We start from the raw sequence: 137061 nt of genomic DNA on the forward strand, positions 1-137061 counted from the left end.
CTTTGGGTAGTGAATTCCTTCTGTAACAATGTCCTTCTGCAGATAATGAGAAAGAAGTTACAATTTTCTACTCCCTCATGTTTATTGCAACATTTTGGTATCATGCAAGGAAGAAAAAAGTGTTCATTGTCTTTCTTACTCAATGAATAGCCCCAAATGTTATCACCTTTTTATACACTTTTTATTCAATTTGCTAATAATTTTTATTTTTAATGTATGAAGTTTTTAGTCCTTGAAAAATCTCTCAAGATTTCGATAACCATTCTTTTGTTGAAAGGATCAGACAACCTTTCCAGGAAGAAGCATATCTTTGCAGCAGTTACAATACAAAAAGCTAATTCAGTATACACAGAGGGGATGTATGGTTGGTAAAGTTCAGTAGTATCATATATTGAAATGGGAATTCAACTTTTGTTTCATTCTAGAACATTTTCCCAGAACTGTTGAACTTTAGGCGTTGCCCAGAGTTGATCTATGAGGGACAAAGGTGTTTTCTAAATATGATAGACGATGGATAGAGATAGATAGATAGATGATAGATAGATAGATAGATAGATAGATAGATAGATAGATAGATAGATAGATAGATAGATAGATAGATAGATAGACAGACAGACAGACAGACAGAAGATAGAAATTGCCATCAAATATATAAAAATAATCTGACCTGCTCATATTGCCAGCAATTTTTTGAAAATGAATTCTCTATTTTAGCAATCAGAACTGGAGCAATATATCAAAGATAAAATATCACACACCAATTTTATTTAAGTATAATGTTCAGAGTGAATTTAATATTTTTCTTCCATTGAAATTATCCATTGTATCTCTTATTACATTCAAATTCTGCACCTACTTAGCTAGCAGTGTTTGATTTGTTCAGATTCTAAGTCACACTTCACCAACAATCTGTAAGTAAGGCCCATGAGATACATGTTATCAAATGTTCAAAAAAGTCAGTAATTTCATTTGTCCTGTTCTGCACCTTCTAGTTCTCTACAGGATTAATTTTGAGATGCAATGATTGGAATAAATGAGAATATGCCAAATGTAATCACATATGTCAGTTTTATTTTAAAGATGGCTAGAAAATAGGCCTACACAGAATATACTGTACATATCATCCTTGGTCAAATTCAAGCATGGAATATATTACTTGGATAATTCCTGTGATAGCCACAAAAAATTGACTCCACTGTTTTCCTGATTAATTTTGCATTTTTAAACAATCCTGTATATTTTAGATAAAGCAACTTATTTTATATACCAACATTAATAGCCCACTTAAAGCAAGAGGATCACTATGAGAGGTAAATAATTTGATTCACAAATGGGCATTTCTCTTATGTTTCAAGAATTTGCTCAGATTTACTCACAGTTGGACACTGGTTTTGTTGCAAGTCCCAAGAGATATCTGAGGAGAAGTTTTGCTCATTTATCTAGGAAGATTTTGAATCCGTTGGGCCTGATGAGATGATTAGGGCCCTTAGGTCTGTGAGTGCAGCCACTTGATCATTTACTCCATCCCCTGCTGGTTTGTTAAGAAGGCCAACAGGATGTGTTGTGAATGAGTGTTAGCAATACTAAAGTCTTCTTTGGGTGATGGGGTTGATTGTTTATATCTTAAGAAGAACTTGGTTCAGCCCCTCCTCAAGAAACCATCACTGGACCTTACTATGGTGGACAATGTTTGTCCAGTATCTAACTTTCCTTTTCTAAGATAGTCATAAAACAACTTCAGAGGACCTGAGATGGAGCAGATTATCTGGATTCCTTTCAGTCAGGATAAAGTTCTGGGTATTCTTCTAAATTGACTCTGGGGATTGGGGAAGGGAGGCACAGTATTATACTGGCTGCATCCTTTGTCTGGGGTCAATTCCAGTTGGTGGTGATTGAAGAGAAGAGATCCCACCCTCCAATGTATGGGATGCCACAAAGGTCTGTGCTCCACTCCTATTCAACATCTTTATGAGACCTCTGGGTAAGCTCTTCCATTGCCATGGGATGAGGTGTCATGTGGTATCATGATGATACCCAATTATATATCTCTCACCCTGGCAAATTAAGGAATGCTATGGACATCTTATCCCAGTGCCTGAAGGCTACAAGGATCTGGATAGGGAACAACAGGGTTCAACCGAACATTGGCAAGATTGAGTGATTTTGGGTTTGGGAGCTTGCCAGCTCTAAAACAATCACATCTTTGATGGTTGATGGTTTTGCACTGCCCTAGACAGGCCCTGTGTACAATCGGGGGGGGGGGAATGTCTTCCTAGACTTACATGTTCTGCTCAAAGACAGTGGCAATCATAGCTAGAAGGGCCTTTGCTCAAATTCATGTTGTGTACCACTTGCCCCCATTCCTAGATCAAGGGGATTTATTCAGGATCACTCATGCCCTAGTCATCTCCCAGTTGGACTACTGTAATGCACTCCTCATGGGGCTGCCCTTGAAACATATCCAGAAGTTTCAGCTGCCAAAGAATGCAGCAGCACGAGTAACTATGTGTATTGGTCCCAGTTGCCAATTCAAGGTTTTGGTTTTTACCTTAAAAAGTCCTACGTGGCATGGGATCAAGTTAGTTGAGGGACTGCCTCAGTGGTGGGATTCAAATATGTGAACAACTGGTTCTCGGTGTGGATGCTGCTTCTCGAAGTCCATTCTGGGCCTGGGCAACAAAAATTTAGCTACCGGTTCTGCCAAAGTGGTGTGAAATGGTTGAATCCCACCACTGGACTGCCTCTCCCAAATTACATCTATGTGTCCCATGAGAAACAGCAGAGAGGGCATGCTGCGGGTCACATCAACTAGAGAACCACACTTGGAAGATCCAAGTAGGCCTTTTCTGCTGTGGAGATTTCTCTCTGGAAAGCTTCATCCCTTTTGACTTGGTAAAATATTGAGAGTGCTCCACTGTTTTTAATACCTAGTCTTCATCCAATATTTATTTTTCTCTTTTAGCTTTATACTTTTTAAAATTTTAGAGCTTTTTAAGTAATATTTATCGTTTCAAAAACATTCACTGTTTTTTTAGTTTAGTTATACAACAGCCAGAGTCACTTGTTTCCGCAATGAGCAGCTATATAAATATGACAAATAAATAAATCAACTGGCCAGTTTTGCCTAATGGTTAAGGTATCAGCTTAGAAAGTGGGAGACTGAGTTAGTCCCTCCTTATCTATGAAAGCGATGCTGTAAAGATTTTTTCTCCATAGGAACCTGGAATGTAAGATCCATGAATCAAGGAAAGCTGGACGTGGTCAAACAAGAGATGACAAGACTGAACATCGACATCTTAGGTATCAGCGAACTAAAATGGACAGGAATGGGTGAATTTAATTCAGATGACCATCAGGTATACTACTGCGGGCAAGAATCCCTCAGAAGAAATGGAGTAGCCTTCATAGTCAATAAAAGAGTAGGAAAATCAATACTGGGATACAATCCTCAAAATGACAGAATGATCTCAGTTCGAATCCAAGGCAAACCATTCAATATCACAGTAGTCCAAGTCTATGCCCCAACCACCAGTGCTGAAGAGGATGAAATTGACCGGTTCTATGAAGCCCTACAGCACCTTATAGAAGTAACACCCAAAAATGATGTCCTTATCATCATGGGGGATTGGAATGCTAAAGTAGGAAGCCAAAAGATAACTGGAATAACAGGCAAGTTTGGCCTTGGAGTACAAAATGAAGCAGGGCACAGGCTGATAGAATTTTGTCAAGAGAATACGATGATCATAGCAAACACTCTTTTCCAACAACCCAAGAGACGGCTCTACACATGGACATCACCAGACGGTCAACACAGAAATCAGATTGACTATATGCTCTGCAGCCAAAGATGGAGAAGCTCTATACAGTCGGTAAAAACAAGACCAGGAGCTGACTGTGGCTCAGACCATGAGCTTCTCCTTGCAAAGTTTAGGCTTAAACTGAAGAAAGTAGGGAAAGGCACTAGGCCACTCAGGTATGAATTAAATCATATCCCTGTTGAATATACAGTAGAGGTGACAAATAGATTTAAGGAATTAGATCTGATAGACAGAGTGCCTGAAGAACTATGGACAGAGGTTCGTGACATTGTACAACAGGTAGCAACCAAAACCATCCCAAAGAAAAAGAAATGCAAGAAAGCAAAATGGCTGTCTGAGGAAGCTTTGCAAATAGCTGAGGAAAGGAGGGAAGCGAAAGGCAAGGGAGAAAAACATAGATATGCCCAATTGAATGCAGAATTCCAGAGAATAGCTAGAAGAGATAAGAATGCCTTCTTAAATGAACAGTGCAAAGAAATAGAAGAAAACAATAGAATAGGGAGGACCAGAGATCTTTTCAAGAAAATTGGAGAGATGAAGGGAACGTTTAATGCAAAAATGGGCATGATAAAGGACCAAAATGGCAGGGACCTAACAGAGGCAGAAGAGATTAAGAAGAGGTGGCAAAATTACACAGAAGAACTATACAAGAATGAGCTTAACGTCCCAGATAATCACAATAAGGTGGTCACTGACCTCGAGCCAGACATCCTAGAATGTGAGGTGAAGTGGGCCTTAGAAAAGCTGAGCAACAACAAAGCTAGTGGAGGTGACAGTATTCCAGCTGAGCTATTCAAAATCTTAAAAGACAGTGCAGTAAAAGTGCTACACTCAATTTGCCAGCAAATTTGGAAAACTCAACAGTGGCCACAGGATTGGAAAAGATCAGTTTACATTCCAATTCCAAAGAAAGGCAGTGCCAAAGAATGTTCAAACTATCGCACCATTGCACTCATTTCTCATGCTAGTAAAGTCATGCTTAAAATCCTACAAGCTAGACTTCAGCAGTATGTGGATCGAGAACTACCAGAAGTACAGGCAGGATTTCGAAGAGGCAGAGGAACTAGAGATCAAATTGCCAACATACGCTGGATCATGGAGAAAGCTAGGGAGTTCCAGAAAAACATCTACTTCTGCTTCATTGACTATGCTAAAGCCTTTGATTGTGTGGATCATAACAAACTGTGGCAAGTTCTTAAAGAGATGGGAGTACCAGACCATCTTATTTGTCTCTTGAGAAACCTATATGCGGGTCAAGAAGCAACAGTGAGAACTGGACACGGAACCACTGATTGGTTCAAAATTGGGAAAGGAGTCCGGCAAGGCTGTATACTGTCGCCCTGCCTATTTAACTTATATGCAGAGCACATCATGAGAAAGGCAGGGCTAGATGAATCAAAAGTTGGAATTAAGATTGCCGGAAGAAACATCAACAACCTAAGATACGCAGATGATACCACTCTAATGGCAGAAAGTGAAGAAGAACTAAAGAGCCTCTTGTTGCGGGTGAAGAAGGAGAGTGCAAAACTTGGGTTGAAACTTAACATTAAGAAAACCAAGATCATGGCATCTGGCCCTCTCAATTCTTGGCAAATAGATGGGGAAGAAATGGAGGTAGTGACAGATTTTGTTTTCCTGGGCTCCAAGATCACTGCAGATGGGGACTGTAGCCAAGAAATTAAAAGACGCTTGCTCCTGGGGAGGAAAGCCATGGCAAATCTAGACAGCACACTAAAAAGCAGAGACATCACCCTGTCAACAAAAGTGCGTATAGTCAAGGCTATGGTCTTCCCAGTTGCAATGTATGGCAGTGAAAGTTGGACCATAAGAAAGGCTGAGCGCCAAAGAATTGAGGCCTTTGAACTATGGTGCTGGAGAAGACTCCTGCGAGTCCCTTGGACTGCAAGGCGATCAAACCGGTCAGTCCTAGAGGAGATCAATCCTGACTGCTCTTTAGAAGGCCAGATCCTGAAGCTAAAACTCAAATACTTTGGCCACCTAATGAGAAGGAAGGACTCACTGGAGAAGAGCCTAATGCTGGGAAAGATCGAGGGCAATAGAAGAAGGGGACGACAGAGAATGAGGTGGCTGGATGGAGTCACTGAAGCAGTAGGCGTGAGCTTAAATGGACTCCAGAAGATGGTAGAAGACAGGAAGGCCTGGAGGAATGTTGTCCATAGGGTCGCGATGGGTCGGACACGACTTCGCAGCTAACAACAACAACAATCTATGAAAGCAAGCTAGGTGATCTTGAGCCAGGCAGTATCTCAGCCCAATGACTTGACAGGGTTGTTATTGTGGAGAAAATAGGACAAGGAAGGTGTTGGTTATGTTTGCCAACTTATTTGTAAAAATAATAAAGATGGGATACAAACAAACAAACAAATAAAATTGAGCTAGTTTTAAGATATATTACATTTTATTACTCCACACAATAATACGATGTTTCATATTGGCTGCAATACAATAGGATTCTTCTAATCTATTTAGACTATGATACCCTCACTGAACTTAGTCAGATTTATGGGCACTGCAATCTAATTCACCAGGAGGGTGCCAAGCTAAGCTATATGGTTTGAAAACTGCCTTTCTCAAATTGAGAAAATTGGGGGGGCTCGTGTTTTGCAACAGCTTTTGCTTCATCAACTTCTCTGCTAGTTTTGCAAGAGGCCTCAACAACCCTTTGTAATCTCCACCCCTTTCACTTCCTTTTGCCTTTCATATTTCCTTTCACACTGTTGTAAAAATATAGCAATATCAGCTCAAAGCAAAGAGAATGAAACTTTCTTCAACCTGATGTCCTTCAGCTCCCAGAATCTGTACATGCAGCATATTTGGAGAACATCAGATTGAGGTAATCCCTGTGGCCACAAGATTTTTTCTGTATTAGGGAGCCTGCTCTAACATATGCATTAAGCTGTATATTATCTTCATTGAAACTTAGTGCATTGGCAAAGTGGCCTCTATTTAATGTTCACGTAGTTTTCCAATTACTGCTGAATTGTAGTTTCCAGTATCCTTCCCCACTGGCCATGGTAGTTGAGATTCATCAACTTCTGGAGGGTTACAGGTTCCCAACACCTGGACCAGTCTATGAAAAATTAGGTCCAAATTACTATGACTCTTTAAGACATCAGGAGGATTCCTTATTGAAGTTGCTACAAGAGATCTAGCTGGAATTAATTTTAGTCAGAGGCTTTCATTTTTTTCTACCTCCAGGGAAAGTACCTCCATGCTGTTTACGTTATGCACTGATTGGTCTCATAAGGAACCTTTGCTTATTTGGCAGATTGTAGTGCACTGCAAACAGCTGTAATTCAGGAGCCCTGACCTTTTGATGCCTGAGTTCTGATTTCAGCCATTCCACACACCTCATGCAATGTTCTTTCTGAGGGCATGATTGTTGAGAAATGATCTCCAAGTCTTGATCTAGGCTCCATGGCAGGATGTGTAACCAGTACATTACTTACGTTCTCCAGCTCCATTCCAAAGAGATGCAGTTTCATTGTTTTCAAATAATAATAATAATAATAATAATAATAATAATAATAAGACAGTGGGATGGAGAGGGCGGGGGCAGCAGTGGCTGGTTCCACCGGCAGCCGCTGGTGAAGGCCCTGGCAGGACGGCAGTGGAGGGTTGCTCTGGCTGTCGCACGGAAGATCTGGGTCGACTCGCCCTGTCCCACGCTAGGGCTTACTTTCTGGTAGGACTTATATTAGGCCCACCCCCCAAAAAAATCAGCTGGAGCTTACTTTTGGAGTAGGGTTTACTTTCAGGGAAACACGGTATACTGCGATATCAAGAAACCATTGTCAGAATGTCTCATTCTAGTCCTCTTAATTAAATGGTAAAATAGGGACTAGATGAGACCACTGCTAGATGGATTCACCGCTGGTGAATGACCACATGAAAGGCTGCTTGTTAATGTTTCCACTTCAGCTTGAGGGAAAGAATTGACTAGACTACTACAGCTTCTGGCCATATGCCATTGACGTGGATGAAGAGTTGAAGGACCACTTATTAGTCTTGCAGATGATATAAAACTGGGAGGAGCAGCTAATATTTTGGATATAGTCTTGAGCACCAAGCTGACATAGATAAGGTAGAATGTAATAGAGTGAAACATAATATTGTACATCTGAATAAGAAAAGTGTAAATCATATATAATATGCATCTTGGGAGTAGTATCTATGAAAAGGATCTAGATCTCCTCATGGGCCATCAGTAAACATGAACTAGATGTGTCATACAGCTGTTAAACAAGCAAGTGCTATCTTAGAGTGCATTAACTGGGAATAGAGACCAGACTGTGGAAATTACAGTAATTGTTCCACTCTTCTCTGCCCTAGATGGACCTCATATTGATTATTGAATCCATTTTGGGGCACCATAGTTCAAAATGGGCAGTGAAAAATTGGAGTAAATTCAGGACAGACTTATCATAATGATGAAAGTTCTGGCAATCAAGATCTATTAAGAATGATTCAATAGCAATAGCATTTAATAATAATAATAATAATAATAATAATAATAATAATAATAATAATAATAATAATAATAATAATAATAATAATAATAATAATAATAATAATAATAATAATAATTTTATTTGTATACCGCCCTTCTCCCGAAGGACTCAGGGCGGTGAACAGGGCAATACATGTTAAAAAACAAGAATACAAAAATTAAAAGAGATTAAACAAGATGCCCAAAAACTATAACAATAAGTTAAAATACATTAAACAGCAATAAAACCCAAACCCATCACCCATCAGGCCAGGCCGGCTTGTTCGAACAAGTAGGTCTTCAGATCGCGTCGGAAGGAGCGAAGGTCGGGCGCCATCCGGAGCTCAACCAGCAAGCGGTTCCACAATTCCAGCGCGCCCACAGAGAAGGACCTCCCCCTGGGGGCCACCAGGCGACATTCTCTGACTGGTGGCACCCTGAGGAGGCCCTCTCTGTGGGAGCGCACAGGGCGGAGGGAAGTTGATGCCGGCAGCAGGTGATCCCTAAGGTACTCCGGACCCATGCCATGTAGGGCTTTAAAAACCATTACTCATCTCCACGTCCAAAGTTTAAAATAAATATCCTACACATATGCAAAGCTTGGCTTATCCCTTTTCTCTTTTTATCCTCACCCCAAAGAAACACAAGTGCTGAAAATTTCATTTTTGTTCATTGATGTAGTTGCTGATGGGAGCCATTTTGAAATCTGCCCATTGACTATTTTAGGCCAGAGGAGAAACATTTCCTTACAGCCTATGTGCTCCATGGCCATTTTGACTTGAGCTCCCCCCTTCCCCCAAAAAACCCATCTGAGTTCTATAACAAGAAAAGAGATACCAATAACGTCTTCTAAATTAGTTTTGCAGGTTGAAACAAGATGAGCAGGTGCTTGGAACATTGGGTTTAGTGGCTTATCAAGTTGCCCATCTAACAAATGGCTGGCGTGGAAATGCTCTGCACTGGCAACCTGTCAGCCGGCGTATGTTTGGACACAGGTCTAATCCTTTTCTGAAAGTGTGTTAGGCCTGTACCAAAAATTAGCCCAGCTGTCAGGTTGCAGGCACAGAGGAGCTCAGGGTGAATTAACTGTCAGTAGTAAGCAAGCTCCATCTTCTACTTGAGCTGCTACAGAACAACAGTGCTGGCTCGTGGGAGGAGAAAGAAACCCAAGGGAATTTCCAATTGCTTTCTTTGATTTGTTTCACATCATTAAAGTGTTAAAGCCAGCATCACTTTCTCTCCTCCTGACTGAGGGAGAAGGGGGATGGGCGATTGGGGCAGTATATGTTAAGGCTCAAGGAGCAGAGGAGATACTTTAATCTAGCCATTTAGTTCTCAGCTTACAGTCCTGAGTTAGAAGAAAGGGTACGCTCACCTCAAAATTTGCAACCCCTGAAGTTCCTAAAGGGCTTGGTAACTTTAAGAAGAGTAGACTTGACTGGAGAATTCTGGCAGTTGAATCCACCCATCTTAAAGTGGCCAGGGTTGAGAAACCTGCTCTAGAGTAATAACATATTTCCTATAAAAGATAGTAATGATAATAATGATATTGATACATGACAGGAACTTCAACTGAAGTTTTTAGACACACACAACACACAAATCCTGCAATCAACCCCAGTGACAATTCCACATGAATCAGGCTTCCTTCTGGAAGGAAAGATGACTAACGAACACTGATACTTTCCAATGATTTATCTATTAGATTTTTATCCCATCTTTATTACTTTATAAGTAACTCAAGGTCGTGAACTTACATAATACTCCTTCTTCTTCCTCTTTTTCCCCACAATAACAACAACCCTGTTGGGCTGAGAGTGACTGGCCCAAAGTCACCCAGTTACCTTTCATGCCTAAAACAGGACTAGAACTTCAGGTTTCTAGTCAGCAGAGGAAGAGCAACTCTTAGTAAACATCATATACCATTATCCTGCCTCACTTCCTAGAACAGGGGTGTCAGGCTCGCAATGTCTCGTGACATGTCACGACATATTGCGACTTTTTTTCCATTGCCGGCAATGGGGTAGGTGCATCAGCATGATGCATCCAGCCCAAGGGCCAGCAGTTTGATACCCCTTTTCCTAGAATAACAGAATACTCTAGATCAGGGGTCTTCAACTTGGCCCTTTTATGACTTGTGGACTTCAACTCCCAGAATTCCTCAGCCAGGCACACTAGCTGAGGAATTCTGGGAGTTGAAGTCCACAAGTCATAAAAGGGCCAAGTTTGAAGACCCCTGCTCTAGGGATTTCTCTGGGAAGTGAATTCTTTATCCGGGGAACTATTATTGAGAACTCCTGCTCTCAAGTAACCATATGCCAGGACTCAATAACCAGCATACATAGGAAGTAAAGTTTCTTTTGGTATCATGGCCAAAGGTTTTTAAGGTTATTGCCAGCACCTTGAACTGAGTCCAGAAGTGAATTATAGGCCTGTGAAGATGATGCAATTTTAATTTAATATAGTCATAATGCTCAATCCCAGTCAGTACCCAAGTTTCTATAAGTTGCATCAACTTGGCTTTCATGTGACATCCACAATGCATTGCAGAGATCTATACAAAAGATTTCCTGGATGAATGAAGCTAAGCTGTTTTCACATAACTAAAGTCATAGTTGACAAATCAGCCTAAATTTAAAAAGCTGTTGCATGCCATCACAAACACCTGTGCTTGTACAGAAATAGTGGCTTTTAGAAATGAACTTGAAAGTAGATTGCCTAACCAAACCTATTTTGCTTTTAGATTAAGAGGGGCTCCAAATGAAGGAAGCATGGGTATCAGCAGGAGATGCAATTCCACAGACCTGCCATTCGAAGAAAGCCGTGAGTTTCTGATTGTAGTATACAGCTTCATTTTTGCCATAGGCCTACCAGCCAACTGCCTAACTGCTTTTGTGACGCTCGTACAAATTTGGAGAAAAAATATCACAGCCATTTACTTGTTTGGCCTGTCCCTGTGCAACATTATGTACCTGAGCACCCTTCCCCTCTGGATCCTCTATGTGAAAAATGGCCACCGTTGGAAAATGGGGACACTGTCATGCCTGGTGACTGGATATATCTTTTTCTGCAACATTTATATCAGCATTCTTCTCCTGTGCTGCATTTCTATCGATCACTACAAGGCTGTGGTACGTGCACTGGAAAGCAGAGGGAAATGCTTCAGGTCCCAAAGGACTGCTACTATGGTCACAGTCGCTTTCTTTGGCATCATTGCTGCCATCTATTGCCCTGTGTTTTTCAGCAAAAATATCCAGGAAGAAAACATAGCAACTTGCTTTGAAACTCCTCTCGATAACAATTTGGCCTACTACAATATCAGCCGGTTCTTCTTGGGATTTCTCATTCCTTTGGGGCTCCTTCTTTTCACAAACTACAGAATTTTTCAAAGTATTAAGACCAGCTTCAGCCTCAATCCAGACCAGAAAGCTAAAGTGAGAAATGTGGCAATTGCTATCATTTCTGTATTTGTACTGTGCTTTGCTCCCTACCATTTTGTGCTCCTTGTGAGAGCTATTTTCTTCTTTCGCTATCCAGATGAGATATGCACATTTGAGAAAAATATATATACTACTTCTGTGATCTTTCTGTGCTTTTCCACTGCCAACAGCATCGCGGATCCATTTATCTATGTGCTGGCTGGTGAAAATGTCAGGCGGGAGATATACCGCGCATGTAAGGTGTGTGGTATTCATTGGCCGGATGATTCCCAGTGACATCAGAAACACACACATTGGGAAATAAAGAAGACAATATTACTGCCCTTCACTATTGAAAGTTTATGTGGGTTCTTTAAAAGACCTGAATGGAAAGTGGATAACATTTGCAAATGCACTGAAACATTCCCTATCTCCAGTAGTCACCATCTGTTTCAGAGAATTCTGATCTTCATACATTGAATTTGGTCAATGGGCCTTCACAATAAAGTTACAATATTGTGATATGCAACTGGGTCTATGCAATCCTCAAGACATAATGATGCATTGATGAAGGATCATATGGCATCACGGAGAAGCTGCTAATATAGTTTTGGATCATTTATTAATTCTTTGCTAATGGGGAAAGGGCTAACATGAAAAAAGGCACAAGCCATAAGTGAATAAGAAATGCTACCTCTCTGGGATAACTTCTAGGCCCTAGGATGTTGGATTTTTTTTTAAAAAAGAAAACTGTTGCCCTAATGGTCAGGATATCTTTGACTAAGATAAATTATTCTTGAATAAATTACCCAAGTCTTTATTGTATCCCCTCACTGTTACTGTTGAATTTATGCAGTCCAGATATCTATTAGGTTATATGGCCACTGATAGCACATATTGTATATGTTCAAAGAAAACATATATTTGTATCAAAAGTTGAGTTTCTGACTTCTGAAATATACAAGGGAATTCCACTCTATGTTGGAAGAGGCCTGAAATCATTCTAGTTCAACTCCTTGCTCAGTGCAGATTCTACTAGATCAGGGGTGTCAAACTGCCAGCCCACGGGCCAGACGCATCACATAGAAGCCGCGTCCATCTCATTGCCGGCAATGGCAAAACCGTCCCGATACGTTGCACGACATCACGTGATGTCACGAGTTCAACATGTCTGTACTAGAACATCATTGATCATCCGGCCTCCATTTGAAGATCTCCTAATTAACAAGAACTCATCATTTAATGTGGCAGTTTGTTCCATGTGCTGACAGCACAATCAGGAAGTTCCTCCTGATTCTAACCTGGATAAATGGTCCCTTATAGTTTTAATCCACTGGCTCTGATCCTACCTTCCAAGGCAATTTATTTATTTTGTATTAATTTTATTGGCCACCCATCTTATTGCAGGGCAACTCTGAGTGGTTTACAATATTAAAAAGAATTTTTTTTACAAAACCTATATACAATTCAAACTAAATAATATATAATGATAAATACTCAATCTTAACTAATAAATAAAATAAAAATAAATAAAAATAAAATATCTAGAAGGAGCCAAGGCTGGCTGGCTGGCTGGAGCTTAGATCAACGCCAAACTCTCTTGTGCTTCCTGCAAAAGGCTTTGGCTAAACCAGCATTGCTTATCCTTGGCAACCCCCAGATGCAATAATGAATAGATCTACTTCTATACTGTTCACATAATTCAAGACTGCTAACCTATTTCCTCTTAGACATCTTTTCTGTAGGTTTAGACATTTTCAGAACATTGCCTTGGCACAGTGATTAAAATGAAATACGGTAGGCAAACTCTGCTCACAGCCTGGAATTAAATCCTGATGAGGCTCAAGTTTGACTCAGCTTTCCATCCTTCTGAGATTGGTAAAATGAGGACCCAGATTATTGGAGACAATATACAACTACTGTAATGTTTACATTGTAAACCACCCAGAGAATGCTGTAAAGCACTATGGGGCAGTATGTAAGCCTCCTCTCCAGTTCAACATCTACATGAAACCGCTGGGTGAGATCATTCGTGGTTTTGGAGTTGGGTATCATCAGTATGCTGATGCTACCCAGCTTTTCATTTCGACCCCAAACCACCCTAGTGATGCCCTCGACGTGATGTCCCGTTGCCTGGAGGCGGTTCGGGTCTGGATGGGGAGGAACAGGCTTTGACTCAACCCTGACAAGACTGAGTGGCTGTGCGTACCGGCATCTCGGGATATCCAGAATATTCCATCTCTTTCTATGGGGGGTGAGTTATTACCCCCCGTAGATAGGGCTCGCAACTTGGGAGTCCTCCTAGATTCACAGCTTTCTTTAGAAGACCATATAGTAACTGTGACTAGGGGGGGGGCTTCGCCTAGGTTCGCCTGGTGCGCCAGTTGCGGCCCTATCTAGACCGGGATGCCTTGCGCACGGTCACTCATGCGCTCGTGACCTCTCGTTTAGACTACTGCAACGCTCTTTACATGGGGCTGTCCTTGAGGATCACTCGGAGGCTCCAACTGGTACAGAATGCAGCCGCGAGAGTTGTGTTGGGAGTTTCCCGATACTCCCATGTTACACCCCTGCTCCGCGAGCTGCATTGGCTCCCAGTTGTCTTCCGGGTGAGATTCAAGGTGCTGGTAATGACCTACAAAGCCCTACATGGCATGGGTCCGGAATACCTTAGGAAGCACCTGCGGCCGGCATCAACTTCCCTCCGCCCAGTGCGCTCCCACAGAGAGGGCCTCCTCAGGGTGCCACTGGTCAAAGAATGTCGACTGGTGGCCCCCAGGGGGAGGGCGTTCTCTGTGGGCGCGCCGGATTTATGGAACCATCTTCCGGTTGAGCTCCGGATGGCGCCTGACCTTCGCTCCTTCCGGTGCGATCTAAAGACCTACTTGTTCGAACAAGCCGGCCTGGCCTCATGGGTGATGGGTTTGGGTTTTATTGCTGTTTAATGTATTTTAACTTATTGTTATAGTTTTTGGGCATCTTGTTTAATCTCTTTTAATTTTTGTATTCTTGTTTTTTAACATGTATTGCCCTGTTCACCGCCCTGAGTCCTTCGGGAGAAGGGTGGTATACAAATAAAATTATTATTATTATTATTATTATTATTGTTATTATTATTATTATTATTATTATTATTATTATTATTATTATTATTATTATTATTATTTATTATTATTATTAAATGCTATTGCTATTGAATCATTCTTAATAGATCTTGATTGCCAGAACTTTCATCATTATGATAAGTCTGTCCTGAATTTACTCCAATTTTTCACTGCCCATTTTGAACTATGGTGCCCCAAAATGGATTCAATAATCAATATGAGGTCCATCTAGGGCAGAGAAGAGTGGAACAATTACTGTAATTTCCACAGTCTGGTCTCTATTCCCAGTTAATGCACTCTAAGATAGCACTTGCTTGTTTAACAGCTGTATGACACATCTAGTTCATGTTTACTGATGGCCCATGAGATCTAGATCCTTTTCATAGATACTACTCCCAAGATGCATATTATATATGATTTACACTTTTCTTATTCAGATGTACAATATTATGTTTCACTCTATTACATTCTACCTTATCTATGTCAGCTTGGTGCTCAAGACTATATCCAAAATATTAGCTGCTCCTCCCAGTTTTATATCATCTGCAAGACTAATAAGTGGTCCTTCAACTCTTCATCCACGTCAATGGCATATGGCCAGAAGCTGTAGTAGTCTAGTCAATTCTTTCCCTCAAGCTGAAGTGGAAACATTAACAAGCAGCCTTCCATGTGGTCATTCACCAGCGGTGAATCCATCTAGCAGTGGTCTCATCTAGTCCCTATTTTACCATTTAATTAAGAGGACTAGAATGAGACATTCTGACAATGGTTTCTTGATATCGCAGTATACCGTGTTTCCCTGAAAGTAAACCCTACTCCAAAAGTAAGCTCCAGCTGATTTTTTTGGGGGGTGGGCCTAATATAAGTCCTACCAGAAAGTAAGCCCTAGCGTGGGACAGGGCGAGTCGACCCAGATCTTCCGTGCGACAGCCAGAGCAACCCTCCACTGCCGTCCTGCCAGGGCCTTCACCAGCGGCTGCCGGTGGAACCAGCCACTGCTGCCCCCGCCCTCTCCATCCCACTGTCTGCTTGCCTACAGCCGCAATGAACCAAACCCTCAATGAGCCCCGGCCTCTGTCCACTCTGCCTGCTGGCCCTACTGCTGCTGGGACATTTCTCGGCTGTGTCGGGTGCCGTGTGGCAGCCAAGTGGCTGCCTATGCTCTTCTGCCTCGCAGGGCTATTTGCCCTCCTGGCTGCACTGCTCTGGGCTGCCCTGCTGGGCTGCTCCTGCCTGGCACAGGGCGAGTTGGCCCAGATCCAGAGTGCGAGAAGTTAGAAAGTCTGATTGAACTTTTTTTTTGTCCCACAAACACATGGTGAAGGCTGAGAAGCGAATGGAGAAACGTAATGCAGATGAAAAGCAGGTTACTAAAAAAATGCTTGGGGGAGGCGAGGGTATCTGGGTGGGTGTGGGCAAGCCGACCTTATTCTGCGTGGCTTCGGCAGGTGTCTGGCAGGTGGAATGAAGCAACTCCACCCCCCTGCCACCTGCTTCACCTCCTTACCTCATGGTGGCGGCAGAAAGCAAGCCAGCCAGGTGGAAGGCAATCCGCCAGGAGTAGCTGGTAGAGGCCAAAAGTGCCCAGCCAGCATGAGAGCAGCAGTGCCCGTCAGGGCCCAAAGAGTGCCAGGTTCAGCCCTTAGCCTGGCCCCTGCAGCACCAAGTAGGCATGCAGGCTGGCACTTAAGCAGCCCAAAGGCGGAGGCATGGCCAGTGCAGTTCCATTGGGGACCGCTGGCAAAGGGCCCTGGCAGGGCAGCACTCCAGATCTGGGCTGACTCGCCCCACTCCAGGCTCAGTGCCCTTTCTGCTACCCCCCCACCACGGCCGCACCGGTACTGTACCTGGTCCACCACCACGCTCTTGCCGCCACATTGCTTCTCCACCCCATCTACAGGTCCCGCCCTACCCCCATGCACTTGTGGCCTACTGGTACCGGTACTGGCAAAAAGTAAGCCCTTCCTGAAAGTAAAACCTAGTGCTTACTTCACAGCCCAAAATAAAGTAAGACGGGGTCTTGTTTTTGGGGAAACACGGTACTATGTCTCCAATGCTTCCTCAAAATTCCAAATGAGTTTAACTCTTTTCCAAGAAATTAATCTGGCATAATCTGGCCCCTGTTATTTGTAGCATGTCTCTTCAAGTGTGCATAAAAATTATTAAGAGTGAGCCTATGTTCACTTCTACTAGTTCTTTTTTTTAAAATCCCATTTATATCCCGCCCTTCTCCGAAGACTCAGGGCGGCTTACAATCTAAGAAGCACAAATCAATGTGCTTAGCAATAGCCTTCATTCTATGTATATGCCTGCTTATTAGGGCTTTCAACCCACCCACCCCCCCAAGCGGAATTATTACAAAGTCATCTTATTGCCCCCAACAATCTGGGTCCTCATTTTACCTACCTCGGAAGGATGGAAGGCTGAGTCAACCTTGAGCCTGGTGGGACTCGAACCTGCACTAATTGCAGGCAGCTGGTGTTACTTAAGGAGGCATTAGCCCACTGCTCCACCAAGGCTCTTTGGATACATTGAGGTGTAATCCAACTGATCCTGGAGACCTGAATTCATTGAAATTAACTACATTCTCTATTACCATCTTCCTTATCTACCTCAAGCCACAGTGCTCAACTTATGAAAAATATCACAAATGTATCCCTAGAGATTCTCAGTCAGCAGGGTCATGGTTGTCCCAAAGGTACTTTTTCAAGAGACAACTGGACTTTCTTGTTTTTCTTTTAAGATGTTTCACTTCTCATCCAAGAAGCTTCTTCAGCTCTGAAGAAGCTTCTTGGATGAGAAGCAAAACGTCTTCAAAGAAAAACAAGGAAGTCCAGTTGCCTCTTGAAAAAGCATATTTGGGACAGTCACGAATGTATACATCAGCCCTCCTTAATACAACATCTTACCCAGACCACAACTTCCCAACATATGCAAAGGAGTGTCAAGTTGGGAATGTTTGATCCTGGATTCTATTTTCATATATTCTGTTCATTCACCATGAAAAAAAAGTAAAGATGTCTTTTTTCCAAGTTTCCTTCATTATATAGTTTCCTGTGCTCCTGCAAAATCTGTTTTAGAGGCATTGAGAGTTGCAGAAAGAATCATGCAAAATGCCAGATCTGCCTTCCTTCAATCTAATAGCATCTCTGGTGACTCAGAACTGAAACCCCAAATCATTTACAGTAATTACACTCTAATCCTACCCTTGTTTCTAAGATTGCAGAATGACATCTACAAATTCAGCTAGAATAGTCACTGGTCCAGTTTCACTCAGAAAGTATCATGGCATTTGAACCCAACTCTTTCTTCTCTAATACTGTACCACATAGCAATTATATAAAACTCGGCTTTGGAATTAATTCATGAATTTCTAGTAGCCAAGGTATAAATGGCAATGATGCTTTTTTTTTCACACAGAAAATTTCCTTTACTATTAATCACTTTGTTGGTAGATTGTTCACTGAATGTTCACTGAAACCACAGTTCCTCAAAATATTATTCCAGCTGCCTAGGTGCTAATTCTGAACTATAATAATATTGGTTCATGTGCTAAAAGGGAAAATAGATCTCTCTTTTTTACAATAATTTCATCTGCAATGCATAGATATCGTCACCAGATGGCACCCAAAGCTATCTTATTTCACTAACTATCATTTTGAGCAAAGAAAATCAGCATGCCCCTTTCTATTTTTTCTCTCTCTTTCTATTTAATCCTATTTCTATCCCACCAGAATATATTGGGAGCAATATAAACAATATAAAACAAAAATATAAACATCCATAGTTAGATTAAAACTAATTTGAAGATCACCATAACAATAGCTACATCAAACCCCCCAAAAAACATTTTATTTTTTATTTATTTTATTTATACATAAAATTTACTGCTGCCCATCTTACAATAGGGTAACTTTGGGCAATTGACAGTTACACCAAGCTAAAACATAAGAAGTTAAAAACAAACATTAAAACCAAGGACACATGGGGGAGGATGGCAGCAGAGTGGTGGAAGAGGTGGTATTAAAAGAAAATTCTTCATTGAGGTCCAGTCCAAGCTAGGAATAAACAAAATGGAGACTGTTTTAGGAAAGAAGGTTCTTGTTTATTGAGTTGCCAGAAACTTCAGTGATAGCAGCATGTTTCTGGGGTGGCTGACCACATGGAGCTGAGAATGGTGGGTTTTTATACCTTCTTGGGCTTTTGTGTTTGGAGTTGTTGCTGTTCCTGTGGAATGAACTTTGACCTGAGGTTCAGTGTGCCCTTCTGGTATTCTGATAATGGTGGATTAATCCTATTATGTCGTAAAGGTCAAGTCCTCCTTCCCTGAGGTTGTGGCTGATGGCTATGTCCTATGCTGGATTTTGGGGTGAGGGGTTGCTGGTTCTCATCCTATCACTCTAATGTTGTTAGCTATCAAATCGTGCTCCGAGGGATTTTGAAAGATCCTGTCTTGAATGGGTTTGTGCAGGTAGCATTTGTTCATGAATGGGGCCTCAGTCTTTCTGAATGGGATTATCAAATCTGCATTTCTACAGAGCTGGCCTCTATTAAGAAAAAATGGGCCTGATTTTCTGCCTTTAAGATCCTATGGGGAAATATAATATTTTGCCTTTTTAATAGTCTCCAAAATATTTCTTTCTCTGGGAGGGGGGGGGTTGCTGTCTTCTTACATTGGGATCTATTATTACTCAATCAACGACCTCCATTGCGCTGTTCCCCCACTGGGACCCCAAGCTGACTGGCAAAGCCATGTCTTTAGGCCCTTATGAAAAGGTAGGAGGGTTGGAGCAACCTCACATCAGGGGGCAAGATGTTCCAGAGGGCAGGAGCAACAGCAGAGAAGGTCCTGCTGTTTTAATTAGCTATTTGATTAATTGGACAAAATAATATGTTGATTTGATGAAGCATGATGACAGTAAGCATGAGAAAGTTACCTCAGTACAAAACACACTCAGCTGGGGAAACCTCCTGAGACAATGTTTAGGAGATGTAAAGGAATATAGATCACTCATACATTTTATTTATTTTTATCCCACCTTTATTTTTCATAAATAACCCAAGGCAGCAAATGTATCTAATACTCCCTTCTTTTTCCTATTTTTTCACAACAACAGCAACCCTGTGAGTTGAGTTGGCCTGAGAGATAGAGCGACTGGCCTGAAGTCACCCAAGCCATCTTTCATGGCTAAGGTGGAACCAGAATTCATGGTCTCATGTTTTCCAGCCTAGCTAACAAAGTGGTGGTCGTGAGTCACAAATAATATGGGGAAAATCCTGTCTTGTATTCTTTGTAGCAGGAGGGTGCAGGTGGAAGAACTCAACTGACTTTGCTTGATTTTGAAGTTAAACAAGGTTGTTGTAATGATTAGACCAGATAGATTATATGAAAAAGAGCAACCTTAGCCAGAGAGATGTTAAAATATATTAATACTTATATCTGCTGTGAAGCCATATCTTTATATCTTTTTTCTTTCTTTTCTATTTTTCTTTACTTTTTGCTTTTCTTTCACTTTTTGCTTTTGCTTTGATTTCTTTTTCTTTTTTCTTCTTTGCTTTATACTAGCTTGTGTTAGCTTTTATCTTATTTAAAAGTTTTAATTATATATAAAAAAATTAAACAGTCAAAATGTATAATAGGACCAGGAAATAGTATGTGGTAACCTAGACTAAAAATCGGGGGGGGGGGGGGAATATCATAGAAGAAGGTAGTGGCAAACCACATCCCTTTTATTACCAGAAAATCTCTGATGGCTGTGCAAAAATGAAAATTATTCAGAAGTACTTTGGATGTAGCATCAGCCCAAATGCAGCACGTCACAATCTATGCCAGCATATTCGTCTGTCAGTGACAGGTTGAAGGAAAACACTATAATCCACTTGCTGAAGGAGCCCATATCTGCCTTCCTAATCTTCTATCCTTTTCATTAAGAATGCAAAAGTGTTTTCATATACGTAGTCTTAACTTTTTCATGTAATTTGCATCCAGTTTCATGGCTTGGTCCTTTCACAGCAACCTCTTTAACTAGCTATTATATTGGATTATTTTTGTTCTGCCTAGCATCTGGACCAAATCATTGTGCTTAGTCTCATTTGCTTTGAACCTGTTTGTTTTCACTGGGGGTGGTGAAGAATAATGCCTCTACTAACCTCAGCAGCCACAATTGGTTCGAAAAATAATTTCCAGTTTTCTAAGCTCATGAGCCTTCCCCCCCCCCCCAAAAAGCTGGGTCTTTGTTCTGGTTTTTCTCCCTCCCTCCTCTACTCAGGGCCTGCTTGTTTTGTTCCTACACTAATTCCCCTTTCTTCGTCTTCTGTTTTGAGTTTCCAAGCTGCCTTCTCTGGTCTTTCCCCCTTCTGCTCCTTTCCTGAAGAATTTAGTTCTGCAGAAAGCTGCAGGCCCAGAGTTACTGCTGCTGCTGGCTTCATTTTCTTCCCCTCCCTGTTTCCCTGGAGCAAAACGGAATTTCTTTCCCTTCCAGGACCTTCACCCCACTTCTTCCTAATCTGGAGAAAGAGGCTGGCTGGCTGGCTTTGCCTAAGGAACACCCAATACTTTTAGCAAAAGCTGTGCCCAAAGGGGAGAGTGGAAGAGAATTGCAACAGCCCAAACCCCAGAAAGCAAGTGAGAAAGAAAAAGGGGGAATGGGGCAGCACCAGAAATATCTGGATAACCGTTTGTCAAACATCTCACCTGTTGATGTTCTGTGCTCCTGTGAAATTCACCAAGGCTTATGCCTTTCAATAAAATGTGATGGTGAGAAAAGGCACTACCAGATTCCTGATTTTTAGCCACCGTAGACTATCATAGCTCTCATCCTAAAAAACTCTATGAAACTACAACCCTGATTTTTGTCTGGAAAGAAATGTTGAGCTTTAAACTAGATTGCACAAGCTTGGATTATATAAGCACAGTTAAATACACTGGAATATCCTGCCCACCAAGCAGTTCAAAAACATGGTGGAAAGGTAACGGCATTCCATGCGCCTCGGTGTATAGTCACTCTGGCCACATAACCACAGAAGTGTCTTCAGACAACACTGGCTCCTTGGCTAAGAAACGGAGATGAGCAACGTCCCCTAGAGTCAGATATGATTGGACAGGGGAAACCTTTACCTTTACTTTTATTCCCTTTGCATGGGAATAAGTCCTTCCATTTATATAAAGAAGAAGTATGTGCAGGTCAAGAGGTCTTACCTTTTGTGGCTGAGCTAGCCCCCAGGGAGCAGAGTCCTCACTCAGCGTCTTTCCACAGTGTTGCATTGAAGGGCTCACTTACCCATCCTTGAGTCAGCTTAAACATTTGTTGGCATGTAGCAGCATCTGCAGAGGGATTAAAAGGGGCAAGAATGGATGCAGAGCTGCAGTTTAAGCCCTGGTTGGGGTTGGAAGGATGGGCAATGGAATCAATTTCTGCAAACGCCATGTCTTCATTGCCAGAGTTACAACACCTGTTCATTGTTCTTTCAGCAATGAGCTAGGATAAGGAAAAATAGAAGATTACACTGCTTCCCACTATCCAAATTGTTTAAGATAAGAATCAGCAGGTCATAGTTTAATTTTTAAGTAACAATGTAAGGAACACTGTTAGTATAATTAATAATATGGGAAGGAGGGAGGGAGAGAGAGAGAAAAAGAGAACAGTCGCTACAAACTCTTTGGCCCAACTAAAGATAGCTTTGGTTGCCCAGAGTGCAGTTTGTCCTGGGCTGGCTTTCCAAGATTTTTCCTATCAGCTGTTGACTGCCTTTCCCCCCCACTAGAATTATGATTGGCTAAGGCATGTAGGATCCCCTCTGAGCCATGCCTTCTCACTAACATGTATTTAAATATTTTCCAACTGCACCTATTTGATGGATGCAGGGTAATCAAAGTGAGGCCACATGGCTGCATCAAATTGTCATTTAAGGCTACAATATAGTCTTCCTGGCTTTTTGCTCTGTTGTCACCTATTGCAGTCTCCCCTGGACAAATCTGTTGTGTCGGTTCAGGAATCAGAGAGACTCAGACTTCAGGCGTGCAACGACTTTATTAGGAGGAAACGTGGTCCAGAACTGAGGAACAAAGGTTACCTGCCTTATTTTATACCTGACCAGGTGAATGCCGGGCCAATAGGTTTAAACTCAGGTTTCCCGCCGGCTGGGCAGCCAATCCCTTTAAATCCGGCTTTCCCGCCGAACACTGTTCCTGCACGGAGCTGTCCAGCTCCGCGCCTCCTTATTCAGCTGTCACACGTGTATGCTATGCCAGCATACACTACAAAATCCATTAATCTTACTTGTTCCTTAGCTTTGAATGTTGAAGATGCCTGCACTATATTGAGGCCTGCACCACATTTTGATAATACCCTTGTTGGTGTCACGCTCTTTGCTTTCAGCTTTGACAGCTTGAGACTTCACAATGTACAAGGAAGAGACAAAAGAAATAAGAGCGGGCAATGTCTTTAGATGCATTTATATACATAATAATATCCATTTTGTTATGTGCTCCTGGCTACTTTCTTTCGTGATCAGAGGCAAGCTCACCTGACCAATAACCAGCCAAGACACAGTGAAGGCTTTTTGTTTCGTTTATTGCAATAAGCGGGAAGAGAAACTATCAAAGCTTGGTTCTCTCCAAAGTTTCAACCAAAAATGTTCCCTTCTTTATACAGCCCTGTCCCAGCCGCAATCCCTCCTCTTTCCCCATTGGCTGAAGTACTATTAGGTTACACTCTTTTCGTCCGCTTCTTACACATTTCCTGCTAACATATTAAATCATATTCACATATACAATAATAAGAAGAAAAATTAGACATTCAAATAGCTATTTTGAGCTCTGTGGATATTTATGTCCCCCTTTTAGAACAACAGATTCTTTCCTGTTTTTCAATTCAGTATGCCATTCTTCTTATCTTATTCAGCTTGTTTTCCTGTTTTCAATTCCTTTTCCCACTCTAAGACCCAGCTACGTGTTTTGCCTACGTGTTTCTCTTACATCTTTTCTTTATGCTATCCTTTCCTGTTTCCCTTCTATTATAGTTGCTTCTACACTCAGTAAATTTCCACTGCAGCAAATTCAATTTTAAATTTCTCTTTCAATATTAAATTTCTGAAGACCTTTCCTTTACTTCTATCATTTTGATCCACAAGGGCAATATTTTAGTAGCTGAAGATGCTGCATTTCATGGCAAAAGGATGAAGGCTACAGATGGCAGAGCCACATCCCGCACCTGCGCAAAGCTGGGCTTTTCAAAAAAGAATACACAGATGTTCTTTTCTCAATTGTATGCATGAACTGTGCCAAGCGTACCTTGGGCTTATGTAACTATTTTTTCATGTATTTCATATTTCAGAAAAGGGAAGGAAACCAAAAGTTCTGCACTGCAATCAGAGGAAGCTCTGGGGGGCTAGAAAACAGTGGATAGAAACCAGAGTTGAGACCATTTAATTGTATGCCACTCAAGAGTCATGTAAGTGAAATGGACAGCTATATAAATTTAATAAACAATAATAATCTTTTATACAATCCAGAAATGCATAAATTTACTGGAACAGTTGGCATGTTTCTGTAATTCTCAAAAATGGCTAGCATAGCAAAAGTGGCCATCTACAGTATTAGAAAGCAAAACTAGTATTATTGGTCTCCAGCATCCCCCTCTTGCTCTATGAACCCTACCATATCTGTATCCTTTTAATGGGTGTTCCCCCTCTGCCCCTGGGAAGTGGCACACGCTTCCAGACAAAACTCTGGGTTGTTCCAACATCATGGCATCTTTGGGCCTTTCCATATTTGGATCTAACAAGGGCTCAAACATCTCTCTTCTATGTGTATCCATGTTGTTCCATATCATGATGGTATTCCCTTATTTTTTTAGGGTTACCAGTGGGTTAGGACGCTGAGCTTGTTGATCAGAAGGTCGGCAGTTTGGCGGGTCGAATCCCAAGTGCCACGTAACAGAGTGAGCGCCTGTTACTCGTCCCAGCTTCTGCCAACCTAGCAGTTCGAAAGCACGTAAAAATGCAAGTAGAAAAATAGGGACCACTACGGTGGGAAGGTAACAGCGTTCCGTGCGCCTTTGGCATCTAGTCATGCCAGCCACATGACCACGGAGACGTCCTCAGACAAGCGCTGGCTCTTCGGCTTTAAAACGGAGATGAGCACCGGCCCCTAGAGTCGGAAACAACTAGTACGCATGTGCGGGGGAACCTTTACCTTTACCTTTAGGTATTTGATGTATTGAAATAGACACAGTAAGCAGGGGTGTTAAACTGCCCGCCCACGGGCTGGTTTCATCGTACCGAAGCCGCACCCACCCCATTGCCGGCAATGAAAAAAGAGTCGTGATACATTGCAACATGTCATGTGACGTGGTGAGTTTGCCACCCATGCAGTAGAGGTAGGATGGGAATCAATACATAGAAACTCTCATGTGAATACAGATAGTGCTCATTTAGCAACTGCCTTGAACAGTTTGCAGTTACAATGGTGATAAAAAAGTAACTTTGCAACTAATGTGTTCATCATTTTACAATCAAATTAATACAAGTTTTTCTGTGCCTCACCTATTTTAAAATTTTTGCCTTCCTCAGAGCAGAGATTACTTAAACAAGCTATCTCTTCCTGAGAAGCTTTTTTCTCAGCACAGAGGAACTCTAAAAAGCGCTAACTGCAAGTTAATATACTCAGCTCCTTTAGCTTAATTAGTTTGCAACTTCTCCTAACACTGACAAGACCCTAATCAGTTTCACACTAAAGGCTTTTGTTTGCCTTCTGGCTTGCAGCTATGACTGTGCTATGCAAAGCGCTGCCACTTGGGCATTCTTTTTGATGAATATTCCATCTTGTGTGCTTGCTTATTCTCTTGAAATCCCTTCTGCTCAAAAAAATGCAAATACAAACACTTCCCTTCTTACTGATTATCCCAGCACCAGCATGAGTTTTCCAACCAAGTGGGGGAGTAGGGAAAGGGGGCTATAAGATTTGTCGTTTCACCTGAAAATGACAAAAATGTGAAAACGTGAGAAAAGTGCCTCTACCATCTCCCAGCTGTTTGGGGTCTTCTGACATTGTAAAGGAAAGCTGAAGTAAAATCATAAGTACAGTCACAGTCATGTAATTTTTCACTTAGCTTCCATTTGGTTAACAACTGAGTTGTCTGTCCCAATTGTGGTCACTAAATTAGGACTACCTTTATTGCCTTTGGTCGGTTGGAGCATGGAGAAAAGCAGTTCACTCAGCAGTAGGGAAAGACCATCTGAGGGGTCCGTCAGATAATGTTAGAGGCCAGTGTGCTGCTTTGCAGCATACCAATTTCCCTTTCATATGTTTATAAATTAAAATAAAGTTTTGATACTATAGATCGATACTATAGATCACGGGTGTCAAACTCGCAACATCATGTGATGTGTCGTGACGTATCACAACTTTTTTTTCATTGCCAGCAATAGGTTAGGTGCAGTTTTGCTATGATGCATCCGCCGGCAGTTTGACACCCCTGCCATAGATGAAGCACACAGTCCTGTGAGATAGCTTGTAAGCCGCCCTGAGTCTTCGGAGAAGGGCGGGATATAAATGGAATTAAAATAAAAAATAAATAAAAATAAATAAATAAACCAGTGGAGGCATCGGTGGCCAAAGGTCAAAGACCACATCAGGGACAAAGGGAATCACAATAGGATTCAGGAGGGGGAATTGGCAGCAAAGAAAGCATGAGATAGAAAGCAATGCAACAGCCTAAGGCAGATGCATGAAGTTCTGAGTCCATACATCTTAAAATTACCAAAGTGGAGAAACATTGCATTTGATTCCCATTTTAGACTCTCGCATGCTGGGCATCCCATTTTACCAATAAAGGAGAGTATTTGTAGTTCAGGGTTGAAATGAGGGGTCCTTTATACTCTCTGAGCTTGGTTGTTTTCTTGCAGACGTTTTATTACCCGAAGTATGGAACATCAACAGTGCTAGTCACTAACAGTGATATTAACTAGTTTGGTAATGAGACGTCTGCAAGAAAACAACCAAGCTCAGAGAGCACCATGGACCCCCATCCACTATTTTTTCCGAATAATTTTCAGAAGAGAAGCACGATTGACCTCTACTCTCTGCATATAGCAGATGATGCGTAATTTTCTCCCACTTAAATGATTTACAACAGAGAGGCAACAAAAGCATGTTTATTGAGGTGTCACAGAACGAAAAGCCGAAACAGTAGGACTACTAGGCCATCAGTCCCGCTGAGCTCAGACGACCTACGGTGATGACCAAGGCCCGCGCCGGCCTTTGGCAGATATTTTTAAAATTTCGCCTATCCAGGGGTCGGCAACCTCGGCTCTTTTATGACTCGTGGACTTCAACTCCTAGAATTCCTGAGCCAGCATAGCTGGCTCAGGAATTCTGGGAGTTGAAGTCCACGAGTCATAAAAGAGCCGAGGTTGCCGACCCCTGGCCTATACAGAACCGACCGCTAACCGCGAGGAGGCGGAGCTGAATACCGTAGTAATTTTGGGCCCCAATGGTAATACGTATATAAAATAACGAGGAGGAGGAGGAGCCAAGGGAGATTAAGCAGCCCAGCACTCCTCCAATAAATAGAACATTTGATCTCAGAAGAAAGGATTTCCCTCGCTTACTACCCAATGAGAAGCTAAAGTTGTACTGGGCGGGCTCATAAGTTGCAAAAGATGCCTTCTCTTTCCCAATGGGAAGTCCGAGACGACATTTAGGGCGGGGCTTTCGTTTCTTTGTGGAGTTTTACAAAAGATGGCCAGAGTAGGGAGCTGGAAGAAAGGGGGAGGGGCTTCCGCAGCCGTTGGTCCCTCCCCTTTTTCTCAAGCGCGGACATCATTGAAGCAGGAGCGGGATCTCCGTGCGGCAGTCGGCTTTCGTCAGCGGGTAAACGGGTACGGGGGAAACGGTGGCGGTGGGAAAAGGAAGGAGGGAGCTGCCAGTTTCGAAATCCGAGAGGCAAAAGGAGGAAATTAACGTGGTAGAGCTAGTCGGGGAAGAAGCACCCGCACAGGATCACTAAGCCGTGACTCCAAAATGGCGGCCGTGGAGGTGGAGAGGGGATGAATCATTCCCTCGTTCCCGGAGTCCTGTAGCAGCTTTAGCAAGTTTTCTTCTTTCTTAACTTGCTTCAATCAGCTACTTTTCTTCAGGAGCTACTCCACATGCCTCTGGCTCCCTCTTTTCGCATCTCTTTCAAATTCCTTTTATCCCCTTGGAAATTCTCTAAATGTGGGACTGCAGGCCCCATCATTCCCAACCAGCGTAGTTATTAGTCACGCTCACTAGGAAATAACAAAGTTCCTACTCGTCTGGGGGTGTTTTAAGGAAGGCCGTCATATAATGTTTTCTTCTCGGCTACTTTTTTAGGGTCACTGCCGAATTATCGATCTTCTGATTCGTTTTCCTCTGCCTCTCCGACGCTCCTTTATACAGCCTGAAAGCACTTTCAGATTCTGCTTCTCCATCCCCTCAACTTTCAGAACTTTCACCATCTGATCTCTTTTCACAGGGAACTTTCACGCAAGCAACTTGGTCACATGGTTTTCTACAATAGAAAAGTTTTATTTTCACCTGCTTTGTGTTGCCTAGTTACATTTTCTCTTCTTATCCGGTCCCATTAAAATTTGGAAGTACTTTATCTTGGTTGTAACTTTTTTATCCCCAACATACATTTCACACAAGGAAATGTGGCACGTGTATTTCCCCTCTCTGATTGATGGTTTTGAAGTTTCAACAGACATTCATGCCAAAAGATCCTTATGCGATATGATTCACATTTTTGTAGATATTACAAGCACAAGGTGGGTGTTAACAAAAAGTGGAGTTCATGGATTTGCTTTATTTTTCAAGAGAACATACGACTAGGTATCCTTTTATCTCCCATCTGTGTTGAAACAGATTCAAGTCTGTGGCTGAACATTATTGGAGCTATTGTGAGAAAAATAGGTTTTGCATCTGTTTGATATTTAATATTTTCAGCTCCTAAAGTGTAAAGTTAGAAAGCGGGCCACAAACAATGCTTTGGATTTAGCCTTCTTTCATAAAATATAGTTAAGCTCAATAGTTTCACAGAACAGGATAGCCTAACCTATTAATCAGAGATAGAAATCTGCCAGAATTCCTTCATACAAACAGGAAGTATATGAACTGAGGGAAAAGGATGCTAGATTTATAATGTTACATCTGAATGAGTATATCCTCACCAATACTTAATAAAGCTGTTCTAAGTAAGATACTGTACTATTTTATGTTAAACAGTAAAACAGGAAGTAGTTTTGCTTGTGTCAGAACATTGTAACTCAATTTTACTATATTATCCATTTTTTCTGTACCAGACATAATTGTTAAGCCTTTTACTGCTCATCATCATCTTAATAATAAAAGGCCCATTTAAATACTTCCCTTCTATTGTATAATAAATTTAGGAGTAAAAAAAATCACAGCCAACTTTGTTCTGGGATCCAGCAATATATCCTGGTAATTCTAAGCAACACTTCAAAATTCCTAAAAAAAATAGATCTTATCAGTTTTGTAACTAGTCTACTCACTGCTAAATTGGTAATTTCTTACCTTTTTATGTTACCTTCCAGGTCACTTTTTTCATTGCATTTATGGGATAAGCTTCATTTTCATGTATCAATGTAATTGTTTTATCACAACCCTCATCTTCATCCCACTTTTTAATCACTAGATTCCATACATCCCTAGTTATTCAACTGCTGATTTTCAAAAGCCAATTTCCATAACCATGTTAAATCTGACTAATATTTGTCAGTTCCTTATAAAACCTTAGTTGACCAGATCCATAAAATTTATCTTGTATTTTCTTCATGGTTTTGTTCAAAAAAGTCATTCTAGATGTTTTGTTTTCCTCAGCTACTTTTAAATATGCTTTTTCACCTTAGTTATTTGCTAAATACTCTTTGGACCCAATTCATAGTAACTATGGTATATTTTCTAAGAGGAACTGGCAATATTAAAAATGACTTCAGATCCTTAAATGTTTTAAGATTTAAATGGTTGATAAACTATAGTTGCGACATAGTTGTCTTTTGGTGCTGCAGGATTAAATTTGGAAAAGAATATTTCTCAGTTCATTTAGGAATATACAGCTAATGAGTAGGGACCTAAAAACATGATTCAACTGTGTGCATATGTGTGTATGCAGTGTTGTGTTGGACTGAGTTTCAAACTAGAACGTCTCTAGCATCTTTCCAGAGAAGTTACTACATGGATTTTCTCTTTGCTATATTTACTTCCACTCCTAATCTGCAATTTGAGAATACTGACCTCTCACGTTCAATACTTGCAAGAATTACAAAATATATAAAAAGTTTTGATGCAAATGCTCCATAAAACACATAATCATAACTAAACAAAATAGTTAACATACTTTCATTTATATTATTTTGTTCATAGGAAAAGTGGAGGTCCCCACAATGTATGCCAGATACTTTATTTAATTACTGCATACATTTCTTACTGATCTCAGGTAGGTGGTGCTAGACCACCTGCTGTATGGAAACTTCCATAAAATGGGAGAAGAGGAAGGACTGCATCAAGCACCATTATTGGTAAGTAATAAATAATGTAAGGGATAAAGGTTTTCACTATTTATTCGATTTATATACCGCCCTACTCCCAAAGGACTCAGGGCGGTTTACAAGGCAAAATTTAAAAACAATACAATATAAAATTAAATTAAATTAAGTCTAGCTGCAAAAATTAAAATCACAATTTAAAAACATTAAACCCCTCAGTCCAGACCAGATAGCTCAAAGAGCCAGGTTTTTAGGTCTGGGCGAAATGAACGAAGGTCGGGGGCAGTCCGGAGTTCCGTTGGCAGTTGATTGCATAGGGCAGGCGCGCCCACAGAGAACGCCCTCCCCCTGGGGATCGCTCGTCGGCAATCCTTGACCGGTGGTACCCTGAGGAGGCCCTCCCTGTGGGAGTGCACAGGACGATGGGAAATTGACGCTGGCAGCAGGTGCTCCCTTAGATAATCTGGGCCCATGCCATTTAGGGCTTTATAGGTCATCACCAGCACCTTGAATCTCACCCGGAGGGCAACTGGAAGCCAATGCAGCTCGCAGAGAAGAGGTGTTACATGGGAGTATCGGGAGACTCCCATCACAACTCGCGCGGCTGCATTCTGCACCAGCTGAAGCCTCCGAGTGGTCCTCGGGGGCAGCCCCATGTAGAGAGCATTGCAGTAGTCTAGCCGGGAGGTCACGAGCGCATGGGTGACTGTGCGTAGGGCATCTCAGTCCAGATAGGGCCGTAACTGGCGCACCAGGCGAACCTGGGCAAAAGCCCCCCTGGCCACGGCTCCTATATGATCTTCCAAACTGAGCCGTGAATCCAGGAGGACGCCCAAGTTGCGGGCCCTATCAACGGGGGGTAACACCTCACCCCCCATAGTTAACGATGGAAAAGATTGGTTAGTCTGAGATGCCGGTATGCACAGCCACTCAGTCTTGGCAGGATTGAGACGAAGCCTGTTTCTCCCCATCCAAACCCGGACCGCCTCCAGGCAACGGGACATCACGTCGAGGGCATCACTGGGTTGGTTCAGGGTGGAAAGAAAAAGCTGGGTATCATCAGCATACTGATGATATCCCACCCCGAAACCACGAATGAGCTCACCCAGCGGCTTTATATAGATGTTGAACAAGAGGGGAGAGAGGACCGACCCCTGAGGAACTCCACAAACGAGAGGCCTTGTGGCGGACCTCTGCCCTCCCGTCAACACCGACTGCGAGCGGCCCAGGAGGTAGGAGAACCACTGTAAAACAGTGCCCCCCACTCCCAATCCCCTGAGACGCCACAGTAGGATACCATGGTCGATGGTATCAAAAGCCGCTGAGAGGTCTAATAGGACTAGGACAGAGGAACAACCCCTGTCCCGAGCCTGGCAGAGATCATTCACCAGTGCAACCAATGCTGTCTCCGTGCTGTACCCGGTCCTGAAGCCCGATTGGTATGGGTCCAGATAATCAGTTTCCTCCAGGAACAGAGGGAACTGAAGTGCCACCACACTCTCAACCACCTTCGCAAGAAAGCGAAGGTTGGAGACCGGACGATAGTTGTTCAAAATAGCCGGGTCCAGGGCAGGCTTCTTGAGGAGGGGCCTCACCACTGCCTCCTTCAAGGCAGCAGGGAAGGTACACTCCCTCAAAGAAGCAGTTATTACTGCCTGGAACCAGCCTATACACTAAAATGAATGTGTATAGAAACTAAAGTAAAGGGGAAGGAAAATGGATTTAAAAATTACTTGCTATTTTATCACTGATGCCATGTTTTCCCGGCTACATTACCGTTATAGACTTGGTTCTCTGAGCATCAGAAAGCAAAAGGTTTACTTTTCATTCTGTTACTCATGCTAGATCCTAGTTTTTATTCTATATATGACTAATAAAAAACAAATGTATATTTTTCTGGCAGTGGAAAAGAACAGAGTAACAGTTCCACATTCAATGAGCAGAGTAGGCCAACAATTAAAGAGAAATGATTGTTGGATCTCCCCCACAGGAGCAGAATTTGTCATTGGGATAGTTATGGTACTTATAAACTTGCATAGCACAATATGTCAATTTCTCATTGATATAATGTATGCTTTTAGTTTATATGGTTAAACTTTATATTTTTTGCACATACAAAAGTTAGTTCCTACATAAGTTTTAAAAATTCTGACTGGTTACTTCTCTATTTAAAAAATCCCAACATGTTAATTCAGAGTTCCTCAACCTTTCTGGCTTTGATGACCGACACGGGGTGGGGAGAGGGAATGTTTCCGTGCAAGCAACCGGCAAGCATGCATGTACACATAGCTCCATTTGCGTGAGTGGCATGCACTCATGTGCATGTTGCTTGCCTGTGCTCATGCAAGTGAGGATATAGGCACTCGCTGTTTCTGCGGCCCGGTTGCAAATAGGTTGGGACCCCTGTGTTAATTTATTACCCTGATTTCCTTGTCCGTGGCATATCTCTTTAGTTATAATGCAAACAGAACTTTGTCTCTGTTTGTGATATTAAGGCCTTAGAAAGTACAGGTAGTTCCCAGTTAACCATTCATTCATTCATTCATTGACTGTTCAAACTTACAGTGATGCTGAGCGAGTAGTTCTTATGACTAGTCCTTGAGGTTCTGGCTGTCACAGCCGTCAGTCACATGATCATCATTTAAAACCTTCCCTGCTGGCTTCTCACTAGCAAAGCCAATCAGAAAGCCAGCAAGGAAGGTCCCAAGTCATTCCGGTAAGTCCCCTGCCTCCCTACACTTGAGCAGGACCCTGCTTTCCCAAGCCTCTATGCACTTGCATTGAGCCACACCTCCTTTTTCCTATTTCTCTTCTGTACACATCCTGCGTTGCCCACCCCTCATCTCCCTTCAAATTGCTCGTTGCCACCCTTCTCCCCATAGCAGGAAGTGCACTCTGTGGTTGCTAATTCAGAGAAGCTGTCAAGATTACATGACCACAGGGTGCTGCAACAGCCATAATTTTGAGGACTGGTCATAAATGCTATTCATTCAGTTCTATTGTAACTTTGAACAGCTGCTGAATGAATAGTCATGAAGTCAGAATTACCTATATTAGAATGCTAAAATATTTTTGCTGTCCTCTTCAAATATTTTTTTCTACATCATAGTCCTCCCCTTAAAGTGATGGGGAGGAAAGAGGAGGGTTATATCTAATAACAACTCTGAGGAAGGTTGGACTTGACTAGCTAAGAAATCACTGAGTATATTTCCATGAATAAAAACTGATTTGAACCTGGTCTTCCCTCAGTTCAGTATTGGAACTATATTGCTCAGAATTCTTTTCTTCTAAGAAAAGAACTTATTTATTTATTCCTCTAATAGAAATTACATATGCTGATTCTTGTCTACAATAACCTAAATCATTTTTGGTTTATTGGGGGCACAGTTTCTAGGTCCACTCTACCTATACCTGATGTTGGCTATGAATGTCTTGGAATTTTGTATCCAATTTTTCTGGTGACACAATGGGAAAATGCTAAATTAAAAGACTTAGTCCAGTGTACCTCAAGAGCAGCTAGATTTTTCCTTTTATAAACACTGTTCTTCTTATCATCGAAATAAGACAGCTTTCTCAGAAAAGACACTCATTGTAGTCCATTTATTTAAAAATTATAGTGCATTTATTGTTTATAGTGCATCATGCAGCATATAATATTCTGGAATGATAATATTCTAGAGTGGTCCTATGCTTACATAATAAGGGAATGATATAGTTATGAACCCATGTAAACACTGCCTACAGATCAGTTCTTGTTTGATAATAGTTCCTGGTATCAAGCTGTAAAAACCAGCAATTCTGTGGTTACTGAGCCCCTATTACTATGCTACCCAGAGTCACTTGTTTTGTGAGATAGGCAGCTATATAAATCTGAAAAATAAAATACAGAAGCACCCCACCTAAAAGGCATTTATCTATTGGAAATCCTTATGGCATCCTAAATAATTCAAACATACTATTATAAAAGGAAGTTATCTACAATATGAATGCAGTGCTCTTACTTGAGAGTTAAAATGCTGCTTTGACATTCCAAGTATTTCTTAAATCCATTACCCCTTAGCTGATGCAGAATTCAGCCATATCTCTAGTTCTTATTCCTAAGTGAGTGAAGAATTTGTGAAGTAAACCATCCACTGTGCAATCTTCTAGGCATGGAAAATCTTTATAAAATCTGGGATGGTAGTCCAATTCTTATTCCAATGACTGTCTACCCTTGTGATAGAGATAGTTCAGTCTGGATCACATTGGCAAGAGATCAGATAGTTTTGGATGTAAACTATATTCTTCAGGCAATCTTTCTGTTCTTGTTATTTTGCTTTGTTAGCCCCTTTTCTTGTCAAGTTACCACAGAATAAGCACCAGATTGTGCAATTTTTTTCAGACAAAGCAAAATGATTTGCTAAAGAATTACTTAAAAGTGTGTCACATGTCACGGAGTTTGCCTCAATGGTCATCTCTTTTGTTCTTTATCATATAGGTAGTCTTCGATTTACAACAGTTCATTTAGTGTTCAAAATTACAACGGCACTGAAAAAGTGATTTATGACCATTGCAGTATCCCGTCACATGATCAAAATTCAGACGCTTGTCAACTGCCTCATATGTGATATTGCAGTGTCTCAGGGTCATGTGATCACCTTTTGTGACCTTCTGACAAGCAAACTCAATGGGGAAACCTGATTCACTTAACCAACCATGTTACTAACTTAACAACTGCAGTGGTTCACTTAACTGTGGCAAGAAAGGTCATAAAATGGGGCAAAACTAACTTAACTTTAGCTTAGCAACAGAAATGTTGCACTCAATTGTGGTCATAAGTCAAGGACTACCCATATTTGGTACTATTCTATGAGGGTATTAAGGTGAAATCCTGAATAAGATCTTGTCTTTTGATGGAAATGAGCTGTCATGAGGAAAATTGATCATACATCTTTAGGCTAAAAAACATTTTTTGCACAAGGAACATGGGGTATCACCAGTATCTTACATTTTGAAGGATTGGAATGGAGTTCTGTGCAGGAATAAGAATCTGAATGAATGAATTTATAAATGACACTTTAAAAATGTGGGGGGTTTTTTTGTTTTCAAGTCCTGGCAACTACCTGGACAAGTCCCTTGGCAAGTTTTCTTGGCAAGATTTTGGAAGTGGTTTGCCATTGCTGTTGCCTTCTTTTTATGACTGACAGAGAGACTGGCCTAAAATCACCCATCTGGCTTCATATCTAAGGCAGAATTAGAACTTGAACCTGGTGCCTTAACCACTACACCAAAAACTATTACTCTAAGTAACAATTATTTGGAAAAGAATAGTGCTGGGGATGGGAAGTAAGAGATGGAAAAGAGCGTTTGTTTATAGAGGAAAGAAACAAGCTGAGCAGAATGACCGACAAAATGACCATGCATCTCCACATTCCATCAATCAGAACTGCACTATTTAATGGTAAGAATTGAAAGAACTCTTATGAATAATATTTGGAAGTAGATACATGGTTTCAGATTTTTTTCTGGCAGCCAGAGTGGGGAATAATGGCCCCTTTATGATTTGTGGACTCAGCATGGCTGGTTCAGGAATTCTGGGAGCTGGTTCAGGAATTCTGGGAGCTGAAGTCAAGTCATAAAAGGCCCCTGAGTTAGGGCAGTACAGCTTCTTAACTATAGACTATTGCTAAGTAAGATAAAATAATTGTGTCTCTTCCTGCCCCCAGTTGACCAATGATTTGGTGAAAGATGATCATTTATGTAATTTAAAGCATAGAAATAACAAGGTAGTTTCTTCTACAATGCCATGTTGTCTGAATTATTAAATTCATTTGTCGCACTTCAAGATGATTGAATACTGTACTCTTGTGGTTAAATAAGTTAAAATCATTATTCCTGGTTTAGAGAGCATATTTAAATATTTAGCTCAAAACGTTATTTTAAAAGTATTCTGAAAAATTATTAGTGGAAAAATTATGCCTTTTTCTTATGAGACATTCTACTTTCAGAGTACAAGTATGTATCAATTGTATAACCAAACCACTTTTATTTAAACTGTTGATTTTCAAATACAGAAAGTTAAAAGATAAAGATGAGAAAGAAAAGGTTTTAAAAAGAAAAAAGACCAAGAAAGAAAGATAAAGGTGCAAGAAAGAAAATAGAAAAAGAATGACTTGACTTTGTTTAGTATGGTTATGAATAAAAATATATCAAACTCTTACTGTAAAATTAACATTTGACATTATTTCTATAATCATATTAGATATACGTATATATCACATGGTTTAGTCAAATCACCATTAACCATGATTCAGGCCTTTTAAGATGTATATATCAACTTGATTTGTTTAATAAAATTCATATCTTCCAGAACTTTAAACAAAAATTACAAATTCAAATTGTCAAAAGCTTTCTTAGTATCTAAAATGATTAGGATTTTTTCCCCCACTAAGTTGTTAAATTGATTTCATTTAATATGCAAAGCCCTTTTAGAAGATAGTTAACTAATGATATTTTTCTGTTTTCTCTAGGACACAATGTTTGTACGTGGACTGAAGAGGAAATGTATTGATGGTGAAGATGATATTGAAGGAAGTTTTACTGGCTTTAAAGCTATTCCTTCGTATAACCTTCAGCGCCAGTCACTGCTAGACATGTCATTGGTAAAACTTCAGCTCTGCCACATGCTTGTTGAACCTAATCTGTATCGTTCAGTGCTTATAGCCAACACAGTACGGCAGATCCAAGAAGAAATGACTCAAGATGGAAGTTGGCAGATGATAAGTCCTCAGAATACAGGATCAGCCTCTCTGGACCGTCTTGTTTCAACAGATATTCTCTGTCGTTCTTCCAAAGAGCAAAATGAAGAAAAGCTTGCTCAAGAATACAGTGGTTTCTCTAAGAATTTTGAGGACACACAATCACAAGAGAACGTAGACATCTTAAGGCCTGCTGTATTACAAGCATCCAGAAGCTTGCAGGGAAACATGTGGGAGATGGATAGCATTCCAGAAAATAGAGTAAACTTCCATAAGTCGTCATTAGATCAAATATTTGAAACCTTAGAAACTAAAACTTCTGACGCTGTCGAAGACCTTTTTTCAGAAGTTGACAGTTCTTATTACAATCTTGATACTGTATTAACAGGAATGATGGGCAGTACAAAAATGGGACACTGTGATGTTCTTGAAACCTTTCCTCAAGGAGCCACAAATTCTAATTCTAACTGTAAGTCTGATCTTAATGAGCTTGATCATTTTGTAGAGATTCTGGTTGAATCTTGAAACTAAGAAGAATCCCTTGAAGAAGCTAGGTTGTAAACAATAAACTTCGAGATATTTTGTTCTCTTAAAGATGTGATCTTCCCTTGCCCGTTCACCCCCAATTCACATCATTTTTGCAAAATTGAGTTAATTTATAAAATTAACCCATTATTTGTAATGTTCAAACTATATATTTTAGTGGCCACAGTTCAGAGATAATCAAAAGCATACATTTAAATTGTAAAGAGCCCAAGCTTTAAAAAATTAGTTTAAACCTACTACAACCCATTCTATATTGCCAATTGCTTTGGAAACTCCCTAATTTTCAGCAGCAAACTGGCATGTCAAAAACGATTTCTGGGTGTAATCATGTACTCAGTATTCTGACCATACATATTTTTATTTTTAACTCTTACCAGGAGGCCCTTCTAACATTAAGGGACAAATTAGTATATCAGGATTCTTTTTTCTTGCCTATCTCATAACTGCAGGGTACAACTGTTAAAGACATTCTAGTCCTTAAAATATCACAGAGGAAGTCAAATCCCATAATGTCTAGTTTAGGAGTGCTTCTTGCAATCTACCAGAACCTTGAGATTGTACCATTGAAATTCAGAAGCAGAGTGATCAATTTGAGTACATTATTTCCCAGAAGTATTTTATCCTTAACCACCCTAAAAGGAAGAGGCAGAACTGAAACCTTTAGTGCATCTCTTCTAACATAACACTTTACTCCAAAGACTAAGTTGCAGCCTTGTGTAACCCAACAAAAAGTATTTATCCCTGGCTTAAATTAAGAAACTTTCAACTACCCTTGTCCTTAGTGCCTGCTATTTTATGAAATTAATTTGGTATAAAGACAAACTGCTTGTTTTTTCCCTCCTTAGTTTCACATAAATACTGCTATGTTCTGTAAGTTTATTTACCACATGAGCTCTTGAAAAATTGTAAAGCAGCAAATTCCCATTTTCTTAGTCTTTTCTGTTCTTTTTTTTAAATTATAGGGTGTTTTTTTAAAAAAGTGTTTATCAGTGTTCAGAATCTTATAACTATTTTCTGAAGATATATTTTTGCTATGAATTCTGTCTCAAAACTGCTTATTTAATATCTTGAAATATTTGCAGTTGTATTTTTCAATTGTTTTGAAAAAGGGACTTTTCTCCCTTACAACTGATTTCCCCTGCATAGTGCAGTACAGTAGAAATATGTGTAATTGTAACTACAAGCTGAACTCTTATCAGCATTCAGCCTTGAAGTAGAGTATTAGAGATCAAGTTATTCTTGAAACCTAAGCATATGAGAAAGAGCTTTCAATAGGCTTCAGGAACTCTTGATGCATTTAAACTTCAGTTCAAGCCATGTTTTTGTTATCTTCAAGTATAAATTATATGGGTTTTATTTATAAATATTTATATAACTATGCCATCAAACAAATTATTGGCTGAAGTTTACCATTTACTTTTATATTTAGGGGAAGACACTTTATTGCACTAATTACTAACCAACTGTTACAGAGACCTTCAAGTTCTCCAAACTGAAATTGTTCTATTTGCCAGTCTGTAAATGTGCATTCCTGTGAGTCCTTATAAACATATTATCTCTGCAAATTAGTATTTAAAGTAAACATGCATTCACATGCATGTAATTATCTACTAAAAATCTTAGTGGATACCATTTACAATAAATTGCCCAATTTTTTCCTTGTTAACTGGAGATACAGGTAAAACAACTGCAAGGTGGGGGGAAAAAGAACTAAAGTACATTGAGAAAGATAAACATTTGCTGCGATATAAGTATTTCCATCACAGGCAATTTTAGCTGTTGTGCATTTGTTCCCTGTAATTAAAATTGAATGGATTACTTGTTTAAAATAATATTTTTGAAAATGATTTCTCTGGTGGTGATGCTGAGATCAAATACAGATTTCAAAATATTGGACACATTCTCTCCCAGCATAAGATCATAGATGCAATATATCTTTGTGTAAAGGAAGTTAACCCTAACTCTTTAAACCAGTAAGGTTCATTATGCACAATTAAAGCAACTGCTGTATGCATAAAGATCCATGTCTTCTGTGTATATCATTAAATGTCTTTGTCTTGGTTTATATTAGAACTTAAGACCATTTTGCATGATTATCCCTTGAGATTTAATGGGGCAGCTTATAAGAAAGTAGCTTCATGACTGTGGCCTTAATAATTTAAGTGCTTTTGAAACAGTTAATTTGAAAATAGCACTGTATGTTTTTTAATCTTGGCAAGTACTGTCTAATTTTGTAATTCAGTTTTGTGCCAGACCACACAATTTGTAAGGAGATCTTTCTTAAACATTTGGAAGTGACTAATATCTTTTTATATTAAAGTTGAATATGAAATGACTGATAATTGTAATTTTTGTGTACTAATTTTAGTCTTAATGAGAACAGATTGATGAAATTCCTTTCTGAGTAGTAGCTTAATGAAATAGAAAATATTTATTGTAAGCTTACTCTTTTAGGGTAAAATGTTATATTTACCCAAAATGAGGATTTTAGAGACCGAGTGCCCAAACTGTAACCCAAAACCCACTTATGTATCGTCGTGTGCCAGGTGGGTGTGACCCATTGCCTGGGTGTGGCCCATTGGGTGGGCGTGGCTGCAGTGGTAACGGCAGACTGGGTGGGACTAAAAAGTTCCATTAGTCAATTCCAACTTTGCGAGATCTTTCTTTTTCCGTAAGAAGTTGAAATTGATTGATCGAACCTTTTTTTTTTTTTGCACATGGCGGAGGCCTAAAGCGAAAAGGTTTTATAAAACCCAGCTGAAGGCCTAGGACTGGGGTGACAGTGCAAGGGCCCACAGAGAGGGCTTTGCGTGCCACGTGGCACGCATGCCATAGGTTCGCCACCACGGCTCTAAATTTTTGATATACTTCGGTCCCAAAGAAGTCATTCAATCACATTCCTCATGGTAATACTAGAAAAGGACATAAATGGCTATCTTATGACTCGTCAGAGCCTTCTATCATCACCTTGCTACCATTCAGATTTTTGCCAGCTTCCAGCAAATGTCCATTCAAATGAATGAGTTTGCTTAATGACTGCAGCATTCACTTAATGACATGGTAGATGGCTTCTACCTCTTAGGATCACCTATCAAAATAATGGAACAAGCAATCAATAAATTCTACATTTCTCTATGAGGGGACCTTGGTGCTCTCTGAGCTTGCTTGTTTTCTTGCAAATATTTAATTGCCCAAACTAGGTAAATCAGTGCTAGTCTAGCACTTATGTTATCTAGTTTGGGTAATAAAATGTCTGCAAGAAAACAAGCTAGCTCAGAGAGCACCACGGACCCCTCGTGTCAACCCTGAGCTACAAATATTCTCCTTTATTAGAACATTTCCTTGGTGATGCTTTTTGTTATTCTACCATTGGAATCAATGGACAGTGCAGGCTTTGCTTTCTTACCCATCTTTCCAACAGTTTGAAGTCTCCCAAGCTGCTGAGGAGAAAAAAGAGAAATTCTCTTGCAGTCTTTGGAATATAACTGAAGCCTGAGAAATGGAGAGAAAAGCTGCATAATGAAAGACAACATTCAATAAACTAATCTACACAGACTATTTTACCACCTTGAAGCAAATTAAGTGCAGTATCATCTATCCATGAAAATTTCTCCAAAATTGTCTTCTTTGTAATACATTTTTACAGGAAAAAAATAGATCAATTGAGAACTAGTAGGAAATGTAAGATAATTGTACCCCAGACTGGGGCTCTGAATATGCTAAGGGCCTTCTTTCTGGGCTTTGCTGTTTACTGTTAACTATTGTTAATTATCTCAGTTGCTGTATAATTTTATTTTAGATGTTTTTGTTTTAAAATGTTTTGTTTTATAATTTTAGAACTATAAGCTGTCTAGTCAGTGGTTGAAATGGGCGGCTATAGAAATTGAATAAGTAATAATTGAAAACGAAATTCGTTCTCCAGAAAAAAAGCTTTTATATACTGAACTCCACCTCTCTAGTTTATTAACCCTTAAACACTCAGCAGTTTCATGCCATACCAACTGATTAAACCCATTCTCTTTAAACATATTGTACACAGCAACATTATTTTATGATCAGGCCTCTTGACATCATCAGTACATTGAAAAAACATGACAAAAAATGTGGAACTCTTGGATAATTCGCCTTCAAGATATTGTTGGAATTAATTTCCACTATCCCTGTTCCACTGGTCATAAATGATGGACTGAAATAAGTCTCTTAATATATTTAAGGTCACCATGATTGAGAACTATGAGAGTTGAAGTCCAACAGATTTTGAGGGCAGCAGTCAGTAAAAGTTGTTGTATGATGTAACTACAAACCAAAATTGTCAACAGATATCTGGTGTTGTAATTTTTCCCCTTAAAAATTAAAAAAGTTAAGAAAGTTGTCCATCCATAAATGAATTAATGCAAAGTTAGACAGAGGAACTGCTCTATTTCAAAATGCTCACAGCCCTTTCCCTACAAACTATTTTATTTCCCTTAAAATTAAAACGTTAAGAAAGTCCATAAAATGCAAATTAGGCAGTGGAGTTGCTCCATTTCAAAATGCCCACAACCCCTCCCCTATTAAAGAACCTTGGACCTTGATTATAGAACCTTGTGACCCACAACTAGATGCTTAGCTGACGTCAGCAAAACGATAAAAAGATTTTCCTGGATTGTACCATTTCCAATCATAGAAGTGATTGCAAGAGCTTTCCTCATCTGTGCCTTTGGGCACAGGGTATATATGCAGCAGTTGCAATGAGTACCTTAAAAAAGGAATGCATGACAGCATGACAGAGCCTAATGCTGGGAAAGATTGAGGGCAATAGAAGAAGGGGACGACAGAGAATGAGGTGGCTGGATGGAGTCACTGAAGCAGTAGGCGTGAGCCTAGATGGACTCCAGAAGATGGTAGAGGACAGGAAGGCCTGGAGGAACATTGTCCATAGGGTCGCGATGGGTCGGCACGACTTCGCAACTAACAACAACATGACAGCACACTTCATAACTTGACATAATACTATATAGGAAAACTTATTTCTATTGATTGTATGAAACGAACTTAAAACTCCATGGTAGCGTGTGTATATGTATACTTATATATCTACACATATACATACAAACACACACAAAAGGTTATCTTGACCATTTTCCTACAAGTATATAAAACTATGAAGGCTGTTGCTTAGCAATGATTTACTGAGTCATAGCATTGTTTAATTATTCACTTGAATTACTCTCTACAAATGATTTCAAAAGTGCACACACAAATTTTGCTTGCCATAGCCAATTATGCCAAGATACTCTGATGGTGCAAGTTTTTTAAAGGGAAGCAAGTGCAATAGTTACATGAATGGCACAGTACTTACCTTGGAAAGCAGCAGGGGTATCCCATATTTGTATAATACTTATGAAATACATATTATTTTCTATTCTGCAAAGCTAGAAAGTAACTGCTTAAAAATGAAGGATTTCAATCTGTTTTTTAAAATGAACTTTATTAGACTTTTGAAAACAAAAAGTAACAGAACTTTTATTTGGAATGAAAAAGGCGAAAAAAGAGCAAAGACAAGAAAAGAAAAAGGAAGATTATAAAGAATGAGGGGGTCCTTGATGCTCTCTGAGCATGGTTGTTTTCTTGCAGACTTTCATTACCTAAACTAGGTAACATCATCAGTGCTAGGACCAAGCTCCGAGATCACCAAGAACCCCTCATTTCAAACCTGAGCTGCAAATATTTTCCTTTATTGATTATAAAGAAGTGACTTCCAATTTACTTTTATAGCAGTTATAAGTATAAAATATACATTAACCTTATTCTATGATTACAGCATTATTTTTATTTATAATAATTTTGTTTTAATCAAAACCATATATCATAACTTTATTTTTTTATTTCCTGCAAAAAGTCAATAAATGGTTTCCAATCATCATTAAACTTAAGACAATGTCTTATTTCTAAAGTAGTCAATTTGGCCATTGTAATAAGTTCCATCGTTTTGCCAGCTATTTCTACATTGTAAATAGTCAAATCCTTCCACCTTTGTGCATATAATAGTCTTGCTGCAGTTGTCATATATAAAAACAAAGTTGCATGATTTTTTCCCAGCTGTTTATCTATCAATCCCAAAAGAAAACTTTCTGCTTTCAATTGTATACAATGAAGGAAAAAATTATTTGATCCCCTGCTGATTTTGTACATTTGCCCACTGACAAAGAAATGATCCGTCTATAATTTTAATGGTAGGTTTATTTTAACAGTGAGAGACAGAATAACAAAAAAAATCCAGAAAAACACATTTCAAAAAAGTTATAAATTGATTTGCATTTTAATGAATGAAATCTTAGTTTGTTACCTGTCCATAGAAGCAATCAATCAATCAGACTCCAAACACTCCACCATGGCCAAGACCAAAGAGCTGTCCAAGGATGTCAGGGACCCTAACCCTAACCCACACAAGGCTGGAATGGGCTACAAGACTATCACCAAGCAGCTTGGTGAGAAGGTGACAACAGTTGTGCGATTATTTGCACCAAATAATGGAAGAAACACGAAATAATCTCCCTCAGTCTAGGGCTCCATGCAAGGTCTCACTTCGTGGAGTTTCAATGTTTCAAAATGAGGACCCAGATTGTTGGGGGCAATAAGCTGACTTTGTAATAATGCCGCTTGGGGTGTGTGTGAAAGCCCTAATAAGCAGGTATATACATAGAATGAAGGCTACTGCTAAGCTTGTAAGCCGCCCTGAGTCTTCGGAGAAGGGCGGGATATAAATGGAATTAAAACAAATAAGAATAAATAAAAATAAAAAATGTTCATGAAAATGATGAGGAATCAGCTCAGAAATACACAGAGGATCTTGTCAATGATCTCAAGACAGCTGGGACCATAGTCAACCAAGAAAACAATTAGTAACACACTATGCCATGAAGGACTGAAATCCTGCAGTGCCCACAAGGTCCCACTGCTCAAGAAAGCACATGTAGAGGCCCACTTGAGTTTGCCAATGAACATCTGAATGATTCAGAGGAGAACTGGGTGAAATTTGTGGTCAGATGAGACCAAAATTGAGCTCTTTGGTATCAACTCATCGTGTTTGGAGGAGGAAGAATGCTGCCTATGACCCCAAGAACACCATCCCCACTGTCAAACATGGAGGTGGAAACATTATGCTTTGGAAGTGTTTTTCTGCCAAGTGGACAGGACAACTTCACCGCATCAAACGGACGAAGAAGGGGGCCATGTATCGTCAAATCCTGGGTGAGAACCTCCTTCCCTCAGACAGGGCATTGAAAATGGGTTGTGGATGGGTATTCCAGTATGGCAATGACCCAAAACACACAGCCAAGGCAACAAAGGAGTGGCTTGAGAAGAAGCACATTAAGGTCCTGGAGTGGCCTAGCCCAGGGGTCTCCAACCTCCGGTCCGTGGACCAGTACCAGGCCACGGCATGCCAGCAACCGGTCTGCACAAACAAGCAAAGCCCCATCCATGGGATGCAGGCAGCACACAAAACCACGCACCCTCCAGTCCACAGAAAAACCTCTCTCCATGGAACTGGTCACTGGTGCCCTAAAAGTTGGGGACCTCTGGCCTAGCCAGTCTCCAGACTTTAATCCCATAGAAAATCTGTGGAGGGAGCTGAAGGTTGGAGCTGCCAAACATCAACCTTGAAACCTTAATGACTTGGAGAGGATCTGCAAAGAGGAATGGGACAAAATCCCTCCTGAGATGTGCAAACCTGGTGGCCAACTACAAGAAACGTCTGACCTCTGTGATTGCCAACAAGGGTTTTGCCACCAAGTACTAAGATGTTTTGCCAAGGGGTCAAATACTTATTTCACTCATTAAAATGCAAACCAATTTATAACTTTCTGGATTTTTTTTGTTGTTATTCTGTCTCTCACTGTTAAAATAAATCTACCATTAAAATTATAGATTGATCATTTCTTTGTCAGTGGGCAAACGTAAAAAATCAGCAAGGGATCAAATAATTTCCCCCTCTTTAAAATTTTCTGTATTAGTAAATGTAATTGAGTCCAAAATTTTCTGATTTTACACTTCCAACATAGATTCTTATTGGTTACATTTCCAGTGTAAAGTTGTAAGAAACTTTACACATTAAGACAGTTTTTCCACTGATATATACCACCAATACATCATTTTATAAAAATTCTCCTTAGTGTAAATTTCTATCCTTCCAACAACATATTTCCCCACTGATCAATTTATATACTACTTATATACTGTAACCCAAGTTTTAGACCTTTTTATCATTACAAACTTCCATTTGTTGTTTCATATTTCAGCAAGATTTATACATTTTAGCAATAATATATTGACCATTTGTACACAATTCCATTTCAAATTCAATCTTAATTACTCAAAACTAAAAGTTTTTGTAGCTACTTTAAATTTTTCTAATAATTGCAGACAAGAAAATTCTTGACATGTATATTCTTCTACCACCACCACCTCTTGTTTTTATTCTAAATTCTCCTTGCCAAAATTCTAACATGTCTTAGGAAATCAACCATTTATCTTTAGTAATCATTTGTCTTTTGTAAAATACTTCCTGATCTGAAAATACAAAGGTATTTTTGAGAAAAAATGAGGTTTATATCTGTTCCATGTTCTCAGTATGGCAGGTCTAACAATTTTTAAAATCTACATTAACCTTAGCATTATCCATACCATAGATATCCATGCCTCCTAAATTCAAGGTCACATCCTTCTAACTCAAAAAGCCGTTTCTCAGCAACATTTATTCTTTCTTCCAGATCAAATAAATTGCAAAGTATAATTTTACTGCAAAATATAATTTCAAATTACATAAACCCAATCCTTGTCTTTCTTACATATATTTGCAAATATATTTACAAATGTATTCTTATGTCACCTTTTTGAAGATTATTCTTTTTAAAGAGCAAGTATAAGTAACGTATGTAGGTGGAGTCTGGAGTTCCAAATCTAGCATCTTTAATAAAATCTTTTTAAAAATGTAAATTGTTGTTTAGGAATATATATGAGAAAAAAGGATTGTTAACTGTTGCAAATGGGATAAATTATGGGGCCGGTCAAGCTTTAGAAACAATACAAAAGAAGTGCTTTGGGCCTAGTGTGAACATAGCACAAAAGTCATTGAATAAGATAGAACTGACTGTCATGAAAGTAAGCGATAAGCCATATTCTACAAATCACTGCAGCTGACTTCCCACAATCCTTTAATCCAACTCATACAAAACACTCTATGGTTTACCAGGTGGTTTACAGATTTAAACTTTTAGGAGAAACGAACAATAAAGTTTTACTGGGCTGCATTTTCTGGTGAATACAATGAAGTAAGGAGAGAAGGCTGAAGAGTTTTTTCTACATATAGTAAAGGATTCAGTGCAATATCCTTGATATGCTATTTTATTGTGTCTAGAAATGAATGCAATGACAAACTTAATTTCATTATCGTTGCAAGGACAAATGTATAGACATACTTATTAAGTCATCAGGAACTAAGCTCATGTCAGAGCAGAATTCATATACAGATTTCTTCTCAAAACATATAAATATAGCAAACTAATTTCTGCTTTTCTGCCTGAAAAAGCTTACCAATCCTGACATAAGCAAAAGGCTAGCAAACTGCCCTTGAAAATTGTGTACTTCTTAGTGTTGAGGTTCCTATATCCTTTGCAATTTTTTATTTTGGCTCAGGATGTCCTGACTAGATGATTGATTGATTAACTGAGAGATTGATTGATACGTTTTTACATAAAATATGGCTTATTGTGATATGAGTATAAGCATTCATGGGGTAGGGAAAAGTTGTCAAAAGTCAAGACAGCAGGCTCAATAGCACAATGAAAACTGGCTCTTGTTAACAGTGTTGTTGCATGCATATTCAAATAGGCAGGCTTCAACTGCGCTACTGTACTGTGATTGCTATCTTGCCTTTTTTACCTCCAGTGCCCATGATTATATGTACAAGTCACAGAGACCTATGCTATATGCAAATATCAAATAGGGTTGTGCAATTTCAAAAAGGATTCAGAAGAAATGCTTTGGACTTTGCACTAATGTGATCATAGCGTCACTGCTACCAATTAGGGCAACCATTCTTTTTCAGTTTCCTTGTGAGCCTTAAAAAAAGGTATCTGCTTTGCTGAGTGAACTCATTAAGGTAAATTTTTAAATATCCTCATTTTCTTTTAGCCTTGTTCAGAAACCTGAAAATAGGGTGGAACTGCTTTAATGAATTTGAAGTGCTTCTTCCAAATCATTTCTGAAATGTGCACAGCCCTGGTATCTCACTGTCAACAAAGACCAACTTGAATAACAGGTACAGTAGTCCTCGATTAGCTATTGCCTTGTACAGGGACCTTTTGCAGATACAAATGTAATAAAAAAATAACTTTGTGACCAATTTAGATATTTATGATTTTCACAAGTCTATAAAGGAAAGGAAAGCTGAAGGAAGGTCATAAGCACAGTTGAATTTTCGCTTAGTGACAGCTCTGCTTAATGACCAAGTTGCCATGATTGCTAAACAAGGATTACCTGTACTTTTAGCACTTTCCCCCAAGAGTTATAAAAATCAGGCAGGTGGAAAAAAGCCTAGATCTTCAACATTTCATAACCGCACTCATAGAATGAAAGAGGGGGAAAGGATGTTAGAGGTCACCTATTAGAATTAGTTCTGTTTTCTGTATGTTAAATATACCTTGAACCTTTAACTGTTTCTCCCAGAACTTGATTTCCAAACTCTTCACTATTTTGGCAACCTTGTCTGAATTTGCTCCAATTTCTCACTGTTCCTTCTGAACTGCAGTACCCAGAGCTGAACAGAGAACTCTAAATAGGGTCTGCCCAGTGGCATTCCATTTGATGTTTCCTTCCAGTGCAGTCATAAAATTGTAACATAAAAACATAAGGAATGCCCGGCTTTATTGGACCCCCACCTATCTAGTCCAACAGTCTGTTTTCATCATGGCCAACTAACTGAATAAGGAAACCCGCTGGTCTCCCAGCAGTCATGCTGCAATTTAGGCTAATAAGGGTAGATCATTTATTCATCTGACAGTATAATCTAGTCCATATTTTATCATTTTATGGAGATATCATGAAGCACTTTGGTGAAAGCTTTGACATATAGGTATACTATCATAAGAGAAAATAAGGTGTTGATTAGGACAAGCCCCCTCTTTAAGTTACCTTCCCAAACAATAGACTATGTCACCTTAACATTTAGAAGGCCAAGCAATGTTGATTAAGCTGAGAAAAGATACTAGAAGTAAAGATTCTGGGAAGCAAGGCCACACTAAGATAAACCCATAAAATTATCTCTTTAGAAAGAACTGCACTACTAAAATACTGTGTTTCTTGTCTCAATACACTCTTATTTTTCTAATTCCAAGATTACCACAAAGAAACCATTCTATTCCTGATTTTGTCAACCATATGCACCATTCACATGTACTGTGTGGTTAGGTATTGGTAAATCATAATTTACATAATTATATGATGGCGTTTGCATTTCCATCCCTTTTAAATTGCTTTTTCTGCAATTCTTGGGTGAAACTGGTGAGAAAAATTTATCCTAGAAATTGGTGTTAGAAGTACTGCTGTGGCAAGTTGTTAAGACGTGTGATAATTGAGGCAGGGATTATTGGGCAAACAGCAGAGATGAAGATCAGTCCCAATTATTGATCCCCCCCCTAAATATTTCTATTTAGGTGAAAGTTTTGACCATTGGAAATATTGAATCAAGATTTATATTGAGTACAAGCACTGTAAGCAGGATCAGACTTTTCAACAGGAAACATCTTAAATGCAAGGGGGATTAACTGATTCTTGACTACCTGATTCCAACATTTCAGGCCCTAGACCTAGAGTATAGTATGTCATATCTCAGCTACAGATCTAGCCAGTGGAACCCCATTTAAACTTACACAATATAAGGACCCAGATTGTTGGGGGCAATAAGCTGACTTTGTAATAATGCTGCTTGGGGGGGGGGGAAAGCCCTAATAAGCAGGCATATACATAGAATGAAGGCTATTGCTAAGCACATTTGATTTGTGCTTAGATTGTAAGCCGCCCTGAGTCTTCGGAGAAGGGCGGGATATAAATGGGATTAAAATAAAATATAAATAAATAAATATATTTATGGCTCTTGGGCCATTAAACATATACAAAAATGGCATACCTGTACAAAATCTACCAAGGAGATCTGGTTCCCTCAGCAACACTTCTGATCTCAGAATTTTGCAACTTCTGTGTTTCCACTTGGAAGGTGTGCATCCAAGTGCATACACTTACAGCTTTACTCTTTAGAAGGTGAAGGGAAAGTAGATTTATAATCGGCAGCAGCTTATAACATTGCTCCTTCTCCCCTGGGGGACATTCAATCTCCATTTCCTACTCAAATCCATTTCAAATGACTACAAGATGGAGCCTGCACTCAGGAATACTGCTGCTATTATGTGCAAGATGTGTAGCAGACTCCCAAGGGATCTGGCAACATCCAGACTGATGCCCAAGGCTCCACATTTGATTTGTATCATGCAAAGAATCTCATGCAAAAAACAGGGGAGGGTCAATATTTGTTTGTCTTAGCATGCTTCTTTTATCCATCAAGACAATTAATATCTGTATTCCTCTTGACTTCTGCACAAAGAAGTTACCCTCTCAGTCACTAGGTCTTCGGCACTGGAACCTTTGTAAGTTTTGCAGAACACCCAAAAGGAATGGTACATTGATCATCAGTAGGCAGTTTCAACTTCAACAGAAATTTTCAGAGGCCCACAGCCAGATCTTACTCCATGCAGTACAGCTCCTGTTTATGAACATTGTACTCGGGACTATATACAATACACTACCTTTAGTATCCATCTAAGTTAAAAAATAAATTTCATCCCCTCTCCTGGAAAGTGGTGCTGGAAGTCATGTAAAACTTCATACAGAATGTGGAGGCACTCTGTATGTTTCTCTCTGAGAGCTTAAGGGAAAGTAGAGTTTATATACCATTCTGATAGATCCAAACAGAATGGGCTTTCTTATTTGTTGATAACTATCTGTACTTTTCCAGGATAGCATCTTACCCATCACTGTGTGGATGCCACTGTAGCAAAGAACCTGTTAACTTTATTTTTTATTTTATTTTTTTTTGCTAAGTGGGACTTGCTCCTCTGGTAGGATTCCAGCATGGATGCTCATTTCAGCAGTCAGATGACCATAATATTTGCAAAACTATGATTATAAAGTTACAGATCCACATCCCAAATCCACAAAGTTCTGTCTATATAAAAAGATGGAACAGAGGACTTCCGGTGGCTGTGCGGCGCCGGAGACAGCCTTCCCGGGCTGCCCGCGGCTCAGCTGTTTGTTTTTTCGCCCGAAACAGCGCCGATCAGCTGTTCGGGCGAAATTGAAGCCCCCTCCTCGGGAGAAGAGGAGGGGGTGAGGTCTCAGGTAGGGGTAGAGTTCTCCGGGGCCGCCTGAGCTTGGAGCTTGGGCGGCTGAAGGATTGAACTCCCCCGAAGCCTGGGCTGCTCCCAGCTGGCCGGCGTCTCTGCTCCGAACTTCTTGGAGCAGAGCCAGGCGTCTGCGAACCATCCCTGCCTGAGGAAAGAACTATGATTTAAAGGAGCAGGCAGAGCGGTGCAAGAGGGAAAGGTGAAGAGGATTATTTTACTATACTTTCTAGCTTTTTGGACTTTTTAAACTTTAAGTGAAAGTGCGTCATAATTGAGGACTAAAAGATGGCGGCGAAACCTCCCCCTAAAACTCTTCGGAGCGGTGGATCCTCGCCGGTGCAACAATCATCACTACAGGCGTTGCACCCTTCTGAAGTGCTGACACCGAAGGATTTACGAGATGCTCTGGATAAACTTTTGGAATCAATCAATCAATCAATCGGTGATAAATTTGCACAGATGGAGGAGAAATTGGAGAAATTGGAGGAGAGAATGGAAGAGAGGATGGAACAGAAGTACAGCGTGATGAAGGTAGACATTTTGTCTTCAGTGCATAAAGTGGCGGGATGTGTGGAAGAATTAGATGAAAAAATGGATGATCTGGCTCAAAGGAACGCTATATTAGAAGTAAAAGCACGGGAGAATGAAAATGCAAGAGACAAAATGGAAAGGGAGTTAAGCCTAGCCCAATATTACCAGATGCAGTTTGCTGTTAGAATCAGAGGGTTAAAAGAGAATATTAAAGAAGATTTAAAGCAGCTGATTTCTGAGGCTCTTGAAGTGGTGATAAACCAGCCAGCATCTGAAATAAGAGCAGCTATGGATAAAGTGTTTCGGGTGAATTCATGGATTGCCAGACAGAGAAAATTGCCTAGAGATGTGGTGGTTTATTTTGCAAAAAGAGAGATTAGAGATCAAGTTATACAAGCTGCCTTTGATGCTAAAGTGGTGATCGCTGAACAAGAAGTCTTGGTTTTAAAAGAAATTCTTCCAAGGATTTTAAGGGGAAGGAAGGACTATACATTTCTTGTGCATGAGCTTAAGCAAAGAGATATAAGGTTTAGATGGGAGATTCCGGATGGGCTGATGGTGATGCATGAAGGTAAAAGGTATCGGCTGATTACTGTGAAGCAAGCGCGTGATTTCTACAATAACGTCTTAAAGGCAACCCCATCAGCACTTCTGGAAGCTGGAAAGGGATCGGGAGAAGGAGAACATCAAGAGGATGAAACAGAGGAAAGTGGCCCTGGAGTAGATCAAGATACAACTTCTTTGGATGATCCTAGAGAGCAAAGAGTAACGCGTGCTGCTTTAAAACGAGCAAAGAAAATAAAAGAACAAGATCAGCAAAAGTCTTCAGATTCTTCACAACGTACGCAAGCTGTGGGAGGAGCACGGCCTAAAGAAATTAGCCCTATCAAAGCTGTGCTCCAAGAGCTTTGGGAGGATATGCATGGCAACTAAATTTCTAACCTGGAATGTTAATGGACTAAATTCACCGCAGAAGAGGAAGAAAGTTTTTCAATATTTAAAACAATTTAAGATAGATGTTATATGTTTGCAAGAAACGCACATTAGAGTTTTGGATCAAAAGTATTTATTGAACTCGAGACTGGGTACGCAATTTGTTGCCTCTGCAGAGAATAAGAAAAATGGAGTGGTTGTTTATGTTAAAAGTGCCTTAACAGCAGACTTAATTGAAGTAGATAAGCATGGAAGATATGTTATGATTGAGCTGTTGTTAGAAGGCAAAAAGACGCTTCTAGTTGGATTATATGCACCTAATCAACAACAAGCGGATTTTTTTAGTTTGCTCCACACAAAGCTTACCCAGTTGGATTATAAATCTTTTATTCTCATGGGAGATTGGAATGGTGTCTTGGATGCACAGTTGGACAAGGCTGGAGCTTTTAAGCGCATTCCAAGTCATGCTAGATTGCCTAAATCTTTTTTTGAAATGAAGGACGACCTGGAATTGAGAGATATTTGGCGTGAGAGGCATTTGCAGGAGAAGGATTATACTTTTTATTCTGATAGACACCAATCTTTTTCGAGGATTGATTTTATTTTGTTGACTAATGATTTTTTTTTGAGAACTAAAAAGGTGAAGATTTGTGCAAGAACTATTTCCGACCACAGTCCAGTTTGGTTGGAGATTGATAAGGAGAAAAGAGACAGGCGCTCATGGCGTGTAAATGAGAATTTGTTTAGAAATCAGAGAAATGTGGAAGAATGCAAACAGCGGATGAAGGATTTTTTTGAGATTAATATGAATAAGGGTACCTCTATGGATATGGTTTGGGATGCTAGTAAGGCATATATGAGAGGGGTGTTGATATATATGAATAATAGACATAGACGTGCAATGGAAACTAGAAGGAAAGAACTGGAGAATGAAATAAAGGAAAAAGAAAAGGCTTTGATTCTGAATCCAGAGGATGTGAAGGTTAAGGAGGCTATTAGACTGCTAAGAGGACAATTTGATAAATTAATGGCAGATCAAGTGGCAACCAATCTGCGGTTTGCTAAGCATAATACTTTTTGCAACGCTAATAAGCCAGGCAGATGGTTAGCTTATAGACTGAGGAAAAAACAAAGGGCCTCTAATATAGATAAGATTGAGTATAAAGGAAGGGTTGTGTTTCAACAGAATCTTATTAAGGATGCTTTTGTGGATTTTTATTCGAAATTATATACTAAAGAGGAAATTAATGTAAAAGATATTGATATATATTTGGAGAATGCTAGCATCCCAGTTCTTACGCAAGTACAAAAAGAGGGGATTAATCAACTGATTACAGAAGAAGAAATTCTTACAGCAATTAAGGAATTGAAGTTGGATAAAGCGCCAGGTACGGATGGCTTGACTGCAGCCTATTATAAAAATTTGCAATTTGAGATGATAAAGCCGTTAAAGGAACTGTTTCAGACAATTCAGAGGGAGGGAAAGGTGCCACCGTCTTGGAGAACAGCTTTTATTTCTTTGATTCCGAAGGAAGACCAGGATGCTACTCAAGTTAAAAATTACAGACCGATATCGCTTTTGAACACAGATTATAAGATATTTGCTAAGGTTTTGGCTAATAGACTGATGAGGGTTCTGCAACAGGTGATTCATGGGGATCAAACGGGGTTTATTAGTGGTAGGCAAATGAAAAATAATGTGAGACATATAGTTGATGTTTTAGAGTTTTTGGAAAGGCACAACCAGATCTCTGCAGCGCTAATTTTTTTAGATGCTGAAAAGGCCTTTGATCAATTGAATTGGCAATTTTTGTTGAAAGTTTTAGATAAAATGGACTTTGGGGAAAATTTCTTACAGCCGATTAGGGCATTATATCAAAAACAAACTGCCCGAATCATAGTTAACAATAGCCTGACAGCAGCATGTAACATTGAGAAGGGCATAAGGCAGGGGTGTCCGTTATCGCCCTTGTTATTTGTGTTAACATTAGAGATATTATTGGTTAAGATTCGGAGTTCGGGGAAAATTAAGGGGATACAAGTTGGGGATCAGGATTATAGATTGAGAGCATTTGCAGATGATCTGGTTGTTACAGTGACCCAGCCAGAGCACTCTGTTGTGGACCTGATGGAGATAATAACACAATATGGGAAGGTTTCTGGATTTAAGGTAAATACACAGAAAACTAAAATTTTGGCTAAAAATATGACAGTTTCACAGAAGGCTCTCTTAGAAGGATTAACTGGATTTGAGATTGTTAAGAGGGTTAAATATTTGGGGGTGATTTTGTCGCCCTCTAATACAAAGCTATATAAAAATAATTATGAAAAACTATGGGGGAAAATTCAAAAAGAATTGGAGAGTTGGCAAAAATTGCAATTGTCTTTGTTGGGACGGATTGCAGCAGTGAAAATGAATGTCCTGCCCCAATTTTTATTTTTGTTTCAAATGATACCGATTCTTAAGAAAGATTCTAATTTGGAGGAATGGCAGCGTGGTATCAATAAATTTGTGTGGGCAGGGAAAAAACCACGAGTTAAACTTAAGATTATGCAGGATACTTGTGAGAGAGGTGGTCTTAAACTGCCTAATTTTAAATTATACTATGAAGCTGCTGCATTAGTAGGAATAAGTGATTGGATTAATTTGACGCAAGGGAGGTTATTAAATCTTGAGGGCCATGATTTGTGGTTTGGCTGGCATGCATATTTGTTGTATGATAAGAAGGTAGACAATGTGTTTAGGGTGCATATTTTAAGACAGGCATTGCTGAGAGTTTGGAAGAAGTATAGGCATAAGTTGAGTTGCAAGATACCATTGTGGGCAATTCCAAAACACGCAATAGAAAATATTCATGCTGGCTTCAAACATGATGTGACTACGTACAAGGAGATTTTAACTTTGGAAAGAAATGTTTGGTGTTTGAAATCATATAGCCTCTTGCGAGAAGAGAAGGTTGTTCAAAATTGGTTTCAATATATTCAGCTACGGGCCAGGTGGAAAGAAGACCAGAAAAATGGTTTTACAATGACTGATGAAAATTTGATAAAGCAAGTTAGAAATCAGGGATCAGCACATATCAAACGGATATATCTTGCATTGATAGAGATTGATTCAGAGACAGAGCTTGTTAAGGATTGTATGATAAAATGGGCCCAAAACATCCAAGAAGTTATCACAATGGACATGTGGGAAAAGATTTGGGTGAGGAACGTAAAATTTACTCAAGCTCAAAATCTAAGAGAGAACTTTTATAAAATGTTTTATAGATGGCATTTAGATCCTAAAAAGCTTGCAAGTATGTATCCGAATTACCAGCCTAAATGTTGGAGGTGTGGTGATGAAGATGCAACATATTTTCACATATGGTGGACATGTAAGAAGGTTAAGGCTTTTTGGATAAAAGTCTGGTGGAATATGCAGAAGATTTTTAAACAGAGGATAAAGTTTTGTCCGCAGCTTTTTTTGTTGGGAATAATTGCAGACGCTACAGTTGTGGACACTAAGTTGATGTTGAACCTAATTACGGCAGCAAGACTTTTGATAGGCCAATATTGGAAGAAAGAGGAATTGCCGACCATAGAAGAGTGGACTTTAAAGGTTTCCGACCTGGCAGAGATGGCGAAGATTTCGGCCTATTTGAAAGATCATTCGCAAGAACGCTATATTATGGAATGGAGAAAATGGATTGAGTTTATCCAGAACAAGTATAGGGTTAAGAAGTTTTATGTAGCATTCGAATAAGTCTTCTTTCGTTGTTTTTTTTTTCCCTTTTTTATTTTAGTTTTTTATATATAGTCAATATTGTTAAGGTGTGTCTTATCCTATATAAGCTAGAGAGTAATGGATTTTAGATTTTATAGTGGGTAGTATATGGTTGCTTATGATTGCCTTTTTATAGATATATACCTTGTATTTAGCTCTGGGAAGTCGGGGGGGGGAGGGGGGGATGGAGGGAGGGGAGGTTGGGGGGAGGTAGGGGGGGAGTAGGGAGGGGGAAGGTGGGTTTGTTAAAGGAAAATTGTATTTTAAAACTTTTCCAATAAAATAAAAAAAAAAGATGGAACCGAGACATTAAAATGCTGGTTTCTCATCCAACATAGGGAAATTTTCATGGGCAAAACTATTCCTAACAGAAAACATGATCGTTCCCTTTTAAAATTGTGAATGGTTGGCCAGTACTAGGACAAACCAGCCCCAATTGCTAGCCTGGGGAAAGATCTAGTAAAGCACTCTGTCCCTTACTAAATGACTTCTATTTCCTCCATGGTGAAACTAGCATCCTCAACTCCTAACTCAGCAATATCCTCCGACATGAAAACTGGAGAAACATTTGTCTCTCATCACAGGGGACAGGACCACACCATAAAATGTTGGAATAGTTCACATTGCTCTGAAATGCAAGGGTTAAACTACCTGGACACAAACATCCCATTGCTGGAAAGTAACTTATCTAACAAGTAGTTATTATCTCTCCTCCAAAAGAGAAGTGAAGAAAGACCAGCTGAAATATGATCAGGTTAACAATCATCATTATTATTGGACAATTTGAACTTGAGCAAGTGTACCCTGAAAGCCTCTGCTCCAGCATTATACTGTTTCTGCCCTAAAATTCTTTCACATCTACTTGTATTAAATGACTGTTGGCTGGAATTCTTTCACATATACTTTTATTAAATCAGGGCTTTTCAACCAGTGGTACGGGTACCACCTGTGGTATATTGACACCTAGCAGGTGGTACACAACCATCCTAGAAAAGTGGCTGCAGGGCTGATTTACATTCAGATGCTTGGCAACTGATTCATATTTATGATGGTCACAGTGTCCCAGGGTCATGTGAAGTGACCAAAACCTGCTGCAACCACCCAGCAGAGGGGGGGGGAAATAAAAACCAAGCAACCGCCACCCCACCCCCACTGCCAATCCTCACAATAATGAAACCTCGGACAGAAGGAAGAGTGCTACTGGGTGGGCAGGCAGGTGTCTTGCTCGGCTGTGGCTTGGGGAACACTTTTTTCAGTGCCATTGTGACTTCGAACAGTCACTAAGCCAACTGTTGTAAGTCGAGGACTACCTGTACTTCATCACTTTTTTCCTTTTTTTTTGGTCATCAAGTTTTTGACACCTTGCTAGGCGACTGGTGGTACTCGGATGCTGCCGTATCCTAAAAGTGGTACAATGGGTGAAAAGGTTGAAAAGCCCTGTATTAAATGACTGTTGGCTTTGTACTCTTGATCATTTGCAATTGGCAGGAGATACATTTGGGAATAAAATCTGCTGATTATTATAGATAACCCTTGCTTACCAACAGCCTCGTGTAGTGACATTTGAAGTTATGATGGTGCTAAACATGTAACTTTGTGACGAATGCTTGCATTTATGACCACTGCAGCATCCTATAGACACCCGATCACTATTTGTATACTTCATAACCGGCGCAGTCCAGCTGTCACAATTGCCATTTGTATGCTTCATAACTAGTTTGCAATGAGCAGTTAATACAGAAGGCAGAAATAAAATTGTATGTGATCACGATTTTGCACTTAGCAAACACTAAGTGTTTTTAGCAAACCCTAAACCTAACCCTAGCTCTTAACAACCCAACCCCTAAGTTGTAAGCCTGTCACAGTCAATGATTTTGTGCTTAGCAATGGAATTGTTGGTCCTAATTGTTGTTAATTAAGGAATAACTGCATTATGAAACAATAGAAATGTTAAATGGAAGCCATCTATTGTCAACACTTGAAAAGCTTTGGTATCACAGAATATTCAGGGTATGAGTCACTAATGTTAATTTGCATTTCTTAACCCCTTTTTCATTTGCTGATTTGTGTGTGGATTTATTTAACAGAACCAAATGGGGTGGTAAAACAACATGTGGGAACACTCTTAATATCTGAATATTTATTGATATCTCTGAACATTCCATTTGAGTGAAGGGACAATGGGTCCACACAAGATTTCTCTCTTACTTTACTCAACTAAATGAAACCTAAAGAAGTGGAGATGCAACCCCTTTCATATTATAGGGTTATACAAATAAAAATAAACATGATTAAACGGCATGATTTAAACATACATTTGCATGGTTCATGTGGGTGCATATATGGGGCATTTTTTATGTAATAACAGTGTAAAACAGGGGTGTCAAACTGCCGGCCCATGTGCCGGATGCGTCACCGGGAAACCACACCTACCCCATTGCTGGCAATGGCGAAAAACCTTCGATACGTTGCACGATGTGACGGATGTCGCGAGTTTGACATGTCTGGTGTAGAACTACAAAAACAATGATGTATTGACAAGAGTATTTTAGTACATAGTATCTTTCTAAAGAATTGTTTTTTGGGAGGGAGGGTTATCTTATATTGGCTTTGTTTCCCAAATACTTTGCTTGCCTCCCTCTGAGCTTTATCAACATTGCTTGGCCTTCTAAGTTCTTTTTATCACTGAGCTAGCATGGCCTATTGTTTGGGAAGGTAATTTAGGGAGAGGAATGTTTTGCTTGTCCTAACCAACACCATGTTTTCTCCTACATTACATATTAAGAATAATTCTGTTGCATGACACAAGAAAATGAACAATGGGGATACAGATTAGTATATTATATGAATAAGGAAAATGGATTAGTTGATTCTCAAATTTATTTAGACCTAAGAGCCCTTAAATTTTTTGCAGCTAATTTCCACAATTACCACATAAAAAAAATAGCAGGGAATTCCAATTCTTCTGCCCTCCCTGGTAAGATCCTATTTTATCTATCAGGTCACTAGGAAATCCAAACAACCCTATAGGAATTTATCAAGATCTCTAAGATGCTTAGGGGAGAACATCTTAATTGATCCTTCCACCTATGGAGGTCTTAGGTTGCAACCATGTCAAAATATTCAAAATAATAATTTCATGTTCAGATCACACAGCAGCTGCTCTGAGGCACAGGTAACATGAAGCTTATGAGTACCTGAAACAACTCACTGTTGTGGTGGAATGCATAAACTCAGGGCTTTTTTCCTCACAGAACGCTCAGAACGGCGTTCTGGCACCTTTTTTTTTGCAAAACAAAAAAAGCTCCCTTTATTGGCTTTAGGAGTAGGCAATCCTGGCTCTTTTTTATGACTCGTGGACTTCAACTCCCAGAAATCCTGAACCAGCCACGCTGAGGGGAAAGAGAGAGGTTTCCAAGCTGAGCCATGCTGGCTCAGGAATTCTGGGAGTTGAAGTCCTTGAGACATAAAAGAGCCAAGGTTGACTACCCTGCACTAGAGGAGGACATTAAAATTATTTACAAGGTTACTTGTTTAGGAACTAAACTTTTAGAATCTAAAACAGCTAATTCAAAAAAGCCAACAGGAAAGAACCTCACATTTTTCATCTGCTTCTGTCTTTTGGAAGGTAAAATTAGATAACAAAATAATCTATTTCCTATGCTAACATCTCTGCAATGAAATCAATAAAGGTAACAGGAAAGAAATGAGAAACATTTTTCTCAATGTAATATGTCTAATTTAGCTGATGCTAGAAAATAAATAGTATCTTTTGTAAATACTCTTGAAAACTATTTTGAATCTATAACCATCTATTACAACTAAACCACTTTAAATTAAACAATTCTTAAGAATGAAATATTTTTAATTTGGACTTTACTTTTACTGTTTGGACTGTTGTGTGTTTTGAAAAATAGATTATTTAGAATCTAGTTATGTTGCACTTCAGTCTTTAAATAATTAACCTAGTATATACATAACAACATATGATGTTTTCCATGGTGAGCTTAACATCAATAACATTTATTTAAAAAGCTAAAATAATTTATGGTGGTATTATCTGTACATTAAAATTTTATTTAGTCACAATCTTTCACTTTTCACATTCTGGACAAGCAGTGGTCATGTATCCTAGCAAAAGATGTTACATATGTGCATAAGTGTAGTCAGTACCATATGCCTTTTTAAAAATATCAAACATGCAAAGATACAAAAATAAGTCCAAAATATCTGTATTACATCCAGAAATGCCAACTTTGCAACCAATATTTCTCATCCATAACTATGGCATCCTAAGGATACCTGCATACATGCAAATGCTTCTCTGGGATCAGTAACACAGCAAGGATTGCTTTTTCCTTCCAGTAACAGATTGCTGGGAAATAGCAAACATGGCCTTGAGAATTCCAATGTTTTTTACAAATTTTTCTGGATGTGGTTGGAAAGAGGCTGTTTGGCACCAGAGACCACTGCCACAAGGAACACAGCTCTGGGTCGGGGTTCGGAGCAGCTCTGGGTGGGGGCTCAGCACGGGCCGCAGCGTGGCAACTGCGGGGAGGGGAATCTCCGCGGCATGTGGCTCCGAGCCGCAGGGGCAGGGGTGCAAAGGATGGGTAGCAAGACACCAGCATCGCTCCCAGTGACAGCACCTCTGAGTTCCGGCACCTTTTTTTTTTAAGAAAAAAAGCACTGCATAAACTTCTAAGTGTTCTCAGATCCATCTCCCCCACTGGTCCCCTGGCATGGAGGTCCAATCCTGGAATAGTAGAAGTTGGGGAGTCAACAAAACCCATCTAGAAACAAGGTCCAGGACCTCAGGAATGGATTTTCCAGGGAATAGGTGGGCAGCGTATGTGAAAAATCCCCATCCCCACAGACCAACTTCATTTATAGGAACTCACATTCCATCACCCCAAGTGTACAACCCATTTATAGGCTGTTTTTTTAAGATACCTCTCCTCAGCTGACACTGAGGCTGCTGTTTGACCCGAACCTATGACAGCAAATCTCTGTGGCCCGCACTTTTATCCCGTTTCAACTTCGTTTCAGTAATATGTAGAACAAGTTTATCTGCAAATAAACATCGTCATGATGGGACTCTGTTTCACAGGGGGGGGGGGAAATTGCTCTCACAAAGCCAACCGTTATTTTAAAACAATCCAAAACCGATTCTACCCCAAAGCATTTTAGAAATATGGAGCTAAACATAAAATACAGCGAACTGCCTCCTGCAATGAGTCCTCCTGCACAAATAAGTTCGATTTAACTTAGGGGTGTGTGCCCTTCACCGGCGCCATTACTAACTTTTCCTCAGCGCCCGAGTTGAAATGGGATGTGGGGTCGTCATCCTTAAAGCGTCAAGACTGAGGTGATTAACTCTGTTCAAGATGAATCCTTGTGGAACGCCAAAGCTTCAGGGAAACCGCGAGCCCCGTTAGGCTAGACCAGGGCTAGGCAACCTCGGCTCTTTTATGACTCATGGACTTCAACTCCCAGAATTCCTGAGTCAGCATAGCTGACTCAGGAATTCTGGGAGTTGAAGTCCATGAGTCATAAAAGAGCCGAGGTTGCCTACCCCTGGGCTAGACCAGAGGTGAGCTAGTTTGGGAGTTCAGGATCGCAGGCCCGCTATATTGTTTGCTTTCTACATGTAGGGCTCAGTGACTGAGATACTCCCGGATTGCCACCTTAGCACAAAGGCAAGTGTCCCCGCTGTTCCTTCCCAGTGAACTCGTGTAAAAGCCCGCTTCACAAGAGGGAGTTTAAAGTGGAATGAGAGAAACAACTGAATAAATGGGGATTATTTACCTATACCGCCGTACGGTATTCCTAAAGGTGGTTGTTAGGGAGGAGCTCCCACCGGAAAAAAAGTAAGGCCTGTCTTTAAATAAACACGTCCGCATCCGGCTATCAAAAGGCCTCACTTGCCCTTTTCCACCACCACCACGAAAACTGCTCCCGTCCTCCCCGAGGGAGGCAAAGACCTTCTAGAAGAAGCCGCGGCTGAGCAAAAAGAAAAGAAAAAAAAAGGAGGGAGGAAGAAGTAGCGGGTGAATATTTCATTGGACGGCCGCCCAAGTCTAGCTCCGCCCTCTTCAACTCAGAGCCTCTCTCCTAGAGACGAAGTCGACCCCGCGAACTGAAAGCCAGTAAAAAATCGGTTGCTGGGCAAGGTGGGGCGGGGCTGACCAATAGCTAGGAGCGCTCGAGAAGGACACGCCCCTCCTTCCTCGGAGTCCAGGGCTATTCCTGCACGGCGGAGGAGGAACGGCTCTTGTTGTCGCCGAAATCTGGCGGGGAGGGGGCGGGGCTCATTTGCTGCTGCCACCGCCCTCTCCTCCTCCTCTCCCCCCGCCTCCTCCTCCTCTTCCTCTTTCCTCATCTCAGCACGCAAGCATTTGGCCATCCCTAAGCAGGGATCCCGGCTGGCTGGGTGGGGAGCCAGCGCCGCGCCGCCCAGCCGTGGGAGAGGGGATCCCGTGTGTGCCTCGACTCACTCTGGAGCCCTAGCAGGTAAGCGAGACCCTGGCTGGCTGAACTCGGTTCTAGATCGCGGGAACGATGGACTCGGGAACGGGCGTCCGGGAAGGTGGGAGAAGCCAAGTGCGGGCTGGTGGCGGTCCTGCAGGGCGAGGAAGGAGTGTGCTGGGCTAAATTGAGAGATGGAGGTCAGGAGTTACAACTATAAGAGATCTCTATTTGGGTATCTCGGGGAGTTGGTAAAGAAATAGGGGCTGGCGAATGTGGCGGGGGAAACTTACGATTGGGGGGTATCTCGGCCAGAAAACTTAAGAATTGGGGGGGCTGGGAGGAGTACCTTACAAACGACGATGTGAATCGTCTGGGAGAAGCTTGCTTGGGCAAGGAAATAAGCAAATCGTCCCGTTTCCCCCCCACCCCAATATATACACAGGCACCGTCTCCGTCTAACGAGCTGGGGGATTTTTTTTCCCTAAACATTTATAACTGCCATCTTTTGATTGCGATAATATAGGGGCTGCAGATCACATTTGGAGGGCTCGGATTTAGGGAAGGAACAGTTACATAAGGAAGACTGGGAAGAGGTCTTGGAGAGAATGATGGATAAGAGCAAGATGATGGTGGGTATCAGACTGAGATTCACAAAAGCTGCCAATAAGAGGAAATTAAAGTTGGGGTGGGGAGGGTGTCAAAGAGTCTGCAGCTAAAAGAGGAGAAAAAGCCAAGTGGAAGGAATTGAGGAGCCCACTGAAGAGATGGCAAGGAAGAAACTGCTGGTGCTCTGGGTAGTATTTGAATATGAGGAACAATTTTGTGGCAGGCTTGTGGGGCTGAATGAAGGCTTTAGGAAAAGTGGGTGGGGCATGATTTATTTCATAGATTTATTTGACTGAAAGCAGTATAGAATCAGCCAAGGTTTGTTTCTGAAAAGTGATGCTTTGGTTTAGCTATTTAGGATCTTGTATAAAAGATACATAGATAATATATGTTACTTTTGAGGCCTTTCTTCAACCATTGAGTGTTAGGAATACAGTATGAAGGGGGTTGGAAGCTGAATCCAGCAATGGGGGAAGGGTACTTCACAAATATTCTGTTGCAATGTTTGGAGGGGTATATCTTGACAAAGAGATTGAGTTTAGATCAGAGGTCCCCAACCTTTTGGGCACCAGGGATCGGTTATGTGCAGAGAGGTTTTTCCACAGACCAGAGGGGGGCGTGGTTTTGTGTGCTGCCTGAATCCATCCGATGGGGTTTTGCTTGTTTGTGTGGCCCAGTGGCTGGCATGCCACGGCCCGGTACTGGTCCACGGCCCGGGGGTTGGGGATCCCTGGTTTAGATAGTATATCTAAAATTGATTAAAAACGGGAAAAGTTAATGCTAGGAAATAAATTTAGAGCTGTATAAGAGGTGGGGTCTCCTTCAATGTGAGCTTTAATCAGAGAGCTATAGCTGGTGTTCTCTGACAGTCTCCATCCAAGTATTAACCTGACCACACCCAGCATAACTTCCAAACTTATGCAACTGAGAATAAAGTTGTATTCAGGTGATTTGAAACAGCCTGGCTGGTTTTTTTGTGAGTGAATGACAAAATACTAATGTTCCTATTCTTATTTTGTATTTTGGAGGTGGCTGCTTTAAATCCTGCTTTTGACAGAAAAGTAGAATTTAAAGTAATACACAATAATGCAAAAACGTTTCTATATATTTACTTTTTACTTTTACTTTTATTAAATTTGTATACCGCCCTTCTCCCGAGTATTTAGGAACACTTAATATTTTTGTTGCTCTGAAGAAGTAATCACACAAATGGGAATTCAGAGTTTATGAGATTTGTATTTCGAAATGAGGAAGGATATATTGACCAGTATGTAAAAACTGGTTAAAAATCTAAATACTGTGTATTTGAAGAGAATTGCATTTACAATAGAAGTTCAGTACTATAAGATACATTAAATTTGGGTGGTGCTTATTAAAAGAAATTGTGGGAGGATTAGGTACAGAATAGAAACTGGCTAGAAAGCAGATTGGAAATTATTTGAGACTAAAACATTGACTGCATGTGAATGAAAAAAACAGTGAAGTGCTCCTCAATAATGGTCAGATCAGAGATAGAAAATGTCAATAGGAAAAAGTGCTTAGGTTAAAGAAATGGGGAAGTGCGTTGGAAGAATGAAAGGTTAAAAGGATTCCATGGCACGGAATATTTACAGATCTCTTCAAACTATCAGAAGCATAGGAGAATGTTATAGAACAGGCATGTCAAACTCGTGAAGTCGCGTGACGTACCACAACTTTTTCCCCCATTGCCGGCAATGGGGTGGGTGCGGATTTGGGGTGACGCGTCCCGCCCATGGGCCGGCAGTTTGACATGCCTGTTTTAGAAGGTAAGAATAGAAATGCCAGCATAAGTTGTACATTGGGATACTTTTATAAAGAGACTCATCTTTAGCTGAAAACTATCTTGTCATTAACTTTAAGGTGGGCCTAGCTATGGTATAAAAGGGACGCGGTGGCTCAATGGGTTAGGATGCTGAGCTTGTCGATCAGAAGGTCGGCAGTTTGGCGGGTCGAATCCCGAGTACCGCGTAACAGAGTGAGCGCCTGTTACTCGTCCCAGCTTCTGCCAACCTAGCAGTTCGAAAGCATGTAAAAATGCAAGTAGAAAAATAGGGACCACTATGGTGGGAAGGTAACAGCGTTCCGTGTGCCTTTGGCATCTAGTCATGCTGGCCACATGACCACGGAGACGTCCTCGGACAAGCGCTGGCTCTTCGGCTTTGAAACGGAGATGAGCACCGGCCCCTAGAGTCGGAAACGACTAGCACGCATGTGCGGGGGAACCTTTACCTTTACTAGCTATGGTATGGACTGAAATAAAACTGTATATAATTGGATGAAGGATTTGGTAAGAAGCTTGCTATCAACAAGTTTTAAGGAGAAATGTTTTCATTTAAGAAATGAGGTGGTTTGAGTAAGTTTTCAAATTTGTTCGTAAAGAGGTGTAGCTTTATCCTTAGGAGCAGAATTGTAATGAGGTTGTTTTGTTACAGTTGTTGCTCTGGAGTGGGGAGTTATTTTTCATCATCCAGAAAATAACAGTCCTGTAAACTAAATCTTGATATTGTGGGAGGTGCATGCAACAGCTTCCAGGAACTTCTGTCTAGTTTCATTTTGAATACACTGCCCTTTGTGTGTTAACTCTTATACAAAATGAAATGCAAAAAGAGGAGAATTTCGCACTGCTTTGGTTCCTTATTTCAACAGTTAGAAACAGTTCATTAATGCTAAGTTTAAAATAATGAATTAAGAACCACACTGATTTAGGTTTGTATTACATTTCTTAAAATTTCTTGAGTTTTCTACAATAAGCAATACCTGACATTAATCATTTATATTCTTTGTCTTTTTGCTGGTAGCAAACATTACTGGCAATTTCTAATAGCAATTCATGACACATATTTCTGCCCTGTAGTTTTGTTTTACTCATAGGGTGTTACAATTGATAAAAAATTAGATTCCAAATTAAAGACACTCAAAAAAGTAAAGCAAACAATAATAAAATCTGAAAATATTGCCTATGTAACTCTCATAGCATCTTATACAGTACAGGAATTTTGGAGACATTGCTTTGTCTGGGTCTTGCTATATTTTTGAAGGGGAGGATCCATGTATAGCAGGCATGTCAAACTCGCAATGTCACGTGACGTCGCGTGACGTATTGCGACTTCTTCCCCATTGCCGGCAATGAAGTGGGCGCAGTTTCGGCATGAGGCATCTGGCCTGCGGGCCGGGAGTTTGACATGCCTGATGTATAGGGAATAAATCAGTGCTTTATTTTTTATTTTGGCTTCAGTGTGGTTTTTGTAGAGGGGTTTGCATGATGCCCAAGTGTGAGATTTTATAAACTTAAAACCATATCAGCTTAATCTAAGATATTTCAACTGTGCTATTAGAGCTTTTTTTCCTCCTGTTGTAACCTTCACATATGATGAATAGCAATGGTGGTACTTATCTACTAGGGAACATTGATATATAATTGTTTGCGATACTGTATAGCTATCAATTATTAAATACATTTATTTCCAAGGTGCTACAAAAATCTACAAGGCAATAAATATGAATTAGAATATTCTTATTAGCCACAATTTATTTTTAGGATTAATCTGTCTAAAATACTGTCACAATAACCAAATATTTGTTTAATTTTTATTTGAAATTGCATCATTTGACTGAAAAGGTTTGTTGACTTATCAGAAGTGCGTTTAAACAATTATTTTGGACAAACTTTGCACCATATCTGAACTATGCTGGCTGAAACTTTATTAAGTTTAAGGCTTCATTGTTTTTCAAAATGCAGTTTCTTGAGATTGCTTAATGATTTCACAGGGTTGCTGCCTGCATGCTTCCTTAGTAGTTGTAATAGATAGAACTAAAATTTTAATCTACTTTTCCTCTATTCTTCCTCTCATACAAACTTCCTCTCCATCAGCCACTCCACTGCTGCTATCTTACTTCTTTCAGATAGAAGTATGACTTGGGAAAAGGTAGTAAAATCTCTTCGTACCAATAAAGAAGAATATTTGTAGCTCAGGGTTGAAATGAGGGGTCCTTGGTGCTCTCTGAGCTTGGTTGTTTTCTTGCAGACATTTCCATACCCAAACTAGGTAACATCACAGTGCTAGTCTAGCACTGATGATGTTACCTACTTTGGGTTAATGAAATGTCTGCAAGAAAATAACCAAGCTCAGAGAGCACCAAGGAACCCATAATTTTTTATGTAAAAGGAACATCTTCTGCATGACTTTAAAGTAAGATGTAAGAACAAGCACTAAGTACTTGTTTCCTCATTTTAACACAATGGTACCAAAATATTTCACTATTCAAATTGACAGATATACTATTTTATTAGCTAACAAATTCAGTCAGAGAAAAAAATAGCAAGATTGGAAAATGGAGCATAACCCCAAACCAATTATAGCTTTGTACTGTTAATGTAGTGATACTGAATATAGTTGGCTATTTTTAACTTCTCATTAAAACTTTAGTTGATTTATCTATTAAAGCAACTAGTATTCATTTTGAAAAGTAAAAAAAATGATAAAGAACAAAAAACAAAGTTTCCAGTCCCCTCCCGCTGCTGTACTTTGATAGTTCTCTAAGCCTCTACAGGGGACATGTCAAACTCGTGACGTCACTTAACGTCGCACAACGTATCAGGACAGTTTTGCCATTGCCGGCAATGGGGTGGGCGCAGCTTCTGTGTGATGTGTCCGGCCCGTGGGCCGGCGGTTTGACATCCCTGCTCTACAGGTAGTTCTTATTTACAAGCACAGGGCACTGAAGGTTGTAAAATCAGATGTGATGCAGTTTTACAACTTTGTTGCTGCTGTCATTAAGCAAATCCAGCTTCCTCCATTTATTTGCTTGTTGGCAGCTCCCTAAGAAGGTAATAAATGGTGATCACAGGATCCTGGCACACTGCAACTGTTGTAAATACATTTTGATCATATGACTACAGGGACACTGTGACAGTCATAAGTATGAGGACTGGTCAAATGTCACATATTTCAGCACCATCATAATTTCAAATGGTTGTTAAATGTACACAACTTAAGGGCTACCTACAGTTATATGAATGGATATATTCTTGATTTGGGCTTATTCTTCCTCTTTAATTTGCTTTAAAAAAAGGAATGAGATTCTAAAATCTAACTAAATTATAGGAATGAGAATAGATTCAGCAAATGGCTACAGCAGAATCCTATAGGTGTTTACTTAAGTATAATTTCCTGTGTGTTCACTGAGACTTTATTCCTAATGAATATATTTAGGATTGTAGTTCAAAAATCTGTTTACAATATATAAATGTTTGTTTAAATCCTTAAACATTAAAATAAATCTATTATAAAGTAAGGAACAAAAAAGAAAAGTAAAAAAGTAATAAACTACAAGAAAAGAAAAAAAAATAGAAAAGAAAGGAATTGCAACAGGTGGCTTCCAATATTCTACACAGCAGTTATAAGTACAAATATATTTTGAACTCTAAAGTTACATTAAGGGACGCGGTGGCTCAGTGGGTTAGGACGGTGAGCTTGTTGATCAGAAGATCGGCAGTTTGGTGGGTCGAATCCCGAGTGCCGCGTAGCAGAGTGAACACCTGTTACTCGTGCCAGCTTCTGTCAACCTAGCAGTTCGAAAGCATGTAAAAAATGCAAGTAGAAAAATAGGGACCACTACGGTGGGAAGGTAACAGCGTTCTGTGTGCCTTTGGCGTCTAGTCATGCCGGCCACATGACCACGGAGACGTCCTTGGACAAGCGCTGGCTCTTCGGCTTTCAAACGGAGATGAGCACCGGCCCCTAGAGTCGGAAACGACTAGCACGCATGTGCGGGGGAACCTTTACCTTTAAAGTTACATTATATTGCTTTTTCTATCTGGTTTTCTATAATCTGTCCATCAACACCATATATCACAAATTCATTTTTTTAATTTTTATGCAAAGATGCCATAAGAGCTTCCAGTCGCCAGTAAATATAGATGTCTTTTCTATAATCAAAGAAGGCAATGTATCTTGCAGCAAAATTTGTCAGTTTTACTAACCATTTCTCCATAGTGGGTAGGGTCGAAACTTCCCATCTCTGTGCATACAGTAATCTCACTGCTGTAAACATATATTGAAATCTTCCATGGAATTTTTGTTACTGTTTACCAGTGTACAAATTTTCTTGCAATTGCTCCCATTCAACGTGGGTTTATGTTAAATCTATATAGATAAAAAGTATTTGTACGCTGTCAAATCAGTATTGGTTATCCAGTTCAAATTAACTGTCAGTTTATTTTCAACAGAAAGTTTTCATTGGTGAAGGTGCTTCTTGTAAAATCATACATAAATTAATGTGTTAAAGTACTCCTGGAAAGTATGAATGTTTTCATGCTATCTGTCCTCTAGTATACAGTAACTGAAGCATTTATATTAATGACAGTGTATCTTAAGCTAAAATTATTTAAATATCTGTTTTGTTAAGAGCAAAATGGATCATAATATAATGGCATAGCCAAAAATTCATAGATATATGCTAGCCATCTTGCTGTCTGAAGCAAGAAATAGTTGGCCATTTGGGGATAATAGTGCATGAATGTATATATGATTTAGTTCTGAATTACATTTTGTTTTTTGAATTTGGATTGCTGTACAGACTAAATAACTGGATTAAGTGATCATTAATATATCTTAACAGGATCAGTTTAGATCATAATGTAATTTTAAGTTGTAATTTTAACTTTGTGTTGTCATACATATATATAGTATATACAGTCACAGAAAAATTAGTAGGCCAAAGAAATTTAGGCATTAAATAAAATATTCTTGCATTTGTCCTTGCTGCCATCACTTCATATGCTGCCTTTTGTTTTTCTGTTGTGATATGCATTTGAAATAATTCAGTGTTGTTGCATTGATTCATAACAATTTTGCACATGCAGCACTTTTGAAATCTTTTCATGTGGCCACAAAAGAGCAGCTGAACTCTTCATTTGAAACAATTCAAGGAGTGCTGACTGGAATTTCTTCTTAACCAATGTTATTTTAAGTGCATAGACAAAAACATTGAAGAATTATACAGGTGTTTGCTGAATGTAAGATCCCTTGAAAATGAGTAACACTAGATTACCCTGTCCTTTAATCTTTCCAGTGCCAAAAAAGAGAGACTGAAATAGAACTATATTCACATTCACTTGAATTATGTGTACAGCTTTCTGCCCTATTTGGAACTCTGCCTGATTAAAGACCCAGATTATATGAGGAGCTATATTTTCATATTAACAACTTTGGAGATGGGTCATGGAGTAGATAACACCCCATCTCCTTGTGCATACTTCGTTCCCTCCCTCTTCACCCTGGTTAATTTTAATTGAATTTTAAACTTATGATCCTTATTATTTTACTGTTTTGTAGTGCATTTTAATTGAATGTCTGTAAGCCACTAGAGTCACCACTGGCAAGATGGGAAGCATACAGCTTTGTTTTCCTTCAGATCTCCCAGTGAACCTGTGGAAGTTAAAGAGAGTTTGGGCAGGGACATCTTTTTATGTACTTTCAAGCCTTCATGTGTTCAGGTGAATGTCAAGTGCATTTTGTTTACATGTAGCCCTTGCTTAGCTACTATAATTGGGACCTGCAATTTGGTTGCTATGGCCTGAAGTTGCTAAATGGAAAATCATGTGATTGTGATGGGCTTTTGACTGCATGATCTTATTTCCCCTTCGGTCATTAAATGAAGTGCTCTTCTCTATTAACTCTGCTTGTTGCAAGCCAAGTTGCAAAGTGTTGCAGTGATGATCGTATGACATTGTGACAGCTTAAATGCAAAGATTGGTCACAATTTTTTTTAGCACCACTGTAATTTTGAATGGTTGCTGCACAAAGCAGTCAGTAAAACAAGAACTGCCTAATTCTTTGTATATACTGTATATGTAAATTGATACTTCTTTGCTTATTGCAAAAAAATGAGTTAGCATGTTATTGTTTTGCTGATTTAGCTCCATTGAAGACGAAGAAGACTGATTTTTTCTGTCTGGGCCAGGTATGTCAAACTGCTGGCCCACAGGCCGGATGCGTCATGCTGAAACCACGCCCACCCCATTGTCGGCAATGGGGAAAAAGTCCTGATACATCGCACAACGTCACGTGACATTGTGAGTTTGACATGCCTGCACTCTAGGCTGTTTGTCTCTTTTCAGACAAACAGTCATACATGTAGTTCTTTGGTGATCTCTCATATAGACACTAGTCAGATTCAAACTTGCTTTGTTTCTACAGTCTGTATTGTGTGCTTTCAAGCTGTTCTTAAGCCATGACACTCATCTTGTTCATTTCTGTTTTCTTTTAGAAATTAAAATAATATTTATGTGACTCATAGGTTTTGAGCATGATGCTCATTTTTAAGTCAACAGGTAATTGATTTTTATTAATCAAATTTAATATCTGCAAATATAATTTTCAGATTTATGAGCAATAGTAGCAATATAGTAACAATTGAGCCTTGGTGGAGCAGTGGGCTAATGCCTCCTTAAGTAACACCAGCTGCCTGCAATTAGTGCAGGTTCGCATCCCACCAGGCTCAAGGTTGACTCAGCCTTCCATCCTTCCGAGGTAGGTAAAATGAGGACCCAGATTGTTGGGGGCAATTAAGCTGACTTTGTAATAATGCTGCTTGGGGTGTGTGTGAAAGCCCTAATAAGCAGGCATATACATAGAATGAAGGCTACTGCTAAGCTTGTAAGCCGCCCTGAGTCTTCGGAGAAGGGCGGGATATAAATGGAATTAAAATAAATAAATAAATAAATATAAATCATAGGCAAATAGCTATTTGTTTGGTTTTTTTACAGCTCAAATTATTTAATAGTAATTGTATGCTACCTATGTATTCTGTGTTTTTACATCAACAATAAACACAAAATATAACATATCTGTCTTTTTTCAGAAAACACATTAATTTCCCATTTATTATGTTTTAAAGTGGTTGGCTCAGATAAATACATAATTCAGGTTATAGAAGTCAGAGCAACACTAATGGGAACTCTTAATTTCTGCATTTACTTTTTTTCTCATAGTATTCCCTGGAATATGTTCTAATTGATGCATTTTACAAAAAGGAGATAATAGCAAGAATTACTGAAATGTATTACTGGTTCATAAAATGTTGACATTATGTATTCCAAATAGTACTATTACAACTGTATAACAATTATGAAATGTAATAATATACATAAATATGCTTCAATGAACTAGTAATTATTTTGTCCCATGGAGACAATTGTTTTTAAAAAAATTAAAATATTTTGAGAGATGGATCAAGTATTTGTTCAGTTTAAAAACCTACATTTTACTGTAATTTTATTCATCTAGGATTGATTGAAAACCTTGGCTTATTATAAGTTGCAAAATATTTTCCTATGGGATGAAGAGTGATTTTTTTCTCACTCAGGTTTGCTCATTGGGTATAATAATCTGTGTATCATAATAGTAGGGAGAGTGCAAAAGTTGGCTTAAAACTTAACATTAAGAAAACCAAGATCATGGCATCAGGCCCTCTCAATTCCTGGCAAATAGATGGGGAAGAAATGGAGGTAGTGACAGATGTTATTTTCCTGGGCTCCAAGATCACCGCATATGGGGACTGCAGCCAAGTTATTAAAAGACACTTGCTCCTGGGGAGGAAAGCCATGGTAAATCTAGACAGACCCCGATCACTTTTTTTTAATTAAAGGATGAATGAAACATATCAGAAGAGCTGATACTAAATACTATGTTTATTACCATTTGAGATTCTCTTAAAAGTTTCTGATGACTCATCTGTTCATTCGAATTAGAGGCCACCCAACTCTGGACATCTTATGGCAGGGGTCCTCAAACTTGGCCACTTTAAGACTTGTGGATTTAACTCCCAGAATTCCTCAGCCAGCCATTTGCGCCAGGAACGGAGGTTGGTGGGGATTTCTGCATGCCTCCAGAGGCTTGGATCAGGCCCTTGGAAGCTCCGTTCCAGGCAACAGCGGCTTGGAGCAGTCCTCTGAGGGCTGGATCCAGCCTCCAGAGGCATGCCAAAGTCCCCTCCAACCTCCATTCCTGGCACAAACGGCTAGTAAACCCCTCCGAGGCTTGGATCACGCCCTTGGAAGCTTCCGTGCTCCCCCCTGCAACCCAATCAAGGCTCCGGAGGCCTGGATTTGCATCCAGGGAAACCCTTCTACACCCCACCCCCCGCGGCCTGATGTAAGCTTCGGAGGCCTTTTCCAGGCTGCTGCGGCCCGTATCTGAGGCTGGGGGAGGCTTTCTTAACCACCCTGCAGCCCGATCCAGTCTCCGGAGGCTTGGAAAAGGCCTCCAGAGCCCGGATCGGGCCATGGGGGGGGGCTGTGGACGTGTCCCCTAGCCTCAGATTGGAGTGGCAGCAGGAACCACAGCAGAGAGGAGACAGACCTTTTATAGGTGACTCCCGCGTTGCAGGAAGGTGGGGGGATGCATGAGGTATCTTAGTAAGTTGGGGAGGCCTTAAGGGCCTGTTCCATCACTAGGCCCTCCATGGCCTTCCCCACCCTGATATACCTCATGTTTACTTAACGAGCCGCGTGCATTTAAACGAGGAAGAGAGTAGGCTCCATTACACTCGTAACTCGAGGACTACCTGTAAAGGGATCTGGAAGGGCAAGATACAGTACCTTCAGGATAGTCAGACCACATGCCATGATGGGCTTTATAGGTCGTAACCAGTACCTTGAATTGTACCTCATCCAGTGGTTTCCTACAGATTTTAAACAGAAGGGACAAGAGCATCAGACCCTGAGGCATCCCAATGTGAGAGACTGCATGCTTGGCCTCTTCTCCTCTGTCAGCACCAACTGGAATCACCCCCAGAGAAAGGAAACACACACACACACCCAAATCTTCACATTCAGTTCAGTAGGATACCACAATCAATGCTATCAAAAGCAACAGAAGGATCACAGAGCCAGGACGAATATGTGTGTTCAACCACACAGACACACACACAAACACATCCTGCCTGCCTGATCAATGCTATCTCTATACTATGTTCTGGTCTAAAACCTGACTGAAAGGAATCCAGATGATCCACTTTTTCCAGGATCCTCTGGATCTGTTGTTTGACACCCTTCTCACCAACCTCTCTTTAAAAGGGTTAAGCCTGGACAGAATTCTAACTACAAGTTGCCTCTTAGAGAGAGCCAGTACAACACAGGAAAGATACAGATAAAAGTCATAGGTTTAAACTCCCCAGGTAAATTCACAATACTGTGCCCTAGTACATTTTCAGTCTTAGCATTTCTTAGTAGTCTCCCATCTAAGTTTCTGAGGTATGATTAGGAAGGTGTAGCTACTGGTAAGAGTGTACCCCTTTAAATAACTTAAACTACTATATCTTTAAGTAGTGATTGTGTAAGAGTTTGGGTATATGGTAAATTAAATTTTAGGGTTGTCTTGCTGCCTGATTGGTTTTTGCAGACCACATTCAGATGGGCCGGGAGATGCTAAATTTAATTGTTATTTTAGCACTCATATTAATATAGATCTTCCTGAAACCTATCCTTGTGGAATTTATTCATTTAATTGTGCCTTAGTCTTATCTCCTAGCAACTACATGGGCAAGTCTATGCAGTTCTGACATTTTCCTTTATCTGGATCCTACTCAGGGAGGTGGTATTGTTTCTTCATCACGGGACTGCCATCTTTGGGCCTTGAAACCTATGTGCTATTTTACTTCATATTGTGTTAGAGACTTCATTGATTAGTCGTGTGAGCTTTTAGTCCATGCTTAATGTTTAGGCAAGAAAAACCCAATGCACAGGTGCAGTATAGGTAGTACCTGGCTTAATAGTAGTAACTATGAGAGGGATCTCTGAGTCCTAGTGGACAATCACTTAAATATGAGCCAGGAGTGTACTGCAGCTGCCAAAAAAGCCAACACAGTGCTAGGCTGCATTAACACAGGGATAGAATCAAGATCACGTGAAGTTGGACTAGAACAGACACGTCAAACACAAGGCCCGGGGGCCGGATCCGTCCCATGAAAGGTTTCATGTGGCCCACGAACCCATCCTGGAAACAGTGAGGGAATGGCCCCCGCTGCCTTGGCCGGGAGCCAATGTACAATTTCGTGGTGGCCATCTATGCTGAAACACATTCAGTCTTAGCTCCACAAGGCCATCTGGAAACAGCGAGGGAGGTATCACCCTTTGTGAGGAATGAAGAAATGCACCATTGCCTGGAAGTGGCCAGCACATGGCCCTGCCTACTTTGGGCAGGCTAGGGGCTGGGCAGCATTGCACTTCTCTTCAGATTCATGCCACCCGGCTCAGCTTCTCGGCACTGTGAGGAGACCACCCTGCTGCCTGCCAAAACTGGGCAGGCTGGGGGCTGGGCAGCATTCCGCAGGTAACATTGATTCTCATGCTGCTCATGGCATCCCCTCCCCCAGAGCCCACCAAGCCGGATATGTGAAGTAGGTGATGATGACACGAAGGAAGGAAGGAAGAAGGAAGGAAGGAGGGTCTGAGGGAAGTCCTGCCTTAGTCCTTCCCTGCTGCCCTTTCACCATCCACTTGCCCCCTCCTCCTGGCCTATCCTGGAGGGTCTCCCATCCTATTGCTAAGGAAGCTTTGGATACAAAGCAAGGTCTCCTCAAGTGGAGAGGGAGTGGGCCTCCCTCTTGACTTTGCCCTCGTACGTATCATGAGCAACCTGGCTAAGGAGAGCAAGCACAACAGCAGCAGCCTTGAGGTAAGTGTAGCTGGGCGCCCCCTTAGGGAAGTGGGGCTGGGCTTAGTGCTGCGGGTGCTTGAGGGCTAGGCTGGGCATTTGACCTCTGTGCCACCATCCAGCCCCCCCTCCCACATGGCCTGAGAGGAACAGTGAGGCTCCTCCAGTGGACCATGCCTTGGCACTTGCCCCGGTCCCATCTCCTTCTGCCAGAGACCCTCAGATCTATTCCACTCCTGCCCAGGCCCCCATAGGTACCCTTGACACGGATGATGTAGAGTTGGCCATGCCCATCCAGTAGGCCACATGCACTCCAGCCACGCCCACCCAGTAGGCCGTGCCCACTCTGGTCACAGCCACCTGCCCCCCCCCAAGGGCAACCGCAATGCTGATGCGGCCCTCAATGAAATTGAGTTTGACACCCCTGGACTAGAACACCTCCAAGGCAATTGTTGTTGTTATTATTTGTTAGTCTATACCATTTTTCTTGTCAGTTACTTAGATTGTAAATATGAAAAAATAGCACTTACCTTTTTTCCTGTGTAAACAGGAACAGTACAGAGTTTTGAAAACTGCCCCCAAACTGAAAGCTTATTTGAAAAAATTGGGAGTGGTGATATGCAGAAATAATCTGAAATGGCACCTAATTGTGAGGCACAAAGAATCGGGTCCAAAGGTGAAGGGTTCAAATTTACTTATTTATTGCTCAAGCTCTGCACAAGAATCTTCTCAACTGATGGTTTGCCCTAGGTAAAGCTAAAACTCTAAAATGTTTCCTTGTCTGACTCCTTTCCTTGGCTTTGCCAGTCTCCTACATCACCCCTTCCTCAAAACAGCCCTCACCTTCTTCCATAGGATCTTCAACATAGCCTACCCCTTCCTCCATGGCCTCTTCCTCATCTGAGTTCTCACAGGAACTTGGGAGGGGTGGAAGCGAAGCTGTTTCAAAAGGAGACCTCCTCCCCCTCATCTAAAGAATACTTTAAAGCAGGTGGTGCTGACTGTAACACATCTAGATGACTACATGTTTCTCCTCTTTTCCCTTGAGAAGTGAAGGCCAGAACTGGATGGTTGGACCGTCCAGTCTCTCCTTGGAGGTATGCACTCCGTCCGGTAAACCCCTCCACTTAGATTCTTTGGGTGGTGTAGGGCACAGAGTTGGGAGTTTGGAAGTTTGTGGCTTTTCAGGGAAGTATTATTGGTGGAATTGCTGCACCAAGTCAGGGAAATGGACATATCTGGCATATTCTCATCAACATTTGGATTCTGGGTACCCTTTCCACTGCATCAAATTCTGTGTGCTTTTGCCACTTTGCCTAGAGATCAGAATTTCTTCTATTTTGTATTCCTCCTGACACCCCCCCCCCATAATTACTGGCAGTGGCTGTAGGTGCTATTGAGCATAAGATTCTAGGAGGTTTTTGTTTGACTAACAGCAAATGGTGAAAAACTGGGTGGAGGGTGGCAATTGCAAATGAAATACCGCAGGATTGATCTGCCAGAGGACCATAAATGCCCTCTGAAATTGGTATCCATCTTCTTAGAGGGCCTAGGCCAGGGGTAGGCAACCTTGGCTCTTTTATGACTCATGGACTTCAACTCCCAGAATTCCTGAGCCAGGTGTGCTGGCTCAGGAATTCTGGGAGTTGAAGTCCACGAGTCATAAAAGAGCCGAAGTTGCCTACCCCTGGCCTAGGAGAAACAAAGAATTTGGTAAAGAACCACACTTTGTCTCCTATAGCAATTGGTAGCCCTTTCTATCAATGGGCACCTGCAGCCTTCTTGTGAGACTGTTTAGACTGTTCCAGCTGCTGTTCCAATGGTGCTTGGACAGCCAGCTGCTCCTGCAAAATAATTAAGTGCCCCTGGGATGGTGCCCTCCCTCCTCAAAGCCACTGGTAAAACCCTTGGGTGTCTGCCATGCAGAGCTTGACAGGGGATCATAGTAATCAATCTGTGTAGAGTGTTATTGTAAGAAAATTTTGCTAGGGGAAACAATGAGAGCCAGTTACCTTCACTGCAGGTGTAGTAACATCTTAAGTATTGCTGGAGCGTCTGGTTAGTTTTCTCAGCTTTACCATTCATGGCTTGAGGACAAGCTAACCTGGAGATTCAAAAATTGTAACAGTGCCTTTCAGAACCTGGAAGTAAATTGACTGGCTCAGTCTGATACAAGTATGGACACCATGTGATCCAAAAAAGAGTTGAGCTGTTTCTTTGGTGGTGGGCAAACCTTTGCAAGGCATAAAATGAGCCATTTTGGTAAAAAGTTCTTCTACAACTGGTATGGATTTATAGCCATGCACCAGAGGTAAATCATATAATAAAATCCATAGAAATAGTATGCCAAGGATGGGGTGGGGTTGTAAGAGGCTTGCTGGCTTCTGATGATGGTAACTGTAATTATAATCCTATGCATCTGGCCCAGAGGAAGGCTATTAAGTTGCTTTCTTGTCCTTCATTGAGAAGTTTTGGCAGGATTGCTACTCCAACTCATTCTCATTTTCTTCAGTCCAGCCCAATGGAATATTGAAAATCAATTATTTGAATGGGCTCAAGACTTGCCAGCAAGTTAACTGAAGTTGGTGTAGGAGAGGAAGCCAACAACAACAGAAGGATAAGGTATAGAACTGAGCTGGGTAAAAGAAAATTCAAGGGGAAAAAATTCTCCATTACCTTATATCCATCCATCCAATGGGCCTTGGTGGAGCAGGGGGCTGATGCCTCCTGCATCACCAATGCCTCCTGTAATACCAGCTGCCTGCAATTAGTGCAGGTTCGCATCCCACCAGGCTCAAGGTTGACTCAGCCTTCCATCCTTCCGAGGTAGGTAAAATGAGGACCCAGATTGTTGGGGGCAATTAAGCTGACTTTATAATAATGCCGCTTGGGGGGGGTGTGAAAGCCCTAATAAGCAGGCATATACATAGAATGAAGGCTACTGCTAAGCTTGTAAGCCACCCTGAGTCTTCGGAGAAGGGCGGGATATAAATGGAATAAAAATAAAATAAATAAAAAATAAAATGTGGGAAAAACAATTTGACTGTGGACTGGAATGTTGCCTGCTGCTCCATTCTAAGGCCTCCATTATTCTCAGGCACATGGTCCAGAATTGGAGCTCTTATTAAAGAGCTGGTAAGAGTTCCAGAAGCTATATTTTGTATGCAGCTTCTACCTTGTTTCTTTTTTTACTTCAAGAGAGGTGTGTTTTTTTAATATGCCAGGAGTTGCTAAAAGCCCTTTTCAGAAGACTGTGTAGTTATAATCATGAGGAAAAGTTACTGCTTTGAAAAATATTTGTCTGTTTAGCTGTGTTTGTTGCTTCAGCCCCAATGTCTATTAAAGCCTTTAACCAAGCTGCAGTTTTAAAATAAAATATATACTGTAAGAAGAGCTAGAACAAGTAACAACTTTGTTTAAACATTTTTTCCAGTGTGCATCAAGACTCAAAGTCTACCTTCTGAGTTGGATGGGGAGTGGCCAAGAAAATGAGCATGGTCAATATTAAAAAGTATTCATTGAAGAGCCCATCTTCTCTCCAACACCCCAACTATTTTAATTCAAATAAGCAAAAGTGATTGTTGATGTTTTATCTTTTTGGTAAAGTGGAGGGGAAGAAGCAATTTTCGATCTTTTTATATTGGCTTTGAAATCAGAACTTGTGAAAGAAGTTATTATGATCCTGCATCTTATATGCTTTATGAAAATTAACCATATGCATTTTTATTAGCACAATATGCGGGGAGCGGGGGGAGGTTCCTCTGCTTGTCAGAGGAAGAACAACGAGACCAATTTTTCAGAAACAGGTTTGTAGGATTTCATTTGCTCTTGATTACATGCTGCTAAACATTTAAAAACTCTTCTGGCTTACAAGATCCTAGCCAAAATTCCTGTTTGCTTTTTTATGGAAATTTTATAATGCTTTTTTCTGGAATTAAAAATCTAAAATTCCTTAAATTCTATTCTATTAATTAGTCCACAGTCTAAATGAAAAAGATGCAGTGTATTAATGTTATATAACTATTCTGAATTATGTATCAAGGGGAAGCCTTCTGAAAATGTATATGAACCCATCTCTAAGGTCATAATAAGTGAATAGAAAATGAATGGGTAAAAATAGATAAATACTATAAAAACCAGAAATGCTGATTGGTTCATTTTTTAATTTCAGGTTCATGTTGGGAAAAGGTTTGAAACGCAAGCTGAGTGATTATGAAGAGAACATGGCTGGTGTGTCAAGTGCCTTTGATTCCAGTCGAAACCTGCCATACCCACTCAAGCGTCAGTTGGTGCTCAATGTTTGCCTTGCCAAGTTACAGACATATAAGATGTTGGTGGAACCAAATTTACATCGTTCTGTGCTTATAGCCAATACAGTCAGACAAATCCAAGAAGAGATGAGGCAAGAAACTTGCCAACAGTCTGTTAACTTCTGCAGTGGTTTAAGTACCACCCCTTCTAATTACTTAGGTTTTGATTTGTTTGGAATGCCTTCACACTTTCTGCCTGGTATTATTCAACCGGAATCATACGGTTACGAACCACGGTCTGTGGAAAGTCCAATTGAAAATAGCTTGTTGATGGTTTCAGATAATGACATGTCATCAGCCATTTCCTCTATTCTAAAAGATTTGGACTTCATGGAAGATGTGAGTCCACCTTCTTACTTGGCTGGATCTGGAGATGATCAATTCAAGACTTCTGAAATGTCAGTTCTTAAGTTAGAAGAAGATAGACAAGACTTGAAAGGAGTAGAATGTGCATTTGGTTGCTTTGAAATTTCAAATTCAACTAGTTACTTGAAGGACTTAGCTATTGATGACATATTTGAAGATATTGACACTTCAATGTATGATTCAGACTTTGATTGCTCCTCACCAACTCCTCCAAGAACACTGTCTGTGGCAACAACAGAAGAAATGTTGAAGACGTTCTCTTCTTGCAATTCTTCCTCAGCAAACAACAGTCCAATATGCAGAAGTGATATCACAGATTTAGACCATATTATGGAAATACTTGTAGGGTCCTGACAGATTTGCTAGCCCAAAGATACATTTTCCTAAGTTGTCATACAATGCTGGTTTAAAGATAAGTCCCAAAGGGAGAGCAGACTTCAAAGTGTTATGCCACAAAGGCAGCTAAAGTCATTTTTCTTCATTGGTTCTCAAAACCTCCCTAAAATTCCTATAAACCAAAAAAAAGGTGACAGCCTATTAGATAAAATGGAGTATTTATTAAATCAATTGTGCAATCTTTTTAACCTTTTTAGGCTATACATGAGTATATCTCATGTGTTTCTAACTTTTTAATGTGCAATTTTAATCTGTGAAGGATTTGCAGAACAGTGATTTTCATAAGGGGAAACATCATCTGAAGTCTAAAGATTTATTTTTAGTATTAAATTACATTATTGGCATCCACTGAAATTGCTACTTGGATTTGCAGCCTCAGTACAGTATATTTTTAAAGTATTTAAGGAACTATAGATCTCTTCCCCTTGATTGAAGATTCTAGATACTTGGCAGCAAAATCTCTTGCATTTTATAAAACATTTAAAATTATTTATTTTTGTAAATTTTATAGTCTTTTTACATTTTATTACAATATTCTAGATTGGAGATGAATTTGTTTGGATGTGGCTGGCACTACCTCTGTTAGCAGAAATGCTTTAACTCTTTGCTTTGTCTAACACTGCAGATCTTTTAGTTTTCTTGGATGATATTTCTGGTGGTAGAAGCAAACAGCAATTTGCTGATTGGTTAATTTTTATGGTATTTAACTAATTTATATGTATATTGTCAAATTTTAGAATTTTGTCAGTATTATGTGCATCAATTTGGAGGTAATATGGCTTTTTACAATTTAGTATTTTCTGTATAGTTTGAGCTATTTTAATTCTCTGAAACAGAATGTTAGATTTTATGTGCAATATATCACTTAAGCAGGCCACTTTTGCACATCCTACATTATAAGGAAATACATAAAATCTAAATGATGGAAATTTATAATACTGTGTTATCAGAGGTATACCATGCAATTCTGTCTGCTGGCAGCTCTGTAAGAGTTGAATATGGCTTACCTAAGCACCGCTCTGATTTTGTACTTTTCCTTTTCTTAAAATGGAACTTTAGTTGTCCAAAGTGCTTGCAGTGGATTGTATCTTCTTAGTGGCAGTTTTTATCTTGGTTTGGCCAAATAAAGTTCTAATTGAGTAGAAGCCATGCTGCCATTTGAGAGTTAGTAGTCTGCCTCCGTAAGAATTACACTTCAAATTAAAGAATAGGTTTTTTGCCACAACTTAAGATAGGTTTGACATTTGCACATAATATGCTGAAGTGTTCTGTTCATTGTGTACAAAGCCTGTCCTAGTCCAGCTTTGGTGCTATTTGGCAGACTCTCTTAGTGCTGGCACCATTTGGAGACAGCTCTGTATTGCCAAAATGTTGACATTCCAACGATGAGCCTGTGCTGTTCCATGGTCATAGAAGCAGCAACTGTTCACTTCATACTGAAGACAGTTATTTTCTAACGTTGCATCCCTGGGGAATCCAGTAAATTTGAAAATGATATAATAAACCATTCATTGAGCAAGCAACACAACAGATGTAGATAAGTAAAAAAGTGGGAGAAACAGAAAAATATTACTATTCTATCTACTACCACGTAGACATTTATTTATTTATTTATTTATTAAATTTTTATACCGCCCTTCTCCCGAAGGACTCAGGGCGGTGAACAGGGCATATCTTAAAACTACAAAAGTACAAAAGTTAAAAAAAGAATTAAATTATTGCCCACAATAAAAAATATATATAAATATTAAAACCCTAAGTGATTCCCCATCAGGCCAGGCCAGCTTGTTCAAATAAATGGGTCTTTAACCCGCGCCGGAAGGAGCGGAGATCCGGTGCCATCCGGAGCTCAACCGGCAGCTGGTTCCACAAAGCCGGAGCGCCCACAGAGAAGGCCCTCCCCCTGGGGGCCACCAGCCGACATTCTCTGACTGGAGGCACCCTGAGGAGGCCCTCTCTGTGGGAACGCACGGGGCGGAGGGGAGTCGACGCTGGCAGCAGGTGGTCCCCGAGGTATTCCGGACCCATGCCATGTAAGGACTTAAAAACCATCACTAAGACCTTGAACCTCACCCGGAAGACAACTGGTAACCAATGCAGCTCGCGGAGCAAAGGTGTAACATGGGAGTACCGGGAAACTCCCAAGACAACTCTCGCGGCCGCATTCTGTACCAGTTGGAGCCTCCGAGTGGTCTTCAAGGGAAGCCCCATGTAGAGAGCATTGCAATAGTCAAGACGAGAGGTCACGAGCGCATGAGTGACCGTACACAGGGCATCCCGGTCTAGATAGGGCTGCAACTGCCGCACCAGGCGAACCTGTGCGAAAGCCCCCCTGGTCACGGCCACTACATGATCTTCTAAGGTAAGCCGTGCATCCAGGAGGACTCCCAAGTTGCGAGCCCTATCTACGGGGGGTAAAGACTCACCCCCCATAGAAAGTGATGGAACGTTTTGAATGTCTCGGGATGCCGGAATGTACAGCCACTCAGTCTTGTCAGGGTTAAGTTGAAGTCTGTTCCTCCCCATCCAGACCCGAACCGCCTCCAGGCAACGGGACATCACAGCGAGGGCATCACTGGGGTGGTTTGGGGTCGAAATGAAAAGTTGGGTATCATCAGCATATTGATGATACCCAAGTCCAAAACCACGAATGATCTCACCCAGCGGTTTCATGTAGATGTTGAACAGGAGAGGCGAGAGAACCGAACCCTGAGGAACTCCACAAACGAGAGACCTAGGGGCCGATCTCTGCCCCCCTGCCAACACCGACTGCGAACGTCCCAGGAGATAGGAGGAGAACCACCGAAGAACTGTGCCTCCCACTCCCAATCCCCTGAGACGCCGCAGCAGGATACCATGGTCGATGGTATCGAAAGCCGCCGAGAGGTCTAATAGGACCAGGACAGAGGAATGTCCCCTATCCCGGGCCCTCCAGAGATCATTCACCAGAGCGACCAATGCCGTCTCCGTGCTGTACCCGGGCCTGAAACTTGATTGGTACGGGTCCAGATAATCCGCTTCATCCAGGACCAGAGGGAGCTGATGCGCCACCACACTCTCAACAACCTTCGCAAGAAAGCGAAGGTTGGAGACTGGACGAAAGTTGTTCAAGACAGCTGGGTCCAAGGCAGGCTTCTTGAGGAGAGGTCTCACCACCGCCTCCTTCAAGACGGTGGGGAAATTACCCTCACTCAAAGAAGCAGATATCACCGCCTGGAACCAGCCTCGTGTCCTCTCCCTGGCTGCATAAACCAGCCAGGAAGGGCACGGATCCAATAAACATGTGGTGGAGCTCAACCTCCCCATAATCCTGTCCACTTCATCAGGGGTCACAGAATCAAACTCCTCCCAGATAACATTGACAAGACCGCCCGTGTCCTGATCGTCAGACTCTGCCCAGCTGGAGTCCAAACCGGTCCGAATCCGAGCGATTTTATCCGACAGATGTTGACCAAACTCCTCGGCACGACCCTGCAAGGGATCCTCCCTCACCTCCTGATTAAGGAGGGAGCGAGTCACCCTAAACAGGGCGGCCGGGCGATTATCTGCGGACGCGATGAGGGCAGAGAAGTAATTGCACCTCGCTGCCCTCATCGCTGCGAGATAAGACCTAACATAGGTTCTTAACCGCAACCGGTCGGATTCGGATCGGCTGGACCTCCAGCAGCTCTCTAGGCCCCGTTTCTGACGCTTCATCTCCCGGAGCTCCGCGGAGAACCATGGAGCTCGATGGGATCTGCACCGGGTCAGGGGCCGCAGGGGTACAACTCGGTCCAGTGCCTCAGTGGCTGCCCTTTCCCAGGCTTCCACTAAGGCATCCGCCGAGCTGTGAGCGACGGAGGCAGGTGGGGATCCCAGCGCTGCCTGGAACCCGAGAGGGTCCATTAAGCGTCTGGGGCGGTACCATCTAGTTGGTTCCGCATCCCCACGGTGGGGGGTGGCAAAACGGAAGACCAGCCGCAGGAGGTGATGATCGGTCCATGACAGGGGCATAATAAATGGAGAGCCCCCACCAAGATCATCCAACCACCGTCCAGATAAAAAAACCAAGTCAAGGGTGTGGCCTCCCTCATGAGTTGGTTCAGAAATTACCTGCGTCAGGTCCATGGCCGTCATGGAAGCCATGAACTCCCGGGCTAACTCAGATGACCCTCCCAGGGATGGCAGATTGAAGTCACCCAAAACTAGAAGTTTGGGGAACTCAATCACCAAACCGGAGAGGACATCGAGTAGCACGGGCAGGGCTGCCGCTGTGTGACTAGGCGAAACGTACACCAGCAGCAAGCCCAACTGCGCCCCCGAACCAAACCTCAAAAAGAGAGACTCACACCCGACTATCTGAGGAACGGTGGTCTCCCGCGGACATAAGGTCTCCCTAATAACAACCGCCACTCCCCCGCCCCTACCTTGAGCCCGAGGCCGGTGTAACGCTCGGAAACCTGGTGGGCAAAGGTCAACCAAAGGGACCCCACCCTCTGGACCCAACCAGGTCTCGGTGATACAAGCCAGGTCCGCATGCTCACCCTCCACCAGATCCCGCACAAGGGGAGCCTTATTAACCACGGACCTGGCATTCAGGTACACCAGCCGGAGCTCAGGAGGCTGCACATCCTCGCTCCCGGCACCTCGGGGAAGAACCAGAGGGTCGGAGCGCCTCACCGCTTGCAAACAGCGGAGACGGCCCTCCCGGTAACGATACGGCCCTCTGTCCATACGCCTGCTGCCATACCCCAATGTCGTGGGAATCGGTAATCCCACGACCCGCTCCCGAGCCCCAGATGTAACCACAACCCGCTCCCCCCGAACGCCGTCAGACCCAGGCCTGGCCTGCAACACGGTTGTATGGCCACCCCCCACAGCCAGACAACCACTACCCCCCACCCCCCTCCCCAACCCCCTAAAAAATTTGACTAAAAAATTAACCAGGGGCCTCTTATTAAATTTATATCGAGAGCCCCTGGTCTTACCCGGCCATCTCTCAGGGTCCCAATAACTGGGCCCTTCATCGAGACTGGGGATAGAAAAGGCGGGACGCACCCAGGAGAGGGGGGCACCCCTGAGGGCGAGCAAGTCCGTATCAGAATATCGGTGCATATAGTCCGAGCAAGTCCAGAGAGGGCAGTCCAATGGTTAAAAAAAAAAATCCAACAGGAGGTTCGAAGGTAAGGAATAGAACATTTGGGCCATCCACCAACCTACTGCCACTCGGTTGGATGCTCCCAGGGGCAGACCACAACCCGTCCTCTCACAACGGGCCGCGAGTCTGCTCCCGGGGATGGTCCGAAATGCACACCCTGGGTGGGGCAGCACCCATAGAGCTCCCACCTCTATGGGGCTGCCGATGTAAAACAAGCCACTCTCCCACTGTGGCTTGTGCCCAGGTCCGTCCCAGTCCAAAGGGGAAAAAAAGGAGGCAGATGGGGAATTAATAAATAAGTTAATAAATAAGTTGGCAGTCCGCTATGTATGTGTGTACCTATCCACCTACTATTCATTGCTTCCAAACTTGAAAGTTTGCTAGCATTGGAAGTAAAACATCCACACTTAGTTGCATTTTCACAGTATCTGATTTTTGTTTGCAGCAGAAAAAAAATACCTACCTTAATATTTATAACTAGGTTTTCTAGGAGGATGGGAGGTACTTTTTAAAAATGAACTATAGAATACACATTGGCTAATCTTCATCTGAATTGCAGTAGAGGCTGCTTATAGTATAGCCATTTTTTGGTGATAAGTTCTTGGCATGGAAATTACCTAGCAGGTTGGATTCCTTAAAATAATCTATTGGGGCTAACCCTCCATTGAGCATCTCATTGTTACATAACAGTAGCTGCACAAATAGCACCTTTCATTTCCATCTCCCATTTTTTGTGGTGTTGGAACCAATCCACTACTCAACTTGAAGTCCAATGAGATTTGGATCCCCTGATGTAGTTGCTGCATTGAATATAAGTAGCATTACATTTCGGGAATGTCTTAGACTAAATAACTATTTGGGCCTAGAGAGCATTTGGAGATCCAGTCGGTCCAAATCTGACCGAACACAGTTAAGATCCTTTACCAGATCTTACCTTGTGGAAATGGGGGTGGCGAAGCATGCTTACTGCAGATAATCGCCCGGCCACCCTGTTTAGGGTGACCCGCTCCCTTTTAAATCAGGGGACAGGGGAAGATCCCTTATGGGGACAGGCTGAGGAGTTTAGTCAGCATCTGCTGGACAAAATTACTCAGATTTGGACCGGTATGGACTCCGATTGGGCAGTATCTGACGAGGGAGAAGTGACTGGTCTGGCCAATATTATTTGGGAGGAGTTTGACCCTGTGACTCCAGATGAAGTGGACAGGATCATGGGTAGATTAAGTGCCGCCACGTGTTTGTTGGACCCGTGTCCCTCCTGGCTGGTTTATGCGGCTCGGGAGGTCACACGAGGCTGGCTCCAGGCAGTGATTAATGCTTCTTTGAGTGAGGGGTGCTTCCCTGCCACCTTGAAGGAGGCGGTGGTGAGGCCCCTCCTCAAGAAACCTGCTCTGGACCCAGCTATTTTGAATAATTTTCGTCCTGTCTCCAACCTCCGCTTTCTTGTGAAGGTTGTTGAGAGCGTGGTGGCACGGCAGCTCCCGTTGGTCCTGGAGGAAACTGAGTACCTGGATCCGTACCAATCGGGTTTCAGGCCCGGGTACAGCATGGAGACGGCATTGGTCGCACTGGTGGATGATCTCTGGTGGGCTCGGGATAGGAGTTATTCCTCTGTCCTAGTCCTATTAGATCTCTCAGTGGCTTTTGATACCATCGACCATGGTATCCTGCTGCGACGTCTCCAGGGGTTGGGAGTGGGAGGCACCGTTTTACGGTGGTCCTCCTACCTCTCGGGCCGTTCACAGACGGTGTTGGCAGGAGGACAGAGGTCAACCCTGAGGCCCCTTGATTGTGGGGTGCCTCAGGGGTCGGTCCTCTCTCCCCTCCTGTTCAACATCTATATGAAGCCACTGGGTGAGATCATCCATGGTTTCGGGGTGAGGTATCACCAATATGCTGATGATACCCAGCTTTTCATCTCCACCCCGAACCAACCCAATGATGCCCTCGACGTGATGTCCCGTTGCCTGGAAGCGGTACAAATCTGGATGGGGAAGAATAGGCTCCAACTCAACCCGGCCAAGACTGAGTGGCTTTACGTATCAGCATCTCGTGCAGTCCAAGATCTACCATCTTTGGTAATGGGGGGAGAGGTGTTGCCTCCCGTTGATAGGGCGTGCAACTTAGGCATCCTCCTGGATGCACGACTCAGTTTAGAAGATCACATAGGAGTCGTGGCCAGGGGGGCATTTGCCCAGGTTCTCCTGGTGTGCCAGTTGCGCCCCTATCTGGATCGAGATGCTTTACGTACGGTCACTCATGTGCTCGTTACCTCCCGTGTAGATTACTGCAATGCTCTCTACATGGGGCTGCCCTTGAAGACCACTCGGAGGCTTCAGCTGGTGCAGAATGCGGCCGCGTGGGTTGTGATGGGAGCATCCCGATACTCCCATATTACACCCCTCCTGCGTGAGCTGCATTGGTTACCGGTTGCCCTCCGAGTGAGATTCAAGGTGCTGGTTCTTACCTATAAAGCCCTACATGGCTTAGGCCCGGGATATTTACAGGACCGTCTGCTGCCAGGAACGACTTCCCATCGCCCTGTGCGCTCACACAGAGGGCCTCCTCAGGGTGCCGTCCACCAGACAATGTTGGCTGGCGACCCCCAGGGGGAGGGCCTTCTCTGTGGGGGCACCTGCCTTGTGGAATCAGCTCCCCCGGGAGCTCCGGATGGCCCCAGATCTCTGGCCCTTTCGTTGTGACCTCAAGACATACCTTTTCCAACAGGCCGACCTGGACTGATGATAAGGGTTTTTAATTATGTTTTTAATGTTTTTATTGGTTTTAGTGGGGCTTTGTGATAGTTTAATTTTTTTTAATATTTGTATTCTGTATTTTATTGTTGTTAGTCGCCCTGAGTCCTTTGGAAGATAAGGCGGCATATATGTCCCATAATAAATAAATAAATAAATAAATAAATAAATAAATAAATAAATAAATAAATAAATAAATAAATAAATAAATAAATAAATTTAGAGTAAAAACTACTAGCCTATTGACAAAGCAACTACTGCAATGTTAGAATATGGTTGATGCATTCATAAGAGTAGTGATCATCCGGATGTAATCGTGGCTATTGCTATCCTGTATCAATGTTATTTCTCTTCATTCTTTCTACTGTACAAAAGGAATCCTCCAAACATCAGTGGAACATTAAGATTTTGCCTTATGTTTAATCTTCAGCAAGCATCAAATGCAGTCTTTTGTTGAAAACCTGTAATTGTTTCTTTTATTTACTACTTGTTCTTCACCTTGCACCCCACTTGAGTTATGATAGAGCTGGATTCTACAATTAATGCCAAGTCATTTACTTAATGCATACTTTGGCAGGTGAAATGTATTTATATGCATAGGAGATTTGCAGTTACATCTAAACCATAGCAGGCCCTTTTGCAAAACATTTTCTATCCTTTATGTAAAAAGGATTAAGTAAAAAGAATTTATACAGTTTGTGCATAATGCTTCTTTGTAATAAAAAATTAATCTAAAAATGGTAAGGGCCCTCTGCACTATGATAAAGCAGACTAGTGGCTAAAATATTTTTTAAAATTCCCTTAATAAATAGTCATATCTAATTTGTTGTCATCTACAGTGCTTAAGCTTAAAGATACAATCAAGTATCTAAACTGCACAAGTAATAGACCAGTGGCTGTCAACTGTTGATTAGGCATCGCAAAAGGAGTTCTGGCTTGAAATAAAGGTTAGGTCTTATGTACAAGCTTTCCTGGAAGGTAAAGATGTCGATTCTTCTCTTAATCATGATTTCACATCCTTCTCATCTTCAGAATACATTCCAAAGTGGTTTCCAATCTTACCTGAAACACTGGCAGAAATAATGCTTGAACATAAAGCCATAAGCATTGTGTTTTTCACTTTTTCAGGACATAGAAGCCTCTGGTCAACTTCTAGCTTCAGAAAAGGAAAGAGGTCCCACCTAGTTTCAAAGTTGTATTTCTTTTGTGAAATGGGTAGTCCTCAGGTTACGGCACAAATAAGCCTGGAATTTCCATCACTAAAGCAGCCAAAGTTGGATGTTACATGACTGCATAGCTTAGCAATGGCAATTCCGGCAGCTGTTGTAATTCGGGACCATGCAGCTCCTTAGGTGGGAAAAACTAGGAATCGCAGGCAAGGAGTGTAGGAGAGTGCCATGGGCAGGAGTAGTAGAGCTTCACAGTCCCTGCAGATTTTCCCATTGACTTTGCTTGTGGAAGCCAGCAGGGAAGGTCACAAATTATTATTGTGATTGCAGCTTCCTACAACGTTGTCATAAGCTGAGCCTCCAAGTGTTGATCACAACTGCAGGGATGGTGTGAAGACCATAACTTTGCTCACTGGCCATAAATGTCCTTATTTTACACCTCATAATTTTAATTCACCACCTAAGAGCTTACATTAGAGCAAGAAAAAAAGTATGATGTTATTTTAAGCAACAGACTAGCAGCAAGAATATGTGCAGTGACTGTCAGTGGTTGACTGGCCATCTTAGGACAAATGATTTCCTTTTAACATGTCAAACTTGTTCAAGGTAAGACTTTTACTTCTGCTTTCAAGTTGTGCAAGATAACATTTGTTACTTTCTTAACTGATAATAGTTGGCATAAGTTTATAAGATTCCAATCATCAGTTGCAAACAAATTTTAGGTACAAGTTGAGAACAGTAAATTATGCTAGACTAGACTACATGCAGAAATTCCTTATCCAAGCCTCATTTTTTTTTCAGTTAAAGGGATCACATAAGTTCCCTATTTGGGTGGTAAAGAATGGGTTTTAAATCTGAGCTACCACAAGAAAGCCACTTGGGGAGATGAGATTTATTTAAAAGGTTTGTATGGCTGCCCATCTTAGTCTGGGTCCCTCACAATAATAAAATTGCAAACTAGAAAACTTGCCATCTCCTAGCACTTAAGACTTATATACCACTCCACCACAGTGCTTTGCAGCACTCTGTAAAGTTTACAAATGCCAGCATATTGCCCCCAACAATCTGGGTCCTCATTTTAACAACATTGGAAGGGTGGAAAGCTGAAGACAACCTTAAGCCAGTCAGGATTGAACTCCTGGCAGGGGGCAGAGTTACTGCAATACTGCAGATTCTAACCACTGTGTCACCATGACTCCCAACACTATGGTTTCCCCACCAGCCATGCATAAACTCCCAACATTGGACCATAATACTGGAGTAAAGAGCCAGGTCTTGATGGCCTTCCAGAAGGCTAAAAGAGTGGAAGCCTGTGTGCCACAAGGAAGGAGCACCTATAGAAAAGGCAGTTCTAGATTCCTCAACTGTACATGGCAACATTTCAGAAAAGCCTACTCTATCCAGTCTAGTAGGATGGGCATACAGGTTTTTAATGGGAGCCAGTGTAGCTCAGGTAATGGTGTAATGTGAACAAACCTAAGGGGACCCACACTGCTTGTGTTCTTGCATTCTGGGTCAGATATAGATTCCAGGTGGCCTTCAAGGGTGGTCCCATATACAGTACATTGCAGCATTCCAAATAAGAAGTGCTCAGTCTCCTTGAAGAGTGAGATGGGTGGCATATTAAATTTAATAAAGTGGCCAAGAAGTACTTGTGAACTAGGTGTCTCCATCCAAAAAAGAATGCAATTGACACACAAGGCAGATCTGTGCAAATCAGACATATTACCTGACCCCGAGGAGCCAAAAACCCAAAGTCACCCTATTTTGTAAAAAATAGTATTTGGATAGAAACACATAATAATCTTATCAAGGTTAAGTTGAAGTCAGTTCTTCCACATTCAAAACCTCACAGCCACCAGGCACTTGGTTAGCACTCCAACAGTATCACCTGGTCGGACCAGGGTGAAAATATGTAATAAGGTATCATCAGCATACCAATAATACTGTACTCCTTGTATGGGTGACCTCATCCAGCAGTTTAAATGTGGAGAAATGTGAGGCCAGAGCCCTGAGCACCCCTCACTGCAGGGCATAGGCCATGACCTCTCCCCATCACCACCACTGACTGGAACTGATCGTGAAGAAACACTGCAAAACAGCATTTTCCACTCTCAACACCCAAAACTTCAGATGGGAAGATGGGCAGCATGTAAATTTATTTAATTAATCTGGTTTAGAAACTTACTGTACCACAGTTGATGGTATCGAAAGCCGCTGAGAGATCCAGGAGAGCCAGGTCAGTTGCATCACCAGTCCCAAGCCCGCAGAGATCATCTTCAAACACAACAAATGCCATCTTACTATACACCAGTCTGGACCTGGCCTGAACTCAGGGTCCAAATAATTGATTCCATCCAGGGCCCTTTGAAGTTAAGTGCCAACTCACCTGCACATGTAATCAACAGGATTTCTGCACTTGCATCAGAGACAACTGATAAGAATGGCCCAGATTGTGAGTGTTTCAGTGTTACACACAGAGAAGTCAATAGAGATTTGTTAGTTTTATCAACTTTAGATTTATTGTTACAAGCCTTCAGCCAGTGGTAGGAACATGTCTGCATAACTGATGCATCTGTTGCTAAACAGCTACTAAACCAGGGTTGAAGAACCCTTTGATGGCAAGGGACCCTCAAGAGTTGTAGCTCAGGAACGTCTAGTGCAACACAGTTTCTCACCCTTGTCTTACACAAAGGCAACTGCAAGTTTAACTGAACTATTATTCTAAAAGTGAATCGTAGTACACAAAATAGTGCTCAATAGGTTATAGTTATAGTACCTGATTGTTCATCATAATAGAAACTAAGGACATGACTTCCCATATATTTATCACCATACTGAAAAATCTATTTTTGTAACAATTTCTCAGTTTTAAAATGACCGGGATATCAAAGTAAGGGAGATGCTGAAGTATCTAGCTCTAGTAGCAAGATGTACAAGTACAAACCAATTTGAATACAAGGGACTTATTCACCTACTTCAAGAAATGTTATCAGTATACCAGACTCTCTGTACCAAAATCAGCAGACTAATTTTTTTTTAATCCCATTTATATCCCGCCCTTCTCCGAAGACTCAGGGCGGCTTACAATTTAAAGCACAAATCAATGCGCTTAGCAATATGAAATGGTACCCTGAAGTTTAATAAAAAGAACCTAAACTACTGGTTTTTTTTACTAAGTGCTAGTTTTAAAAGCCAGGCTTCCAATATGAAAAATAGGAAATATAGCTGTATAGAAATGATGACAGCAGGTACCAGGATTGCTTGGGGAAAAACATAGCAAAAAGTGAATGCTCCCTTATTTCTGCAGTGCTAACAGAAGCAACTTATTTCAATGTGCACACATGCTCATAAATGGCTATCAGCCATTGAGTTTGCCTGCTACTCAAATATGTTAAAACAAGAATAACAAAATAAGCATTTGCTTTCAATGCTATACAACAGGACAGTTGAGCAACACAAACCAAACGTTTCCAGATTTTTTTCTTCGCATGTATGTAATGAGAAGGACCTCTCTTGTACAGCTTAAGTGTATTATGCCTATTTTAGGGCGCACAGTACAGCTAGTCAATCTCATTACAACATAAAAATTATGATGGGAGGATCTTCAGGTCACATTAAACAGGTTCACGAGCCACAGCGTGCCTTTCTACAGCAAGAGGAGAGATCAAGATTTAAGGATAGATATAAAAATTCTTGAAAAAAATCAAATCAAATGCAAACTTACAAGAGTAGACAATGGGCCGTAACACAAATTAGTACATTTCCCTGCCAGGATAGTTGGTAAGACTTACTAGTGGAATTGCAGCTGATTAAAAAAAAGCAAACATAACAGGCAGGAACATACACTATGTATTCTAGGTATCATATCTGTCTCAAAGAGTTTAGAGGAAGAGTGATTGGGCACACAAATAGCACAACACATGTTTCTAAAACGGCACAATTAAAAGGGTTTTAAAAATGTCAGCAAAAGAGCAAGAGTGACCACAGCACATTTGCCATCTCTGAAAGCATACTTCTGGTTTGTTCATTTAGTGATTTATCCATTAGTGACATCATGACCCAAACCATACTCATATCTATAAAATAAAATACATGGATGGAGCACATTTCCCCCAAAAGACATTTCTTTTTAAAATTTGTTTACAAAAGTGATACAATGACAAACATTTCCATTAGCAAACATTACTGCTAAATATTTTCATTCTTAAACTTTGTGCAGTAAAAAACCTCTTTTTTTGTGAAACTGTTATATATTGCATATTTGCACTGGATGGAGTCTTCTTCAGGAACAAGTTATAAGTGAACAGATGATTCTGTCTTGGCTCAGGAGTTACAGATAGCTGTGCAAAACAAAAGAAAGTAACTGTATACTACTGATCTATTACATGCCAGCATATATTTGACATAGATCTGCTGCTAATAATAGTTTGATGACAAATGCATCCTAAGAGATATCCCACCCCAAGTTTTTTTCTGTGAATACTACACGAACATATTCTATCTCTACTCACATCAAATCCCATTGAACAATTGAAGGGTCCTTAAAACTGGGATTTTGATTATCTGAAACATACTAATTGCCAAATGCAATAGAACAGGTATGTATAAGAGCAAATGCCTCTAGATCAGACATGTCAAACTCGCGACGTCACATGACATCACGCGACGTATCGGAGCTTTTTCGCCATTGTCGGCAATGGGATGGGCGCAGTTTCTTCATGACACGTCCAGCCCACAGGCCGGCAGTTTGACACCCCTGCTCTAGATGCTGCTTCCTGGCCATGCAGGGCCAGGTGTCAGTTCTGTGGACATTAAATATAGAGGCTTCTCTCATTTACTCACATAAGAGAAATTTGCAAAGTCCATAGAGCTTAACGTATACAAGGGTGCAGGGGCTCTTAAGACTATAAAGATAACCAGTGAAATGCTTCCTATTGCTCCCTGTAAGAAGTGAGTGGCATGTGCTTCAGCCACCAGAATCAATATAAGTTTTGGCTGTGAAAATCAAGTCTGTATAGCACTAATAAAAGAAACCCCAGGCATAAAAATGTTTTCTGTATTTAAGGCTGCCAATATGTGTGGAGTCCTTGGTGTTCTCTCAAATTGGTTTGTTTGCAGATGTTTCATTACCAAGCATTGTCAGTGCAAGTGAATGGGGTTTGCTCCCTATTTATATACAATAACTTGCCCTGCCAATGTTGTGTGTGGTTTTCTCTTTGGTAGTTCCCTGATTACAGTATTCCTTGATTAGGGATCTTTCTGCTTGACTGTTTGCCTAGTGTTAATCCATACTTATATGCCAATAAGGTTTGGAAAACAGAAGAAACATGAAGAAACAAGACTTCATAAGCTCACTTCATTCCTATTCTTACCTTGGTTTGAATTAGTGCTTTACAAGTGCTAAGGTTGAATTTGTCAACACCGGAATCTTCATTTTCTCTGTTAGTTTTTTCCAAAATACTGACCTTAAATTCTGGAACAGCCTAATAAACAAGAATATCATGTAAAGAACTGTGACTTTATCGTATAATGCATTGTGTGAATCATCTTGAGATTGATCCCATATTGGGCCCTATAAACTAGAATCTTCAAGATGAAGTACTGCCATTGTGAATTTCACAATGTTGTAAAGCACAGGCAGGAAATATATGCACAATTGCAACATTGGGAAGTACAGAAAATTTCAGTAGATGACAAAAAGAGAAAACCAGAGACAAAATTGCGCCAGTGGCAATATAGAGTAAAATCTCCTCTGGAACTTGGAGCCTGATATCCAATCATTTTTATAGATAAAAATATTTCCCAAGTGATCTTCGTAGAGAGGTTTTGTTTTGCTTTGCCTTATATTTTTTAGGAAAATAGCAATATATATAATTTTCAGTTTTTCTCCAACTGCATTCCTCAAGGGAATGTTACATTATAACATAAGGGCTGAATTCATATATAATTTTACATGCACAAAACACAACTGCTATGTTCATATAAAATACCCAAACAAGCCTTACTTGTATGTGTGTTTCTGTTATTTATTGGTTGATTTCACAGTGAGTATATAAGCCATTTCAATGGAGACCCAGTTTGGTAGTGGCTAAATGCTGGATAATGGTATAGGGTTTCCTGCCTGAGCAGGGGGTTGGACTAGATGACCTCCAAAGTCCCTTCCAACTTTATTTTTATTTATTTATTTTTTTTTATCATTATTATTATTATTATTATTATTATTATTATTATTATTATTATTATTATTAGGCATCTTCTCTTCCTTTAGGCATGAAAACCGACTGAATGACTCTGGGTCAGTTTCTCACCCCAACCATGTCACAAAATTGTTGTTAAGGGAGAAAAGAAGAGCATGAATATTATGTACATACTGTACACTGCCTTGAGTTGACCAAAAATAAAAATGAGATTAAAAAACTAATATTGTAAAAAATCTAATACTCTAATAAAATTTGTAGCATATATACACTCCATCTCTAGCAGGTTAAAACAACAGCAATATTTACGCATCATGAATGCTACTGCACCATGAGAAATTATATCAGAGAATGTTTGCCATGGCACAGTAGCATTCATGACGACTGAATATTCCTGTTATTTTAACCTGCTAACCACACTGTTTTAAATACACTGCAAGCAGATGACATCCACATCATTCCCTAGTCAAGGGTAAGCAACCTTGGCTCTTTTATGACTCGTGAACTTCAACTCCCAGTATTCCTGAGTCAGCATGGCTGGGTCAGAAATTCTGGGAGTTGAAGTCCACGAGTCATAAAAGAGCCAAGGTTGCCTACCCCTCCCCTAGTAGCTTCTTAGAACAACCAGATTTTAATGCCCTTCCTAAATTCCAAAAGAACTGGAGTTGCTCTAAAACAGGGGTCCTCAAACTTGGCCCTTTTATGACTTGTGGACTTCAACTCCCAGAATTCCTCAGCCAAGAAGGAAGAGAGATACCACAGTAAGAAATGTTTGAGGGGCTCTGACAAGACTACTCTCTAGGAGCGCACACTGAAAGAGCCCTCTGATTGTATAGAATAGGCAGATCCCATTGGGCACAGGTGATCCCAAAGACACCCAGCTCCTAAGCCATGTAAAGTTTTATAGTGTCGTGACTAGCTCAAACTCTGATGAGGAAACTGACAACAAGCAGCCAGAATTACCAAATGAACTGCCTCTTGGGCAATTGCAGACAGAAGACTGCACCACCTAGTACCCAGCTGCCGGTCTTGAGAAATGAGGAATCTGAGCTGCTGTGCCCTCTCAGAGCAAGATCTGGCTGTGTGGGAGAGCAGAGCAAAGGCAATCTGTGGGGCTTCTCATAAGAAAGGACCCTCGTTCCTCCAAACGAGCAACATCGGGGTTGCTTCTCTTTAAGAAGAGCAGCAAGCTCAAACCCTCAGTTGTCTGTTTGTTAATCTAGTCTCTCTGTGCCTTGCTTTTCATCTTGAAATCTTGTGACTGTGACTCTGTCCCAGACTGGCTGACAAATCTGCTATGACATTTGGACCCTTGGACTTCACAGGACCACTATTGTCTCTGCTGTCCCTTGCTGAGACAAGCTTGATGGACTTTGGGGGCCACGATTTCTTATCTGTGTGTTTGCATGTTCATTTCCTTTCCTGCTTATTTGTTTGAGAATTTGCTATGCTAGTAAAATTTGCAAAACACACTAGTGTTTGTGATCCTGTGGCCCAAGACAGGAGATATAGATACAGAGATAACTACCAACACTTTAATTGAAAGCCCATCAGTAGATTTATGAAAATAGTGGTGTTACATGGGCAAACGCTTATTACCAGATTTAAACATCTTTTGAATAACAAATAACAGAGTTGGAAGGGACCTTAGAGGTCTTCTCATCCAACACCTTGCTATACCATTTCAGACAAATGGTTGTCCAATATCTTCTTAAAAATCTCCAGTGATAGAGTACCCAAAACCTCTGAAGGCAAACTGTTCCACTGGCTGATTGTTCTCACTGTCAGGAAATTTCTACTTAGTTCTAGGTTGTTTCTCTCCTTGATTAGTTTCCATCCATTGGTTCTTGTCTTGCCTTCCGGTGCTTTGGAAAACAGGATGACCCCCTCTTCTTTGTGGCAACCCCTCAAATATTGGAAAACTGCTATCATGTCACTAGTCCTTCTTTTCACTAGACCAGGGGTCGGCAACCTAAAAAAGGAAAAGAGCCACTGGGAACCGGTTCCATCACAAATTAAAAAAAGTGGGAGCCGCGTGCGTGTGTCCATGCACGCGCATGCGCAAAAAAATGTTTTGCGCATGCGCAAATGTTTTTTTGCGCATGCGCGGACGCACACGGTTGCCATTTTTTAAAAAAAGTGAGATGGAACCGGTTCCCGGTTGCCCGACGGCGACGGCCCGTCTGCAAAGCTGCCGCTTTCAGCAGCTTTGCAGACGGGCCGCGGCAGCTTCCTCAAAGAGCAGCGCCCCTGCCCATTCTGAGAGGTGCGCGCGCACCTCTCCGAACGACCGGAGGTGCGCGCGCACCTCCCCAAACCTTTGGAGAGGTGCGCGCGTACCTCCGCGCGAACGGGCAGAGGTGCCGCTCTTTGAGGAAGCTGTAGTGGCCCGTCTCCGAAGCTGCCGCTTTCGGCAGCTTTGCAGACGGGCCGCTACAGCTTCCTCAAAGAGCAGCGCCCCTGCCCATTCTGAGAGGTGCGCGCACACCTCTCCGAACGACCGGAGGTGCGCGCGCACCTCCCCAAACCTTTGGAGAGGTGCGCGCGTACCTCCGCGCGAACGGGCAGAGATGCCGCTCTTTGAGGAAGCTGTAGCGGCCCGTCTCCAAAGCTGCCGCTTTCGGTTTGGGGAGGTGCGCGCGCACCTCCGGTCGTTCGGAGAGGTGCGCGCGCACCTCTCAGAATGGGCAGGGGCGCTGCTCTTTGAGGAAGCTGTAGCGGCCCTTCTGCAAAGCTGCCGAAAGCGGCAGCTTCGGAGACGGGCCGCTACAGCTTCCTCAAAGAGCGGCATCTCTGCCCGTTCGCGCGGAGGTACGCGCGCACCTCTCCAAAGGTTCGGGGAGGTGCGCGCGCACCTCTCCAAACGGGCGGTGCCACTCTCCATTTGGAGAGGTGCGCGCGCACCACTGCCCGTTCAAAGAGGTGCGCGCGCACCGGGCGGCTGGGAGCCGCAGGAGACGGCTCAAAGAGCCGCATGCGGCTCCGGAGCCGCGGGTTGCCGACCCGTGCACTAGACATACCCAATTCCTGCAACTGTTTTTCATATGTTTTAACCTCCAGCCCCCTAATTGTCTTTGTTGCTCTTTTCTGCATTCTTTCCAGTCTTTACATCTTTGTTATAATATGGCGACCAAAACTGTATATAGTATTGTAAGTGTGATCTTACTAAGGCTTTACAAAACACTTCTAATATTTCATATGAACTTGATTCTATCCCTCCGTCAATGTCACCTAGGATTTCATTGGCTTTTTTGGCTGCTACCACATGCTGCTGGCTCTATATAAATGACTGTCCACTAGGACTCCAAGATCGTTCTCACAGTTACTGCTATTGAGCCATGTTTCACCTAATCTATACCTGTACATTTGGTTTTTCTTAGCTAAGTGTAAAACCTAACTTTACATCCCAGGTATCTCTTCACTGAAGATTAAATGAGGATAGAAAGGCTGCTATGCAAACATGAACAAGGGGAAAATCAGTTTAAAAAAGAAGAAAATTCCTTAGATTTTAGAAGAGTATTTAAAAAGAGTACTTTTTATAAATTTACTAACCCTCTGTGTTGTTTTGGGGTATCAGATCATATCATTTTCATTTCGTTAAGAGTCAGAATTATGCAGTAGTTTTTTATACGTAATTTTAGAAGGAGCAGTGTATGTAGACTCAGAGTATCTACAAGCAGAGCCTGAGACCTCTGATCTTTCACCTGATGGGCTTAGCTGTGCCATCACACAGTTCAAATTTTTTGACAGAAACACAAAGTTTTTATTCCCATCCATCATTTTTGAGCTCTTACTGAACCATCAACAAATTCCAGTATTCATTTTGTAAAAAAGGGGGAAAAAACCCATCAAAACCTGATATAAACTTTTAGTTCTGTAAATTTATGGAAACATACATACAGGATATTTTCTAACAAGTGAAATATGAAGATTCAGTTGAACAATAGCCTTATAGCAAAGTATCTATTAAGATACAAATACAAATACTATGAATGTTCTAGAAAGTATTACTGAACACTACCTTTTGATTAGCATTGATTCCAAGCACAGCTAAAAGATTTTCTTGACAATGAAATTCATTTTGATGGCATCTTAAATCAGAAGGGCTATTGCACTGAGTAAGAGTTTTCCATAGATTTGCTGAGTCAAGGCTTTAAAGGAAATACAATTCAGATTAATGCAAGGTAAACATCCACCATATTTCTTGCTTGCATGTCAGATCAGCTCTATAAAGATAGCAAACATATTGCCCATACTTAAGTTACATATTAGGTATGTAGCCTTGGTGGAGCAGTGGACTAATGCCTCCTTAAGTAACACCAGCTGCCTGCAATTAGTGCAGGTTCGCATCCCACCAGGCTCAAGGTTGACTCAGCCTTCCATCCTTCTGAGGTAGGTAAAATGAGGACCCAGATTGTTGGGGGCAATTAAGCTGACTTTGTAATAATGCCGCTTGGGGTGTGTGTGAAAGCCCTAATAAGCAGGCATATGCATAGAATGAAGGCTACTGCTAAGCTTGTAAGCCACCCTGAGTCTTCGGAGAAGGGCGGGATATAAATGGAATTAAAATAAAAAATAAAATAAAAAAATATGAACTCTTACCAAACAGAAGACGTGGATCATGATTAACTAAATCAAAAGAACATCAATTTCTGACAGCAAATTTAACATTTCATTCTATGTTACTTAAAAAATAATCAGACATAAAGCCCCTTTCAATGAATCCCAGTTTTATAAAGGGATATAAGACTCTACAATTCTTAGTAATCTTGGGAAAACTAAGATAAAGTAACATATGATGGCAATTCAGAAATAAACCTTAATTTGGTTATCAATGACAGACACTTGCAGATACAGAACTTTTATCATAACACATTAGAAAACTACATTACATTACTTTTTGACATAATTGCTATAATTGCAATTGGGGCACATTTCATAACGTCTTACAAGGTTTGAAATTCCTTAGAAGTCGTCGCTTCGTGCCAAATCTGGGCTATGGAGGGGTGTGTGTGATCAAAAACATCCCAAAGGAACTGCTTCAAAATTTCTTGGTTGCGTCTGGTACTGTGCAGGTGAGCATTATTGTGAACCAACACCACACCAGAAGTCAGCATGCCCCGAGGCTTGTTATGGATGGCTCATCGTTTTTGCAATGTTTCACAGTCGACTTCTGAATTGATGGTTGAATGATGCTCCATGAACTTCACCAGCAGTACTTCCTTAGCATCTTCATATTTGGTGGGATTTTCTGTGTGGTGTGGTGTTGGTTCACAATAATGCTCCCCTGCACACCGCTAGATGCACCCAAGAACTTTTGAAATAGTTCTGTTGGGATGTTTTTGATAACCCCCCCCATAGCCCAGATTTGGCGCCAAGTGACTACTACTAAGGATTTCAAACCTTGTATATTTGCCCGCAGCTGAATGTTATACATTTAAAACCAAAATATCAGCTACTTTTTATGTGTTTTCATCTCAGTAATCCTAGGAAGCATCTTTAGGTACAATCTGAAATCACAATACCAAATAGAGACTCACTTGAGTGTTGGCAACCTCCTCCCATCTTCCTTCCCTATATGTTGCTTGCCAAAGAGATCAGGAGTTTTGAAACCTGTTTGTTTTATGACTTCTGAATTAATTTAATAAAATACTGTCATTTTATCGAGACAGTATTGATCTTTCACTTATCGGCCAAAAAAGGAGTATTTGTAGGGAGCATTTCTCATCCCTTTGTTGTAAGATATAATGCTCTACTACAGGGGTCTTCAACCCTGGTCCTTTTATGACTTGTGGACTTCAACTCCCAAAATTCCTCCTCTGGGAGTTGAAGTCCACAAGTCATAAAAGGACCAAGTTTGAAGACCTCTGCTCTACTCCTATTGAGTGTTACTTGAAAACTAAAAAGTTGGAGGACAGCATGCTTCAAGCTTGTATATCAGCTAAGGAGCTGGGTGACTTTGAGGCAGTCATTCTCTCAGCCCAATCCACCTCACAGATTTGTTGTTTTAGGGAAGATAGGAGGAGGAAAGTTGTTGGCTATTGTGTGCTGCCTTGAGTTATTTGTAAAAAATAATAATAAAGACAGGATACAAATAAATAAAGGCCACCCATTGTTTTCCAGCAAGAATGCAAGTGAAGAAAGATTGGCTAAACCGCTAACATATTCAGATAACTCTCGACTTTATAGTGGCTTGTGTGACTTTTCTATTTAGTTTTTAAGACAACAGAACAGACCCTTACTTCATTATGCAAGCAGAAAGAGTTGTCTGAAAATTGGGTTAAAATAACAGTAAATAAACAAACACCATCTTCCAGTTTTTAAATGAATTTTAAATTCTTTTCTGAATATTACATTTGCTGGCATTTTCAGAAAACTGATCTTCTTCTGTAAATGCATGCATTATTAATGACAAAAGAAATCTTACCAAGCTTGTTTCTCTGTACATTCAGGAATGTCTGCATCTTCTCTTTCTGGGTGAAGCACTTGTTTCAATGTACTTATTTTATCACAGCACTGTGGTACTGGGATTTCAGGAAAACTCTGTTTAACAGTATCTTCAGAACTGATGACAACCTAAAGAAGTATATATTGCAAGAATGTAGTAGTATGTTGATTTATAGAGAAGAAAAACAAAGTTTATTAACTTTAAAAACTACAGGTTATTCCTTCTTCTCCATAGGAAACGTTTTTCTGCAAATCTTCAACAGTGAACTTTAGACTCATTTCAAAGATTTAAAAGTCATGTGGATTCCCAATTAACTATTCAGGAGAGGGGGGGGGAATCCTGAAAATCTAATGTACTACAGGACCAACAATCCAGCATTAAGTTCCTTATTCTTCAGCAAAATGTAGGATGCTATAGAAATTTAGTCACATTCTCATCTAATGTCCCCTTCTTTACAAAATATCCCTCTATACCTGGTGCTGTATTTTTCAGCAGAAATTCTTATATGTAAGCATTTATTTTTCTCATAGAACCACAACCAACATTGCTTGTAAATCAGGTTCACCTTGACATACTAAGATTCTTGGTATTTTACTAAGGTATAAATTCTGTACAATTAATGATTTCAGTGCTAGGATTTTGGTACCATTTTTCCTTTTCACCTTCTCCACATTTCCTGCATTTGCCACCAAACTATGTGATTTTTATATTTCTATGTTTTATTCTACTATAGTTTTAATAAGAAAAGAGTTCTCATTTCCCCTTATTATATTCAAGGACATCTTGGATTTTAGAAAAAGGCAAGCATACTTCCAAATGCCAAATTCAGTATGTGTAATGTACAATGGTTTGGTTTTCTTAATGAAAACCAAACCATTGTACATTTACACATTAAGAAAACCAAGATCATGACATCCAGCCCTCTCAATTCCTGGCAAATAGATGGGGAAGAAATGGAGGTAGTGACAGATTTTATTTTCCTGGGCTCCAAGATCACCACAGATGAGAACTGCAGCCAAGAAATTAAGACCCTTGCTCCTGGGGAGGAAAGCTATGACAAATCTAGACAGCATACTAAAAAGCAGAGACATCACCCTGCCAACAAAAGTGCGTATAGTCAAGGCCATGGTTTTCCCAGTTGCAATGTATGGCTGTGAAAGTTGGACCATAAGAAAGGCTGAGCGCCAAAGAATTGAGGCCTTTGAACTATGGTCCTGGAGAAGACTCCTGCAAGTCTCTTGGACTGCAAGGCAATCAAACCGGTCAGTCCTAGAGATCAACCCTGACTGCTCTTTAGAAGGCCAGATCCCGAAGTTGAAACTCAGATACTTTGGCCACCTAATGAGAAGGAAGGACTCACTGGAGAAGAACCTAATGCTGGGAAAGATTGAGGGCAAGAGAAGAAGGGGAAGATAGAAAATGAGGTGGCTGGATAGAGTCACTGAAGCAGTAGGCGTGAGTTTAAATGGACTCCAGAAGATGGTAGAGGACAGGAAGGCCTGGAGGAACGTTGTCCACGGGGCCACAATGGGTCGGACATGACTTCGCAACTAACAACAATAACAATGTACAATGGCACTAACTAGCCTAAGTTTGCATATACACTGAGGAAAGCTGAGTTCTCTGGAAAAAGGTCTTAGAGTCATGGAGGAAAGAATCATAAAGACTTTGACACAATGTAGCTGAGAAGTTAACAAATTCCACACCAGGGATCCTTCAGCAAGGGATGGCCCAGTGGTAGCCTCGCAAATACGTACTCTTCTTGCAATCCTGTAGGAGGCTCCATTTTTAAGGGGGCTCCATTTTCCCTTAAAAACAGAGGTTTGCAAGGGATTGTGAGAAGAGCACCTGCTTGCTGCCTCTGTAGGAAAGCTGAGCTTCACATCAGATCAGCTGGGCACCTCTCTCAAAAGCTGCAAAAGCAGAAAGCTAAGTTGGATGCTGCTGAACCTTGGAGGTGGTTGAGGAAAAGGCTAGTCCTGCAAGTCCTGAATGGCTGGATGGGAAGCAAGCCCAAGGCCTGCAGGGATCCCAAAGGGTGGGAAGTGGAGTACAGGGTATCTCCAAGGAGTGGGGGAGGTCTTGGGAGACCCAGAGCAGGTGAGCTGGCCTAGGGCTAGGCCTTCCCAGCCCTGAGGACCCTATGATCCACATAACAACAGCCTTGGGGAGAACAGGGGTAAAGGTCATTAAGCAAGGTATTAACAACCCTCATGACTAGCAACCATAATGAGCATGCTACATTACAGTCCTAATTCAAGGACTACCTGTATACATATGAGCTTATGTATATTTTCCAGATTAATGAAGAGCAATGATTTATCACATTTAGCTCAGTTGTGCTATACTAGCTATGCAGAAAAGTAAAATAAACATACACTTAACTGCATCATGAACTAATATGTTGTCTTAGTGCAATGACAAATATTTAATGTCTGTATTATAAAAAAAATACAGTGTTAAACATGAGAAAAAAGAAAGGGAGCCTGAGCAGAAAATTGATTGGCCATGTCAATATTTACCTTCATTGTAGCTTTAGCAATTGTTTCTTTTTTGTATCCAACTGCTTTGGAAAGAACTTGTCTGAATGAGGTAGTGGAATGAGTGTCATTGATATCCATACCATTTGTATGTGACACCTTTTCATTTATCTTCTCCAAAGGTTCTGGAATGTTACTCAAGTTCACCAGCTTGACCTCACTGAAACCTTCAAAATCACCCCAAGTATTGCTGGATTCCACTGTGCTGATATCCTGAAGAGTCTCCAGTGATCCTTCATCAATTGTTCCATCATCACTCTTGCTGTGAATTTTTTTCTGAACCAGTTCCATTTCTAGGGATACATCCAGATTTCTGTTTTGGTTTAAATGATGGCTTCCAGTTCTACAGCTGTACTCACTTGGTGACATGGCATACTTCTCTGTAGAGAGAGCTTTTAAACATGACTGGTTTTCTCCTTCCACACTACTATTTATTTGCAGTAAATTCTGCCCTTGCATTTTAGCTATTGTAACAAGGAGGAATCACTTATTAACATCAACAAAAATGTTACTGGGATACAATAAATCCATTAACATTAGGAAGGTACAGTGAAACACTTCGTTGTATCTCGAATAGTTTGCAATAATGTTGTGAAGCAAACCAGCATCAACAATGCCTGTTTTCAGTCTTGCATTAAATCCAGATTTCAGTCTGCAAAAGAAAGGTTATAAATAAAGACCCCTGATAATAAGGTAAGGTTCACAAAAGATAAGCTGTCAGGCAAGAGAAAGGTTCATGCTTTGCCAAATAAATTCCAATGTGCTTAAAAACTTTTTAAAAAAAAAAAAACTTAACCTGCAGCAGCCCAGGTCTATGCCACTTGCTTTGCATGTAGTCCTTGACTTACCACAACTGGGAACAGAATTTCTATTAAAATGACAAAATCATTAAGTGAGTCGTGTCTAATTTTACCAAATTTTTTTGCCATGATTGTTAAGTGAATCATATTTGCGTGTTTGAAGTCCTCTGAGAAGGTCATAAATGGCAATAAGATGATCATGAGATGCTGCAACCATCATAAATAACATCATAAATACGTGACAGTTGCCAAGTGCCCAAATTCTGATCACGTAACTGTGGAGAGGCTGCAATGGTCATAAATGTGATGACCAACTGTAAGTTGCCCTTTTCAGCACAGTTCCAACCTCAAACAATCATTATATAAATGGCCGTAAGTAGGACTATATATGCCCAAGATATGTTTCATCTAGATGTTTTTGCAAGGCTTGGAGCAAATAAATGTGCTATAGAACATGCCTACTCTTGTTTTTAGACATGTTTAAATACCCAGTGTTTTTCCTTGCACAGGAAAAATATGCTAAAATTAACAATGAAATGCTTTTATAATAATTTAATAATTATATTTGTAAGTAACACTAAAAATATTGAGGTATCCTTTGCAATTAATATATTTGTCATATAGGTTTTTTAGAAAGACAAGAAAGAAAACCTTTACCTGCTGAATAATTCAAATAATCCTTTGCACACTATTGCACTTTATTGCAAAATAACTTAATCTGATAAGGAATATCACACATAAAACAACTACAGTGCATATATAAAGAACCAAATTCATTTCAAATGCATGCTTGACCTCTTGCCTAACAGTCACTAAATCACTTTTAAAAATATCTCAGGTGTTTATACAAGGCAATTTAAGACATTTTGACATTCTTTGTGCATAGTAATAATTTATCTATTTGAAAAATGTCCCAAAGATATGATATGCAGAACCTGCCTCAAACAGAACAGTGTTCAATAAAATCAGATTTTAAATTGTAAGTCAGATTAAAATGTAATCATAATAGGCAGTTGGTGTAGTGGTTATGGCACCATGCTAGAAACCAGAAGACTGTGAGTTCTGCCTTCAGTTCAAAGCCAGCTGGGTAACCTTGGTCCAGTCACATTTAGCCTAGAACAGGGGTAGGCAACCTTGGCTCTTTTATGACTCGTGGACTTCAACTCCCAGAATTCCTCAGCCATGGCTCAGATAATCAGATAATAATGGCTGGCTCAGGAATTCTGGGAGTTGAAGTCCACGAGTCATAAAAGAGCCAAGGTTGCCTATCCCTGGCTTAGAAAGAAGCAGGCAATGGCAAACTACTTTCCAAAAACCTTGCCAAGACAGACTAATCCAGGAAGTCACCAAGAGCCAATGGTGACTAAAAGGTACACACACGCGCACACATGCACAGAGGAAATGATAGAAAGGAATTGAATAATACATACATATTACATATTATGTAATTATGTATATACATGAATTGTAAGAAATCACCTTATTTTCACTGCAATTTCATCCTGGGAAGACTTCATTTCTAAATCTCAGTTTCAAACGTTCTGTGCAGAGTATTCCTATTATAAAATCCAGTAAATCCTTCTACTGATATAACAACTATCTTTCTTTCTGGAAGTAGAAGAGAAATACCACGCCCTCTTCCCAAAACCTTCTGTGTATCATTAAAACAGACTAAAGCTGTTTCTCAACTTTGGCAACTCTAGGATGTGTGGACTTCAATTTCCAGAAGTTGCGAAACATTGTACTAAAGAAAGAAACCCACAGCAAATATTGAGGGTGCAAAGAGATCTACGGAGCAGAGCAGCATTAAATTTTTTATTTTTGGTGGTTAAAGTAGTTCCACTATAGGAAAACTGCATTTTTTTCATATTTACCTAGAGTTAAGTCTGCTGAATGGGACTTGATTTCAATAAACAACACTGCAGTCCTTGCCACCTAGGATAATTTTCTGCTAAAAACCATATTTCATCCCATAAATTCTGTAAGGACGAGTATTGCTTAAAGAACTAATAAGGCCACAATTGAAATGTATTGTATATTGTTAGTTGTTATATGAGAAGAAATATAGGTAATAAAAATGGTCTCCAAGGGGGGAGTGCACTGTAGTATTTGTATTTTTATATTGTTTTTTATTTATACTTATATGTATTATGTTTGTATTATTTGTATTTGAATAATTTTTTTTAAAAAAAAAAGAATATGCCCAAAGTATGTGTGAGGGTGTGTACCCACATATCTTTGTCTTAATTAGATCTGGAAAGCAATGGTTCACATATTTTGCTTGCTCGTTTTGCTGGCAGTTTAATGTTTGTTTATTCAGTAAACCATGGTTAGGCAAATTACAATTTAGTACAATGGGAAAATCATCCCAAAGATGCTTTTTCATGAGGCAACTAGACTTTGTTTTTCTTTGAAGACGTTTCGCTTCTCATGGGAAAATCAGATAATATATTGGTGTTCAGATTCTTTAGGAACAGGTCAGTTGCATTCAGTTCTGAAACTTGTATTTAGAAGATAACTGGGCGAATATATAATAAAAGATATGATCTAGAAAATTAAAGAGATTAGCAACATACTTCTTAGTCTATATGATCTTGAAAGCTAGCATTCCTATTTTTCTTATTTGTATTTTTACATGATGGAATTTACTCATTCATCTAAGCATAATAGCTATTCAAATCTAGACATCTGATTTACAGAAATAAAACTGAATAAAAAGAACAGAAGTGTTTCCAAACACTCTCCAAAAAAAATACACTGAAAAATCTTAATTACTTAAGGCCGAGTACCTTTTCTGAGCTGGAAAAAAGACTTAATCTAGTCAATTCACAGACCTGCCATTTATTCTAACAATAATCTAATGTGAAATCAGTGGCTGTATCTGCAACAAACCATAATTCTTTCATATCTGAAGGACCACAGGCTGTTTTCTTCCGCAGTACATGAAACAATATTATTAATTGCACAAGCAGAGAAATCTTTTCATTGCATTAAGCCATATCTGATTTGTCTGCTTCTGATTTAACATGGCCCAGCCACTGTATTCTTAGTACAGCATTATATATAAATCAGATCACTTTATTTCATTCAACAACCCTCAATTAAAGGGTTAGTGCATTGTGCAGATTCAGTCATTGCCTTATAGATGAGCTTATATTTGGTTCTGGGATAGTGAAACATTTATACGCTCAATGTATTTAAGTGGCTATCCCCTGAAGTTTTTCAACCAAATTACTAGGTGTTTAAATGATGGAATCATTCTCCTATAAACACATAGAACACTGTAAAGTATAAATGAATCCAAGGATTATCAACAATGTTAAATAACAATTTGGCAACTTGCAATGATAAAAGAGTTTTCAGTGGAAAAAAAGAAAGGTATTTTGCTATCACTGTTAATAACAAGCTCTAAGACACCAGGGGTGTCAAACTCAATTTCATTGAGGGCTGCATCAGCATTGCGGTTGCCCTCAGGGGGGCGGGTGAGTGTGGCCAGTGGGCACGGCCTACTGGGTAGGCATGGCTGGAGTGCATGTGGCCTACTGGGTGGGCATGGCCAGCTCTACATCATTTGTGTCAAGGGTACCTATGGGGGCCTGGGAAGGAGTGGGACAGCTCTAAGGGTCTCTGGCAGAAGGAGATGGGACCGGGACAAGTGCCAAGGCATGGTCCACTGGAGGACCTCACTGTTCCTCTCAGGCCATACTAGGGGGGTGGGGGGGTCAAATGCCCAGCCCAGCCCTCAAGCACCCGCAGCACTAAGCCCAGCCCCACTTCCCAAGGGGGCGCCCAGCTGCACTTACCTTGTCAAGGCTGCTGCTGCTGTGCTTGCTCTCCTTAGCCTGTTTGCTCATGATGGGTATGAGGGCAAAGTAAAGAGGGAGGCCCACTCCCTCTCCATGTGAAGAGACCTGGCTTTGTATCCAAAGCTTCCTTAGCAATAGGATGGGAGACCCCCAGGGCAGCAGGGAAGGACTAAGGCAGGACTTCCCTCAGACCCTCCCTCTCCTTCCTTCCTTCCTTCCTTCCTTCCTTCCTTCCTTCCTTCGAGTGGTGGGAAAATATTTGAGATGAGGGAGGGAGAAAAACAGGCAAGAAACGCAGCTGAGGAAGTGTCATCCTTCATGAGGAATGAAGAAATGCACCATCGCCTGGAAGTGGCCAGCACATGGCCCTCGCCTACTTCACATATCAGGCTTGGTGGGCTCTGGGGAAGGGGATGCCATGAACAGCATGAGAGTCAATGTTACCTGTGCAATACTGCCCAGGCCCCAGCCTGCCCGGTTTTGGCAGGCAGCGGGGAGCTCTCCTCACAGTGCTGAGAGGCTGAGCCGGGTGGCTTGAATCTGAAGAGGAGCAATGCTGCCCAGCCACTAGCCTGCCCAAAGTAGGCAAGGCCATGTGCTGGCCACTTCCAGGCAATGGTGCATTTCTTCATTCCTCACAAAGGGTGATACCTGCCCAGCGCGCGCCCAGTGGGTGGAGCCGACGCGACAGCGGCCGGTCCCTTGCTGTTTCCAGATGGCCTTGTGGAGCTAAGACTGAATGCATTTCAGCATAGATGACCACCACGAAATTGTACATTGGCTCCCGGCCGGCCTGGGCTAGGGCCAAGGCAACGGAGCCCATTCCCTGTTTCCAGGGTGGATTCACAGGCCACATGAAACCACTTCACGGGCCAGATCCGGCCCCAGGGCCTTGTATTTGACATGTCTGCTCTAAGACAATGTTAGATAATATTTCTTTGCCTTGGAGAATTACTCATTTACCCCACCAAACAGCAGATATCAAGCAAAAAATAGCATACCTTTATTTTAAGAAAATAAACTTATGGAAGATTCTATACAAAATCTTCGGAATGTCTAATAAGCTAATGGTTCATTTGAATTAACAAAAACCTCATCCAATTATTCATAAAATATGTGTGTATGAATTTGAAAATTCAGTCAAAAAATCTTAAACACTGATGTTGCCTCCAAGAAAGGTGAAAGTTTCCTTCCAGCTTAGATATCAGTCCTGCTGCTTGTTACCCAGGAAGCAACACATTCTTTTATAAAGTAGCACCCACTTTATACTTTACACTGGAGGTGTTAACGACTGTGATTTAAAGTAGGGCATGGTGGGTAGATATGCAGAAATCTGTACTAAAATAAAAACAGTGTGATCATACCAATGTGTGCTACCAATCACATGGATGAATGCTTTCTTAATAATAATTCATATTAGTTTAAAAAGTCAGAAAACAATATAATGCAAGCTTCCATCTTCTCTACTGGAGTGGGTAAAAAGAACATCTTGCCTAGCAAGATTGAGGGAAGCTGCAGGAGGGGAAGACATTGAATAAAGTGGTTAGGCAAGATCAGGAAACCACTGCAGAGTGCCACTTCCAGATGTGAACTGAAATTCCATCTGCTCTAGCCATCTTGACCAATGGTGAACAATTACAAGAACTACAATCCAATAACATCTGGAGGGCCACATGTCTAAATGGATAGAGCTTTTTCTTTAGAGGTTTTTTAAGTCACACCATGCTATTTGGGGAATTCTGGAGGCCTACACATCTTAAAATAACAGAGATTGAGAAACACTGTTCTATGTTCTCCTGACTTGCTTCACACGCTGTCATTATGTTTTAAACTAGGAGATAAACAATGAAAACAAATGTTGAATTAACTGGAAAGTGTTAATTTCATCATATTATGGATATGCATTGAAGAAATTTTAATGAAGTCAATATTTGATCATTTAGGTTTAGTAGTTCTTTTAGGATTTGCGAAGTAGAAAAGCACCCATTGATTTTTAAAACAAATACAAAAAGCACCGTTAATGAGTGCATTTTAATTCTTGAGGGTATAGAACTGAAAAGCTAAAAATACAGCAGCTATAAAAGGACCAAAGCATCTCCCCTCAAAGCTCACCCACATTATACGTCTATTAAAAACAATTTTCTTTTCTAGTGTTATTGTTTACTGTAGAATTCAGTTGCCTTCCGAAATATGAATTAAATAATACTCAGAATTTGCTATCACTTCTATCTGCAAGCTGCCCGTAGATTCATCACCCAATGAGATACTATTTTTTGAAGCAGAAGTTATGTACATGTGCCTGATCATAAACCCAGTTTAATATACAGCATAATCCATACCGGAACACATTATCTTTAAAATATGGTTCACGTCACAAGCCAATAAGGACAAATTCCAGGAAAGAAAGGTGAAATTTATAAGGAAATCATGCTTCTAATCAAACTAAAATTGGTTTCCTCTCAAATACTGTGCTAATGTTCAGGGAGTTTAAACAAAAAATATGGCACCGCTTCACTGTGGTATCAACAAGGGAACATAAGATTATATCGTATAAATGCTGAATACGAGAATTCAGAGCAGAAGGCCTGAACCTAAAGTCAGGATCGAAATGCTAATGCAGCCCCCAATCTATAGGCTAAGGCAGGGGTCGGCAACCTCGGCTCTTTTATGACTCGTGGACTTCAACTCCCAGAATTCCTGAGCCAGCATAGCTGGCTCAGGAATTCTGGGAGTTGAAGTCCACGAGTCATAAAAGAGCCGAGGTTGCCTACCCCTGGGCTAAGGCAGCTATTCATCCACAACCAAGATTGCTTTGAGGATAAAATGAAATAACAAAGCACATCAATCTACGAGGGTTGGGTAAGAAAGTCGCTTCGCTAAGTGTCTCGCACTTACCGATGCAAAACATCCCTTCCTCCTGACAACAAGCTTCCTTTCTCCCACCTCCCTGGTCATCCCAAAAGCCGTTTCCTCCTAGAAAAGTGCTCGGGCTCTCGAGCTTAAGAGGCGAACGGGTCCCAGAATACCAAAGCTGAGGGGAACAGCGACACGAAAAACGGCGGAAAACAGCCACAACCCGTTAAAGGCCTTACCTGCTCCAGCCCGCGTACCTGCCTCCCCAACCGGCGGCGGCCCGGCGCCGACTAGAACGAAGGCGGAGCGGGGCGAACAGCAGGTGCCGGTTTGTGCAGCGGGAGAAGCCTGATTGGCTCATTAGCCAGAGGAGGCGGAGCTAGAACGCGTACTGAGCCTTTCCTTGGACACTCAAGAGAAAAACAAGACGGACTCCGGGAGGCTTGGCCTGCGGGTGCGGGTGAATGAAGGGAACGAGCGGAGCAGGGAGTAAAGCAGCGGGCTGAGTTTACTTCTTCGGGGCAGTGATTCCTCGCATTGTGCTCTACCAGCTGCCTTGCCACAGAGATGAAATAGAAACATGTAACTATTTTAAAATATTGGGGTACAGGATGGATTCTTTCTAGCTTCCCCAGGAGTCGCATTCAAGAGCTAGTGCAGGGGTCTTCAAACTTGGCCCTTTTATGACTTGTGGACTTCAACTCCCAGAATTCCTCAGCCAGCTTTGCTGGCTGAGGAATTCTGGGAGTTGAAGTCCACAAGTCATAAAAGGGCCAAGTTTGAAGACCCCTGAGCTAGTGTTTTACTATCTGGCGGAAGTCACCGCTGGGGCTTTCTTTTGAGGGTCACGCACCAAACAGAACGCTTTTCTGAGTTTTGTTTTTTTTTTAAAAAAAAAAATTAAAGTACAAGCCTGAGTGAGGTTATCATCGTCTCTTAGTTTATTTGTTTCTTTTGTTTTTTTTGCCTAAGCTAAAATCAGGACAATCAGAGCTGAGCTGCCAAACCTCAGAGTGCGGCTTGGTGGCAGCAAAGAGATTTAGAATTTTTCCATTGTTTTCATGCGCTTCGTTCCTTTTCGGGCGAGTGAAGGGATTATGGTTGGGGTTGCTAGAGGAACCCGGAAGTATCGCCTTTATTAACAGTATTATCGACCTTGGCAACTTGAAGATGTGTGGACTTCAGCTCCCAGAAATCCCTAGCCGGCTGGGAAATTCAGGGAGCTGAAGTCCACACATCTTGCTCCTAAGGTCGAGAAACACTGCTCTATTGTTTTCGTCCACAAAGCATGAGCTCATGTTCAGAAAAGTTCCGGGGGGCGTGGCTTTCCCAGCTGATTCTTTAGCTCCATGGCAACCTTGGGGTTGCTTATGTCAACCTGCTTTAGTAACAAAGAAATGCCCATAACCAAATTCTAAACTTTAAAGGAATTATTTAGGTGACCTAGAACATCTTTCCCTCCCCAGTTCAGGGACTCAGATTCAAGCACTGTATACCCAACATCAAATACCCCCTTATGCTTGAAAATGTCTAGTGAAGGGGAGATCACAGCCTCCCTCAGGAACTGATTCTGCTGTCAAACCACGCCCCAAATGGTTTGGTTTTCCCCCATCTAATTTTAGTCAGAATTTTGTGTTATGTATTGGGCTCAATTGTAATACCACGTGGTTAGCTGGAGCAGCTAAGCTCTCCAGCTACCCAGACTCCAGGTCTCCAGTACTGCTATTGGCTGTTCCTAGGCGGCAATGGTTGCTTTAAACCTATTAGCTGCCGCCTAGGGGCTAGGCTATAAATTGCTGCTAGTTGCAGCCCAATTCTCAGTTCAGATCCTGCAAGCAATAAACCATGAGCTTTGTTGAACTCACTTGCCTCGGCGAAGGACCTGCTACATAACATTTTGTTTCTGTATCTTTAAGTCCATCATTCTGTATTCTCATAGGTAAAGGTAAAGGTTCCCCCGCACATGCGTGCTAGTCATTTCTGACGCTAGGGGCCGGTGCTCATCTCCGTTTCAAAGCCGAAGAGCAGCGCTTGTCCAAGGACGTCTCCGTGGTCATGTGGCCGGCATGACTAGACACCAAAGGCGCACGGAACGCTATTACCTTCCCACCATAGTGGTCCCTATTTTTCTGCTTGCATTTTTACGTGCTTTCGAACTGCTAGGTTGACAGAAGCTGGGACGAGTAACAGGTGCTCACTCTGCTACGCAGCACTTGGGATTCGACCCGCCAAACTGCCGATTTTCTGATCGACAAGCTTAGCGTCCTAACCCACTGAGCCACCACGTCCCTGTATTCTCATAAACATATGGTATTAGCTATTTGGGAACCTTGTAACACCTAGTGTCTAAAAAGTGAAAATAGAACCTTCACAGGTCCTTTAATTTCTCTGTACAGGATTTAGATTTATCTTTCTTTGACATAGTTCCAGTTTCTGATTTCCAAAAGTGTAGCTCCCAGAACTGACACAGAACCCAAGGCAGAATCAAACTAACACAGAACAAAATTAAACAGCTCCAAAGTAAAATGAATAAATTAGAGAGAAGCCAGTCAGTCATTCAGTCCAATTATCTTACATAGAGAAATAAAACTAGAGAATCTCCAGAGCTAGGAAACCCCAGCTACTCAGTGACCTGTCTATGGAGATTCTCAGTCATCCAGGTCATGGTTGTCCCAAAAGTGCTTTTTTCATGAATGCAAGTGATCAGCTGTCTGCAAGGAGTATAAATTCTGCCATTCCCCACCATCCAGCCAGAGCTGAAGAAGCTTCTTGGACCAGAAGTGAAATTCTTCAAAGAAAAAACAAAGTCCAGTTGCCTTGTGAAAAAAGCATCTTTGGGTACTCGGTGAACTGTTCCCCCCATCCTGTCAGCCCACTCACTCGCACCTCATAGAGTTGCTGGGGGAAAATAGGAGGAGGTAGGAATATTAAGTATGTTTGCCACTTCAAGTTATTTAAAAATAATAAAGACATGATAAAAAATAAAAAAAAACAAAAATAAAACTTCTGTCCTCAACAGTTTTCAGTCATTTGAAAAGAAACTTTCTTGGTCAGCCTAAAAGCAATGTATGGTTTGAGGATTCCTGGTGAGTCCCCCAAGACCATTTCAGAAAGCCACAAAATTATTTGCCAGATATAAAGTTATTTGTAAAAAATTAAAACAATGTCATTATTTTTACAATCCATGACATTTTTATGAAAAATATTTATGTTAATATATAATAGTTTAATGTTATTCTTAATTATTCAGCAAACATATATTGTATGAATGCATCAATTTTCATTTTTAATACAGTAAATACCAGTAAATATGTTATATGCAAACAAAAGTTCTTTGGGGTCCTCCATAATTTTTAAAAGTGGGAAGAGTTCCTGGCAGGAAAAATTTAAGAAATACTGGCGTAGAGGAGATAGCTTTGAAGAATATATGTAGAGACTGTTACAAAAACGTCAACTTAAACCAGAAAGATAGGAAGCAGTTTAAAAAAGACTGCCCACCTGAACTATTTTCAGTATAAGAAGGCAGGAAAGAGAAACTGCCAGGCTTTCAAGATTCAGTTATTGTAGCCTACAGTATATTAATGAAACAGAGATCAAATATTTTTTTGTGCTGCCTGTTTCCTGACCTGATCTACCTTAAAGGACTGACATCAATCTTAAAAGCCTGACAGTTTTTTTTCCCTTTCTCTTATACCCAAGTAAGTCAAAGTAGGCCGATTTTCAACTGTTAACACACTTTTCCTTTCATATTCTGACTACCTTTTGGTTTAAAGACTCACCCATAACCTAGCATTCTTCTATGTCTTAAGCGTGAACTGTGCTCAAGTGGCCCAGGAATTTTGAAGAAGGTCATTTTGTTTGGTTCAAGTAAGAACGTGGGAATTTATGAAAGGTTAACTTGCATACAATAATCATCAGTGAGGCTCCTTTTTATTTTATTTTTTTAAGCACTGGTTAGAAAAACAAAATCTTTTAGCAAGTTATGAACGCAAAACTGTCCATTGGTTAAAAAAAAGGTTATTGAAATACAATTTTCTTTGTCTTCGCATTCACTCACATACTCATTTTCTTCAATCACTCATCTGACTCTCACAACATCTGAATAGAGAAGCTCCACTGGAATCTTTTATTTTGGATCTTTTTTTATAATCTTACCAATTACTGGGCTATCTGCCTTGAACAACGGTGATTTACACATTGCTACTTTAAATGTTTGCCTCATCAACCAACATCCTCATTCTTCCAGAATCTGTTTCTCTAACCCCAGGAGTTTGTTTTCCTGTTCCCAGGAATTTGATATACCAACTCTTTGCTAAGATGAGGAAGTGCGTCCCTCTTTTCCGGGTAAATGGTGTCTGGAATTCTTTTTCATTGACACTGACTTCATTTAAATTTTGTCACTGCCTTTTTTTCCTCATTCCTCCCTACCTTTCTGGGCTAAGCTTATCTAATAGTAATAGCACTTATATACCACTCTATAGTGGTATACAGCACTCTCTGAACAGTTTTCCAGTTTAGTAATGAACTGTTGTTTCTTCTGTTGCACAATATCACAGTGCTGGGGTTTTTTTTGCCTGAAGCTGTGTCTTTCTTTGCCCAGAATGAATTGTCCCATATATGTCCTGTGCTGCATTTGCTCTTTTTCTTTAATCCAACTGTAAACATTAGATCTTATTTGACCCCCATTCCTCATTTTTTCTTACATTTTTTTCTTTTTTCCCTGCTAGCTCATTATTTGCTTTTTGAAAGAAAGTACACAGTACACAAAGTATCATAAAAATATAGCTAAGCAAAATCTACATAAGGACACAGTGGAAGAGAAGAATTCCCTTTTTTAAAGTGCTATATAATTACACGATCAACAAAGAATTAGCATCTATAGTACCTATTAAGATGACTTTATGGCTCAGGATAGGGAATACTCATAATAACTGCCTTCTGCTTAGAAACTATACTCTCTTCAAATTCATGTATGTCCGTGAAAAGTAGTATATGGTTGGGAAGGCCCATGGTGAAAGAGCTGGACAATGCTGCAAATTCCATACATGTTTGGCTCTGACTCCATTCACTTGCAGCAGCCCTAATAGAATTTTTCCATTGGTCAAAAGCTCTTCATAGAAAAAGACTTTCCATCCTACTTAGAGGGCAAAACAGTTTTATCCTACCTTATCACTAATTCCATCACATGCAAGCATTTTCCATGACCCGGATTCAATCACTCATTCTCCTAGTCTTGCTCTTACTTCAGTCACAAGGTTAATCTGTATATATTTAGTCATTAAGTAACACCATAACTGATTAGATATATGGAAACAGCCATTATCTAAGAATGGCTGTATTCATAGAATATGTTAAACAATCCAATCCAACACTTCACAACATAATTTAACTTTACCGAACTAGGCCAGTGAGATGTACCTCCAAGTCAACAACAGTATGCACAGATTTACAGTTTGTGCTTTCTAAAACTCTTTTGCTGCCAGTGGACTGGGAGAGCAGTTTTAGCTGCTTTGTACTCTAGTATCAGCACAAAAAAAGGGACGCGGTGGCTCAGTGGGTTAGGACGCTGAGCTTGTCGATCAGAAGGTCGGCAGTTTGGCGGGTCGAATCCCGAGTGCCGCGTAACAGAGTGAGCGCCTGTTGCTCGTCCCAGCTTCTGCCAACCTAGCAGTTCGAAAGCACGTAAAAATGCAAGTAGAAAAATAGGGACCACTGCGGTGGGAAGGTAACAGCGTTCCGTGCGCCTTTGGCGTCTAGTCATGCCAGCCACATGACCACGGAGATGTCCTCGGACAAGCGCTGGCTCTTCGGCTTTGAAACGGAGATGAGCACCGGCCCCTAGAGTCGGAAACGACTAGCACGCATGTGCGGGGGAACCTTTACCTTTACCTTTTTATCAGCACAAAGGAGGGAAAGAGGAAAGAAAGACCCAGCTTCAGGTAAAAAAAACCCCAGCATTGTGACACTGTGTGACAGAAGAAACTATAGTTCATTACTAAACTGGAAAAACATAAAATACACATATGTATTCAAGCATGTATGTGATTTTATTCACACAAGTGCTACATTATTTAATCATGGTTTGATTAAGTCATAATTGACTGAGTTGGCATACTAAGCAATGTCATCTTTTATAGGCAACTGTGCTTGTGTTCACAAACATGCAACAGTTAAGTCAAATTGCATTCTAATTTGGGATGATATGGGAATTAGGTCAATATACATGTATAACTGAATGTAGCACCTGCAGGGAAAATTACATCAAACTATATTTGTTCAGTGTTGACATAGTGATATATCAGTCAATTTTAGTTTAATAAGCAAAACAAACCATGGCTTAGTACACTATAGACCTAATATAGTGAAAGGAAAAGCTCAACTTCTTACGTGTTTGCTTTTTAATGACTGAGTTCATACAACATGATAACTGTAATATGAAATACTTGTTTATGGCTTGGCATGTAAATTCATCCCATGCAGTTTGTAGATTATGGTTTACAGCTTAATATGTTGGGGGAACCCAGCCCACTGGTTAATATTTAATAAGCCATTAGTTTAAAGGTTTCTGATTATGTTGTATGACACAAAGATGATATGTCTCCTCAAAGGCACCTAAAGAAAAGAGCAATATCATTTTCACTGCAGTTGAATGTATAGCAACAGAGTAAAATAAACAAGAAGCAACCACATTTGCTCTTGAAAGTTGCATATTTATGGCTTGCGTTGCAGAAATAAAATCTGAATAAAGCATTGTTAGCAGAAATGGGTATGGCTCTGTTTTTTTCTTGTTTTAAATTTAATACGTAATCTCACACTCCTCATCCCAACCTTACCTTCCAGACAAAGGAGATGATTTTGAAGGGAAGAAATTTAGCTCTTTAGAACACCAACGCCTTTGTTTAGTGTGGCAAGACTACATTATTTGATGCAGAATAGCCTCTGTCAGTAGACAGGCAAGATTTCTGCTCTGGGCCAAGAATATGATGCAAAGAGTTTAGTAAAAGTGTACCATCTAGCGGTGAAAGGAAGACCATTTTGCACTCAAATCTCAAATCTTCTCATTGATCTACTGTTTGAGGAACTGTTTTGCCCCATTCCCATTAGGTCCAGCAGGAAAGACATGTTCCAGGTCCCATCAATTCAGGAATGCTGGTCTGGCAAGGCCCATCAAGGGAGTTTTACAGTTGTGATCCCTGTCCTTTGGAATATCATTCCCCCCGTAGATTAGTTGTACTAAATTCGTAGTGATTCATATTTTGGGGTAGGTGAAAAAGCCCCTTTGCAAAAATAAAAGTGTCTCACATTCAAGGATCAAGTTCTTATCAGCTCCATACCATACTCAGGATGCCCTACATTTCTGGGCAATGCTTTATCAACTGTAATTTTTAGATGATCTACAAGGAAAGTCCCCTGTAAAACATGTTGCAGTAATCTAGCCAGGAAGTGAGTAGGTCATGAATGACAATGAGCCAGGTCTCCCAGTCTAGATTATCAGTCATCCAGAAATATGCACAATTGGCACACAAGGTTAATATGTACAAAGTCACCCATCCCATTGCAGACATGCTGTCACCTGCTCTTTAATCAGCAGCTGCAAGTCCAGGAGGACTCCCAAATTGTGCACTAGCTCTGTCCAGGGGAGAACCACCCTGGCAACAATTAGATGCTTTTTTCCATGCCTTTTTTCATCTTAGTTTCATCCTATGGACATGCTCCAGTTTATCAATACCCTTCCTAAAATGAGATTTCCACAGTTGGACAAAGTACAGTTTTGATCAGTGATCCATCAAGATACCTAGAATGTTTTTATATGTGCTGCCCTCCAATATGGTCTCTCCCACTTTTAATAAAAAAATCATTGATTTTTCCTATCACAATGAATGATCAGTTTTTGCCCCTACCGAAACTCATAGCTTTTGCCTATTGCTGTTTCCATTGCCTTGTTTATAATGATAATAATAATAACAACAACAACTCTCCTACCTACCATGACAAACTCAGCCTCTGAAGATGAACTTTATTTAGATATTTTGGGTGGAGTGCCCAATAATAACAGAGTTGGAAGGGACCTTAGAGGTCATCTAGTCCAACCCCCTGCTCAGGCAGGAAACCCTATACCATTTCAGACAAATGGCTGGCCAGTCTCTTCTTAAAAACTTCCAGTGTTGGAACATTCACAGCTTCTAGAAGCAGGTTATTCCACTGATTAATTGTTCTGACTGTCAGGAAATTTCTCTTTAGTTCTAGGTTGCTTTTCTCTTTGATTAGTTTCCATCCATTGCTTCTTGTCCTGCCTTCAGGTGCTTTGGAGAATAGCTTGACTCCCTCTTCTTTGTGGCAGCCCCTGAGATATTAGAACACTACTTATCATGCCCCCCCTCGCCCTTCTCTTCATTAAACTACACATACCCAATTCCATTCTGTTTCACTGTGACTACAATTCCATATTTTTTTACGCTTCCCATCAATGCTTGGCCTATCTCACATCTTCATATACCTTCTGATACAGTACTTTTTCACAATTGCTTTATCCATATGAGAATTACCTGCTGCTTTGAGGTTCATATTTTCTTATGCAAAACATACCTTGTCGTATCTTCTTCAGACTTCTTCAGATGCGGTACTTTCCCAAATTTTCAGAAATCTTCCTGAGCAAAAGTTTTGGCCTCTGTAACTTGCTTTGAGTTGGTCTTGTGTATTCCATCTTTTATACATGGAGCTTTACCTGGAATAAAGTAAAATGAAAGACAAGGGGACAATCACCAATAAGGAAGGTGGACTGTTACAATGGCAATGAATGAACTATCAAGAGACAACCGGTTAGGGAATCAACCATCATGGGGAAAAATATCTACAGTATCTATGTGGTTTCTAGGAGTTAAAAACAAATTGATGGCCCATAACCAATGTATATGGGACTGCCTTTGAATACTTGGAAACTACAATTGATCAGAAATGCAGCAGCCCAAACCTCTTAGGCAATTGATTGTATGACATCACTCCTGCAGGATCTACACCACGGGTGTCAAACTCACCACGTCACGTGATGTGTCGTGACATATCGCAACTCTTTTTGCATTGCCAGCAATGGGGTTGGTGCAGCTTCGGTATGATGAAACCGGCCCGTGGGCCAGCAGTTTAACATCCCTGATCTATACTGCCAGTAGTGCAAATCAGTGTTTTAACCATTAAAGCTCTACATGATTTGGCACCTCAATACATTCAGCACACTGTTTTCCAATTGGATTCAACCCATTCAAAGCTTTTGTCCCCAGGGAATTGGTTACAATTCACAATTTCTGGAAAATGAGAGGAATTTCAGTTTCAGTTTCAGTTTTATTTAATTTGTATACCGCCCTTCTCCCTAGGGACTCAGGGCGGTTCACAGGGCATATATAAATAACAATACAAAAGTTTAAAAAGATTAAATCAATGCCCAGTTAAAAACAATAATACAATTCTAAAACAACAATTAAAACCCAAATCCCCCGTCAGGCCAGACCAGCTAATTCAAATAAATGGGTCTTCAGGCCACGACAGAAAGTTCGGAGGTCTGATGCCATCCGGAGCTCCACCGGCAGTTGGTTCCATAATGCCGGAGCGCCCACAGAGAAGGCTCTCCCCCTGGGGGCCGCCAGTCGGCATTCCCTGACTGGAGGCACCCTGAGGAGGCCCTCTCTGTGGGAACGCACAGGGCGGAGGGGAGTTGACGCCGGCAGAATTGAGGTGTAAAAGCAGATTCTTCATGATGGCCCCAGTCATCTAGAACAGGTTCCCCTTGGAGATGAAATTAATCCTACATGAAATGGTTGTTGATGTAGGGAAAATAGAAAGATGGAGGAGTATTAATATGTTCACCACTTTTGAGTTATTTATAAAAATAATAAAGCTGGGATATAAATAACATAAATAATAAAAAATAATACCCTTCTAAATGGTAATTAAAACAGAATTTTTCAGGAGAGTTCTTGCATAAATTTTGACCTCATCAGGGTTCACAAAGTCTATGTGACTTTGGCTGTAATTTTAACAATTTTAAATTTAATTCACAATGAGAATTTTATTGTTATATTTTATAATTGCTGTGAACTACCAAGTTATATGGTGTGGCAATACATTAAAAACCTGTTTATTTACACAAATGCTTTATAACCCAAAGATAATATAGTATGCTGATATTAATATACGAGTACATGTCAAACCAAGTCAATATGGATTGTTGGCAAATACCTAGATAGACTTTTTTTCAGGTTTACCCCTCTCCAACCTGGCACATTCACACATTCCAATTACTACAATCAAGTCCATCAGTCATCTCTCTTTCTTTCCACATTTCCCAGCATTATGTATGGTACTTCTCAAGAGATCTAGGTCTCCAGATAATGTGTCTAAAATATGGACAATTGATCTGGAGTAAGAATTCTGGACTAATTTGTTTTATTAACTTTTTGTGTTTTCTTAGTGATCCTTGGTATTCTCAGGAATTTTCTCCAAAGTTCAAAAGTCTCAATATTCTTTCTGTCTTACTTCTTCAAAATCTTTCACTTCCACAGTCACAAGGAAAACTATTGTCTGCCTGATTCTGATCTTTGTAGGTATAGACATCATAGTATTTGAATATCTTTTCCAAGGCTTATATTGTTATCCTACTAAGAAATAGTCTGCAGAATATTTCTTGACCTCTTGTTCTTTTACTCTTGATGGTTGATCCTAAAAGACAGAAGCTACCCACCATCAGTAACTTCACTGTCAATTCAAAGGCTGGTTGCTATATCTGTTGTCATTAGTTTGGTCTTATTTATATATAATTTTAATCCCATTTTTTCACTATGCTCCTTGATCTTCATTTTAAAAGTTGCAGTTTACATGCATGCTCAATGATCAGAATAATGTCATTAGCAGATTATTGATATTTCTTCCTCTAATATTTTAACCATACTCATCTTTTTTCAGTTTAGTTTTCCCCCTCTCTCTATATATATATATACGTTCAACATCCCACCAGGCTCAAGGTTGACTCAGCCTTCCATCCTTCCGAGGTAGGTAAAATGAGGACCCAGATTGTTGGGGGCAATTAAGCTGACTTTGTAATAATGCCGCTTGGGGTGTGTGTGAAAGCCCTAATAAGCAGGCATATACATAGAATGAAGGCTACTGCTAAGCTTGTAAGCCGCCCTGAGTCTTTGGAGAAGGGCGGGATATAAATGGAATTAAAATAAATAAATAAATAAATATGAATAAGCAAGTAAAGTCTATACAGATTCGTCTCACTCATTTGCCAACATGGAGTCAGTCTATTTCACCATGTTCTGCCCAAACAGTTTCTGTCATATGCTTAAGTTTTTCGCCAGGACAATGACATGTTATGAGATTCCAGTTTTAAGGATATTCTACAGCTTGACATCATCAACCCAATCAAAGGCCTTCCAAGGATCAATTAAATACATACTGAATTATTTGTTGCATTCTTTGGTTTTTCTCAATTATCAAGATTATATTAGAAATGATTTTTCTTATTCCTCAGTCTTTTCTAAACCAAGCTTGTACATTTTCCTTTCCATATGGGCAGTAGTGTACTGGAGCCAGCTCATACTAGTTTCTGAGCTAGTTAAGAGCAGAGTTAAGCCAATATTCCTGGCATACAAATTAGCTGTTCAGCAGCTAACAGCGAGGTATGGTGGAGGCAATGGAGAAAAAATGTTTTTTGCAGAATCAGTTGTAAACATTTAGTAGCATACCACTGCATGTAAGATTCTAATTTGTGTTGCATAATGCTACATATTTGCTAGCATGTGCAATTGTGTGTTGTATGTATATATATGCACATGCCTTCAAGTCATTTTTGACTTCTGGAAATGGCCCGCGCTAGCTTCTGTAGTTTTTTTGTCAAGGTTTTTCAGAAGTGGTTTGTCACTGCCTCCTTTCTAGGGCTGAGAGAGAATCACTGGCCCAAAGCTTTGTACCTAAAGTAGGACTAGAACTCACTGGCCGCCAGCTTCTAGCATGATGCCTTAACCACTACATCAAACTGGTTCTTATTTAATATGTTAAATGTCATTTCTTTAATATCGATATATAGACACACGTCTTCCAATCTGTTGGCCAGTCTGACTTCATCTTCTAGTACTAGAAGTTTTTGTAAGTAAAAAGTAACTTCAAAGGTTTAAAGGATGGATGTTGACATCATCAGTAGTATAAGTACATACAAACTTTTAATGGAACTTATCAGTAGTTTTGATCAGTGACGTCATCAAAGTAAACAAAGCCACGTGCTGATTACGTCACCAGGCCATGCCCATAAACGGAAGTGACGTGCGCAGCCCTCCTCCCCGGATGTGACGTGCATAATCTACACCCCCACCCCTCGTGGTACAGGACTCACAAGGCCATAACCCTAGCCGGATATGACGTGTCGGCCCAACCCCATCAAAATAAGCATGGGTAACCCTAACAGATAAGGTGTGGTGTAAGGTCATAGCCCTATTTCCAGATGGTGCTTGCCGAACCTAATCCCATCAACAAACATGTGGCGGTCAAGCTTCTGTGTACATTAACCCTAGACTAATTCCATGGACGTGCAAATACAAAAGAAACACAGAGACCTGTGTTTTTGGGAAACAAAACCCTGCTTTTGGGGGGGTGGTAATTAAAAAAAAAGCTTTTTATTTCTAATCATTCTAGCCTAATGATGCTTTTAATTTTTGTGGAGTTTTAAAAATCAATACCTCAAAAGCTGGGGGTGGGGGGGAAAAAGGATCACCTAAAAGGCTTCCAGGGTTTGCATTTAAACCAGGCAATTTTAAAAACATTTTCCCTGAATGTAGGGGGGGGGAAAAAACCACAGACCTTTTAAAGCCCACAGCTGGTTTTTTTACCTTTGTAAAAATCTAAAGACTTATATTTTGGCATTTGCAACTCCCTCGAATTCATATGTACGCGTAACCGTTCATAGCAGAGATTTAATAAAATTTATTCTAACCTTACAGCAAAAGCGAAGCGTTTCTGACTGGCCAGAACAGATTGATGTATTAGGTATGTGTATTGTGGGCATGTCTGGACATGCCATTCCCCGTGATTCTGGACAGGCACAAGGCTCAAGGACGTGTCATAGCATGCGTGGGAGTATTGTACAGGCAGGTCTGAACAGCTAGCAAATTAATTCCAGCAGTCTTTTGAAGATGGCAAATATTGATGGTGATTTGTTTGATGTAAATTTGACCCCCAAACCTCCCAAGCGTAGACGTAGAATAAGAAAAGGACCTGACCTATGCGGCAACGTAGAAGACAACAAATTTATAAAGCCTTGTTGTTGCAGATTCTGCAAAACATCAAATGGTAAGTAAATATAAAAATTAAGAAAACAGTATTTTGATTAGTTGAAACAGCTAGACTAATTCTACCTTATTTCCTGTTTTAGAATCGGTGGAATCTCAAAATGCCAGCATGCCTCAGATTCTGAAAGCGTGTATCATTAAAATATTACACCATTGTTTAATGGGGTGCCTACAATCAGATGAAGACCATACGGATGGAACCAGTGAAACAGAGCTTATTAGCAGCTTATGCTTTAGACTTTCTATGCCTCATGTTCTCTGGGTCATCGTCAGTATTTCTGACAAAGTGAATAACTTATATTTCACCAGGGATTCCCTTGGTGAGCTCAAGAAATTTATATATCGTATAGCTCTTATGCGTGACCCGCTGTCATTAATGTCAAAGATTGAAGCCAAATTGCCATTGTCTCTGAAGAGGATCATATGTCAGAATGTAACAGAAATAGATTACAAGAAACTGTTAACGTTATGAAATTTATAATAAAAGGTGCTTTACAAATCACATGAAAGTTGTATTATATTTTTTTCTTGATATGAGGGTGGACTGGTCAAAAGGGGTGAAGAACTCAGCAGAATTAATTACAAGAAACTATTAACACTATGAAGTTTACATTTGCTGGCCCCATGTTTAAGCCTATCAGGTGCTAGACACAGATATATAATCTAATCATTCGGCTGGGGGTTACCTGATTGGTGGGGCGATGTGATTTTTGACATAGCCAGAGTGTACAAAAAGTAGGATTCATACTGACCCCAGACATGTTTGTCAGTTTCTGGCATATTCATACCTCTGGACCCCTGTGATCTGCTAAGAAGACCCTCTTTACAGAATGGATGCTACAAATGTAAGTAATTTTATTGCTAATTTTTGAAACATTGTTCCTCTTAGCTGTAAAAAATGTGTTTATAATATTCATGGCCTGTTTGTTTTCTTTTACTAGATGGAATTAACTGATTCTGAATGTGTAAGGGGTGCGGATCTTGTAAGTAGTTTTATTGCTAAAATTTTGAAACACTGCCCCTCTTAGATATAAAAAAGAATGTATTTATAATATTCATGGCCTGTTTGTTTTCTTTTACTAGATGGAATTAACTGATTCCGAATGTGTAAGGGGTGTGGATCTTGTAAGTAGTTTTATTGCTAAATTTTGAAACACTGCCCCTCTTAGATATAAAAAAAGAATGTGATTATAATATTCTTGGCATGTTTGTTTTCTTTTACTAGGTGGAACTGACTGATTCCGAATGTCTGAGGTTTTATAATGGTATTTGTTTTTTATACCTACATACATTCAGATTCTTACAAAAATTTCTGCAACATTTCTGACCATTGGGTTTTTCTTTTCCTTCAGAATGGGAAGATGATCAACCATTTGTGGATCTCACTATACCCACAGAGCAGGAAGGACCCCGGCATGGCATGACCCCTCAACCATGCACAAGCCACACAGCACAAGAGTTAGTAGGTATAACATCTAGCATTTTATCCAACTACAAATCCATTCGTATTATTTTATAATCTAAAAAAGGGGGTGTGTTTGTATTACATTATTAGGAATGTAGGTGATAACATTTTGTTTGTTTGATTAACCAGGGCCGCCCTGCAAAAAAGCAAAAATGCATGGAGGCGAACTCCCCGCACCCCCAGCAGACAGTGATAGTAGTGAACCTACGCCTGAATCTCAACAAGAAGAGGAGATAAATCATTCTATGCCCCAGCTACAAAGCACTAACTCTGCAAACTCTCAGAATATGAACAATGTTTATCTGGATTTGGTGCAAGAGTGGGAGCATCCTATCCGAAATTTCATGGCTGTGGAATACTATCAGCGATATAGATTCGTTAATGTTGACCAAATTCAGTCTTTTGTACATGCTATAGATGCTATTCATAATGCTATACAGCATGTTTTGAATAATGTTGCTAGAGACATAGGTGCAAATGATTTTGTTCAACTCCGGTTGGATGCAGATGGGTTAAATCATCCTCTCTTTTCTCTGAGGAGGAATATGGATGGTTTAAATGCTGATGATTTTCTGACCAGTATTGAAAATCTGCTTCAAAGTAAAGCAGAGATATTGTGGGGGGGAGATTTACAATTAGTGGTTACCATTGTGAGGAACAATGAGGGGGGAGGGCTTAGGAAGTTAAGCACTGTGCTGCTCACCAAAGTACTGGAGAAAAAAAGACGTCACCTAGTAGATTTCAATGTGGAAGGTGCATTTCTGTGTTTTGCTAGCTGCTTGCTCTGGCTCATTGGCGGGGGTGTTAGTAATGAAGAAATTATTACCAGGGCCAGGGAACTTCACATCAGACTGGGTATTTCCACAGAAAACATGGTTAACTTTTCACAGATACACCTCTTTGAAAAAGCTTTAGGGGTTACTATAAAGATATTGTTTTATCTGCAGGATGGATGGAGGTTTTTTGTTACAGGCCTCCCACAGCAAGAAAAAATAGTGTTTATATTGTTACACGACAATCATTACTATGCCATCAAAAATATAAAGGGTTTCCTGGGCGAACGCTATTTCTGTAAATTTTGCCACACTCACTATCACCATAAATTTAGTCATGGTTGTCAATATATCTGCAGATCATGTCTCAAGCAAGAATGCAAGCAGGTAGAGAAGGAAAAGATGCGCTGCTATAGGTGCAAAGTGGTTTGTCATTCTAAGGTATGTTTTGAAACTCACACACAGCTAGCTACGGAGGGAAAAGTTGACTGTAAGAGTAAAGAATATTGTGAAAAGTGTGGGGTTTACGTCTTTACTCCCCACGTGAAATGCAAGGAACCCAAGTGTGGGCAGTGTTCTGAGAAGGTTGAAAGTTTGGAATATCATTTATGTTTTCTAAAAGAGCTGGTCCGGCCACGAATTGGCCAAAGGTACATTATTTATGATTTCGAATGCTGCCAAGAAACTGGCACACATATACCTAATTATGCATGCGCCAGGGATATGTTGAAGGATGATGATGACGAAGATGTTGTGATGTGGGATTGTTACGGTGTTAGATGTCTGGATCAGTTTGTAAAGACATTTATAAATGATAAGTTTAAAGGATGCACTTTTATCGCTCACAATGCCAAAGGTTATGATGGGTACCTAGTACTGAGGCAGTTGATCCGGGAAAAGGTTAGGGTTCAGCTTATAAGCCTGGGAGGGAAACTTCTGTGTATCACCCTGCCAGCTTACAAGATCCGTTTTATTGATAGCCTCTCATTTTTGCCCCTTAAATTAAGTAAATTACCCAAAGCTATGGGGTTTCAAGGCTGCAAAGGATATTTCCCCCATTTGTTCAATACAATGGCCAATCAGGACTATGTTGGGCCGCTCCCTGAAGCCAAGTATTATAGTCCTGAAACCATGATGCCCGGTGAGAGAGAAGAATTCCTGAAATGGCACGCTGCTAATAGAGGTACTGTATTTAAACTAAAGAAGGCTCTGGCTTACTATTGCAGGCAGGATGTTGATATACTAAGAGAAGCATGTATTCGATTTAGGGAACAGGTAATGGAAATGACTGAGCGTGAGTTCGTCAAGAGGGGCGGTGGGGATATTGTTGAGGAGATAGTGATTCGTTGCATTGACCCCTTCCAATATATCACACTGGCGTCTGTCTGTATGGCACAGTACCGGTTCATGTATTTGAAAAACAACTCCATTGCTTTGGCTCCTATGGATAATTATCACAAGACCCAGAAAAGGTATTCAGCACCTGCGATACAATGGTTGATGTACATAGAGCACACTGAGAATGTCAATATCCAGCATGCCCTGAAGGGGGGGAAAAACAAGTAGGCAAATATTTTTTGGATGGTTTTGCTGTCATAAATGACACCCCCACAGCTTTTGAATTTTATGGTTGTTGTTTTCATGGGTGCCCTGTCTGCTACTCTGAAAGAGACTTCAACAACTTACTTGGATCAACATATGGCACCCTGCACAGCCGTACTAGGATTAAAGAAGAGGACCTCAGGAGCCAGGGTTATGCTGTGCGCTGCATCTGGGAACACGAATGGAGGGCCTTGGTGGAGGCTGACACCTCTTTGAAGCAGTTTCTGGTTGAGAATAAGCTCCCAGTACCTTTGATACCTCGAGATGCCTTTTTTGGTGGTAGAACAAATGCTACATGTCTTTACTACAAACCAAAACCTGGTGAACAAATCTTATATTACGATTTCACCAGTTTGTACCCCTTTGTGAATAAGACCAAGGAGTACCCAATTGGCCATCCACAAATTATCTACCAAGATTTTGGGGACATAAAACAATATTTTGGGTTAGCCAAAGTCAAAGTGTACCCGCCAAGGAATCTCTATTTTCCTGTACTACCCCACAAATCAGGGGGAAAATTAATGTTTAGTTTGTGTGCAACCTGCACAGAAAAACTGCAGACTACCCCCTGTAAACACAGTGATGAGGAAAGAGCTCTGACTGGAACATGGTGTACTGTTGAATTGAATGTAGCTTTAGAAAAAGGTTACAGAATTGTTGAAATCTATGAGATCTGGCATTTTGAAAGTACATCAAAGGGGCTATTTTCAGATTATATTAACGCACATCTCAGACAGAAACAGGAGGCCAGCGGTTACCCTGACTGGTGCAAAACAGAACAGGATAAAGAGCAATATATTCGTGATTATGAAAAGATGGAAGGTGTCCGCTTACGCCGTGAACACATTGAGGTAAATCCTGCTAAAAGGCAGATTGCCAAACTTTTTTTAAACTCACTGTGGGGCAAGTTTGGTCAGAGCACCAATCACCTGACAACATCTGTGGTGACAAACCCTGAAGAATTATTCAAATACCTTTTTGTGCCCTATTATGATGTTTCCTCCTGTGAGTTTGTGGATAGTGAGACAGCCGTTGTGACGTGGAAAACTGCCAAGAACCATCCCACCAAAGCCTCATGTACTAACGTATTCATTGCCAGCTTTACAACAGCGTATGCACGACTGGAATTATACAGGCTGCTGGATGGGCTGGGCGATAGATGCCTGTATCATGACACCGATTCAGTCATTTTTGTAAGTAGAGAGGGGGCGTGGACTCCACCTTTGGGTGATTATTTAGGACAGCTGACAAGTGAGATTCCTCCAAACACTACGATAACAGAGTTTGTTGCGGCCGGCCCCAAAACGTATGCCTATGCTTTGTCCAACGGTGAAGCGGTGCTAAAGGTGAAGGGAATCACACTAAACTGCGGTAACAGCAAAAAGGTTAATTTTGACAGCTTGAAAGATTTGGTAGATGATTATTGTCTGTCTGGTGCAGAGAGAAAAAAAGAGATCAGGGTAGAACAGTTGGGGATTGTTAGGGTTAAGAAACAGTGGTCCCTTGAAACGCGGGTCCTCCGAAAAACTCTAAAAGTAGTGTATAATAAAAGGTTATTAAAGAGCGAAGATTACTGTACGCTACCTTACGGTTATTAAGGATGGCAGAAAATATTGCACAATTTGTACACCCTTTCTCGTGTATTATAAGCGGTCCGTCCAATTCTGGCAAATCTTTTTTTATCAAACAAATGTTAGAACATGGTGATGTTGTGTTGTCTCAATTGCCTCAAAATATTGTATGGTTTTATAGCTGTTGGCAACCTCTGTACAAAGAACTGCTTAATAAATTCCCTTATATTAAGTTTATTGAGGGGCTTCCGTCTTCTTTTGAAGATGATGATTTGTTTCCGCCAAATCAAATTACTCTAGCTGTGATAGATGATCTCATGACATCAGCCAGTGAGAGCGATCAAATAGAGAAGGCATTTACACAGTACGTTCATCACAGAAACCTGAGCATTATTCTCATACTACAAAACCTGTTTTTTCAAGGCAAGAAAATGAGAACAATAGCTCTGAATTCCAAATATTTGGTTTTATTCAGCAACCCCCGTGATCAGATGCAAATTGTCACACTGGCCAGGCAGATGTACCCCACTAACACAAAGTATTTTTTAGAAGTATTCCAAGACGCCACTCACAAACCACACGGGTACCTTTTGGTAGATTTGGCAGCCACCACTCCAGAATCCTACAGGTTGAGAACAGGTCTCTTTCCACCTGATTGGCCTGCTGTTTACACAATGAAAAAGAAGTGTAAAAAGCAGTAGCCCGGCTGCCTTAGCACTAGTTCATTTAAGATGTCAGAGAGGGTACGTAGAAATTGGGGGCTTTTAAAAATCTTAGTAAAGGCCGGACCAAGACAGAGAAAAGCCATCTTATGCAATGCTAATAATGACCTGGTGGGGGCTATAGCAGAAATAGCTTTGAACACCCTAAAAGGAAACCTTCCTCTGAAACCTTCACAATTCCGGTCTCTGAAGAGAAAGAAAGGTGTCATTAAAAAGTTGAGCGATAGAAAGGTCTCACTCAAAAAGAAGAAGCAGGCCATACTTCAGTCAGGTGGTTTTATTGGTCCCTTACTAGGGGCAGCTATTCCGCTGTTGACTAGCCTGTTAGCTGGATAAACCATGGATCATGCTGAGAAAATGTATCTGGTATCGCGTCATCAGATGGAGCAACTACAGGGCAGGCCCCCTACTATGGGGGCTACAGCCACTAACCGGTTGGATGCTGAGATGCGTTCCATTCTTCAGAGAGCTGATTTGTCTGAGGATGACAAGATTAAGCTCTACAGTTCTGCATTGCAGAGGTATCTAAGACTAACCAGGCAAAATGAGTCTGAAAAGGACAGACTGAATCTCATTTACCCACCTGAAGAACCTCGGCCACTTCCAACATTACCAGAGCAGCCACCACAGCCATCTCCGCAGGACACAGCGATGGACGAAATCCTAAGCGGTGTGAGCACCCGTTACAGGAAAAATGCGGAACTTTTGCTGAACAAAATGAAACAGCATCAGGACGTCTCAACCTGGGATGATCGCGGTACCTTTTTATACAAAGGGGTCCCTATTCCTGGGACTAATATTTTAGACTTGGTGAAAGGAGCTTCACAGCAGCGAGCCCCTACTGAGAAGCGGAAACCTAAAGGCTGGGATGACTTTATGAATGCTATGGCTGAGGTGAATGTCCCGACCTCTGTGTTGGGGTCTACAGCTGTTAAAGAGCAAGTAGAAAAGTTGAAAGATTCTCTGGTTGTTAAGGATGAAACTGCTACTAGCCCCGACTCTGTTATGACAGCCCCTTTTGGGGCTCAGAAGCCTCTGTTTTCCAGTGCCCCTTCTAGCCCTTGGACATTAAACCCTAGAAGTAGGTTCAGGCTTGGTGACTGGCTCAATTTGTAAAATGAATAAAAACACAGTGAAACAAGTAAAAACGTTTAAGTCTTTTTCTTTATTTTACAGTAAGGCAGGCATGTCTGCATGCACTGGTGACGGTTACAGGTTCCAAGACCCCTTCCCACCTTTATAGTTTTTACAAACAGCTTTACCATTTGATCATTTTTAATATCAACATTGGAGTACATCTTTAAAATATTTTCATAGTCTACTCCTTTAGTCCGGTTCAGTAGAAAAAATGCACAGTGCTGCCCGCAGGTCACAGCGCTGGGGTGCTGCAGTTGGCGTTGGTGAAATGTGTACTTCTCAGCTTGCTGCTCTAAAAACGTCGCTATGGAGCCAGGAAAGTCAGGGCTATCCGGCGGTCTTCCATAAGAATCAAAAAATTCGCCATATCCGGGAGATGGGAAGTAGAGAGCCAGCCAGTGTTCACCAGGCAGAGTGTGAGGGTGGGTATTTACAATTAATCCAAAAGGTCTTTTGGAGATCTGTCTCTGGGGTAGCAGGTCGCAAGGGTAGACCCCTAGAAAGGTTTTATTTCCAGAGAACAAGTGGCGGAGTTGCAGTGTGTCCATACTCACATATAATCAAAGAGCACATTCCTTGTGTGACTTATTTCAATAAGGTTTTCGAAGATTGCATAGAGAATCATGTTGACGGTGTTGGGGAGGGGTTGCGCAAATCTAATTTCGGCTCTGAGGTTACCGTTCCTGATCAAAGAATAGTGCTCAGAGCACCCCTGATCAGGACTCAAGTCAAAACAATACAAAGTATACCCTCGGTTAAACTCTTCCCTACTGATTAACAGCGGCCTGTCTTTCATGCCTTTGCCTGTGGCCTGCACCATCTGCATGTACTCTCTCACAAAAAGACCGTGCTCATAATCAGGCTGAAGAGGCTTTGCAGGGATCTGCTCGCCATCACAATGCAAGGCGCAAAAATTGACATTGCAGTGTAGAAAATTGAACGGATTTCTTTCATAATCCCCACTAAAAGATGCATTGTCCACAAACCCAATCACTAATTGTTTAGGTAGCTGACCCAGAAATAGATTTTCCTGATTACACACAAGGCTACCTGCAGGAATGCTGTAAACCTTCATCCCCACTCGATCAATGGGGTATTTGGCATTGGAGGAGAGCAAAGCTTCTGCATGACCGATGCGCACTCCTGGGGCTACTTTTACACGTTTTACAAAGAGAGATGCCGCCAAGAGTTGCACTTTGTAATTCTCGTTGCCATCCTTCATCACGCAAAATTCATTTCTGCTTCTTGTGAGTTTGACTTTCACATCAACACCGTTAATTAGCAGTCTGTCTTGAAAAAACAGATCGCTATGCAGAGGCCCTAGCAGGTCCCATTTACGGCTACCGGCCGTCTGTCTTGCTCTCGCTTTGAAACCGGAGTTCCCAGCGGCTGTCAGTAGAGTACTCTCCATGAGGTCCGAGTCATCTTTGTAAAAACCGCCAGCTGTAAATTGGGTGCCCAGCGCATCACCACCGAAGTTCAGAATCAGTTCAATCATGGCCCGGTAAGAATAGCAATGATGGCTCTGTGTAATGAGCCGATCTCCCAAGGTAACATCCAGCTGATTAAACAGTGATGCTATGGGGTAGTTGGTCAGGGCCACCCTAGCCCCGTCGTCAATATCCGAACCGTCAGCCTTTACAATCTTGCAACTCACATACAGCAGGGTGTTGTTTAAATCCGTGTAATGTTCACCATGCCCCGTGATAAAAAATTCCAGGGGTGCATTGGGTGTCAGTGCTGATAAAGGTTGGATCTCAACATAAGTACTGTTTTCAATACTGGTCTGTGTAGGTGCCAGTTGAAAAAGATCCAGTTCTGATTTAACACATTCCTCTGAAGCAGAATGAATAAATGCCATATCGTATTAGAATATGTCTTCCTTGTCACAGGGCTTCCTCTTCTGTGCACGTCTCCTCTTGGTATGGCGGGTCTTTTTCACAAGTCTTCTCTTTTTAAACGGAATAGGCGGGCCCGATGCGTAATTCTTCTTGGTTATGATCATTCCTGATCCATCCTGCCCCCTCTCAACAACACGGGATACAAGATGGCCTGCGACATCTCTGGCAATGTTTTTGGCAGCAGATTTCACATGCGGCTTAATGATTTCTAATCCTCGCCTCAAAAACGGCATTGCTTTTCGAAAAAGCCCACGGAACAGGCCCCCTAAACCTGTCCCGTACATAATGGGGGCTCCTCGAAAGCCTGGAAGGCCCCCGCCAGCTTGTGCCCTGTAGTAAGCCACGTAGTCTTGAGGGTTTCCGTGCTCCTTGATTACAACCATCCTTCACTTTTCCGAGGCCTAAAATGAAGCTTGACAATCACCTTCCCGTGATAAAAATGCACATTTTTGTCCTGATCGGTTTTGATTTCTATGGTAATGGTATCAATGTGATGTTTGCTGACCGGTACATAATGCGGGCGGTCATAGGTAATTGTGACGACATCATTGTCTTGCCCTCGCACAGGCACACAGCGCAGTAACGGCACATAGAAGTCGCCCACTATCTGGAGCTCTACAATGTCTGTGTAAACATATAATGTACTGAATCCAGGGAACATCCCTAACAAATGTCCGAGATCTCCGCTAACTAGAATGGTGTGCGGTTCGTCTCCTTTAAGATTAATTTTTCGTCCCACTGAATCATAATGTAGGGTTGTCTTAGGTCCGTCCTTGACGTTTGATATAAGCTTGTTCATATTTTCTAACAGATGACGGATGCTGTTATAGTACCCGCTTCTCAAAGAAAAATGCCATCTCTTTCTCTCGTTAGCAATTTCAAAATATCCAGGCGAAGTTAATGTGTACCAACTATGCGGATACTGTATCTCTGCTAGCGCTACTTCCCACGCTCCTGGAAGATCCAGCGCTCTTGCTAATTGTATGGTAAAATTAGAATTTTTGTTTTGGGGGAAAATTGCTGCTGATGCATTGCTGGGTAGGGTGATGTAAAACTCCTCCATATCAAAGATGTTGCACTTCAGACTCCTTAATCCAACTGTTGAACTTTTCTGGCCAACCCTGCCATTTAACCAGGAATTCTCTTTGTTTACCCCTCCCTCTTTTCCGTAATATTTTTTCAATTCTGTAGACGCGTTCTTGATCACTAGGAATTTTTTGCAGCTCTTCTGGGTAAAAAGACCCATGTACCGGCTCTTCTGCATAATCCATTAATCTATATACATCCCTTTCTCTCCGCCTAACCCTTTCTTTGACGATAAATATTTCATCTGTAAAGGTTTGCTGATATCCCTTTTCAAACTTCCCCTTTAGCCTGGATATCCTAACGTGATCCCCCACATTAAAGTTTTCTGCCTTTCTGTCCGATTTTAAAATATTCCCATATAGACGCATCCACACATCTTTTTCATTAGATTGTTTCACCATGTTGGGGGCTGTCCGGATACTGCGATGGTAAGCGCTATTGTAACTCCGCATGAGGGCTGGTAATACATCCACATACCTGTGCGTATTTTTAGCTGTGAAAAATCTCCACAGCTTGTTTTTCAGAGTTCTATTAAACCTCTCTATAACCGCTGCTTTAGTTTCACTATGCGTGACAAAGTGATGTATGCCATAGCGTTCAA

At 40.9% G+C, this 137061-nt stretch overlaps 5 protein-coding genes across 12 annotated transcripts in view; 3 read left to right on the plus strand and 2 right to left on the minus strand.

Annotated features, from left to right (window-relative positions):
• The window catches only part of GPR132 (G protein-coupled receptor 132), a 16957-nt gene extending 2174 nt beyond the window's left edge, over nucleotides 1-14783 (plus strand). Inside the window, exon 2 of the mRNA XM_081314482.1 lies at nucleotides 11072-14783. Coding sequence (XP_081170608.1) covers nucleotides 11100-12044 — 945 coding nt within the window. The 5' untranslated portion in view covers nucleotides 11072-11099 and the 3' untranslated portion in view covers nucleotides 12045-14783. The remainder of the gene's footprint in view (nucleotides 1-11071) is intronic.
• Nucleotides 14784-27614: 12831 nt separating this feature from the next.
• Nucleotides 27615-40001, plus strand: CDCA4 (cell division cycle associated 4). 8 transcript variants are annotated; one of them, XM_081337211.1, is made up of 5 exons: nucleotides 27615-27733; nucleotides 28209-28642; nucleotides 30261-30415; nucleotides 36892-37588; nucleotides 39095-40001. In XM_081337211.1, the coding sequence occupies exons 3-5, from the start codon at nucleotides 30377-30379 to the stop codon at nucleotides 39115-39117; spliced, it is 759 nt and encodes a 252-aa protein (XP_081193337.1). In that variant the 5' UTR covers nucleotides 27615-27733; nucleotides 28209-28642; nucleotides 30261-30376; the 3' UTR covers nucleotides 39118-40001. The 8 variants fall into 8 exon arrangements, with proteins under 8 accessions (XP_081193337.1, XP_081193333.1, XP_081193335.1 ...); XM_081337207.1 differs by having other exon boundaries at nucleotides 36892-40001; XM_081337208.1 differs by having other exon boundaries at nucleotides 27653-27725; nucleotides 36892-40001.
• Nucleotides 40002-62166: 22165 nt separating this feature from the next.
• Nucleotides 62167-82972, plus strand: LOC308659405 (SERTA domain-containing protein 2-like). Its single transcript, XM_081312976.1, has 2 exons — nucleotides 62167-62847; nucleotides 80263-82972. The coding sequence occupies exon 2, from the start codon at nucleotides 80267-80269 to the stop codon at nucleotides 81119-81121; it is 855 nt and encodes a 284-aa protein (XP_081169102.1). The 5' UTR covers nucleotides 62167-62847; nucleotides 80263-80266; the 3' UTR covers nucleotides 81122-82972.
• A 9693-nt stretch (nucleotides 82973-92665) lies between these two features.
• Nucleotides 92666-113149, minus strand: CLBA1 (clathrin binding box of aftiphilin containing 1). The gene is made up of 6 exons (XM_081312974.1): nucleotides 113109-113149; nucleotides 105393-106062; nucleotides 102850-102998; nucleotides 100444-100573; nucleotides 95598-95708; nucleotides 92666-94565 (listed from the first exon to the last, which is right to left on the minus strand). The coding sequence occupies exons 2-6, from the start codon at nucleotides 105867-105869 to the stop codon at nucleotides 94398-94400; spliced, it is 1035 nt and encodes a 344-aa protein (XP_081169100.1). The 5' UTR covers nucleotides 105870-106062; nucleotides 113109-113149; the 3' UTR covers nucleotides 92666-94397.
• A 20874-nt stretch (nucleotides 113150-134023) lies between these two features.
• On the minus strand, nucleotides 134024-135334 carry LOC308664783 (uncharacterized protein F54H12.2-like; the record flags this gene model as incomplete). The annotated part of the gene is made up of 1 exon (XM_081322282.1): nucleotides 134024-135334. One exon carries the CDS (start codon nucleotides 135332-135334, stop codon nucleotides 134024-134026), a length of 1311 nt encoding a protein of 436 aa, XP_081178408.1.
• Nucleotides 135335-137061: the final 1727 nt, after the last annotated feature.

The sequence above is a fragment of the Vipera berus genome (genome assembly GCF_964194415.1).
Source record: "Vipera berus genome assembly, chromosome: 1".
NCBI lineage: Eukaryota > Metazoa > Chordata > Lepidosauria > Squamata > Viperidae > Vipera > Vipera berus.

Coding starts and splice junctions, on each gene's coding strand:
- CDCA4 (XM_081337207.1), top strand. CDS start 30,377: ATGGGAGAAGAGGAAGGACTGCATCAAGCACCATTATTG. Junction 30,416..36,891: donor TGCATCAAGCACCATTATTG/GTAAGTAATAAA, acceptor TGTTTTCTCTAG/GACACAATGTTTGTACGTGG.
- LOC308659405 (XM_081312976.1), top strand. CDS start 80,267: ATGTTGGGAAAAGGTTTGAAACGCAAGCTGAGTGATTATGAAGAGAAC.
- CLBA1 (XM_081312974.1), bottom strand. CDS start 105,869: ATGCAAGGGCAGAATTTACTGCAAATAAATAGTAGTGTGGAAGGAGAA. Junction 102,999..105,392: donor TTGCTAAAGCTACAATGAAG/GTAAATATTGAC, acceptor ATACTTCTTTAG/GTTGTCATCAGTTCTGAAGA. Junction 94,566..95,597: donor AAGCACTAATTCAAACCAAG/GTAAGAATAGGA, acceptor TGTTTTGCACAG/CTATCTGTAACTCCTGAGCC.